We start from the raw sequence: 144,179 nt of genomic DNA, 5'->3' as shown, positions 1-144,179 counted from the left end.
CCTTCCATCACCATATATTTGACCCCCTTAACCTCATCTACCACCCCCTTACCCTCTGGTAACCACTAAACTATTGTCTGTGTCTATGAGTTTTGTTTATCATTTATTTGTCTTGTTCTTTTGATGTTTTTGGTTTATATACCACATATCAGTGAAATCATATGATTCTCTGCTTTTTCTGTCTGACTTATTTCAGTTAGCATTATAATCTCAAGATCCATCCAAGTAGTCACAAATGGTCCTATTTCATATTTTCTTACCACTTAATAGCATTCCGTTGTATATATATAGCACAACTTCTTTATCCATTCATCTATCGAAAAACATTTTGGTTATTTCCATGTCTTGGCCACCGTAAATAAAGTTGCAATGAACATTGGAGCACATGTGTCTTTATGGATAAATGTTTTCAGATTTTTAGGGTAGATACTCAGGACAGGCATTGCTGGGTCATATGGTAATTCTATTCGTAATTTTTTGAGGAAACTCCACACTGCCTTCCGTAATGGCTGCACCAGTCTGCATTCCCACCAACAGTGTATGAGGGTTCCTTTTTTTCCACAGCCTCTCCAACACTTGTTACTGTTTGTCTTGTTGATGATAGCCATTCTAACTGGGGTGAGGTGATATCTCATTGTGGTTTTTATCTGCATTTCTCAGATGATTAGTGATGTTGAGCATTTTTTCATATGTGTATTTGCCATTTGTATCATCTCCATGGAGAATTGTCTCTTCAGGACGTCTGCCCATTTTTCAATTGGGTTGTTTGTTTTTTTGTTGTTGAGTTGCATGAGTTCCTTGTATATTTTGGACATTAGCCTATATTGGAGGCACTGTTTGCAAAAATCTTCTCCCATACAGTTGGTTGCCTCTTTATTTTGTCGATGGTTTTTTTGCTGTGCAGAAGCTTTTAAGTTTGATATAGTCCCATTCATTTATTTCAGCTTTTACTTCCCTTGCCTTTGGAGTAAAATTCATAAAACACTCTTTGAACCCAAGGTCCATAAGTTAGGCCCTATGCTTTCTTCTATGCAGTTTATTGTTTCAGGTCTTATGCTTAAGTCTTTGATCCATTTTGAATTAATTTTGTTACATGGTAACAGATAGCAGTCCAGTTTCATTCTTTTCCACATGGCGTTCCAATTTTCCCAGCACCATTTATTGAAGAGGCTGTCTTTTCTCCACTGTATGTTTTTTGCTTCTTTGTCAAAAACTATCTGTCCATACATATGTGGTTTTATTTTTGAGTGCTCAGTTCTATTCCATTGGTCTACGTGACTGTTTATCTCCCAATACAATGCTGTTTTGATTATTGCAGGCCTGTAATAAAAGGTAAAGTCAGGGAGTATGATACGTCCAGCACTGTTCTTTTTTCTTAAGATTGCTTTGGCTATTCGATGTCTTTTGTGGTTCCAAACAAATCTGATGATTTTTTTTTTTTTGTATTTCTTTAAAAAATGCCATTGGATTTTGATGGGGATTGCGTTAAATCTGTATATTCCTTTGGGTAATATGGCCATTTTTACTATGTTGATTCTTCCAATCCATGAGCAGGGAATGTCTTTCCAATTCCTTGTGTCTTCTTCAATTTCTTTTAAAGATGTCTTGTGCTTTTCAGCATATAGGTCTTTCACATCCTTGGTAAAGTTCATTCCAAGGTATTTTACTCTTTTTGCTGCAATTACAAAAGGAATTGTCTTTTTTATTTCTTTTTCAGATTTTTCATTCTTAGTATATAGAGCAATGGACTTTTGTATGCTGATTTTGTAGTCACAACTTTATTGTGTTCGTTGATTGTTTCTAATAGCTTTTTTGGTGGAGTCTTTAGGGTTTTCTATATATAGCATCATGTCATCTGCAAAGAGTGACAATTTAGCTTCTTAAATCCCAATTTGGATGCCTTTTATTTCTTTCTCTTGCCTGATTGCTCTGGTGAGGACTTCCAACACTATGTTGAAAAGTACAGGTGATCAGTGACAGCCCTGTCGTGTTCCTGAACATAGAGCAAAGGGCTTCACTTTTTCACCATTAATTATGAGATTAGCAGAGGGCTTGTCATATGTGGCCGTTGTAGTTTTAAGGTATTTTGTTTCTATACCTATTTCATTATGTGTTTTAATCATAAATGGATGTTGTATCTTGTCAAAAGCTTTCTCTGCAACAATAGATATAATCATAACGAGGAAAATGGCGGCGTGAGGTGAAGCTAGGGGTAAAGCTCTCCTAGAATTTACAATGAATAGAAAACTCCACAAAGGACTCTCTGCACAGCAGACAGGCAAGACGAAGAGGCCCACTACCGAAATCACCTACAGGTGGGAGATTCGCGCTAGCGGGTTAAGGAGGAAAGGGAGAAGTGCGGAGACAGAGCCACGCGGGCACAGGACGCAGACCTACCTCAGTGCTCCAAGCTCGCTGCTTCCCGGAACTACCGCAGCTGCGGGACAGGGAAGAACTCGGACTGCTAGGGCTCTGCTTATGGCCCACAGGGCTAAGGGGGCAGCATATAACACGGCTGAACCCAATGCTCACGGCAAAGGCCTCGAAGAAAAGACTGAGGGAAGAAGGCTGAAAACAGTGGTTTAAGCCCTCATGCCGAGCAGAGAACGGAAGCCTTAGGCACTGAGACAACCGCCCTTTCCCTACCCTCCCAGAGCTCGCCCTGGCCCCACCTGCCCGGGGCTAGAAACAGAACAGTAGCAGTGTCAGATCAAAATAACAGAATAGTTGCTGTTCTGAGAACTGTGGACCGCAGACACAGATTCGCAGCCCGACTAGTTCCGGCAAAGGGGAGGGAGCTGTGGAAGCACGACCGGCTGTGATGGTGGTCGCTGCCATTGTTCTGGGCCACGTCTCACAACTCACCCCGCCCCTGACCCCACCTATCTGGGCGGATCCCTGCAGGAGTAAACAGAACTGCTGAAACATACGGGCTCTGAATCTGGTGCAGGAAGAGCTTTGGAACATCAAAAGCTGTCGCATACCAACTAGACTCTGCACCATGTGACCTAGACGAACTATTAACAGAGGAGAAGCCCGTCTCCAAGGGAATCCCCCCATTGTGTGAGAAGCTGGAATACTGCAGAGAAAACATAGCACTACTGTGTGGAGAAGAAAAATAAGCTGCAGTCGGAGAAAAAATAAAACATTCTACCAACAAGTACTGGAAAACAAAAGAAAGACCGCTTCCTATCAACCTGTTGCAGAAGCCACTCCTGTAGATGTCTAGGAAGAGAAATAGTAAACCAGTAATCGCCATGAATAACCAAGGCAACAAGATAGCTCAGAAAGAAAGTGAAAAATCTCCAGAAAAGGCACTTAAAGATACAGAAATATGTGACTTAAATGACAGAGAATTCAAGATTGCAGTTCTGAAAAAACTCAACGAGATGCAAGAAAACACAGATAGGCAGTTAAATGAACTCAGAAACTCAATCAAAGAACAGCATGAGCATTTTACAAAGAGATTGAAATTTTAAAAAGAACCAAATAGAGTTTCTGGAGATTAAGAACTCAATAGAAGAAATTAAGAATGAAATAACCAGCTTAGGTAGTAGAGTTGACCAGATGGAGGAAAGAATCACTGATATCGAAGATAGAAACCTGGAAATGACACAGATGGAAGAAGAAAGAGACTTGAGACTTAAAAGAAATGAAAGAACTCTACAAGAACTTTCTGACTCCATCAGAAAGAGCAATATAAGAATAATGGGCATACCAGAAGGAGAAGAAAGAGAGAAGGAACAGAGAATATATTCAAACAAATTGTCGATGAGAACTTCCCAAACTTGTGGACAGAACTGGACCCTCGAATCCAAGAAGCAAATAGAACACCTAGTTACCTCAATCCCAACAGGCCTTCTCCAAGGCACATTGTATTGAAGCTGTCTAAAATCAACGACAAAGAAAGAATCCTCAAGGCAGCCAGGGAAAAGAAGACGGTAACTTACAAAGGAAAGCCCATTAGATTATCATCAGATTTTTCAGCAGAAACTCTACAAGCCAGGAGGAAGTGGAACCAAATATTCAAACTATTGAAAGAGAGAAATCATGAGCCAAGAATAATATATCCAGCAAAGATATCCTTTAGATATGAAGGAGGAATAAAGACCTTTCCAGACATACAGAAGCTGAGGAATTTTCTAATACACGACCTGCACTACAAGAAATACTAAAGGAGGCTATTCGACCACCATCAACAGGGACAATTTGTGGCAACCACAACTCAAAAAGGGGAGAGTAAAGGCCTGAACCGAATATGGGAATGGAGAAAGTAAGTGTGCTGAAGAAAATGGAATACTCTAAATATCAAACTTTCTTTTACATAAACTTAAGGGTAACCACTCAAAAAAATCCAGAACTGAAATATATACTGAAATAAAAGAAGAAACAGAGGAAACATCATAGAATACCACCACACAGAAATAATAGACAACAACAAAAAGGCAAAGAAACAATGGAGACACAGCCTTACCAGAAAACTAAAGATAGAATGATAGGAAATCTTCACATATCAATAATCACCCTAAATGTAAATGGACTGAACTCACCAATAAAATGGCACAGAGTAGAAGATTGGATCAAAAGACTAAATTCAACCATATGCTGTCTCCAAGAGACACATCTCAGCTACAAGGACAAAGATAGACTCAAAATAAAAGGATGGAAATTGACACTCCAAGCAAATGGTACCCAGAGAAAATCAGGTGTAGCCATAATGATATCAGATGAAACAGACTTCAAGGTGAAAAAGATAACAAGAGACAAAGATGGACATTTCATAATGGTGAAGGGACTGTACAACAAGAAGACATAACAGTCATCAATATTTATGCCCCCAATCAGGGAGCACCAAAATATACCAAGCAACTACTAACAGAACTGAAGGGAGAAATTGACCAAAACACAATTATACTAGGGGACTTAAATACATCATTGACAGCTATGGATAGATCATCCAAACAGAAAATAAATAACGAAATAGTAGCCCTAAATGACACATTAGATGAAATGGACATAATTGACATTTATAGAGCACTTCATCCTAAAACATCAGACTATACATTCTTTTCTAGTGTACATGGAACATTCTCAAGGATAGACCATATATTGGGACATAAAATCAGTCTCGACAAATTTAAGAAGACTGAAATCATACCAAGTATATTCTCTGATCACAAGGCTTTGAAACTGGATATCAACTGCAAAAGAAAGCAGGAAAAAACACAAATACATGGAGATTAAACAACACGCTTTTAAAGAACGACTGGGTCAAAGAAAAAGTTAGAGGAGACATCAAAAGATACATAGAAACAAATGACAATGAAAATACATCCTACCAAAATTTTTGGGATGCAGCGAAAGCAGTTTTATGAAGGAAATTTATCTCATTACAGGCCTATCTCAAGAAACAAGAAAACTCCCAAATAAAAAACCTCATGTTACACCTTAAAGAACTAGAAAAAGAAGAACAAGTAAAACCCAAGGTCAGCAGAAGAAAGGAAATAACAAAAATTAGAGCAGAACTAAATGAAATAGAAAACAAAAAGACAATAGAAAAAATTAATGTGACAAAGAGCTGGTTCTTTGAAAAGATTAACAAAATTGACAAACCCTTGGCTAGACTCACTAAGATAAAAGAGAGAAGACACTAATTAACAAAATCAGAAATGAAAAAGTGGAAGTTATCACGGACACCACAGAAATACAAAGGATCATCCAAGAATACTATGAAGGACCATATGCCACCAAATTCAATAACCTAGAAGAAATGGACAAGTTTTTAGAAACATATAGCCTTCCAAGGCTGAACCGTGAAGAACTGGAAAATCTAAACAGACCAATCACCACTAACGAAATTGAATCAGTCATCCAAAACCTTCCCAAAAGCAAAAGTGCGGGACCAGATGGCTTCACTAGTGAATTCTACCAAACCTTCAAAGAGGATCTAGTACCAATCCTGCTCAAACTCTTCCAAAAAATTGAAGAAGAGACAGTACTCCCTAACTCATTGTATGAGGCCAACATTACCCTGATACCAAAACCTGGTAAGGACAGCACAAAGATAAAAGAAAATTACAGACCAATACCTCTGATGAATACCGATGCAAAACTCCTAAATAACATTCTAGCAAATCGAATACAACAATGCATTAAAAAGATTATTCATCACGACCAAGTGGGGTTCATCCCCGGGGCACAAGGATGGTTCAACATCCGCAAATCCATCAATGTGATACATCACATAAACAAAATAAAGGACAAAAATCATACGATTATATCAATTGATGCAGAAAAAGCATTTGACAAGATACAACATCCATTTGTGATTAAAACACTTAATAAAATAGGTATAGAAGGAAAATACCTGAACATAATAAAGGCCTTATATGACAAGCCCTCTGCTAATCTCATAATTAATGGTGGAAAACTGAAGCCCTTTGCTCTACGTTCAGGAACACGACAGGGCTGTCCCCTATCACCTCTGCTTTTCAACACAGTATTGGAAGTCCTTGCCAGAGCAATCAGGCAAGAGAAAGAAATAAAAGGCATCCAAATTGGGAATGAAGAAGTTAAATTATCACTCTTTGCAGATGACATGATGCTATATACAGAAAACCCTAAAGTCTCCACCAAAATGCTATTAGAAACAATCAACGAATACAGTAAAGTTGCCGGCTACAAAATCAACGCACAAAAGTCCATTGCCTTCCTATATACTAACAATGAAATCTCGGAAAAAGAAAAAAAAAGACAATTCCTTTTGCAATTGCAACAAAAAGAGTAAAATACCTAGGAATAAACTTAACCAAGAACGTGAAAGACCTATATGCTGAAAACTATAAGACATTTTTGAAAGAAATAGAAGAAGACACAAAGAAATGGAAATACATTCCGTGCTCATGGATTGGAAGAATCAACATAGTTAAAATGGCCATATTACCCAAAGCAATATACAGATTCAGTGCAATCCCCATCAAAATCCCAATGGCATATTTTAAAGAAATAGAACAAAAAGTCATCAGATTTGTTTGGAACCACAAAAGACCCCGAATAGCCAAAGCAATCTTAAGGAAAAAGAACAATAATGGAGGTATCTCACTTCCTGACTTTGGCTTGTACTACAGGGCTACAATATTCAAAACAGCATGGTATTGGCAGAAAAACAGACACATAGACCAATGGAATAGAATTGAGAACCCAGAAATAAAACCACATAAATATGGACCGATAATTTTTGACAAAGATGCTAAAAACATACAGTGGAGCAAAGACAGCCTCTTCAATAAATGGTGCTGGGAGAATTGGATAGCCACGTGCAAAAGAATGAAACTGGACTGCTGTTTGTCACCATGTACCAAAGTTAATTCAAAATGGATCAAAGACTTAAGCATAAGACCTGACACAATAAACTGCATAGAAGAAAACATAGGTACTAAACTTATGGACCTTGGGTTCAAAGAGCATTTTATGAACTTGACTCCAAAGGCAATGGAAGTAAAAGCTAAAATAAACGAATGGGACTATATGAAACTTAAAAGCTTCTGCACAGCAAAAGAAACCATTGACAAAATAAAGAGGCCACCAACTGAATGGGAGAAGATTTTTGCAAACAGTGCCTCCGATAAGGGACTAATATCCAGAATATACAAGGAACTCATGCAACTCAACAACAAAAAAACAAACAACCCAATTGAAAAATGGGCAGAGGACTTGAAGAGACATTTCTCCAAAGAGGACATACAAATGGCAAATAGACATATGAAAAAATGCTCAACATCACTAATCATCAGAGAAATGCAAATCAAAACCACAATGAGATATCACCTCACCCCAGTCAGAATGGCTATCATCAACAAGACAAATAGTAACAAGTGTTGGAGAGGCTGTGGAGAAAAAGGAACCCTCATACACTGTTGGTGGGAATGCAGACTGGTGCAGCCGTTATGGAAGGCAGTGTGGAGGTTCCTCAAAAAATTACGAATAGAATTGCCATATGACCCAGCAATCCCTCTTCTGGGTATCTACCCCAAAAATCTGAAAACATTTAGAGATAAAGACACGTGTGCTCCAATGTTCATTGTAGCTTTGTTTACGGTGGCCAAGACATGGAAACAACCAAAATGTCCTTCGATAGATGAATGGATAAAGAAGGTGTGGTATACATACACAATGGAATACTATTCGGCAGTAAGAAAAGATGATATAGGAACATTTGTGACAACATGGATGGATCTTGAGAGAGTAATGCTGAGCAAAACAAGTCAGACAGAAAAAGCAGAGAACCATGTGATTGCACTGATATGTGGTATATAAACCAAAAACAACAAAAGAACAAGACAAACAAATGAGAAACAGAAACTCAAAGACACAGACAATAGTTTAGTGGTTGCCAGAGGGTAACGGGGGCGGGGGGTGGGGGGTGGGAGATGAGGGTAAGGGGGATCGAATATATGGTGATGGAAGGAGAACTGACTCTGGGTGATGAACACACAATGGGATTTATAGATGATGTAATACAGAATTGTACACCTGAAATCTGTGTAATTTTACTAACAATTGTCACCTCAATAAATTTAATAAAATAAAATTAAAAAAAAAATTACGAATAGAATTACCGTATAACCCAGCAATCCCTCTCCTGGGTATCTACCCAAAAATTCTGAAAACATTTATACATAAAGACACGTGTGTTCCAATGTTCATTGCAGCTTTGTTTACGGTGGCCAAGACATGGAAACAACCAAAATGTCCTTCTATAGATGAATGGATAAAAAAGTGTGGTATATATACACAATGGAATACTATTCAGCGGTAAGAAAAGATGATATAGGAACATTTGTGATCTTGAGAGTGTAATGCTGAGTGAAATAAGTCAGACAGAAAAAGCAGAGAGCCATGTGATTTCACTGATATGTGGCATGTAAACCAAAAACAACAAAAGAACAAGACAAAAAAATGAGAAACAGAAACTTATAGATAGAGACAATAGTTTAGTGGTTACCAGAGGGTAAGGGAGGTGGGGGGTGGGAGATGAGGGTAAGGAGGATCAAATATATGGTGATGGAAGGAGAACTGTCTCTGGGTGGTGAACACACAATGGGATTTATAGATGATGTAATGCAGAATTGTACACCTGAAATCTATGTAATTTCACTAACAATTGTCACCCCAGTAAATTAAAAAAATAATAATAAGTATATGTTTTATGTAAATTACATGTTTATTTATATGCATTTTATATATTGACTTACCGGTAAAAGCAGTTGACTGCCAAAAAAAAAAAAAAAATATCTGAAAACACTTATACATAAATAGAGGTGTGCTCCAATGTTCAATGCAGCTTTGTTTAAGGTGGCCAAGACATGGAAACAACCAAAATGTCCTTCGATAGATGAATGAATAAAGAAGCTATGGTATATATACAACATGGAATACTATTCGGTGGTAAGAAAAGATGAAATAGGACTATTTCTGACAACATGGATCTATCTTGAGATTATACCGCTAAGCAAAATAAGTCAGAGAGAAAAAGCAGAGAACCACATGATTTCACTGATATGTGTTGTATGAACCAAAAACAACAAAAAAGCGACACAAACAAATAAGAAACAAAAACTCATAGACACAGGCAACAGTTTAGTGGTTACCAGAAGGTAAGGGGGAAGCAGGATGGTAGATGTGGGTAAAAGGGATCAAATATATGGTGACGGAAGGAGAACTATCTCTGGGTGGTGAACACACAATGTGATTTATAGATGATGTAATACAGAATTGTACACCTGAAATCTATGTAACCTTACTAACAATTGACACCCCAATAAACTTTAATTTAAAAAAAAAATACTGAATGTCAACAGTAGTTGAAAAAAATTTAAAATGAATTGTACATTTTTTAATTAAATTTTATTGGGGTGACAATTGTTAATAAAGTTACGTAGATTTCAGTTTTACCATTCCATAATACATCTTCTATATATCACATTGTACCTTATTAAAGGGTGAATTTTACAGTTATTTCCACAAAGCTAATTTTTAAAAAATATGATAAAGCATTTAGCAAAATGGCAGAATAGACCATTTCAAGCTGTCGTCCCTTCACAGAAACATCAAGAAACAAGCAGAGGCTGTCAGAAACCAACATTGTCAGAACTCTGAAGAACACTAAAATATTTACAGCAATCAAGTGAACTCTAAATGAAGGAAAAGAAAAGGCAACTGAAAAATGGTAGGGGAGCTTTGTGGTGCATTTGCCTACCCTTGCCCTACCCCTTCCTGAATACAATAGCTGTCTTAAAGTGATGGCAGCCCATGCTCCCAGTGTGGGACACTGTTCCTTGGTTCCAGAGGGCATAGAGAAAACCTCATTTGCAAAATACTGTGTATGTCTGTTTTAAGTTCTCTTGAGGTTGCCTGAAGAACTAATGCAAATAATTTTTCTGTGTTTTGTGTAACTCAGAACTCAGGCCACTTGAAACTTTCACCTCAGTGTCCGTGCAAGCCTGGCTAAGTGTTGGGCTGCCCCAGCACAGAGCCAATCTGCAAAGACTGGGAGAGTTATTTGGTTTTTTGTTTTCTTTTAAGGGAAGGTGTTTTTCTTTTGTTGTTGTTTGTTTTTGTTTTTACCTCCTGGCATTTAAGGAAATCTCTGTAAAAACATTAGCCAAACGTGCTAAAAGAATGGAGACTTCAGGGCAGCAGGTTGGCTCAGTGGTTGGAGCTCAGTACTCATAAACCCAAGGTTACTGGTTCGATTTCCACATGAGCCAGTGAGCTGCACCCTCCACAACTAGATTGAAAACATCGACTTGACTTGTAGCTTAGAGGTCCTGGAAAAACATGCTGTTCCCTAATATTCCCCAATAAAAATTGAAAAACGAGAAAAAAAGAATAGAGACTTCAGAGACCATACATGGCCAGAAATACAGTCTTTGAAATGGTATTTTGGAATGCTCACTCAACATACAGATCACTACAACTTTCAATATTCATCAAAACAGTAAACCCTGGGAAAGGAGAATCTGATTTCCACAGTCACTACATTATAATATTCAAATGTCCTGTTGTTAACAACAACACACAAATCACAAGATAAACAAAGAAATGGGAAACTATATCCCATTCAAAGGAATAAAATAAATGAACAGAAACCACGCCTCATGAAGTCCTGACATGAGAATTACTAGACAAAGACCTAAAAACAACTGTGTTAAATATGTTCAAAGTGCTAAAGGAAAATATGGAAAAATAACTAAAGAAAACGAGGAATAAGATGTGTGAAAAAAAATTTTTTTTAGAATATTTTATAGCAGCGTTCTTTTCTTTTTTTTTTTTTTACTTTCTTAGTTTTTTTTTTTTTAATTTAATTTTATTAAATTTATTGGGGTGACAATTGTTAGTAAAATTACATAGATTTCAGGTGTACAATTCTGTATTACATCATCAATAAATCCCATTGTGTGTTCATCACCCAGAGTCAGTTCTCCTTCCATCACCATATATTCGATCCCCCTTACCCTCATCTCCCACCCCCCACCCCCCACCCCCCTTACCCTCTGTCAACCACTAAACTATTATCTGTGTCTATAAATTTCTGTTTCTCATTTGTTTGTCTTGTTCTTTTGTTGTTTTTGGTTTATATACCACCTATCAGTGAAATCACATGGTTCTCTGCTTTTTCTGTCTGACTTGTTTCGCTCAGCATTACTCTCTCAAGATCCATCCATGTTGTCACAAATGTTCCTATATCATCTTTTCTTACTGCCGAATAGTATTCCATTGTGTATATATACCACAACTTCTTTATGCATTCATCTATCGAAGGACATTTTAATACGAATAAAGAGATAAAAATTATTAAAAAGAACCAAATGGAAATTCTAGAGCTAAAAAGCATAATAACTGAAAAGAAAAATTCAACACAGGGACTCAACAACATATTTAAACAAGGAGAAACAAGAACCAGTGAACTTGAAGATAGGCCAATTGAAATTATCAAGTGTGAGAAGCAGAAAGAAAAAAAGAACAACAAAAAGTGAATAGAACTTAAGGGACCTGTGATACATCATCTAGTGGACCAACATGCAGGTTATGAACATCTCCGAGGGAGAAAGAGATGAAGAGGAAGAAAGAATTTTTGAAGAAATAATGTCCCAAAACTTCCCAAATCTAATGAAAGTCATGAATGTATAATTTCAAGAGTTTCACCAAATTCCAACTAGAGTGAATTCAAAGAGATTGATACCAAGACACATGATCAAACTGTCCAAAGTCAAAGAGAGAATCTTGAAAGCAGTAAGAAAGAAGTGATTTATCATGTTCAAGGGATCCTGAATAAGATTAGCAGCCAATTTGTCATAAAAACCATTGATGCCAAAAGGCATGGAATATTATATTGAAAGTTCTGAAAAAAAGCAACAACTGTCAACCAAGAATTCTGTATCTGGAAAAATCTTCAAAAATAAGGGAGAATAAAGAATTCCAAGATAAAAAATAGCTGAGGGAAGTTGTTAGCACTAGACCTGCCCTACCTGAAATGATAAAGAAAATCTTTTAGGTTGAAATGAAGAGACACTAGATCGTAACTAGAAACCATGTGAAGAAATAAAGATCTCTGATAAACATCCACAGATGGGTAAACATAAAACCAAATAATATTGCATTTCTGTTTTTTAACTCCAATTTTTATTTCCTACATTACTTAAAAGACATGCATAAAAATGATTATAAACCTATGTCATTGGGCACACAACACAAAAAGTTCTAATTTGTGAAAACAATAATATAAAGGAACTGAGCTGTATCATAGCAGACTTTTTTGACAGCCTCTCCAACACTTGTTACTATTTGTCTTGTTGACGGTAGCCATTCTGACTGGGGTGAGGTGATATCTCATTGTGGTTTTGATTTCATTTCTCTGATGTTTGTGATGTTGAGCATTCTTTCATATGTCTATTTGCCATTTGTATGTCCTCTTTGAAAAATGTCTCTTCAGGTCCTCTGTCCATTTTTCAATTGGGTTGTTTGGTTTTTGTTGTTGAGTTTCATGAGTTCCTTGTATATTTTGGATATTAGCCCTTTATAGGAGGCACTGTTTGCAAAATCTTCTCCCATTCACTTCGTTGCCTCAATATTTTGTCGGTGGTTTCTTTTCCTGTGCAGAAGCTTTTAAGTTTCATATAGTCCGACTCGTTTATTTTAGCTTTTACTTCCCTTGCCTTTGAAGTCAAATTCATGAAATGCTCTTTGACCCCAAGGTCCATAAGTTTAGTACCTACGTTTTCTTCTACACAGTTTATTGTTTCAGGTTTTATGCTTAAGTCTGATCCATTTTGAATTAATTTTGGTGCATGGTGACAAATAGCAGTACAGTTTCATTCTTTTGCATGTGGATTTCCAATTCTGCCAGCACCATTTATTAAAGAGGCTGTCTTTTCTCCATTGTATGTTTTTTACTTCTTTGTCAAAAATTATCTGTCCATATTTATGTGGTTTTATTTCTGGGTTCTCAATTCTATTCCATTGGTCTATTTGTCTGTTTTTCTGCCAATACCATGCTGTTTTGCTTATTGTTGCCCTGTAGTACAAGCTAAAGTAAGGGAGTGTGATATCTCCAGTATTGTTCTTTTTTTTTTCAGATTGCTTTGGCTATTCGGGGTCTTTTGTGGTTCCAAACAAATCTGATGATTTTTTGTTCTACTTCTTTAAAATATACCATTGGGATTTTGATGGGGATTGCATTAAATCTGTATATTGCTTTGGGTAATATGGCCATTTTAACTATGTTGATTCTTCCAATCCATGAGCACGGAATGTCTTTCCATTTCTTTGTGTCTTCTTCAATTTGTTTTAAAAATATCTTATAGTTTTCAGTATATAGGTCTTTCACATCCTTGGTTAAGTTTATTCCTAGGTATTTTATTCTTTTTGCTGCAATTGCAAAAGGAATTGTTTTTGTATTTCTTTTTTGAGATTTCATTGTTAGTATATAGGAATGCAATGGACTTTTGTACGTTGATTTTGTAGCCAGCAACTTTACTGTATTCGTTGATTGTTTCTAATAGCTTTTTGGTGGAGTCTTTAGGGTTTTCTATATATAGCATCATGTCATCTGCAAAGAGTGATAATTTAACTTCTTCATTCCCAATTTGGATGCCTTTTATTTCTTTCTCTTGCCTGATTGCTCTGGCAAGGACTTCCAACACTATGTTGAAAAGCAGAGGTGATAGGGGACATCCCTGTCATGTTCCTGAACGTAGAGCAAAGGGCTTCAATTTTTCTCCATTAATTATGAGATTAGCAGAGGGCTTGTCATATATGGCCTTTATTATGTTAAGGTATTTTCCTTCTATACCTATTTTATTAAGTGTTTTAATCATAAATGGATGTTGTATCTTGTCAAATGCTTTTTCTGCATCAATTGATATAATCATATGATTTTTGTCCTTTATTTTGTTTATGTGATGTATCACATTGATGGATTTGCGGATGTTAAACCATCCTTGTGCCCCGGGGATGAACCCCACTTGGTCGTGATGAATAATCTTTTTAATGCATTGTTGTATTCGATTTGCTAGAATTTTATTTAGGATTTTTGCATCGGTATTCATCAGAGATATTGGTCTGTAGTTTTCTTTTTTTGTGCTGTCCTTACCAGGTTTTGGTATCAGGGTAATGTTGGCCTCATAAAATGAGTTAGGGAGTACTGTCTCTTCTTCAATTTTTGGAAGAGTTTGAGCAGGATTGGTATTAGATCCTCTTTGAAGGTTTGGTAGAATTCACTAGTGAAGCCATCTGGTCCCGGACTTTTGCTTTTGGGAAGGTTTTGGATGACTGATTCAATTTCGTTACTGGTGATCAGTCTGTTTAGATTTTCCAGTTCTTCATGGTTCAGCCTTGGAAGGCTATATGTTTCTAAGAACTTGTCCATTTCTTCTAGGTTATTGAATTTGGTGGCATATAGTCCTTCATAGTATTCTTGGATGATCCTTTGTATTTCTGTGGTGTCCATGATAAATTCCCCTTTTTCATTTCTGATTTTGTTAATTAGTGTTTTCTCTCTTTTTATCTTAGTGAGTCTAGCCAAGGGTTTGTCAACTTTGTTAATCTTTACAAAGAACCAGCTCTTTGTCACATTAATTTTTTCTATTGTCTTTTTGTTCTCTATTTCATTTAGTTCTGCTTTGATTTTTGTTATTTCCTTTCTTCTGCTGACCTTGGGTTTCATCTGTTCTTCTTTTCTAGTTCTTTAAGGTGTAACATGAGGTTATTTATTTGGGATTTTCTTGTTTCTTGAGATAGGCCTGTAATGATATAAATTTCCCTCTTAAAACTGCTTTCGCTGCATCCCAAAAATTTTGGTAGGATGTATTTTCATTGTCATTTGTTTCTATGTATCTTTTGATCTCTCCTCTAATTTCTTCTTTGACCCAGTCGTTCTTTAAAAGTATGTTGTTTAATCTCCATGTATTTGTGTTTTTCCTGCTTTCTTTTTGCAGTTGATATCCAATTTCAAAGCCTTGTAATCAGAGAATATGCTTGGTATGATGTCAATCTTCTTAAATTTGCTGAGGCTGATTTTATGTCCCAATATATGGTCTATCCCTGAGAATGTTCCATGTACACTAGAAAAAAATGTATAGTCTGATGTTTTAGGATGAAGTGCTCTATAAATGTCAATTATGTCCATTTCATCTAATGTGTCATTTAGGGCTGCTATTTCATTATTTATTTTCTGTTTGGATGATCTATCCATAGCTGTCAATGATGTATTTAGGTCCCTTAGTATAATTGTGTTTTGGTCAATTTCTTCCTTTAGTTCTGTTAGTAGTTGCTTGGTATATTCGGTGCTCCCTGATTGGCAGCATAAATATTGATGACTGTTATGTCTTCTTATTGTATAGTCCCCTTTACCATTATGAAATGTCCATCTTTGTCTCTTGTTATGTTTTTCACCCTGAAGTCTGTTTCATCTGATATCAGTATGGCTACACCTGATTTTCTCTGGATACCATTTGCTTGGAGTGTCAATTTCCACCCTTTCACTTTGAGTCTATGCTTGTCCTTGTAGCTGAGATGTGTCTCTTGGAGACAGCATATGGTTGGGTTTAGTTTTTGATCCAATCTGCTACTCTGTGCCTTTTTATTGGTGAGTTCAGTCCATTTACATTTAGGGTGATTATTGATATGTGAGGATTTCCTGTCATTCTATCTTTAGTTTTCTGGTAAGGCTGTGTCTCCATTGTTTCTTTGCCTTTTTGTTGTTGTCTATTATTTCTGTGTGGTGGTATTCTATGATGTTTCCCTCTGTTTCTTCTTTTATTACAGTATATATTTCAGTTCTGGATTTTTTTGAGTGGTTACCCTTAAGTTTATGTAAAAGAAAGTTTGATATTTAGAGTATTCCATTTTCTTCAGCACGCTTACTTTCTCCATTCCCATATTCTGGTTCAGGCCTTTACTCTCCCCGTTTTTATGTTTTCGTTGCCACAAATTGTCCCTGTTGATGGTGGTCGAACAGGCTCCTTAGCATTTCTTACAGTTCAGGTCATGCATTAGTTAGAAAATTCCCTCAGCTTCTATATGTCTGGAAAGGTCTTTATTCCTCCTTCATATCTAAAGGATATATTTGCTCGATAAATCATTCTTGGCTCATAATTTCTCTCTTGCAATAGTTTGTGCATTTGTTTCCACTATCTCCTCGTTTGTAGAGTTTCTGCTGAGAAATCTGATGATAATCTAATAGGCTTTCCTTTGTACGTTACTGTCTTCTTTTCCCTGGCTGCCTTGAGGTCGCTTTCTTTGTCATTGATTTTTGACAGCTTCAATACAACATGCCTTGGAGCATGCCTTTTGGGGTTGAAATAATTAGGTGTTCTTTTCGTTTCTTGGATTTGAGTATCAGTTCTTTGCAGAAGTTTGAGAAGTTGTCATCGACTATTTGTTTGAATATGCTCTCTGTTCCCTTCTACCTTTCTTCCCCTTCTGGTACTCCCATTATTCTTTTTTTTTTCTTTCTCTTTCTGATGGAGTCAGAAAGTTCTTGTGGAGTTCTTTCATTTATTTTATGCCTGAAGTCTCTTTCTTCTTCCATCCGTGTCATTTCCAGGTTTCTATCTTGATGTCACTGATTCTTTCCTCCATCTGGTCAACTCTACTATCTAAGCTGGCTATTTCATTCTTAATTTCTTCTATTGAGTTCTTAATCTCCAGAAATTCTATTTGGTTCTTCTTTGAAATTTCAATCTCTTCGGTAAAATGTTCATGTTGTTCTTTGATTGTGTTTCTGAGTTCATTAAACTGCCTTTCTGTGTTTTCTTGCATTTCGTTGAGTTTTTTCAGAACTGCAATCTTGAATTCTCTGTCATTTAAGTCACATATATCCATAGCTTTAAGTTCATTTTCTGGAGTCTTTTCATTTTCTTTCTTAGCTGTCTTGTTGCCTTGGTTATTCATGGCCATTAATGATTTCTTATTTCTCTTCCTAGACATCTACAGGAGTGGGTTCTGCAACAGGTTGATAGGAAGAGATCTTTCTTTTGTTTTCCAGTACGTGTTGGTAGAATGTTTTATTTTCTCTCGAAACGCAGTCTTTTACTCTCTCTCTCTCACACTGTAGTGTTATCTTTTCTCTGCACTATTCCAGCTTCTCACACAATCGTGGCATTCCCTGGAAGGCAGGATTCTCCTCTGTTAACAGTCTGCTGGATCATAGGGCACTACGTCTGTGTGGGGATGCAGAGAGCTTTTGAAATTCCAAAGCTCTTCTTGCACCAGATTCAGAGCCTGTGTGTTTCAGGAGTTCTGTTTACTCCTGCATGGATCCGCCCAGATAGGTGGGGACAGGGGCGGGATGAGTTGTGAGAATTGGCCCAGAGCAATGGCGGTGACCACCACCACAGCTGGTTCTACTTCCACAGCTCCCTCCCGTTTGCTGGAATTAGTCGGGCTGTGTATCAGTGTCTGCGGAGCACAATTCTCAGAGCTGCAAATATTCTGTTCTTTTGATCTGAGCCTGGCACTGTTCTGCTTCCAGCACTGGGCAGGTGGGGGTGGGGCGAGCTCTGCGAGGGTAGGGACAGGGCGTCTAGGCTCAGTGCCTAAGTCTTCCATTCTCTGCTCAGCAGTGAGGGCTTAAATCACTGTTTTCAGCCTTCTTACCTCAGTCTTTGCTCCAAGGTCTCTGCCGTGAGTGTTTGGTTCAGCCGTTTTATATACTGTCCCCTCAACCCTGTGGGCCATAGTTGGAGCCCTAGCAGTCCGAGTTCTTCCCTTTCCCGCAGCTGTGGTAGTTCCGGGATGCAGCAAGCTCGGAGTACTGAGGTAGGTCTGCGTCCTGCACCCACGTGGCTCCGTCTCCGCACTTCTCCCTTCCCTCCTCCCCTGCTAGCACAGTTTGCCCACCTTAAGTGAATTCAGTAGTGAGCCTCTTCGTCTTGCTCGTCTGTTTTGCAGGGAGTCCTTTGTGGAGTTTTAGTTGTTCGATTTGTTGTAAATTGCAGGGGAGATTTCCAGAGGCTCACCTCACGCTGCCATTTTGATGACGTCACCAACAATTACTTCAGTATTTTTATATTAGTTTCAGGTGTGAAGAATTGCGGGTACACATTTATATAATTTATGAAGTGATTCCCCCAGTAAATCTGTTTCCCATCTGACACTGTTCAAAGTTATTACAATAGTATTGACTATAATCCCTAAGCTGTATTTTATATCTCTGTTACTATTTTTTTAAATTGTAGTATACATTCAATGTTATTTTATATCAGTTTCAGGTGTAGAGCATAGTGTTTAGACATTTATATAATTTATGGAGTGATCCTCCCTATCAGTCTAGTACCTATCTGACACTATACATAGTTATTGCAGTATCATTGATTATATTCCCTATACTGCACTTTACATCCCCATCACTATTTTATAACTATGAGTATGTACTTCTTAATCCCTTTGCCTTTTTCACTTAGCCCCCCAACCCTCCTCCCATCAGGCAAACATCAGTTTGTTCTCTGTATCTATGAGTATGTTTCTGCTTTGTTTGTTCAATTATTTATTTCTTTAGATTCCACATGTATGGGAGCTTATGTGGTATTTGTGTTTCTCAGTCTGACTCATTTCACTTAGCATAATACCCTCTAGGACCATCCATGTTGTTGCGAATGGTAAAATGTCATTTTTTTAATGGCTGAGTAATATTCAATTGTATATATGTACCACTTCTTTTTTATCCAATCATCTACAGATGGGCAATTACATTGCTTCCATATCTTGGATATTGTTAATATGGCTGCAGTGAACATAAGGGTGCATATATCTTTTCGAACTAATGTTTTAGATTTCTTCAGATTAATACCCAGAAGTAGAATTGCTGGGTCATAAAGTAGTTCTATTTTTAATTTTTTTGAGGAACATCCATACCGTTTTTCTTAGTGGCTGCACCAGTTTGTAATCCCACCAACAGTGCATGACAGTTCCCTTTTCTCCACATCCACACCAGCACTTGTTGATTTACTTATAGCCTTTCTGCCAGGTGTGAGGTGACATCTTGTGGTTTTAATTTGCATTTCTCTGATGATTAGTGACATTGAACATCTCTTCATATGTCTATTGGCCATCTGCATGTTCTTTTTGGAGAAATGGTACTGGCATAAACACAGACACACAAATCAGTGGAACAGAATAGAAAGTCCAGAAATAAGCCATACATATAAGGTCATTTAATCTATGACAAAGGATGCAAGAATATACAATGGGGTAAATACAGTCTATTCAATAAATGGTGTTGGAAAAACTGGATAGGTACATGCAAAAAAAATGAAACTAGACTACGGTCTTACACTATATAGACGAATAAAATCAAAATGGGTTCAAGACTTAAAAGTAATACCAGAAACCATAAAACTCCTAGAAGAAAACATAGGCAGTAAACTTTCTGATATTCCTCTTAGCATTTTTTTTCTGCTATCTCTCCTCTGGTAGGGAAATAAAGAAAAAAAAAATAAATATGACTACATTTAACTAAAAACTTTTTGCATAGCTAAGGAAACCATCAACAAAACGAAAAGATAACCTACTGAATGAGAGAAGATATTTACCAATGATACATCCAATAAGGGGTTAATATCCAAAATTTATAGAAAACACATTCAACTCAACACCAAACATACAAACGAACAAACAAAAACAAAGAAAACCCAATAAAACAAACAATGCAGTTAAAAAACAGGCAGAAGGAATGACATAATAAAAATGGAGGCGTAGTGACATAATAAAAATGGCAGCGTGAGGTGAGCCTCTGGAAATCTCCCCTAGAATTTACAACAAATTGAACAACTACAACTCCACAAACAACTCCCTACGCAGCAGACAGGCAAGACGAAGAGGCTCACTACTGAAATCATCTAAAGGTGGGCAAATTGCATGAGCCGAGGAGGAGAGAAGGGAGAAATGCGGAGACGCGGTAGCGTGGGCGCAGGATGCAGACCTAACTCGGTGCTCCGAGCTGACTGCTTTCCAAAACTACCGCAGCTGTGGGAGAGGGAAGAACTCGGACTGCTAGGGATTCACTTATGGCCCACAGGGCTGAGGGGACAGCATATAACATAGCTGAACTCCACGTTCACGGCAGAGACCTCGGAGCAAAGACTGAGGGAAGAGGGCTGAAAATGGTGGTTTAAGCCCTCACTGCCAAGCAGAGAATGGAAGCCTTAGGCACTGAGACTACTGCCCCTCCTTATTCCCCATTGTTCACCCTGCCACCACCTGCACAGTGCTAGAAGTGGAAGAGTACCACTGTCAGATCAAAAGAACAGAATGTTTGCAGTTCTGAGAACTGTAGTCCACAGACTCGGACTCACAGCCCAACTAGTTCCAGCAAAAAGGAGGGAGCAGTGGAAGCAGGATTCACTGTGTCGGTGGTCAGTGCCATTGCTCAGGGCCACCTCTCACAACCCACCCTGCCCCTGTCTCCACATATCTGGGCGGATCCCTGCAGAAGTAAACAGAGTTGCTGAAACATACAGGCTCTGAGTCTGGTGCAAGAAAAGCTTTGGAGCTTCAAAAGCTCTCCTCATCCCAATACGGAGGCAGCGTCCTATAACCCAGGTGAACTGTTAACAGAGGAGAAGCCCGCCTTCAAGGGAATACCCCCATTGTGTGAGAAGCTGGAATAGTGCTGATAAAACATAACACTACAGTATGAGAGAGAGAGTAAAAAACTGCATTTGGAGAGAAAATAAAACATTCTACCAACAAGTACTGGAAAACAAAAGAAAGACCACTTCCTATCAACCTGTTGCAGAACCCACTCCTGTAGATGTCTAGGAAGAGAAATAAGAAATCATTAATGGCCATGAATAACCATGGCAAAAAGACAGCTCAGAAAGAAAACCAAAAGACTCCAGAAAATGAACTTAAAGATATGGAAATATGTGACTTAAATGTATTCAAGATTGCAGTTCTAAAAATACTCAGCGAGATGCAAGACAACACAGACAGGCAGTTTAATGAACTCAGAAACACAATCAAAGAACAACATGAACATTTTACCAAAGAGATTGAAATTTTAAAAAAGAACCAAATAGAATTTCTGGAGATTAAGAACTCAATAGAAGAAATGAAGAATAAAATAGCCAGGTTAGGTAGTAGAGTTGACCAGATGAAGGAAAGAATCAGTGACACCGAAGATAGAAATCTGGAAATGACATGGATGGAAGAAGAAAGAGACTTGAGACTTAAAAGAAATGAAAGAACACCACAAGAACATTCTGACTCCACCAGAAAGAGCAATATAAGAATAATGGGCATACCAGAAGGGGAAGAATGGGAGAAGGGAACAGAGAGCATATTCAAACAAATAGTCGATGAGAGCTTCCCAAACTTCTGCAAAGAACTGGATCCTCGAATCCAAGAAGTGAATAGAACACCTAATTACCTCAACAGGCCTTCTCCAAGGCACATTGTATTGAAGCTGTCAAAAATCAATGACAAAGAAAGAATCCTCAAGGCAGCCAGGGAAAAGAAGACGGTAACCTACAAAGGAAAGCCCATTAGATTATCATCAGATTTTTCAGCAGAAACTCTACAAGCCAGGAGGGAGTGGAACCAAATATTCAAACTATTGAAAGAGAGAAATTATGAGCCAAGAATAATATATCCAGCAAAGATATCCTTTAGATATGAAGGAGGAATAAAGACCTTTCCAGACATACAGAAGCTGAGGGAATTTTCTAACACACAACCTGCACTACAAGAAATACTAAAGGAGGCTATTCGACCACCATCAACAGGGACAACTTGTGGCAATAAAAACATGAAAAGGGGGAGTGTAATGGCCTGAGCCAGAATATGGATTGGAGAAAGTAAGCATGCTGAAGAAAATGGAATACTCTAAATATCAAACTTTCTTTTACATAAATTTAAGGGTAACCAATCAAAAAAATCCAGAACTGAAATATATACTGTAATAAAAGAAGAAACAGAGGGGAAAATCATAGAATAGCACCACACAGAAATAGTAGAAAACAACAAAAAGGCAAAGAAACAATGGAGACACAGTCTTACCAGAAAACTAAAGATAGAATGCCAGGAAATCCTCACATATCAACAATCACCCTAAATGTAAATAGACTGAACTCACCCATAAAAAGGCACAGAGTAGCAGATTGGATAAAAAAAACTAAACCCAAGCATATGCTGTCTCCAAGAGACACATCTCAGCTACTAGGACAAGCATAGACTCAAAGTGAAAGGGTGGAAATTGACACTCTAAGCGAAAGGTGTACAGATAAAATCAGGTGTAGCCATATGATATCAGATGAAACACACTTCAGCGTGAAAAAAGTAACAAGAGACAAAGATGGAGATTTCATAATGGTAAAGGGGACTATACAACAAGAAGAGATAACAGTCATCGATGTTTATCCCCGATCAGGGAGCACCAAAATATACCAAGCAACTACTAACAGAACTAAAGAGAGAAACTGACCAAGACACAATTATACTAGGGGACATGAATCCATCATTGACAGCTATGGATAGATCATCTAAACAGAAAATAAATAATGAAATAGCTGCCTTAAATGACACATTAGATGAAATGGACATAATTGACATTTATAGAGCACTTCATCCTAAAACATCAGACAATACATTTTTTTTTAGTTTACATGGAACATTCTCAGGGATAGACCATATTGGGACATAAAACTAGCCTCAGCAAATTTAAGAAGATTGAAATTATACCAAGCATATTCTCTGATCAGAAGGCTTTGAATTGGGATATCAACTGCAAAAAGAATTGAGGAAAAACCACAAATACGTGGAGATTAAACAACATACTTTTAAAGAATGACTGGGTCAAAGAAGAACTTAGAGGAGAGATCAAAAGATACATAGAGACAAATGAGAATGAAAATACATCCTACTAAATTTTTTGGGATGCAGTTAAAGCAGTTTTAATAGGGAAATTTATGTCATTACAGGCCTATCTGAAGAAACAAGAAAATTCCCAAATAAATTACCTCACATTAAACCTTAAAAAACTAGAAAAAGAACAAGTGAAACCCATGGTCAGCTAAAAAAAGGAAATAATAAAAATCAGAGCAGAACTAAATGAAATAGAGAACAAAAAGTCAATAGAAAAAATTAACGTGACAAAGAGTTTGTCCTTTGAGAAGATTAACAAAATTGCAAACCGTTGGCTGGACTCTCTAAGATAAAAAGAGAAAAGACACTAATAAACAAAATCACAAAAGAAAGAGGGGAAGTTACCACGGATACTACAGAAATACAAAGGATGATTGAATAATTCTATGTAGGACTATATGCCACCAAATTCAATAACCTAGATGAAATGTACAAGTTCTTAGAAACACACAGCCTTCCTGGGCTGAATCACGAAGAATTGGAAAATCTCAATAGACAGATCTCCAGTAAGGAAATTGAATCAGTCAACCGAAACCTTACCAAAAGCAAAAGTCTCGGACCAGATGGCTTCACTAGTAAATTCTACCAAACCTTCAAAGAGGATCTAATACCAATCCTACTCAAATTCTTCCAAAAAATTGAAGAAGAGAGAATAATCCCCAACTCATTTTATCAGGCCAACATTACCCTGATATCAAAACCTGGTAAGGATAGCATGAAAAAAGAAAACTACAGACCAATATCTCTGATGAATACAGATGCAAAAATCCTATACAAAATTCTAGCAAATCGAATGCAATAATGCATTAAAAAGATTATGCATCACGACCAAGTGGGGTTCATCCCAGGGCCACAAGGATGGTTCAATATCCGCAAATCCATCAATGTGATACATCACATAAACAAAATAAAGGACTAAAATCATATGATTATATCAATTGATGCAGAAAAAGCATTTGACAAGGTACAACCTCCATTTATTTTTTTATTTTTTATTTTTTTTATTTTATTAAATTTATTGGGGTGACAATTGTTAGTAAAATTACACAGATTTCAGGTGTACAATTCTGTATTACATCATCTATAAATCCCATTGTGTGTTCATCACCCAGACCAAAAACAACAAAAGAACAACCTCCATTTATGATTAAAACTCTTAATAAAATACGTATAGAAAATAATAAAGGCAATATATGACAAACTCTCAGCTAATATCATATTAACTGTGAAAACCTGAAGTCCTTTTTTCTACATTCAGGAACACGACAGGTCTGTCCCCTATCACCTCTGCTTTTCAACATAGTGTTGGCCATCCTCACCAGAGCAATCAGGCAAGAGAAACAAATAGAAGGCATCCAAATTGGGAATGAAGAAGTTAAACTGTCACCCTTTGCAGATGACTTGATGCTATATTTAGAAAACCCTAAAGACTCCACCAAAATGCTGCTAGAAACAATAAATTAATACAGTGAAGTTGTTGGCTACAAAATCAAAGTACAAAAGTTCATTGCATTCCTATACACTACCAATGAAATCTCAGGAAAGGAATAAAAAAGAAACAATTCCTTTTGTAATTGCAACAAAAAGAATGAAATCCCTAGGAATAAACTTAACTAAGGATGTGAAAGACCTATATGCTGAAAACTATAAGACATTTTTAAAAGAAATTGAAGAAGACACAAGGAAAATGAAAGACATTCCGTGCTCATGGATTAGAAGAATCAACATAGTTAAAATGGCCGTATTACACAAAGCAAGATACAGATTTAGTGTAATCCCCATCAAATTCCCAATGGCATTTTTTAAAGAAATGGAACCAAAAAATTATCAGATTTGTATGGAACCACAAAAGACTCCGAATAGCCAAAAATAATCCTAAGAAAAAAGAACAATGCTGGAGGTATCACACTGCCAGACTTTAGCTTGTACTACAAGGCAACAATAATCAAAACAGCATGGTATTAGACGACAAACAGACACTTAGACCAATGGAATAGAATTGAGAACCCATAAATAAACCCACATAAATATGGACTGATTGTTTTTGGCTTCTATGTCAAGACAGCCTCTTCAAGAAATGGTGCTGGGTGAATTGGAAAGCCACGTGCAAAAGAATGAAACTGGACTGCTATCTGTCACCATGTACCAAAATTAATTCAAAATGGATCAAAGACCTAAATATAAGACCTGACACAGTAAACTGTATAGAAGGAAACATAGATACTGAACTTATGGACCTTGGGTTCATAGAGCATTTTATGAATTTGACTCTAAAGGGAAGGGAAGTAAAAGCTAAAATAAACGAATGGGACTATATGAAACTTAAAATCTTCTGCACAGCAAAAGAAACAATCGACAAAATAAAGAGGCAACCAACTGAATGGGAGAAGAGTTTTGCAAAGAGCACCTCCAATAAGGGGCTAATATCCAGAATATACAAGGAACTCATGCAACTCAACAACAAAAAAACAAACAACCCAAGTGAAACATGGGCAGAGGACTTGAAGAGACATTTCTCCAAAGAGGACATACAAATGGCAAATAGACTTATGAAAAAATGCTCAACATCACTAATCATCAGAGAAATGCAAATCAAAACCACAATGAGATATCACCTCACCCCAGTCAGAATGGCTATCATCAACAAGACAAATAGTAACAAGTGTTGGAGAGGCTGTGGAGAAAAAGGAACCCTCATACACTGTTGGTGGGAATGCAGACTGGTGCAGCTGCTATGGAAGGCAGTGTGGAGGTTCCTCAAAAAATTACAAATAGAATTACCGTATGACCCAGCAATCCCTCTCCTGTGTATCTGCCCCCAAAATCTGAAAACATTTATCCATAAAGATATGTGTGCTCCAATGTTCATTGGATCTTTATTTATGGTGGCCAAAATATGGAAATAACCAAAATGTCCTTTGGTAGATGAATGGATAAAGAAGTTGTGGTTTATATACACAATGGAATAGTATTCTGCAGTAATAAAAGATAAAAATACTACCATTTGTGAAAACATGGATGGATCTTGAGGTTGTAATGCTACATGAAATAAATCACACAGAGAATTTAAAGAACCATATGATTTCACTGATATGTGGTATATATAATTGAAAACAACAAAAGAAGAAGACAAACAAGCAAATGAAGGTCAAAAATTCATAGACATAGACAATAGTTTAGGGGTTACCAGGGGTAAGTGGAGAGCGGTCTCTAGAATAGGGTAAACAGGGTCCAATATATGGTGATGTAAAGAGAACTGACTCTGTGTTGTGAACACACAATGTGAGGTATAGATAATATATTATAGAATTGTACACCTGAAATCTATGTAAATTTAGTAACAATTGTCACTAAAATAAACTTTAAAAAAAATTATTGGGCTGGTCCGGTGGCTCAGGTGGTTGGACCTCTGTCCTCCTAACGCCATGGTCACAGGTTTGATTCCCACATGGGCCCATGAGATACGCCCTCTACAGCTAAGATTGTGAACAACAGCTCTCCCTGTAGTTGGGCTGCTGTGAGCAGCTGGAGGTTGGTGAGTGCTGCAGTGGACTGCTGTGTGCTGCCATGGCTACCGTGTGCTACCATGAGTGGCCGGTGGCCAGCGTGAGCAGCCAGCACCCAGAGAGTGCTGCTGTGAGCTGCTGTGAGCGGCCGACCAATGACTGGCGACCTACTGCCTCAGCCGGGGGGAGTGCAAGTCTCATAATACCAGCCTGGGCCAGGGAACTGTGTCCTACACAACTAGACTGAGTAACAACAGCTTGAACTGGAGTGCGGGGGAGGTGGAAGAAAGGGAGAAATTTTTGTTGTCTTAAAATGAAAAAAAATATATAGACAGAGGACCTGAATAGACAATTCAATGTGTTTTAATATATTGCACAGAGTTGTGCAACCATCACCATCATGTGAATTTAGAACATTTTCATTACCATAAAAAGAAACCTTGTATAGTTTATCAGTTACTGCCCATCCCCACATGACTTCTCCTCCCCCAGCCCTAGGCAATCACTAGTCTACATTCTGTTTCTGTGGGTTTGTCTTTTCTGAATAGTTCATTTAAATGGGAATATACATTATGTGGTCTTTTGTTACTGTATAGTTTTGTATGGTTCATCCTTGTCATAATATGTATCAGGGCTTCATTTCTTTTTTTAAAAAAATTTTAACCGTAAGTTCACATGCAGTTGTAGGAAATAATATATGGAGATCCTGTGTAATTTTTCCCAATTATAACATCTTGCACAACTATGGTACAATATTGCAATTGGATATTGACATTGATACAGTGAAAATTCAGAACATTTCCATCACTACAAGGATCCCTCATATTGTCCCGTTATAGCCCCAATCACCTTTCTCCCATGCTCACCCTCTTCTTAACCCCTGGTAGCCTCTAATCTCTTTTCCATATACATAATTTTGTGATTTCAAGAATGTTATATGAATGTAATTTTACAATACATGACTTTTGAGATTGATTTTTTTCATTCAGCATAATCCTTTTGAGGTCCATTGAAATTGTTGTGTGTATTAATAGTTTGTTACCTTTTTATTACTGAGTTGTCCATGCTATGATTCCCCACAGTTTAACTTTTCACCCATTGTAGGACATTTGAGTAGTTTCCAGATTTTGGCTTTTACGAATTAAGCTGTTCTGAATATTCATATACGGGTTTTGTGGGGCAGAAATTTTCATTTGTCTGGGATAAATGTCCAAGAGTGCAATTGCTGGATCACTCATATGGTAGTTGTATTTTTAGTTTTACAAGAAACTGCCAAACTTTCTAAGATCTATGCTATTTCGCATTCCCACCAACAATGAATGAGTGATTCAGTTTCTTCATATCATTATCAGCATTTGGTGTTGTTGATGTTTTTTATTTCAGACATTCTGATGGGTTTATAGTGATAGCTCATTGTATGACCTGAGCTATTTTATAGTATCCACCTCCGTGGAGTTCATGTAAGAGTTCATGTGTGTAAAGTGTCTGGCACAGCTAGATAAACATTAGGTACAGGTATGATTATTATTACAAAGATGGAGGTGTTATGGTCTTCATCCTCAAATTAGTCATTATCTATGGAAGACAAAGACATGGAAACAAAGCATGTTACCCCAGATTGCTAAATGGTGGAGGCATGAAACAGAAATTATGGAATCCCAGGCTAGGGATAGAGGATGGCCAGGGAAGATTTCCCTGGAAAGATGATAAGGAATAAGTTACCTTAACTAAGCAAAGGGAAGGATGCATGGATACATTTCAAGCAGAGAGTACATGTAGGGTGTGGTGGCCAGAAGTTTAATATGGCTATAGGTCAGGGAGATAAGGATGGAGAAAAACCTGAGATGAGGCTGGGAATAAGGTAGTGAGAGATCAAGCCAGGCCTTACATATTACAATCATTTAGAATTATAATCTCAGGCACTGGGAAGCCATGGAATCCCCATGAGTGACATTTGGCCAGGTTGGAGACTTTCATGGTGCCTTTCATCTCCTAGGACTTCCTGCTCAGACTCCTGCTGGCAAGGAGGTGGCTACTTCCTGGGTCCCTGGTGGGCTGGCCCTGTTCCCTTTTCAAAGGTTTCTGTCATGAAAAACTTTTTATGTATTAGACATATTTACAATTACTCTCTAAGCCACCACCAAACAAAGCTCAAACATGGCCGTAAACAATTAATCACATCTCAGTTTTTATTAAGACAAAAAACTCAGATTTCCATTCTTTAACTCTCTGCTCCAGTTTCCCGTTTCCCTCCAAGGCTTCTCTCAGAATTTCTTGCTCTCTCCTGTTCCTGCCCTAGTAAAATTTAGAGAGACTTTGTTGCCTTATCTGTACCAGGAGGTAAGTGATCCTTAATGGTCTGATGTTCCCTAAAGTTATTTGTAATAATAGGAACTCTTCTCACACTTGTAGTTGCTAATAGCTCATTCTCTTGTTAATGTCATGAGAACTCCAGCTCGATGAGTACTGGTTCCATTTTATGAAGAAGGAGGATGAGTTTCAGAAGGGTGAAGTCACATACCCAAGGTCACAAAACATTGCAGGGGCAGTGTTGGGCCTTAAACCTATGTGGTCCAATGCCTTACCACCAGACCAGGCACCCCTTCTTCACCTTCTTGGCCAAACCTTTTGACTTTCTTTCCCACTGGTCCTTAAAAAACCCCCAAAGGAGAGGTTTTTGCTAAAAAGTTTCTACTTCTTGTCCAGAAACCCTGGGTAAGATGACTGAGATGGGGCAGTCAGAGAGCCATCCAAACAGGCCCAGAAGGGGAGCGTGTCCTTCTCATTACCCTACACTAACGCCCAGAACCATGGTGGTAGGTCAGGTAAAGACCTTTAAAGGCCTTAAACGATGAGTAGATTGTGGTTCCCCTGCCCATAGTGTATAATTCAAAACAAAATAATAATAAGTAAGCTGTTGAAATCAGTATAAAGAAGTTCATCAATATTCTGGTATGTCTTATAGTGACTATTTTGAAGTGTTTTTAAATATCAAATGAGAAAATGTTCCCATTTTTTTGTGCACTTGATTTAAGGGTGACTATTCATTGGCCTATCTGCAGTACATGGTGAATGTGATTCCTGATGACAGCACCATGCAAATATGAGGGCTGCTTGATCTCACTGCCAAGTTTATCTTGGTCTCTCTGTCTGTCATGGCCTCTGGGGGACCCTGTCAGCTACCACCTTGAAGAATTGGGTTCCATAAGGACTACCTCCAGGGCTCAGTTCAGGCCTCTAGCCACAGGCTGTTTATGGCAGGAAAAGGAAGTGAGGTTCCTTCTCTTTTCTCTGGCTCCCACTCTTCCTTTTTCTCTAGCTGTCTCTGAATCTACATATCTTTCTCACTTTCACTTTGCATTTTTCTTGTCCTCTCCATTCATTTCTGAGTTTCTCCTTTGCTCCAGTCTCTCAGAGTGTTTCTCCTTTAATCTCATGCTTTCTGTTTCTCTTCATCATTCGGTCTTTCCTTCTCTATTTTCCTCATATCCCAGTGTCCCTTACTTTGCTTCTTGACCTCTATGGCCGTGTGTCTTGGTCTTACTCTCTCCCTGTCTTTGTCTTATTTTCTTTCCCACTTCAGAACCCACAAAGACTTTTAGAGAGGATAAGCTACTATATCCAGGGCTGTTTCTCCAGAAGAGTTAGAGATGAAGACTTAGGGCTAAATTTAAACTTTTCAAGGTTGGGTGGGGCCCTCCAAGGAGACAGCTGAGGAAGGAGGGAAAACTGGCTTATTCAGTAAGAGGATGGAGCCTGGGGTGGGAACTTGGCAAAAACTGTGAGTTCCAACATTCAGTCAGTGTCCTGGCCCTGCGTTCTCTGACTGAGGCTTGAGGCTATTTTTGGAAGCTTTCAAAATATCCCAAAAGGCTCCTACCCCCTCCATTCAGCCTGGGATACCAGAGGAGTCATTGAAGATGGAAGAACTGAGAACTGCCCTCAATTCTTCCTCAGCTTTCACCAGCCCCAAGAAAACAATAGTAACACTTCCCCAGAGTGGGGCATCAAGGAGGGAGAGGGTAGTAGTACTGGCAGATGATGAGCCAGCCAGAGAGCAAGAAGGAGGTGAATAAAGCACCTCAAATTCCAAGACCCCAAAATGTCCCAGCTGGGAGGGATCCTAGAGGTTAGCTGGTTTTTCTTCCTCAATATGGATATGTGGGGAAGACTGGAGAGGGTACAATTAATATTTCTCAAAAAGGGAGGGAGAAAAATAATTTCTTACATCTATTCCCTTCACCTCTGCCTTAGTTTACTATCTCTGACATGGATTGCTGTAATAGCTTGGTTATTCTGCTTCCAGACCCTGGGCAATCTAGCCTCCATACTGGCTTATGATAGGTTCCAGAGAAACCTATCATATTTTGAGGTGGGGGTGGGAGTGGAGAGCCAGCTCTGACTGTGTCACTCCTGATTAAAGCTTTCACTAGCTCTCCAGTACTTATTGGATAAAATTCAAAACTGACACTAAGCCTAAGCCTGTTTGTGATTTATCCCCTGCTTACTTTTGCAAATTCTTCGTTTGCAGTGTTTCCCTTTTGGGATCTTCAAAACTTTTTGCTATTCTCCATATTCTCCTAATCTGACATTCTCTCTCTCTCTCTCTCTCTCTCTCTCTCTCTCTCTCTCTCTCTCTCTCTCTCTCTCTCGTTAATGCATGTCTATGGGTAGGAATTCAAACAGCCTAGAAAAATGAAAGGTAGAACCCCTCAAGCTTTCCATACCCTACTCCCATCCAAAGGTAACCAACTCCTACCTCTCTGACCTAATCCCCTGTTATTTTCCCTCTCTCACTCTGATCCAGCCATAACTGCTTTCTTGTTTTTCTTAGAACCTATGAGCTCCCATTTCAGGACCTTTGCTCTTGCTAATCCCTCTGCCTGGAATGCTCTTTCCCCAGATATCTTGCTTGTTTCCTCAGTTTCTTCATATTGCTACTGAATTGTTGCCTTCTCACTAGAGCCTTCCCTGACCTCCATTACCTAAATTTGCAGCTGCCCCTATATCTCCTATTTACTTCCCTGCTTTATCATTTAGTACTTAACACCATCTAATTTACTATATATTAGACATATTTACTTGTTTATTGTCTATGTCTCTCACTAGAATGTAAGTTCCTTAACGACAGTGATTTCTTTCACCACAGCTTACCCCTAGTACCAAGTAAAGCACCTGCCACATCATAAGTTTTTAATAAAATATTCATTGAATGTAATTTAACAGGTGAAATAACCATAAATTCAAATTATGTGTTTGAGACTGTGTCTAGACTCTATTCTGACCAACTGATTTGTTCGTGCTTTCTTTGGTACCAAACTGCTTTAATTACTAAAGTTTTTTGTTTGTTTTTGTTTTTTCTATTTGATGTAGAAAAATAGAAGTTCTCACACTTCTGGCTTCTGTACATGTTCTTCCCACTGCCTGAAATGAGTTCCCCGCTCCCTGGTCAATGTGGAGAACTCCTGTTCACTCTTCAAGTCTCAGCTTAAGCTCCATCTTTCTGTGAAATCTTTTCTGCTTCTGCAAGGCTGGATTAGATACCCCTCCTACATTCTCCAATAGTCTCTCTGCCATTGTATTCTATCACCCTGTGCCTTGATCATCTATTTAAACATCTGTCTCCCCTACCAAACTGTAAGTACCCTGAGGAACCAGGACTTATTGATGATCTGTAGTGTCTAACATTCAGTAAGAGTAGCTGTAATCAGACAGATCTAAATTTGAATCCAAATCTACCATTTCCTAGTTGTGTGATCTTGGGCAAGTTACTTTGCCCTTCTGTATCTTAGTTTCACATCATATAACACAGGCCTCATGATACTCACCACAAGGAGTTGCGGTAAGGATGAAATGAAATAACTGTGCATGCATAAAGTGCTATAACAAATATGTGGGACTTTCTTACTTGCTATTCATGAAGGAATTAGGGCAAGTATTATGAGCTCCAATTTTCAGAGATCCAGAGAAGCAAAAGTAAATTTTGCAAGGTTACAGAATAAATAAACAGCGGGTTCCAAGTCTCAATCTCCCAGACTAGATCACTCTTTCTCTGGGAAATAAGAAGGTTATGGACTCCAAGGCTCCTGGCTTCTAAGTTAGCATGTGGGTATAGGTGTACTGCCCTCAGAAAAGATTGGTACCTCTTTGGCAGCCTGCCCTGCCCCACTGAGGGAAATGGAGAGCAGGCCTCCTTTGCCCCCAGCTCCTCCTTAGCCCAGGGGCTCTTAGCTACCTCATATTCTTAATCAGGGAGCAGGAGGCAGTCCCCTACTCTCTGAGCTTGGAGGGAGTAGAAATGTAACAGCCTTCTTCCATAAGGGGCAGCTGAAGGCTGGACCTGCTCTGGGGTGGGAGGGGGGATTCTGAGAAAGAGGAGAACACAGGAACCACTTTATATAATGCCTACTATTTGCCAGCCACTTTCTCTGTCCATTCATTCAGGTAATAGACATTTACTGAACACCTACTGTTTGTCAGGTTCTGTGCTAAATGCTGGGAGTGCAGAGGTGAATGAAAGTAGAGGGGGAGGACATAGATGGCAAACAGGTAATAAGTATAAAGAACACATGGTGGTCTTCTCATTTTATGGATGAGGAAACTGGGTCTCAGAGAGGGGATATAAATTGATCACAACACACAACTACTGCTAGGATCCAAAATGCAGGTTTGTCTCACCTTAAACCTGGTACTCTTCCCATGATACCATTTATCTCCCTGAACCTGCTGCCTCCAAATCATTTCCTTCACCTATCTATCTTAGTGCTCAAAATGATACCATGAGAGGTATTCCTGTGGAGTAATGCTTGCTTCCAAGAATTCCCTATCAACTTGTTGACAGCATACCTGGGAGCCTGAGAACACACAGGCAAGTGTTAGCATATCTCAGTTTATGAGCTTTAATCTAGTAGTCACCTAGCAGGCAGCAGAGGAGAGTGGGTACCAGATGGTGAGTTCTCATGGAGGGCAGAGGAAAGAGGAGGAAAGGTACAGTAGCTGGAATGAGGGCCTAAATGTATAGAAGTAAATTTAGATTAATGTTTTTATAACCTTCGCAGGACAAGACAGAAAAATCAAAATGAATGTTGGTAAGGTTGATGAAAAATAAAAATAAAAATTATTTTGTGTTGTAAACATTAAAGTAAAAAAACAAAGGACCAACTGGGGACACATTTGCAAGATACTTGACATAAAATGGGTTGATATCCTTAAAATATAAAGACATTTTATAAATCAATAGTAAAGAGATAACACCTCAGGAAAATTGAACAAAGGATATGAATCAATAATTTTAAAAGAAGAAATATAAATGGCTAAATTAACATGAAAAGGTGCTCAACCTCACTAGTAATTAAATAAATGAAAATAAAGATGAAAGAGATTCTTTTTGGTCTAGCAAATTGGCAAAGATTAAAATGACTGATACCTAGTATCAGTGGGATAAAAGTACCAGCACGCACTACTCCTGGAAATAGAAGTTAGAACAGTATCTCTGAAGATTGTTTGGCAACATGTATCGAAATTTAAAAATTGCTTACCCTTTGACCCACTGAGGAATAAATGTGGACCAGTGTGTAGAGATATATACATAAGGTTATTCATTACTATGATGTTTGATGGTACAAAATTGAAACAACCCAAGTATGCTTCGATAGCAGAATGGTTAATTAAACTACGGTGCATCCATCCAATGAAACACTATACAGCCACTTAAAATGGTGAAATAGACGTATATTAGTTGACACACAAAAATGCCCATGAAATATTGTTGGGTGAAAAAAGCAGATTATAAATCAGCATGTAGAGAGTGTATATTACGGTTGGTGTGGGGTGTGTGTGTGTGTGTGTGTGTGTGTGTCAGAGAGAGAGAGAGAGAGAGAGAGAGAGAGAGAGAGAGAGAGAGAGAGAGAGAGAGAGAGAGAGATTGATTCTGGCCTATATTAATTTAAAAATCATTTCTAGAACAAGTTCATCTCTATATTGGGCAGAGTTCTTCAGGGTCCAGCTGCAGCACAGCATGTTTTTTTGTTTGTTTGTTTGTTTGTTTTTAAAAAATTTTATTGGGGAAAGGGAACAGGACTTTATTGGGGAACAGTGTGTATTTCCAGGAATTTTTATTGGGGAAGAGTAGTGTGCTCTTCCCAGAACGCATCAGCTCCATCCAAGTCAAGTTGTTGTTCTTTCAATCATAGTTGTGGAGGGTGCAGCTCAGCCCCAGGTCCAGTTGCCGTTGTTAGTTGCAGGGTGCCGCAGCCCATTTAGTTGCAGGGGGCACAGCCCACCATCCCTTGCGGGAGTCGAACCAGCAGCCTGTGGTTGACAGCCTTGCTGGCCCATGTGGGAATCGAACCAACAGCCCTGTTGCCCAGAGCTCGCACTCTAACCAACTGAGCCACCCGTCCACCCCAGCACAGCATGTTAACAGGCGCACAAGCAAATGACAAATTGGAGTCTATCCAGAGGGAAGTAAGTAGGCTATGAGGGAGTGGACCCAACTCAGGGAAATAGTTGAAGGAGCTGGAGCCAGAGAGGATAAAAATTACAGGGAAACTGATTTGGGTTTAAACAGAAGAAGCTCTTCAAATGCCCTAGCTCTTTTGTGATTGAGTAGGCTGTCTAGCTAGGCATGGGGAGTGAGCTTCTCACCACTGGAAATGTGTAAGGAAAGCGTCAGTTAAATGCCCTCCAAGTCAGTTCCCTTCTAGTTTTTGAGTGTCTCAGGCTGGACAAATGCTGTGGATCTGCAATGCCTGCCTGGGGCTAATGGGAAAGGCAAGGGCAGGGGCCTGCAGTGAATTAAAGACCACACTCAGTCTGGCTTTCCACCTCCAGGCCCTCAGAGATTTTCCCTTCCCTTGTTTGGCCTCCCCACCCCAATGGACCCTCCCTCCTCCCACAGCATCTGACCTGTGGGAACTGTAGAGCTTCCAGCAAGGAGATTGGAACTCCCACAACTCTTCCCTCCTTCTGGGTCAGGGAGTGTAATTTGGCTCTATTATTAGTCTGAATAGGTAGAGGGTTACCTGGGTGGTGTGATTACAAAGGCACTAGACCAACCCATCTCCCTGTGTTAAGAGACCACCCCACTGTCTGATTTTCACCATTAGTGCTTTGTCCTTTGAATCTTGAATGCTTTCCAAAATTCCTTTGCAAAAATGCCAATAATTCCGGGAAGGGGATCACCTTAAGCTGCCAGGAAAAGGGGACTGGTGGGGAAGGGCTTTTGCATTCTGCAGAGGGCCTCCCTCGGAGTGTCTTAAGGAAGTTTTATATGCTGGTAGGCTGAACAAGGCAGAAGAAGGGAGGAGGCTTTTGGAGAGGAATTTTTCTATTCAGGGGCCCAAACTACTCTGTGGTTAAAGCTTTGAACAGCTATACTCAGTAGTTCCTAAGACTGGATGCACATTAGTATCACCCAGAGAACTTTAAAAAGTACTGATGCCTAGACTTCACTCAAGCCAGAGAATTCTGATTTAATTGGTCTAGGGTGGGGTCCAGACATAGTTATTTTTTCAAATCTTCCCAAGTGATTCTAATGTGCAGCTAGGGCTCTGAACCACTAAGCCAAGAGAGACTCAGTCATATTTGAGTCCCATTTGTTTGGGAGAGGATTAGCTAGATTAGCCTACTGGTCTCCAATAGGGCAGGACCATGGGAACCGGGATGATACTACCCCACTTCTCCGCAGCTATAGCCCCTTGCCTCAGGGCAGGACGGTTAGATACTTGTGTAGATTGTCAAATTTTCTGGTGTGCCTGGAACTTTTCTGGTTTTAAAACTGAAAGTCCCACATCCCTAGCAAACTAGAAAGGTTGGTCCCCCTACACAGGGTGACTGCAAGTATTTTAACTATAAGTCATTTGAGCACTCATTGGGACAACCACTTCTTTCTCTCTCTGTTTTCTTCTATAAAACAGGGATACCTTTTAAATGCTTGTTCTGCTTCTCTCACTGGCTGGTGTAAAATGGAATAACGTTAGTGAAAGGGCTCAGTGATCTGTAAAGCACTGCACACACTACTGGATGGAATGTTATAAATGATAAGCAGTACCTGCCAGGCTGAAAAGGTCACAGGATGCTTGCTGGTTAAATCTATGTTTATTGTGGTGGTAGGCTGGGTTTCATTAATCCTTTTCTTCTCTCCCATGGGTACCTTTACCTCTTTCTCCAACATTTAAAAAATCCTCAGATATCAGAGATGGAAGGGACCATCAAACAGATGGGGAGATGGAGGCCTAGAGAGGTAAAATAATCAATCCAAGGTCATAGGGCTCATTAGTGGCAGAGCTGTGACTAAAACTCAGCACACTTTGATGTTCAGCTCCTTCATTCCAGAGTTACATAACATTGCACAACTACCTCCTTGACTCCCAATAAGCCCATATGTCCTTTTGGGGAGCACTGTATTAAAATTTCTTTCTTTTCTTTTTTTTTAAATTAAATTTATTGGGGTGACAATTGTTAGTAAAATTACATAGATTTCAGGTGTACAATTCTGTATTACATCATCTATAAATCCCATGGTGTTCAATTACAGTTGGCATACAATATTATATTAGCTTTGGGTATACAACATATGGATTAGACATTTATACAACCTACAAAGTGATCACCCCAATAAGTCTAGTACTTCTCTGATACCATATTTTATTATTACAATATTATTGATTATATTCCCTTCACATCTCCATGACTGTTTTTATAACTGGCAATGTGTACATCTTAATTTCTTCCCCTTTTTCACCCAGTGGAAGGCATTGTATTTAATTTCTCCCACAGAACACTGAGTACAAATTAAAAAGGAAGCTCAAGGGACTGAGAGCTCAGGGCAGGGGAACCAAATTCAGTCTGGAAAAATGGCGATGCTCAGGGAGGATGCCTCAGATAAAGTAAGCTGATATTAGAAGAAAAGTAGTAGTGCTTCAGGTAAACAGAGGAGGAAGCCAACAGGGGAAGTGCATTTTAAGCTGTGGGAATAGCATGCTCAATGGCTCAGAGGAGTCAGAAAACATGATTTTTCATTTCAGTCCAATGGTTGGTGTGGACAGCAGGTCACACATCGTGTGAATCCAGCTTCCAGTGAGACGATAGTGGTATGACTCCCCTACCTATGGCTCCGTGGGTGTTACTTTTTGGCCTCACCATATCCTGTGTTCTTGTGTGGGGAGCTGGAGCTGAGACCCCGCATGACACCCCGCGTGACAGTTGGTATGACTGGAAAGCAGGGTGATGAATAGCTGGACAGATGAGGCTGGTCATATATGCCCTGCTAAGAAGCTTGGAATTTAGCCTGTTGGTGTCAGAATACCAGTGATGAAGGGTTTTACAGTTGGGTCAGATATTTAATTTTATTTAACCACTTGTAACTCCAGGGCAAATAGAAAGCGATTAACAAAAACAATGCAAAAGTTAGAGTTATCCTCAATCTCAGAACAAAAACTAACACTCATTTTCCTGGCCCAAGCTGCCCAGTAACAGAGCTGATGCCTAGCCCTGACTCATTACTGGGATGCCCAACTCCTGTGTGGAGGTTCAGCCCCACCCTTCCCTGTCTGGGCTGAGTTTAGGCTGAGACAGGTAGATTCTGGGCCCAAGTTGGCAGTTCATCATGCTATCCTTTCCATAGTGTGCCTCCCAGGTTGCTCTGGGGCCAGAGGGCCAGGGGCCCCTCCAATCCTAGCAGGTACTCTTTCCTGGCATTACATCCCTCAAGGTCTCTTCTTTGGTTCTTGTTCCCATCTGCATAGGGGGAGTCTTCCCCAACTGTCTTCTGGGTTTCTGACCTCCTATTCTCAGGTCCCCATAGCACAGGGTTTGCTTTCTTTCTCTCCCATGGAGTTTTTCTGAAGCAGGTTCATTAGTTGACAGTCTAATGGGGAAGGCAGACAAAAGTAATTACAGGACAGTGGGAGAGTTGAGTGTCCAAATCACAGTGGAAGAACAAAGAAGGAAAGGAGTTTCTGTGGAAGGTGGGGTGGGGAAGTTTCCCAGAGAAAATGACATTTGGCTTGGGTTGTGAAGGGTGAATAGGAGTTGGTCAGGTGGAAAAGGATTACAAAACTGAAGGGACAGTAGGCTGAAAGGAACAGAGCTTTGGACCTATCTGGAGATGATTAGGTGTGGTTCCAACATAGAGGAAATGAATGGTGGGGTGATGGAGGGCAGGGAATGTGGGAGGGAATGTTGAGATGAAACTGCTCAACTGCCTCCTGGGCCTCTCCACCTGGATGGTTCATGGATAACTCAGACTCACCATGTCCAAAAACTTTATCATCTTCTTGTCCTATAAACTGGTCCTCTTCAAGGGCTTCTAATCACTGAGTCCTAACAATTATACCTCTTTAATCTCTGTCTAATTTATCTTCTTCTCTCCATTCTTAATACTACCATCCTAAGTCCAGAACTGAAGAACGAACATGCCTTTTCCTTTTCTGTAATGAAAACTATGTGACTGATCACGTCTCTCTTTTCACATGGACAACAGGATGATCAGAGCCAAATTCACAGCTTAACTGAGTGAGCCCTAGTGGCTTCCACATCTGTGCTCTATTCCTACTGATCTCTTTTCTTCTCTCATCATCAACAGGGTTCCTCAGTTTTGACTTCTTGATTTTGACAGCTGTCATCCTGACTTTAAAATTTTATTTATTTATTTTTATAATTTTATTGCATTTATGTGGTGAGTTACCTCAGATAATTTGTGGAATGAGTTGAGAGATGGGTGGATTGAGAGGTGGTTGGCCCACAAGAGATAAAATTGTTCAGATCTTCATTATTTTTGTCTGAACTATTACAATGCCCTCCAAACTGAGTTCTGTACCCCACACCCTATCTTATTCCTTCCAATCTATATTCCTCTGGCCTGCAGCATTATCCTTTTTAAAATCAAAACCAGATCAAGTCACTCCCCTGCTTTAAAATCATCAGCAGTTCCTCATTGTCCTGACGATAAGATTAAAGTCTAGTGTGAGGTGGAAAGCCATTTGTGAACTTACTACCTCTCACTTATTTATACTTGTTGACTACCAACTATACTATATACCAAACACTGTTCTAGGCACTGTTGTTCAATAGTGATCAGAAACAGACATTGTTCCTGCCCTCATAGAACTTGTGGTGTACTCGAGGAGATAGACATTAATCAATTCAAGACTCAAATACATGTATACTTATAAACAGTGGTAAGTTCTGTGGAGGAAGGGTGGCTAGTTCTCTGAGGACATATGTCAGGGGGCCTGGCTACATTTTAGAAAATTCCACAACAATTGACATTTTATCTAAAGGAAGGATTGAGTTGATGTTAACTAGGTAAGTTGTGGGGTTGGAGAAGCATGTGTCCCCTGCATAATAAATAATGTGCAGAATAAATAATATGTAAAGATATTTGTAGGGGATGGATTAGAGAAAGCATGATACATTTTAGCAACAGCAATAAGGTCAGTGTGGCTGGGAAGAAAAGAAACAGGGAGAGTTTCTTGAGAAGTGGGAGAGGTAGGCAGGAGCCAGACCATAAAGGGCTTTTAAAGGCCCTGACAAAGATTTTATTCTTCGTCATAAGAGCAAAGGGAAGAAGCCATTGAAGGCTTTTAAGCTGGGGAGTGACAAGATCAGATTTACATACTGAAAAGATTCCTCTGGCTGCTTTGTGGAGAATAGATTAGAAAGCCAGAAATGATGTGGGGAGATCAGTTAGAAACTTACTGCAGTTGTCCTTTTGACTTGGCTGGGACCAGGGTAGTGACAGTGGAGATGGAGAGAAGTGGGCAAATTTGAGAACTATTTAAGAGGCCCATTGATAGGACATGGCAATAGACTGAAATGAGGGGAGGGTGTTGAGAAAGAAGGAAAGGTGAGGACAAGTTTGAGAGAGATCAGAAACGGTTTTAAAAATGTTGAGTTGGAGGCATATGTGAAGTGGAGCATCTTTGCCACATGACGCAGTGCTCTAGCCTCATCACAGATCTCTAAATTTCTGTGATCTCTCTTGTTTCCGTGACTTTGTAGATCCCACTCCTTCTGTCTGATGTACCTCTTTTATTTCTCCCCCCACCATCTTCACTTTTCAGGAAGGAGTAGCAAGGGGAAAGTCTCTAAGATATGAATGTGCAGTGTGAGAGAGAGAGAGAGAGAGAGAGAGAGAGAGAGAGAGAGAGAGAGAGAGAGAGAAAGATAATCTAGAATAACTGAGTGAGTGTAGTAGTTAAAAGCGTGGGTCCTGCATCAGAGCATCTGGGTCATATCCTGTCATCTTCAGGTGCCAATGAACTGAAGCAAGTTACTTAATCTCTCTCAGCTTCCGCTTCCTCATCTATAATGTGGAGATAATAATACCTATGATTTGAGGTTGTTGTAAGGATTAGGTGAGTATTAATGTACATTAAGTACTTAGCAAGTTGCCTGACACATAATACACACTCAATAAATATTGACTGTAGTTAATGTTGACTGCTTGTGTGTGTGGTGGTGGTGGTGGTGCGTGCGTGCGTGCGTGTGTGTGTGCATGTGTGTGTGTGTGTGTGGTTAAACATGGGCATTGAAGACACCAGCGTGACAAGAGAAATCTAGCTGCATTTAAGGGGAGAGTTGAGGCTGGAGAGAAATGATAACACCTAGCTATGGATCGGGAGAGAGGGCCAAAGATCACACTGTCCATAAGTTGCCAAGTGAGCACTCAAACTTAGGCTGGCATGCCAAATTCTGTGACCTTTCTACTCAACACACCGCTTCTTTCACTAGGAGGAAAATGGAGAAAAAATGGTTGCTAAAAGGCAGGGTGTATCACTTTAGTAGGGAAAAGGTGGAATGCTCAGGATGTGGTGTATGGGAAGAGATAAGATAGATCCACTGTCACTATGCTGTAAATCAGAAACTAATATAATATTGTATGTCAATAGTAATTGAAAAAAAATGTCTGGTGTATAGGAGATTGTGCATAAGCAGTGGAAGTAGGTGGTAGTTAAGAAAAAAATAAGATTGTTACTGGGTTTGTTGTCTGGAGAGCTGGATTCCAATTCCAGCTCTTATAATCACTGGTTGTATAGCCTTGGGCAGGGCTCATACCTTCTCTGAGCCTTTTCATAGTAGGGTTAGGACTCTCTACCTTGCCAAAGCAAGGAGTAAATAAGAAGACATAACATGTGGGAAAACAGACCATCACAACCACCATCCATGAATAACGTAAGAGCAAGCTTGTAACATTGCACATGGCACATAGCAGCTGCTCCGGAATAGGTTCTTGGATAAACATAAGCATCTGTATATATGGAAGTATAAAAAGAATATCTGTACACTCCTGTGAGGATGACAGACAGGTGGCTGAGATAGAGTCTACAAGGCTCCTTTTCTGATAAATAAAAGATGTAGGTGTCCCTAAGCTTCCAGCTTCTCTCTACTATCAAGCACTGTCTGGGAAAGTACTGTCTCTTTTGGGCTCAGCCCCTGGGTAGAAGGCCACTCCAAAATGAGGGGCATTATGGAGGGATGATGTGTAAGGCAATGCCCACACTTCATTTATTTATCTAAATCAACCAGTATTTATTGAGATTCTATTCTGTGCCAGGCACTAAACTGCATGCTGGGGCTGAGATGGTGAGCAGAACATAATTCCTGCCCTCATCAAAATGATGACCTAATGGGGAGTGTTATAGTTTGCTATGGCTGCTGTAACAAATTACTACAAATTTAGTGGCTTAAAGCAACACTGATTTTTTTCTCTTACAGTTCTGGAGATCAGAAGTCTAAAATGGGTCAACCGGGCTGCATTTCTTCTGGAAGCTCTAGGGGAGAATCCATTTCCTTGCCTTTTCCAGTTTCTTGAGACTATCTGCATTCCTTGGCTTGTGGTCCTTTCCTCCATATTCAAAGCCAGCAATGGCAGGTTGAGTCCTCATCACATCACTCTGACCTCCTTTCATGCCTCCCTATTCCACTTATAAGGACCCCTGTGATGACATTGGCTCACCCGGATAATCTGGGATAACCTTCCCATTTCAAGGTCAGCTGATTAGCAAACTTAATTCCATTCTCAATCTTAGTTCCTCTTTGTGATGTAACATAGCATATTCATGGTTTCTGGGGATTATGAGGTAGACATCTTTGGGGGGGAATTATTCTGTTCTTCGGCCTACCACGTGGAGGTAGACATTAAACCAGTAAGTACATAGATAAAATATATTATTAAATACATTATTGCAAGCTATAGTAAGTGCTGTGTAGGAAACAAATCTCCATGATTGAGAATAAATACTTTTTTTTTTAAAGGAGAGGGAATTATATTTTAGAAAGAAGGGTCGAGGAAAGGAGATATATTTAAGCTGAGACCTAAAGGAAGGGAAGGAGCCAGCTATGCAAATAGCCAGATGAAGAGTGTTCTGGGAAGACTGTACCAGGTAGAAGGAAGAGCATCTGCAAAGACTCTAAAGTGAGAAAAGTATGGAATAAACAGGAAACATAAGTAGCTCAAGTCCAGCATTGCCTAGGGAGCGGAGGAGCTCAGGTAGGAGCAGAATACCTTGAAGAAGTAGATGAGATGATAAATGAGTAAATGGAATGAGGTGAAAGGTTTTCATTATCTCCACCTCCATTCACCATATAGTCTATGAAGTCATAGTGTTAGGGATGAGAAGCATCCCCTCCTCCCCTGTGCCCTGGAACAAGAGGCAACGCCATGACCCCTGAGGTGTACTGTGATGATCCAGCTCCCTAGAAGATGGGAACAACCAGAGTGTGGTGCACCAAAGCGCTGATGTACTTGTAATTCAGGGACATAGCCAGCCAGTGGGTAGATCCAGACAGAGGCCTTTGCCCAGAAAGCCAGGGTGATCTCATCTCTATGGCAAGCATCATCAATCAGGAGGCCTGGAACTAGGCAAGTTTCTGGGAGATGAGGAAAGAATGCAAGCCACAATCTTTAACTTCAGGAACTTTTGTTGGAGATTTGGAACTCATATGACAGGAGGAAAAAGACCTCCCCAGTTTCCAGATCAATCATAAGATAAGAGAAACCAGCATTTTTCCTGGGTCTCAGATCCGGCCCTGAGAAATGGTAAGTACTCTCTCCAGGTTTGCTCTCAGCAGAGAGACCCACGAGCCAGCCTCTGTACCTTTATCCCCCTTCCTAAGAACCACTCAGCTTCTATTTTCAGGAGACATCCCCAAAGCAACAGAATTATAAGATGATTCCTCTTTTTATTTTTTACTAACTTGCTTGATCCTTATTGCTCTTGAGTCTGGAAACCCAGCAGAAAGAACACTGACCTGGGAGTCAGGAGAGCTAGGATTTTCCTTGATCAAGTCCATTCACTTCTCTTGGCCTTTCTTTATATATAAAATGGGGACATGCAGACTGGATGATATTGAAAGTGTGATATCCTAGGATTCTGATTTCTGTTTTCATCCTTTCACAAGATATGGGAGAGGTGGGGTTAGGTAATGATGAAGGCCCAGGCTAGCTTTAAGATTCAGTGTTTCCATGAGTTAAACACAGGGCTCTCTCTCTTCTCCCAAACACTCTGACACTCAGAATAATTAGCTGGGTGTCTTTGGACCCAGTCATCTAGCAGCACATTTGAGGCTTTGTTGGTCTGAGGAAAGTAGAGCCATCCCTCTCGGTCCCCAATCCCAAAACCTTGGAGAAACAGAGGCTGAGGGGTTTGGGAATAATATGTATGTAAGGGGAGGTGGAGATTAGCTCATCTTCTTCCCCTGAGACATTACACCTGCCAGCAGCACCAGCAACACATCATCTTGGAGCTGCTAGGGAGGTCCAGGAACATATGATGTGACTGGTACTCAGGCCCCCACATTTTTCTCACTGAGACACATCTGCATATGGTCTGTCATCATAAGTTCACACATGGCTGGGTTGAACACAAGCAAAGCAACTTTGGGGGGCTGGAAGGAGGGGAGGGGGTCTCAAAATATAAGTAGGTATATTTGAGACCATTTCTTAGGTAAAAGGAATATGTGAATATCTTCTGGTCTGAGACTAGAGGTTAAGGAATGAGAAAAAGTGTTTCAGAAAGATTAATCTACATATCAGCAACTTAGAAGTATACATCAGGCCCATGAACACACACACATGCAAATAGTCACATAAACAGGCAAGCACGGGAGCATATAGAAAACACACATATGGCCAAAGAGAGGCCACATCTGGACCCAGGAAGACCCTGGGGACAGAAGGAGTAATGAGCTAGGAATAGGAGGCTCTGTTCCATTGGTTTTGTTTCCTAACAGGAGAACCTGAGGTAGTATAACGGGGAACTCGGGCCCTTAGAGAATCTGGACATAATACAAGTTGATAGGCCTGCAGGGCTGGACCTGAGAATGGCAGATCCCTCTCTTCCCCGGGCCTAGCTGAGCAATCTGTCCTGAGCTCCGAAGATATGCCTGGAAGTGTGCTGGGCTCCTTCTGCCTCGAACGAAAGTGGGATACCTTTCTGGGAACAACTACAGCCCAGCCTGGAATGGAGGAAAAGAAAAAAAAAAAAAAAGCAGCAGTCGACAAGACAAAGCAGGATGTGGGAGGGAGGCCAGATGAGCACTGCAGAGCCCGGACACTACGGGAGCTTGGGGGAGGCAGAGAGCATAGGACAACAGGAGAGACTGAGGGACGGCTTTATGCAGAGACAAGAGCTAGCACACTGTGCTGTGTGCATGTGGTGAGAGAAGCCTGGCTCCAGGGGAAGGGCTGTGCTGAGGAGCTGTGGGAGGAAGAGCAGGCTACAAAGGTGAAGTGTGTGTGTTGGGCGGAGGGGTCACCTGATGATTGAGCACAAGGGAAGGCTGCGTTTCTGGAGATCTCCATGGTGCCCATGTGGAGGAGGGCCTGGATATGGCAGGCTGGACGCAGGGAGACCAGGGAGAGTTGGTGAGGGCTGACCTAGGGCACTGGCAGTGGAGATGAGAGGGAGAAGCTGTGAAGGACAGACGGACAGACAGACGGACGGACGGAGAGCACAGCTTGATGACCAGATGGCAGGAGTCAGGCAGGAGAGTTAAAGATGGTGACATGGTGCACACATAGGACGGCGCTAACAGCAAACCCACCAACAGATACACAGCCGCTGGGGAGGAGAGCTTCTGGGGAGGAAGAGGGTGAGAACCCCTCGCAGAGCCTCACATAGAACCAGGTACCTAGAAGGCACCTGGCCACTGATGGAGGCATGGGTGGAGCGGACAGATGGGACGGTTTCTTCTAGGTGTATGGTGTAAGGTGAACTGTGGGCCGTTCATAGAGGGGCCACATATTCTCAGGGGGCTGTTTTCTCTCTGGGCCCCACAGGTAGACTGGCCACATATGCGTGGTCACTGGTTGCTGGGGGCTAGTGACTCAACTGGGAGACCCTCTCTGTAGGGCTAATTTCATATTCCAAGAGGACACTGGCTCAAACTGAATTGATATTGGCTGGCTGGGGGAAGCTCTTGAAAAGCTTCCAGCCTTACTAGAGGAAAAGCCAGAGAGAAACTCTCTTCTCTCTCATTGTGGCCCATTAATATGATTAATAATAAATATTCCCAGGCACTTGACATTGGCAAGATGCCATATCACCGCTGTTTATTATTATCTACCTACTAACTCGAGCTGTCTAGTCTGACCACTGAGGTGCAGGGGTGATACGAATCTTAAAATGCATCTCCTTGCTCAGGTTTGCTGGGTCACAGGTCAGGTTGGTGGAAAGGAGGTGGACTTTGGACTCGCAAGACCTGGGCCCAAATCCCTGCCCCCACCAGCAACAAACCACATGACTTTTGGATAAGTCACTTTGCTCCTCTGAGCCTCAATCTTGTCGTTTTTACTGCTAAAGTATTGAAATAGTCTCCCCACTGATCAGCACATGATAGGTGCCTCATTAATGTTATTTTCTGCCCTTTCACACAAACCCTAGCTTTTGTTTCCAAGTAGCGGGTGGGAGCTTGAGAATGGTTAAAAGCAAGATTTCCCTAATGTTGCAGTTTGTACGCTTAGCCATATTGTGCCAAGGCCTTCTACCCTGGGGGAGACAGCAGTATATTCTTCTGCCTATTCTCTTGTTTGTGTAAAGGGCACAGCTAGCCTAGTACTTGGGCTACTGACCCAGGGAAAGGAAGAGAGAGAAAACGTTGGAGTGTGTGGCCTCAAGCTAATGTTTGTTCTCATCTCTCTGCCATATTTCTAAGCATGGAGAAGAGTGTAACCTCCAGGGTTAGTTAATTCCTTTCCAGAGCATCAGACAAGAGCAATTGTACTGAGCAGAAGAGATCTAATTTAGATGTAAAGAAGGTCTTTCTAACAGTGATGAAAATGAAAAGCAGCCCTCAGAAAATTCTGAGTGATGAAGAACTTTCAGTTGCTACTATCCAATGGATTGGGGGCAGGTGTTTCCTTATCCAAAGTATTCCTATGATTCAGGACTGCTCCCTACCTTTCAGGTATTGCCTCTCCTGAACTGTTGTGTCCTCTAAAAGAGGAATGCCATTAGAATGCAGAAGCTTCTTTATTGCAGTGAGCTTAGATCTTGGGTGGGAGGTGATTACAAGTCCAATCTCATGTCTTCTTGAGCTTGGCATAAGATTTCACATAAATCAGCCTTATGTAGGTCATGCTTGCCATTCCCTTGACTTTGACACTCAAACTTGCTGCAGCTCCAGAACAGTCCCAGCCCCCTAGGAGTCCTGGGTCTTTTCACCCGGACCCCATACCTAGCCCTAAAGCCCAGGTCAATTTTTCTCCTTTTGCATTGCCTACCCCCTGATTCAGATGCCCCCAGCTTCCTTGGAAACCAGCTCCAGAAAGTCCCCGTACCACCCTCTTATCATACTGGCCCTCATCTAGTTTTACTGCTTGAAAAACGTTTGCTGTTGCTCCTTGAAATTTCTAAATTAAGCTCTTGTAAAAACCCAGGTGTCTCCATACCTCTTACTTCCCTTACCAAGGGTAGCCGACATATGTGGGGAGGTTTTGCCCTTATTCCCATGTCTTCTTTCTACAAACACTGGCATAAAACTCATCATATCTAATCCTAATTGTGGGAATTACTCTGGTCCTAGGAAGATTGTGCCAACTCTCAATTCACATAGGATCATGGTAAAGAGTGAAGCGGGGAGAGACCTGAAGTTCTGGCTTTATAGGCATGAAGTGTTTTACAAAGAGGTAGGAAACAAAGGTGTGTTTCCCTGGCCACCTTGAAGAACAAGAGAGCAAACACATCAGCTGCCTCTGCTCTGCTCTGCTCTGGAAACAGGGGGCTAACTGAGATGGGTCCTTTCTAGCCAGAGAATTTGAAGTCTAACCTTCAAGCAATATCCAGCTGCTTGACAATAATCACCATGACCAGCTTCTGTTTGGTGAAGTGGGAGGAGAGACATTACTTCCCTTGTTCTAGCCTTCAAAATTTCTTGCTTATATTAGTGCAACAGCTTAACTGAGCTCTTTATCTTCTCTATCACCCCCTAAATCCATTCTCTACACTGGTAGCCGAATCTTGGGTAAGTCCTTTCCTCTTTCTGATCCTCAGTTCCCTTGACCTTAATGGAAACTGGACTAAACAGTCTCTGATAGTCTATACTTTCCTTTCATTTCCCATCCTTCTCCTCCACAGGGAGCCAACCCCATCCTTCTCTCAGTCTTCTTTCCATCAACTTTCTTAGCTTCCCCATCCTCTGATCTCCCTTCCCCCATTTGGACTCCTGTGCCCCTTTTCCCTTTTAATAGTGTTCAGCTGCTTGCTCGACACTCACTAACCAGCATGTTCTCTCTCTCTCCCTCTCCCTTCTTCCCTCCCTCCCTCCCTCCCTCCCTCCCTCCCTCCCTCCCTCCCTTTCTCTTGTGTGTGTGCATGTCTGCTGGGGTGGGGTATTGGCATGGGACATGGGGAATGACACACAGGGGGTTTCCATTTTCCACAATGGATAATGAAAGTTGGAGTCTCCAATCATCTTCCCCTCCCCCTATAGGTATTTAGCCTAGTTCCAGGCCCCTGTGGGCTGTAGGAGAATATGAATGAGGGAATCAGTGAGTTCTTTGAACTTCTAAGAGAAAAGGGCCATGGCGATGTTAAGTAATGTGATTGGCTGCCATTGCTACCCCTGCTGCTGAGGCTTTCTGGGGAGTGCTGCTGTTCCTCAGGTCAACTGCTTAACTCAAGGAAATGGTTTGGCCAGGGAACCTTGTTTACCCTAGCAAACATTAATGGTTCTTGGCAGCCATGAGAGAAACTGAGGCGCATTGACTCACGGACACTGTTGAACTGGGAAGGCAGAGGAGCGGGAAATAGGACTACTGATTCCTGAATGTAAATGCAAGGCCACTCTTTATGCAACCCTGCTAGACTCATCTATTGTGCTAGGGAGTCTACTTCCTTTCTCATCCTTTTATAATGTCAGAGTGGGAAAGGACCTTGGAAACCCAGGAGTCTGACCCTTTCTTGTTACAGAAGGGGAAACTCAAGCCCAGAGAGGGGAAGGGACTTACCCAAGGCCACACAGTGGTCACAGAATGAGTTAATAGCAAAGCCAGGAGTAGAAGCCAGGTGCCCTGACTACTCCCCTCAAATATCCTTTTCACTACCCCAAGTTGGCTTATCATCCCTGATATATGTGGTGCTCTACCTCAGAAAGAATATTTAGAACAGTTGCCAGTCGACAGGAGTAAAAAGAACTATGGCCAGCCACTTTCAAACTAAAACTCAGACTTAAGCAGGTAACTGCTATGGTCTAGAACATTGCTGTCCTGGGATTTTGTGACCTTGACAAGAAGTAGAAAGGGTGCTGGCAGACACATCCAAAGGGAGTGGGCTGGGAGTACCTCTAATCTGGGGGAATTATAACCTTATCAGAAAGTGAATGCCATCAATCAGTGAATGTGTTGGGGGAGGGCTAAAGGATCAAGACATTGATTTGAAGAAGGTGGAGATTGGGATTTAAAGAAAGGAGAGTAGTAGAGGACAGATATGGGGAAAAGGAGCCCAATTCTGATGAAAATGAGGAGTAAGCAAGGATAGGGAGGAAATACAATGGGGAAAGGGATATAGAGGCCTACAGAAGAGAACTGATGAAGTGTTGGAGGAGTTGAGGCGGTTTAGCCAAGAGAAGAAAATTTTCAGGGGGACAGGAGATCTTCAAACCTCTGGGGAGTTATGAGGGGTAGCAGGGGATTTGAGTGGCCCCAGGGATCAGCTGTAAGATCCACAGGTGGAAGCCACAGAGAAAAGGAGTTCAGATACACACAGGAAGAACATTCTAAGAGTCAGAGGTGTCTTGAGAGGTAACAGGCAGTTTTGATAGGTAGCGAGCTCCTCATCAGTGGAAAGTTGCAGTCAGGGGCTGCCTAAGTCTCTGCCAGGGTGCAGCCCAGGGTGCGGCCTTGGGTCCGGCCCTGTTTGGGGGTGGGGCCGCAGGGCCCGGATGGCCCAGATGCAGAGGTCTAGGGGCTGTGAAGTGGGTGGGAGAGGAGCAGGGTGGGTATGGATTGGGGGGGAGCCCCACTTGGGGCGCCCAGGCCCAGTCCAGCACCCACGTGGTTTATGTGGCCGGCCTGGGCAGGGCTGGACTGGGCGGAGCGAGGCAGGCGGACAGCAAGGAGGCGGGCGCGAGGGCGGGGAGCGGCGCGGAAGCCCGGCCACATAAAGGAGCTGGCGGCGCGACGGGGGCGGCTCTTTCCTGGGTGGGGTTTGTGAAGTCGTGGCCCGTTAGCAGGAAGCCCAGCAGTCGCCCCGACTCTAGTGAGGGACCCAATCCGAGCCCCCAGCCCCCGGAATCCGAGCGGTGTGTACTTTGTGCTCAGCGCTGCCCCACAGCTCCGAGCCAAACTTCGCCAACTCCGCCGCTTTTGCCGCCACCATGCCTAAGACGGTGAGTGTCCGGGGTGGGCGCTGCCGGCCCCAGGGTCTCTAGCTGACCCTTGTAGCCCCTTGATGATGGCTGGGGACTTGGCCAGCTACCCGCCGGCTCGGGACGCCGCGCCCTACGCCAGGGCCTGTGGTCGGGAGGGGCAGGAGTGGAGTCCTGGTATGGCGCGCCCTCGGGGGGTGGGGGGCTTGAGGTGGTCCCGGGCAAGAAGTGTGGACTGGGAGGGGCTGTTATGGTTCTCACATTCCAGTTCCCTACATCTGGGATGCGACCGTTGAGAAGGCTTCCTTGGGGGCCCAAGTTCTCTTGTCCCTGACAGGCCATGGGAGTGGGGGAGAAGACTCTGGTCCGAAGGAGAACACGTCCCCCAGTCCTGAAATTGGCGCCGTTCTGAAGCAAGGCTGTCACTGTCCAGGAGGGGCCATGGGAACCAAGAAGCAAGGTGGAAGGAGGGAGATCCTAAGGGCGGATCCCGCACCCCCACTCACCTTCCCCACAGCCTCCCCAGGCGCCTCCAGCTGTTTCCCACTGGTGGGGGGGGAGGGGGTAGGAGAGAGTTGTGGAAGGACTCATTGAGGCTGCTTGCTTTTACCCAAGTGCACTAACACTTCACTAGGCACCAATCTGAAGGGAGGTCTGCCCTACCTCCTAGGGGAGAAGACTGGGTTCTTCGTCCTCTCCACTCGCCAAATCCCTGCCCTTCCCATTACTTAATGACTCGCTATCTCCTCCTATCCCCTCCGGACTGTTCTGTGAGGTGTGGATTCTTTCCTGTAGGGCCACACCTTTCTAGAGTGGTGGTAGCTTCTAGGATCTGGTCTCTAACCCACTGGCTGTTATGAGAAGAGCAGAAGCCTCCTGGGAGTGGGGCCTAGGGGGGCCGGATGCCCAGGAGGGTGGGGTGGGGGAGGAGTGTGCCTGAATAATGAGCCCTGCTTGCTTTTGTGCAAGTCATGCCAAATGGCTGCTGGGGCCCTTCCCTTGCCCAGGAAGGCCTGGTGACCACCTTGGTTTGAGTCCTTTAGGCCAAGCAGCTTGTTGGACTGGACTAGGCTGTGCAGTTCTCCCGGAACCCTCTCTAGGACTGCCTGAGCCTTGTAGAGCTGAGATAGTGACTAGCAGCCTTGAGAAGGGCTGGGGGGTCTCTGGATAAGAGGAGTCAGGATCCAGTTCTTTGGGTGTGTGCTGAGCTTTGGTTGCCAGGTTGCTGTATTCCAGCCTTATTGCCAAGTCATTCTTGCCTTTTCGAACCTTGTCCTTCAGAAGCACTAAGTTTTCAACAAGTATGTGCTTCTATCTCTCCTTTAAATTGTTGGTTTTACGCCATGGGGCTTTTCCACACTTACCCTCCCACCCCCAGGAGCCTCTCCTTGGGTTTATCCCTGTGGTTGACTCTTTCACTCCTCTTGAGGTACAGATGGGCCTAAATAGGTAGGTGGCTCTCTGGGAATAGACTGCCCATGACTTCTGTTCTCTAGTGGAATCTCTCATTTTCAATTCTGAGCTCTCTCACATTTAAACACAACTTGATGGGTCTGGAAATTGTCTCAAAGGGGCCTTAACCATTCCATCTAAGTCAAAATGGCAAAGAAGGTGGCATGGTGATCTTTATCATGGGTATGGAGAGAGACTGGAGTATGGGCTGTTTGATGCTAAGCCTAGGGTACTGAATGTACCTGGATACTGAAGGCATTTTTATGTAGATTGACTGAAACTTGAATCAAGTTGGAAGGAGAGGGCTGAATTTTGATACACTGGAAGATTTGGAGAATTTCCCATGCTGTTTGGCTCAAGGAATGATAAACTTCTAGGAGAAACAACTATATCATGCCTGAAAAGACCATACAATCTTAACTTGAAAGGGACCTCTGAGACTATTGATCTAATACCTCGCTCTCTTTCAACTAATGAAGGTAGTTAGGCCTATAGGGAGGACCTACCTAAGATCACATGGTGACAACCAAGATTGGGGTTTAGGCTTTTTGATGCTCATCATATTGACCCTGTATTCTGACTCAATGATTGGGTTCTTGAAGTGGAGTCCCCTTTTCTGCCCAACACAAGTTGTCTCCTGTTCTCAAGCCTTCCTGGTCCTCAGATAAAAGGGAGTGGATAATTTGGGCAAAGTAACCAATGTTGGCATTTGTGTGGTCTCTTGGTGAGAGTTGGGGGCATCACAAGGTGCCTCCTGTTTTCTCATTTCTCATCTCAATGCTGAGGTGTCCAGGGGCACACCCTAGTTCACTGCATATCAGCTAGTAGCTTTAATGAAGGGAGAAAATTCCTTGTTCTCCACTCCTTCACTAGTGTACTTCAGGCTATTTCTGAAGTATGACACATAGGGAAGGGTAGTGGAAAAATCAAATCCGCTCATTCACATGAACCATGTCTATAGTCTGTCCAGGATTGGTTTCACTTTTACAACCAATTGTCTCCCTCAGTCAATCTGAATCTGTTACGACATGCCCCTCTGCACGCCCTCCCTTCCAATTCTTTTTTTTTCAATTTATTGAGGTGACAATTGTTAGTAAAATTACATAGATTTCAGGTGTACAATTCTCTATTACATCATCTATAAATCCCATTGTGTGTTCATCACCCAGAGTCAGTTCTCCTTCCATCGCCATATATTTGATCCCCCTTACCCTCATCTCCCACCCCCCGCCCCCCTTACCCTCTGGTAACCACTAAACTATTGTCTGTGTCTATGAGTTTTTGTTTCTCATTTGTTTGTCTTGTTCTTTTGTTGTTTTTGGTTTATATACCACATATCAGTGAAATCATATGGTTCTCTGCTTTTTCTGTCTGACGCCAATTCTAATATTCTGCTTCTAGTTGCCAGTTTCCTGGGTCTGTTTTAGTAGCCAGAATGGAGAACTTATCAACTGCCATCTCCACTTTCTGGTGATGTTAAAAATTAAAAAAAAGGCCTTTCTTCCTTTCTACCCTCTATAACTGTTTTTAGATCACAAAGTCTTTGGGACACTCTTGGATTCCCTAAAAAGAGATTATTTTGAATTTTCAAGGTGTTCTTGAGATTTGGTTTGTTAGAGTTGAAAAGTTTCTTTGACTGTCAAGTCCAACCCTTCTCATGATATAGATGTGGGAACTGAGGCCCACCCAGGGAAGGACTGACCTAGAATGGTGCAGCATGCCAGTAGCAAAGCAGGACTTAAATCTGGGTCTTAGTTAGGGGGTCAGTCTTGGTAAAACCTTTTCAATTTCCTGGGTTTTTAGCCTGAGCTCCGCAGGTCAAGGGAAAGGTGGTTAAGTGGCCACTGATGGGACCATTCATGTCAGCAGACATAGAGCCCAGCTCCTTGAAGTACTTGAAAACTTCTAGGTCTGCATTCGGCTAAACTTTAACAGGGGCAGTGTGGACTGTTTATTCTCCTGCCATTCCTAGCATTGCTTGAGACACTTGAGTGGCACTAAAGTGGTACTTGGTGAATAGGAGGCAGAATCTCAGTCTTTTTTTAACCTTTGAACTAGCCCTGCCTACAGACTTCAGGGTGGGGCAATGGATCAGGAATGGAGGTTATGTGAGAGAAGGGTGACTCTTTGGATCTTGCATCTCTCCACTTCTTTGGTAATCCAGTTCACTCGTCCCTTTGTGAAAATGTAGATGATAGAGACAGAGCAGGAACCATCTTGGAGATTTCCTTTAGGCTTCTCCTTGAATAGCCCTCTGGGCAGAGAGGGGCTGCTGGTAGGGCAGGAGGGCATTCATGGGACCTTTGAAGGCACCAACTAATCTATACGCTCTCGTGTTAGGCTTGGAGATGGGAAGGTTGCTCTGTGAGTGGATGACAGAGATGGTATTGACCACTAGTCAGCTAACTCACAATTATTCTCTAGCTGCCTGTAACAATAGCTTGTTTTAAGGGTGTTCTTACTTTTCTCTTCCTCCTCTCAGGAGACTGCTTTACTTAATGGTGGAGCTAGAAGGGACATTTAGAGGTCATCTGGTCTATCTCCCTGACTCCAAATCCAGTTCTCTCTGGATGAGATGAGATAATAGCTACATATATTCCGAACCCTGTTCAAATAGTGTTGCTTGGCAACAGTGTGTCTAGGTCCCTTTTGTATCTTCCTGGGAGTCCCCCCCCACTGGAATTTCTAGCCTCAAGTTCCCCAGAGGGGACAAGATCAGGCTACCAACACTGCTAAGGTTGGGCCTTTCACGGCTAGAGTTACTGATTGGCATCATTACTGGCTGGGAACAGTCTGTTTCTGATCTTTCAAAGATAGAACTGAGTTTATCATGTACATCTTTCCCAACTCAAAATCTTTTTTCCCTGCTACCCCATCCCACTCTTCTGCCCCCATAGGAAAAAACAGAGTACAAAGGTGGTCTCCTTTGGGGCAGTCTGTTGGTCAAGTGAAGGAGGTGCTCTTGTCATGATTGGCTGGCTTTGCTGTTCATCCCTCCTCCCATTTCATGCTTGATAGAGCTGAAAAACTTTTCAATTCCAGGTTCTGATTTGTGGTACAGAAGCGATTACTTAGAGGGTTAGCTCAGGAATACATTGATTTGGAACATGGGTGTTTGGAAATGGCAAGTAACCCTGAACTGAGAATTTTTCTTCTCTTTCCATGTAAAAAGATTATCTTCCCTGTTCTCAGTAAACTGATCCAAATGAAATAGGCCTTTAAGGCAAATCTCTTCTTTAGGCCCTCAGTCTCTCTAGCTTGTCATGAGGGAACTGTACTGTAATAGTAATTGGTGTACTCTAGGGACCCTTCCAGTACTAATATTCTTGAAACATTCTTTCCTCAAAATTTGAGTGCTTTCCATGTACTAGGCAGTATACTAGGCTATGCTGGGAATACAAAGTTGAACAGCACTTGCTAAAGTGTATCTACTTGTCCCCTTACACCTCTGGAGTGCTGTTTCTTCCTGGGTACTTAGTTCAGGATGGAGAGTTTATTGCTTGGAAGTTGGTTTATTTCATTAGTAGCTCTGAGAAGAACACTGGCATGAGTGTTCTTGGCCATTTCTTCTTGAGTCTATGGAGGGGAAAGGATTATGTCTTTCCTTACTGAGGAACAAGAAAGAAACCAAATGAGAGCCTCAGATAAACACTGAAAACTTCATGAGTTCCCCTCCCTTTCTTCTCACTGACTGTTGATAGCATATACTGCTTGTAGCTCTTCTGAAAGGCCAGGAAGTTACTAGGTTATATTTCATATTTCCTTTTAAACTTGTGAGTGTGGTAGTTAGATATATTGGTAGACACTGAGGAGGTGGTGGGCATAAACCAACCTCCTAATGTGTCTACCACCAGTGAGCTGAGGGCTAGCTGTTGTGGGGTGCAGCATTTCAAATGCATCTCTACTTAGGATGACCCAGAACTTCCTCAGCCTTAAGCTTCCCTTTAGCCAATTGTTCTGAATGGTCTAGGTTTCTTACAGGAGTGATTTGAACCACAGAGCAACTGAACTGGCCTTAAACTTTTTAGTTCAACCTTTATGCTTTAGATGGGGACACCAAACCCCAGAAAAGGGAAGTGATTTGAGTGAACTGGTAATAGGGCTGGGACTAAAATCCAACTTGCCTGGCCCCTAGTATACCAGAGGAATTTTGTATGTCTGCCTTATAAATGGCAGTCTCTGCAGGGTGCTCAGTGTTTTCTCTCTCTGTGCTGAGGGCGACTTGACCATAGTGTTATTGTGGTCATGGGAAGAGCAAGTCCTTCTGAGTGTGTAGAGCTGACCTTAGAGGTTACTTTATATGGAGATAGTTCGGGCTCTGACTGTGCCTTTGGGATTCTTTGTAGCACTTCCCGGGAAGGTAAGTGCTCTGCTTTGACTCTGAAGGGTGGTAGAAGGTGGACGTATGCACTGAAAGGCTGTAAGGAGAGGAGACTAGCCACATTTTCCTGCTTGAGACTAGACTTCACTGTCCTAAGAATTTTTATGGAGTAGAGTTACTTCTTTTCTATATTCATAGCCAAAGGGGCCAGCCCACTTGTTTGGGATCATATAAAGTTGATAATAGTTTTGGTAGGAGAACTTGGCTTTCCTGATTCCATGTTAGTGGTCTCTCATTGGACTTGCCTGTCTTGGAAGGATGACTCTTTTCACCCAGGGGACACAGACTTCCAGAGAATCGGCCCTGTGGTGATTATGTTAACAAGATGGCTGCAATGGAGTTCCCCTAAATAGCTTCTGCTGTAGCAGGTTTCAGTCAGTGGGTGATTCATTTCTGAGGCCTCAGAATGACTTTTCTCTCTTCCTTCCTGCCCCTCACCTAAATTCCCCGCTTTCTCCTTGCCATTTAAAATTTTGAGCTCTGACTTTGTATTTTCACTCAGTGCTCCAGCTTGACGTGTGGTTCCTTGAGTTAGGAGAATATTATGGTACTTTCCTTTCCACTTTGATGACAATTTTGCTGCTGTGGCAACCATTGAATACAGACTTCAGTCCCCTGGACTCAACCTTCACTATGTATCTCTAGGTGTTGTAGGCTAAACCTGGGGCAGGTAGCTAGCTAGAAAGTTCTTTTCAAGCTTTCATACTGTGTTTCCCCGAAAATAAGACCTAGCTGGACAATCAGCTGTAATGCATCTTTTGGAGCAAAAATTAATATAAGACCCGGTATTATATTATATTATATTATATTATATTATATTATATTATATTATATTATATTACATTACACCTGGTCTTATAGTAAAATAAGACCGGGTCTTATATTAATTTTTGCTCCAAAAGACACATTAAAGCTGATTGTCTGGCTAGGTCTTATTTTTGGGGAAACATGGTCGAAAGGGAGCATAAAGTAATGGTAAAAATACACGCTCTAGAACCAGATTGCTTGGGCTCAAATCCCCGCTCTGTGACCAATTAGGTGTGTAGCCTTGGGCAAGTTACTTAACTTCTGTGCTTCATTTTCCTCAACTGTAAAGTGAAGATAATAATAGTGCCTATCTCGTAGGGGTGTTGTGAAAATTAAATGAGGCAATTCATGTAAAATGCTTAGAAGTGTGTCTAGCATCTAATAGGGGCTATGCATATGTTAGCTATTATGATTATTTACAGAACTACTATCTGCCCAACCCTTTGCTAGGTAGAATGGGTAAGAAAGAAGGCAGGCAGCTGCATTCTCACCATTCGAGGGGTTGCTAGGTACTATTTACTATATAATGGATACAAATAAATGAATAGAGGATACAACTGCTGCTTTTGCAGGTCTACTATTTAATTGGAGATTTAGGGCTAACTCAGTTAAAAAGTTTGAAAAAATACATACATGTCATTTTCTAGAGATTTTAAGAAGGTAGTTTACTGGGACATGAACAGGGATTTGAAGGATGTGTATACTTGGGGGCATTGGCCATTCTGGGTGGGAGAGTGATGTGGTTTTGATATGTGGGCCTGAAATGAAGGAAGGCTTGAGGTGCTGATTGTTTCAAGGGGAGCCACAGAGTACATGTGATCATAGACCTAGTTCCTCGTGCTGGGGTCTGTTGGAGCCAACAGTCCTATCTCAATTGGCAAAACTTCTGAAGGGGTTTGTTGGGAGACTGTACCTTGGGATTTCCAGAATTGGGTGAATTAACTAAAACAAATTTTGTTGTTTTTGTTGCCCAAGTAGGTATGTGAGAGGCTCTTCATGTTTCCATATTGGTTAAACCAAGGAATAGAGCTTAGTGATTACTCTGTAGGTCAGCAACCTAAAAACAACTTTCAGTTCTCCCAATGGCTTTACTGTTAGATAGGTATTTGGGATGGAATTGAAATGTGTGAGGACTTATTAGTGTGTGATTGTGAGAGGGTAAAAAGTGTGGCATTTTCTGGCCAGGGCACAGCTCTAGCATCTGGACCTTAAACCTGTAGAAATGGTCCTTTGGGTGATTTTCAAAGCACATTTTTTTGGCTGTGCCTGATGACAGAACCAGATTTGATGCTCCTTTCAATGGGCATCTTGTGGCATAAGGTAAGTGTTGACATAGCTCCTAGGCCACTGGTATGGTGACCTACCACTGTGCTTGTTTTGCAGTAATGTTTTGCCGGATAGCTCCTATGATTGGTGACTGAAAGTTTAAGTTTCTTTCCATCCGTAGTAACCCTTCTACTTTGGGGGAATTTGATAGATACTTTGTGTGGCCAGGGTATCAATCAGGGCCTAATGAGAGAAAAGTTGAGATGTGGGCATTTGGTCATACAAAACAAAGTATAATCCTGAGAAATCCTCTCCTTGGTATATATGTGGGAGGTCACAGGGGACAGCCTGGGAGGAGTAACAAGGCATGCCTATCAGGCTTGGTCAGCTTTTCCTTTCCTCTCTTTAGTCCCGGCCTCCCCCAAATACCTGGGAAGGATCAAGGCTTGTTTTTCTCCAGTGAAGTGTGTTTAGATAAGGTTCCTGACCTTACTGTCTTGGTCTAATCTGCCCGTCGCCTTTTTCAGAAAGCTCAGCCTGAAGGTTAGATTAAGTACAACCAGAGACTCTTACCTGTTGTAATCTTTAATTGGAGTTGACTAATCTGTGGAATGGAGTTGGAGGGTGGGGGTCAAGGTAACAGCCAATTTGGCTGTCAGTAGTTAAGTTGTACAAATCTTTGCTATCTTCAAGGGCTTTAAGTGAGCTAAATTCCTCTCCAAACCTCCTTGCAGATACTCCTGGGAGACTGACTAACCCATAGCAGTTTTCTTGCTGAGAACAAAGGTCACTTACCTCTTTGCCTTTGATTTTTTTCTTTTCTCTAACATGAAAATATCAGCAGGATCAGAAATCTGTATCCATAGTACAGCAAATCCCCCTTCCCCAGATTCCTTACTCCTCTGGGCACCTGGGCCATGGTGGATCTAACATGCTTGGTGAGAATGTCTGCCATTTTGCTTCAGGGTTACATCACACCTCTCTGCTGGTACTTGGAGAGCTGTTCCAGCAGGGCCTGAGGTGGGCCTGGGGAAAATCAAGCCTAGTTACCTTTCTCTCTGCCATAGCCTGGGCATTTTCCTAAGGTTGGGAGTTTGCCTCCTGGCCTTAGGCCAGTTGCCAGAGGAAACCAATGACTAAAGGCTTCCTCTCTGCGACATCACCTTCTGGAACCTTTCCTGATGATTCTCTACCAGTCAAGTATGCCTTATTTGGCTGTTTTCTCCCCCCTCAAATGCCCTTCGCCACCTCAACTAGTACTCTGTTCTCTGGTACAGGGAACGCCTTCTTCAAGTTTATATAGTTTCACTTGCAAACTTTTCCCTTTGTTTAGGGCCTGTTTAAAGCAGGAGTCGAGACTCTGATAGGAGGAATGGGAGAGGAGAGAGGAAGATAGGAGAGCTCTGGAATGACTGATTTCTCCACCCTGCTTTCTTATTTCTCCTTGCTCTCTCGACCCAGCCCGGTAGCCCCTTCTAGCTTCTTACCTAGAACTCTGATAGCCTAGGAGTAGTCTTGCTTGGCCTGAAAAGGCTCAGAGTATGGGGATGGGGTGGGGCAGGGTAGGGCAGGGGCTCTCAGCATCTGAAACTATTCCTCTGGAGTAGATAAAGCCTTCCAGTTGCTAAGTACTTTGTGTGCCTTTTGTATACCTATGGTTTTTACTTGGCTTTCCTGAGTGGGCTGGGTCCAATGTCCCTCTGCCTCTCATTCCCAGTTCTGAGCTGTCTAGCCCTAGGTCAGAAGAGCTGAGCTTTTGACACTTAGCTTGGGTAACTTCTCTCTCTCTTTCCAAATGCTTTTTAGTAGAAATGGTAGAAATGAATAGAAGAAATGAATAGAAATGAATAGAATAGTGTACCAAATCAGGATATCTGGTTTTTATTCTCTCTCAGTGTGACCTTGGGCAAGTCACTTTTATGGGCCTTAGTTTTCTTATCTGGAAAATGAAACATTGACTTTTTCTGACTTTCTGATTACCTGTGCCCAGTCTTTAAGAAGATACTAAGGAGTTCTTGGAAAGACCATAATAGAACAGAGAGCAGTGACTGGAGAAGTTGCACTCTTCTCTTTAGAATGACATTGGGAGTATTGTTCTCCTCCTCTCCCACCCCAACCAGCTATCAATGTGTAAAGTAGTCCTTTCTATTTCAGTGAGCTCTGCGTAGAGGTATTGGATCCACCAAACACAGAGCTCGCTGTGGGCATCCTGGCTCAGAGAGACACACTGTTGACTGAGTGTTTTGGGTGGGGCCTTGGAATCCAGCCTGCAAACCACAGTTGCTAGCTATTTTGGGTCATTGGTGACTCCAGGAAAAATAGAAGACCCTTGAATTGGTCATTGTTCTAGCAGAGAAGGGGAAGACCAAGAAACAAACCAAAACTGAATGCAAATGTGATTTGACTTCCTCTACCACCTCCCCCCACAACATCCCTCTCTTTAAGTCTATGACATTGCTTTTGGCTGAGTCTTAAATTTGCCAAACTCCCCTTCCCCTTCCCCTGTCTGAGTCACTGATGTCTATGTTGCCCTTGGATGGGGAGCGCTAGGTGATGTGGGTTTGGGTGGAGTGAAGCGGAGGGATTTCTAGTGAGGGAGATTGCCCCACGCCTGGCTTTCAGCCTTCAACTGATCCTGCATTTTGTGAATATGACTTCCTTTGGTGTTAGACCTGTAGATCAAAGGAGAGGGATTTCTGAATTTCCCATGAGGGACTGATGGGCTGATGGGGCATAAGCAAATTCCTGGAGATGGTGTACCCTTGGCTAGATCTGTTTTCATTCTTCTTCCTTAGTGACATTTTATATAGAGCTTGCAGGTGAATCAAGGATCCAGGCTGTATCTCAGCCACCTAGGAGTTGGCCATGAGCATGATCTTCACTTCCCCTGAGCCCCCTGGAGGGAGAATAAGATAGAAATCTTCTTGGCACCTGTCTTCCTTCCTTAGGGAAAAGTACCTAGGGCAGTTTTCAGAGAAAGCTTAGTGGGTAGAGCTGGGTAATGCTTTTGCATGGAAGATTCTTCCCCAGCATTGAGCTGGAATGGCTTCTGGGTCATGCAGGAGCTTGCTATTGGGAGCAGCCACCTTGCTGGCAGCCTTTCCTTCTTAGGGGCCTCACATGGGTTGTTAAGGAATCCAGTTGCAGGTGGTAGATTAGAATGGCTGTTGCTGAGGGAGAGTAGGCAAGCAGGTAGAGGGGGGAGAAGTAGAAGGAAAGAAGAGTCAAATGGGAAAAGAGTGATTCTTTATTTTTATATTTCCCATGTTTATAAAACCCGACATGGCATATGACAAAGTTTAGCAAATAGAGGCAAACTGTTCTATAAGCCCACCATTTTAACATAGCAATTTTTATTTATGTGTATTTCTTGTCACATCTCATATATGTACCTTAATTTTCCATGATGCAGTCATGGTGTACATAAAACATCCTACTTCTTTATCCTTACTTACCACTAAAAACTTAGGTAAATGCTATTTAGTTTTTAAAAATGACTGTTGCAATGGCTTTACAAAATTCCATCCAATGGCTATGTCGTAATTTACTTAATCATTCCCCTGTAAGGGGAGGGGGGCATTTGTATTGCCCCCAGCATTTGCCAGTTTTTATAACACTGCAGTGAATGTGAACAAGACAAAATATAAACCCCTTAGTATGGTATACAGGGAGAACATTTTGATCCCTGGCTCAAGCCTAGCGCCTCTCCAGACTCGGCTCCCACTTCTCCCCACATGTACGCTATGCTGTAGCTTTATGGGGTCAAGTTTCCCCAAGTAAGTCACACCTCTTATATCTTTTAGGTTTAGCACGTGCTTTTTCTTTCAGCTTAAAGTGTCAAGTGTCTCTTCTTCACTTCCCCCCACTCCATGTCACCTCCACTAGAAGCTTTCTTTAATACTCCCAGGTAGTATTAGTTACACCATCTTCTGTGTGCCCACTGTGCTTTGTAGGAATTTCTGTTATTATACTTAACATGTGGTATTGCAGCCATCTGGGCTCCCAGGATTTCTTCTTCAGTAAACTTTTGGATTTGAAAATTTCTAACTCCTCTACCTCAAGAAGGGGTTGTTGTCCAGGTGGAGGTGGTTAGGGATGGTCAGGCCTTTGAAGAGTATATAATCAGTTACAGACATTGAGAGGGAGAAGCAGCAGTAATATATGCAAGGGATCCAACAGTGTTGGGTGAACCCCTGGTAGAACATACTAGGCACTAGTCTCAGAGAAAACATACCTATCTGTTTGGATGATCTATCCATATAAAATACTGCCATTTGCAACAACATTGGTGGATCTTGAGATTATTATGCTAAGCGAAATAAGTCAGACAGAAAAAGTCGAGAACCATGTGATTTCACTCATATGTGAAATATAAAACTGAAAGCAACAAAGGAACAAGACAAACAAATAAACAAAAACTCATAGACACAGACAACAATTTAGTGGTTACCAGAGGGTAAGGGGTGGGGGAAGAGGGTGGTAGAAGAGGGTAAAGGAGTTCAAATATAAGGTGATGGAAAGAGAACTGACTCTGGGTGGTGAGCACACAATGAGATATATAGATGATATATTACAGAATTATACACTTGAAACCTATGTAATTTTACTAACCATTGTCACCCCAATAAACTTAATTTAAAAAAAGAAAAGAAAATATACCTTGGAGAAGGGAAGGGTGCATTAGCACCTGGGGGTGGGGCGGGGGGAGAGGCCTGAAAGAGTCTTGCTGGCCTTGACCTACCAGTGCAAATTTTTCAAACCATTTTGGATATCAGTTTTCCATCTGTGAAAAAAGAAAGAGCATCCTACTTCTTAGGGTTTTGGTCAAGATTTAGGCGCTAATGCATCTGAAAGTGCTCTGTGAGGTGTGGGGAACAGGGGCGGGAGGGTGGCCCAGGATACCCTAGAATTTTTCTTCCAGTTGGCCTCTTAAAATTCTGTTTTATGTGTGTTTCTTATTAAGGCTCTGAGCCCAGAATGCCAGATGCTATGGTTCCCTCGAGCAAACATTCCTGCAGGTGCCCCACAGCCTGGTGGTTTTAGTGGGAGGTATGCAGGGGAGTCCCATCTCCCCACTCACCTGCGCAGAATGGCTCCAAGTGGCCCCATCACAGCCCTACTCAAGAATGGCCACAAGTGGCTGGGGAGGGAGGTGCCACCTTCTCCTCAGCTCTTTAGCATCAAATGAGTGGTACTAGAGTAGAGGGTTTCCCAACATCCCTTCAGCTGGAGGTGGAAGTATTTATAGAAACTGCAGTGAAACTGGGCACCTTTTCAGACCTTCTGTCCCCAAGCCTGCCATGCACTGTTAGAAGGACATGTCTCTGTGTCTGTCACTTACTGTAAGGTGTGATCAAAAAATATGGTGAATGTTTAAATTTAAAAAACTGTATTACAGTAAAAGACACATTGCCATTAATCCCCCTCAAAATATTCCCTCTCATGTCAAACACACTTATCCCATTGTTCTTGCCACTTTCTGAAGCAGTTCTGGAAGTCCTCTTTTGTGAGTGTCTTTAGTTGCAATGTCGAAGCTGCCTCGATGTCCTGGATCATTTTGACTTTGGGGAAGAGCCAGAAGTTGCACAGTGCCAGATCCAGTGAATAAGGTGGATGAGGACACAGTGTAATGTTTTTATTTTACAGAAATTGCTATATTCCAGAAGCGATGTGTGACACAGAGCATTGTTATCATGGAGGATGATTTACGACATACTTTAAAACACCTTCTTTCAACCATAGCTCACATCTGACTGACTTCACCAAACAAGTTTAAACTTGTCACACACTGTTAATAAGGTTCAACACGCCGCTTTCCATATTGAAGATCTCTGCCTTTCCATTGGATGGCACTTGGTAGCAGCATTCACCATATTTCATGATCACAACAGAAAGGCTATATGTCACCCATCGCTTCTGGTACGGCAATTTCTGTCAAATAAAAACATTATGGTGTGTCCTCTTCCACCTTACTCTCCGGATCTGGCACCGTGCAACTTCTGGCTCTTCCCCAAAGTCAAAATGACCATGAATGGTAAATGTTTTGAATCGATTCAGGACATCAAGGCAGGCACGAGAGTGCAACTAAAGACACTCAACGAAAGAGGACTTCCAGAACTGCTTCAGAAAGTGGCAAGAATGAAGGGATGAGTCTGTTGGAAGTGAGGGGGAGTATTTTGAGGGGGATTGATGGCAATGTGTCTTTTACTGTAATAATTTTTTAAATTAAAGTTTATTGGGGTGACAATTGTTAGCAAAGTTACATAGATTTCAGGTGTACAATTCTGTATTACATCATCTATAAATGCCATTGTGTGTTCACCACCCAGAGTCAGTTCTCCTTCCATCACCATATATCTGATCCCCCTTACCCTCATTTCCCACCCCCCAGCCCCCTTACCCTCTGGTAACCACTAAACTGTTGTCTGTGTCTATGAGTTTTTGTTTCTCATTTGTTTGTCTCGTTCTTTTGTTGTTTTTGGTTCATATACCACATATAAATGAAATCATATGGTTCTCTGCTTTTTTTGTCTGACTTATTTCGCTTAGCATTCTAATCTCAAGATCCATCCATGTTGTCACAAATGGTCCTATTCCATCTTTTCTTACTGCTTAAATTTAAACATTCACCGTATTTGTTGATCACTCCTCGTATACGCGTATGCTCGTCAAAGACCTGCCCATCCCACCAGTCTTGGGCAAACAACTCATGGGGAACCGTCCAAGCCAGATTTAAAGTCTTTGGATGGAAATTCTCCTCCATCTAAGGTGCTTTTAGTTTTCTCCACATTCTACCCATGGCTTCTTGCTGCTGTCCTGGCAATTTGAAAACCCACAATCCACCCCAGGATTTTATGTTTTATAAAGGAAGCAAATTACCTGAATCTATGGAAGATCTGTTAGTCAACTACAATATACAACAAGGGGGAGGGTCTTGCTCAAGGTCACTTAGTGAGTCAGGGGCAGAAGCAAGTCTTGAAGCCAAGACTGTCAGGTGTGTATTCTTTCCATTCTAGCAGGCTAACTCACTAATAATATAAGCTTCTTGAGAAGGGGGATGGTTTCCCACTACCCGTTGTATCCCCAGTATCTAGCCTGGCATAGAAGAGGTACTCAACAAATATTTGTTGAATAGATAATTAATAGCTACTATTGTCAAGTTGGAATAGTCTTTCACAGACTCCTTTGGCTAGGTCTACTGGAAAGCCAAACAAAAATCCTAGTGGTCCACTAGAAATTATGTAATGAGGGTTGAGCTGAGCCCTGGCAGAATGGAGCTGAGTAGTGCCAAGGAATGGGGAGGAGTTGTCCTTCTTGTGCACCTTGGAGAGCCTGTTTACCTGTGAGTGGCCAGCTTGTTCACAGCCAATTTCCACTCCCTTTTCCCATGTCTTCACACAATACAGTAGTATTCATGCCAAGGGGGAATATTCAAATGAAACATTTTAGTGGATTCTAACAGGCAGCCGTGCAAGCATTTCTGTCTGCCTTTGTGAAGCAACCTAGAATTTGGCCCTAGAGTACATATTTGAAGCATTACCCAGTTTTAAAATTGTTTGTATGTGTGCTGCTCATTGTGACATGGCCAGCAGGCAGGGCAGCACTATGATACATAATCCTGAGAGGTTTGTGCTCCTGATGTTTAGGGACAGAGTTAGCCACTGTATTCAGGGATGGGCAGAGCCAGGCACAGATTGGGGGAGGACAGCAGGGAAGTCCTGTAGATCACCAGGTTGATGCACTCAGCAGCTGTGTTCTGCTGTTGCTGCTGTTGCTACCACTATCACCTTAGGGCACAGCTGTGTATCTGCAGATTTGGGCGTGTTTTAGTCAAGGTAGGCTAATTTGGAGAGCAATAGGAGGTACTCTTCCCCCCACCCATTTCTAAGAGAAGGAGGTGGCCAGCATTTGGGAGGTATAGGTTTAGGCCTACTAGATAGGGTTGGGTGCCCTAAAATAACAAGAACCTCTGAAGGTCATCTTATCTTGTTTTTTTTAATTTATTTTTTAAATTTAAAAAAATTTCAATTATAGTTGACATTCAATATTACATTATTTCAGGTGTACAGCATAGTGATTAGACATTTACATACCTTACAAAGTGATCCCCTGATTAGTTTAGTGCCCACCTGGCATCATACATAATTATTATATATTCAATATATTCCCTATACTGTACTTTATATCCCTGTGATGGTCATCTTGTCATTAAAGGAATTTTTTTTTGGTTCTTACAGTGCTGAGCTAGACACCGTACAATGAATGTTAATAGTCTGTGGTATTTTGTAGGGCAGACTTAAATACACACAGACTGTTTATTTTGTAATTTTTGATTTGTGATTTTTTTTCATTATGGAACTAATACATATTTACTGTAAGAAATGAAACAGCACTGAAAAATATAAAATCCTCTGTCTTTTGCCCTGACTCTATTATTCTCCAGAGAGAACCACCATTATTAACCAGATTGTTTTGTGAACTGAGACTCCTTTGAAATTCATTTATACATATATAACTTTAAACACACATATAACACAAAACCACACTCTTCTGCAACTTTTTTTTCTTACTGTGTGGTGGCCATCTTTTCATGTCAAATCAGATTTTAATGTTTGTATGGGCTCATCAATAAACAAATTATCCAATGGGTGAAACACTTAAAATCCATACAAGTGAAAAAGGGCCTATAATCTTAGTGGAGTGGAAAGGGAAGAGGACATTGTAGGGGCTTGCCTACCTAAGACAGAAGGCTTTCTGGACATGGTGGGAGTTGTGGCCCTTCTGTTGGGATGAAGGCTAGGATGATGAAAGCTGCTTCTAAGCTCAGTAGACCGCACATATAGAGATTGTCCTGATTTCACCTGTGCCTAAATGATCTTAGTAGAGTGATTGGCAGTAGGGTATACCATTTTTCTGTGCTTTTGCCAGTTTGGGGTAGTTTGATTCCAAACAGTACCTGAGAACCCTGTTTCCCAGAATATCTCTGGCTGTTATAGCTGTCTGAGGTTAGAGAAATAAGCTGTGTGTGTGTGTGTGTGTGTGTGTGTGTGTGTTTGTGTGTGTGTGTGTGTGTTGGAGATGGGCACATGCCTTTTCAGTCTTCCCCAAAGAAGAGCAGTGAAGCTGGATTAAGTTCCACCCTCACCCCCATACTTACCAAGGATCTTGTCCAGGTGGCAAGAAAGTAGAATATTGTAAATACTCAACTGTAGCTAAGCCATCCAGTTGAAGAGTAGGAGAGTAGAGACTTGTGAAATACAAATACACATACAGTATCTTTTGAAGAAAAATTAGCCCGGTGTCTGCTCCTGGTCTTAGAAGCTTGCTGGCTTAAGGGTATTGATCATGTTGAAGAAGCCAGGCCAGGCATGGAGAAGCAGAATTACCAGAAATGCAGGCTCTCTTCTGCTCACTGGCATGCCCCGCCTTTCTCTTCTTAGTCCCCAGACTTTCACAGTGGGTGGAGCAGAGCTTCTGCTTGCCCAGCCTGTAATCCTGGAGCCTCTGACACCAGAGGTTGACCTTGACTGGGCCAGGCCTATGGGCTACTGCAGGCATTATTGCCTTACCCTTAGACAAACAGGAAGCTTTATACAAACAAATTCCGAGTTATTGGAGCTTTCTGAATCCTTGTGGGGCAGGGAGAGCAAGGCTCTGAGATCAGACTCCAAAAAAGAAAAGGGAATTACATTTTAAATTATTTTTTGGGCTACCTCAGAAGGCTTGGATCCAAAGTACCTCTAAGGCATTTATTATAGGCCAGGCTTGTAGGAAGATCTGTGTTTCAGTGCTGATAGGCGGTGTGACCTTGGGCAAATCCCTTAACCTCCCTGAGCCTCCCATTCTTCTTTGGTAAAGTGGGGATAATACTAGCCTCAGAGTTGATGGGAAACTTATATAAGAGAACATTGGAAAGCCCGCAAATGTTAGTTCAATAGAAAATCAAGCATACAAGATTCAGATGCTCAGAGAAGCTTAAATCATGTTTTAACAGCCTCTGTTGACAAAGGCAGTAGATTGTATCAGTGGATGAAAGACTTATACCTCACCATTAAGAATGGTTATGATTCTTAAAAGGGTAAGACTTAGTTATCAGGAAAAGTTCACTTCTGCGGAACAGCTCATTTATAGACTGTCTGGGATCAATGATGTATTGCAATAATCAGCTTTCAACTATCTATAGCAAAGAAATTTAGGGGGTGACTTCCTGCTTTCCAAGTAGTTCGCTGTTTAAAACATCCCTGCCAGATGTGAATTGAAGGAATCCATTTACAGGTTGGCTGGCATTGCCTTGCAATTTTTTTCCAGTGTTCTTAGCTTTTCTCATCCTATGTCTGGACCAAAAAAAAAAAAAAAAAAAAAAATCCCAACACAAATACAGATATACAGATACGGGTAATTCTCTACAATTTGTGATATGCATCATAGTTATCAACCCTTTTTACCACTATTATTATGTCATTTGATATTCATTAACTCTAGTTGGCAGGTTAGGAATTATTATCCCCACTTTTTCATATGGGGAAACTGAGGTTCAAAGAGGTTAAGTGACTGCAAAAATTACTCAGCTAGTGAATAAGGGAGATAGGACATGAGTGAGAAACAGATGACTTTGGTTTTAGACTCTGCATAGGGTAGAGTGTGGAAAGGGGAGACAAGTGTTGTTTCATAAAGGCCTGGACTTAAGCTCTAGTCATGGTTAGGCCAGGGTTCTGAGGCTAGAAAGGAAGTTTGAGCTTTAAATATTAGGCCATTCAACTGTTCAATAGTTGCCCAACCTCCCTTTAGTTTCTTCTTCTAAAATATAATGAGTTAAGAATAAAGTTTAGAGGGAATTCTAGTAAAGTCTGTGTGGGGATGCCCGCCTGTCATGTTGTTTATGTTCTGTCTGTTTGGGGCCTGGCCTAATTCTTGATTTGAAGCTGGCTTCTTGTGTCACCCCTTTTGCTAGAGTCAGACCACTGCCTTCAAGGCTAGTGGAGCTTTCCACCTGGTTGAGCCAATAACTTTCTTGGCTTTGCCTTGTTCCTGGATACGTAAATGTTGCGCATTAGAAAGTGAGAATTGTTTGGGGACTAATTAGGCCTAGCTAATGTAGGGTCTTGTTTGTACCTTGGTGGGAGCATGAGCATTCGTCTAACTTGTTGAATGGAGGAGGTACTGGGGAATTGTGGAAAGAGCTCTATTCTTCAGTTGAAGAGCTGGTTTTTAGTCTGAACTTTGCTGTTCATTTCCCAGGACAATCTTGGCCAAGCCCTTTCCCCTTTTATGGCCATGGTCTATTCTACAAGGAATTGGTTTGGCTAATCTCTGAGAGCCATTCCTTCTCTGAACGTTTGTGGTTTATTCAGAAATGTCACATTCCCCAACAGTGGAGGCTGGTCTGCCCTACCTTGGGTAGGGGATGGTGGTACACATCTCACAAATGTTTTCATTCTCTGGGGAACTGGGCCAAATGGCAACTCTACGAGCGCTGAGAGGTTGGGAGTTGTCAGCTATGTCTGGCTTTTGGAGAAGAGACCTTCATAGAAGGGCCTTGGGAATGTTCAGGAACATAACTGAGTAGAGGGGTAGGCAGGAGGGTGGCAGGGGTTAGTCCAGGCCTGATGTAGGTAAGGAGGGAAGAGGTGCTCTGGAAAGGTAGTTCTTAGGGAACCCACCAGAAACAGGCGATAGAATGACATCATGAGATAGACAGTTTAGTGTAGTCCCTGGCCAGATAGTCCCTGGTCATAAGTAGTTGGTAAGCCCTCAGGAATGTGAGACAGTCACATGGGTATGTGTCACTGGAGCAGCCAAAGGCTGTGAAATCAGGAAGAACAGTTTTCCCTTGTCACCATCCTCTCTGTGTAGGATATGAGGTCCTTAAATTTGGGCCATAGAAACTAGATGTGGCAAATGAATAAACATAGGGCATAATGGCAGATAAGCCCGGTCCTTTAGAAGAAGGAAAATCATAGTGCTTGCTTGATGTCAAAGCATGTGTAGTGCAATTTACTAGTGCTGATACACTTTATTATTATTTTTTCTTGTTGATTTGAAGCAAGGTTGGAAAAAGGGGGAAATTTGAACTTATGACTCTAGTGGCCCTAGGGGCCAGAATGAAGGTCGAGTTTAACTGTTAGAGTAGGGGGATGAGTTTTGCATGGGGCCAGCTAGGCTCCTTGCCTTCTCATCCACTGGGGAAGTCCAGCTTGCCTATGCACTTGGTCTTGGCCAGCTTGTGGAAGCATATGTAGACTCTGATTAATCATTATGGCTTTAGGGCTTTGGGCATCAGTAGTTTTTAAGAGCTCCCCTAGGATAGTCTAATGTTGGGCCAAGGTTGATAAGTACATTGGTAATTGAAGCTGCTCCATGTTACATCTGAGAAAACTGAGTCTGAGAAAGGGAAGGCCTATGCCCATGGCAACATAGAATGGTTACAGCTGAGCTGAGCTGAGTCTTCGTATTCTACTCTCATAGCTGGAGGTAAAGGTGGCCCTGACAGCTCTACTGAGCAGCCTTTAAACTTGGCCTTTGGCCCTGGATGAGATATGTGTGCCCCCCATCCCCCAAAGGTGCTACAGGAAGTGGTGGGGTTCACAGTAACTAACTGGACCTAAGGGAGGTAAACAGCTCTCTTTAGAGTATAAATTCACTGTCTGGGCATGTGTAGACTGGTGGTGGTGGTGTGGGGGATAGGACAGGATGGGAAGTGAGTAATGTTCTGGGCATCAAGGCATTCAGTTAGTGAGAACATTACAGGGAGTTGGTGAGTAAGAGCCCATGGACCTGGTGACTTCATTCCTCAGCTCCATATGAAGTGCTGGGCTGGGACCCTGCCTTCTGTCCAAGACAAGGTGCTTGGAAACTGAAGACTGCTTGTTCTCTGCTGCCTACTTCAGCTTGAATGGCGTATACACCAGACTGGGCCCCAGGCCCTGCTCTTCCTATACTTTCAGCGTGCACTAAACTCTCCCATAAGCCCTGGCACCATATCACAGTGTTGTCTTTAATTATGTTTCCACTGTTCTACACGTGGCACCCAAATTAGAGAATAAACTCCTATGGTAGGAAAGGGGACTTTGTTCCAAGTACTCCCAGAGGCACAAGAAAGTGCTTAATGTGGAGAACCAGGCAGCACCAGGAAGACATCTTGGTTTCTTTTCTCTCATCAGCCTCCAAAGGAACTTTTTATGGGGAGAAAGGTGACTGGGAATTTTAGGGTGGATATATAGCACACACTGTATTCTGTGGGATCCAATGATTACATATTTTTACTACTAGATGAGGAACTCCTTGAAGTAAGCACTTGTCATATCTCTGTATTCTCAGAGACCAGTATCCTGCCCCACAGTTTGCAAGTAGTCAGTTGGCTGAATTAGTTTGAAAGCATTTCTTCTGTTCCCTCTCTTGGGTCAGACTAGATTCCCTAGAATCCCTCTATCTTCTGGGATAAGAATCTGGAAGCTAATGGGGAGGATAGAGCTGCATCTGAGCTGCATTGGCCATCTGTGGCACCCCTGTATCCAGCCCACTGTTCTTAGTAGTTGACTTTTAGGGTACACATGCTTTCACATGTACATGTTTTTCTTTTCTTCCTTCATTCCTTTTCTCCCCTCCGCTCCCCTTTTCTCTCTCTCCAAGAGGGGCGAGTGTGAGGAGCAGGAGCAGGGGCATGGTGTGGGATGTTAGAAGGTGGGCACTTCTGAGTGTTTTTCTCCTTACCACTTCCTGTGAGAGAAGTGCTAACTGGACACTAGGATCATAGACCTAGTCCAGAGAAGAGAATACTGCACTTGTGTGCAGTATTGGCTATTGATGGAGAGCTTTAACCTGGGATCTTTGTGATTGGCATTAGTTTCATTCTTAGCTCTCCCTCCCACTGAGTTTGGCATTTCCAAATTGATTTCCTTTTATTCTCCAAACCTTTTCTAAAGGGATAGGGAAGTAAACAAGCCACATATATCCCTTTATTTTTTTGAACCCTTAATAGACCAGCTGGGATGGTCCCCTTTTTACTTTTTTCTTCTTCATGCATGCCTCTTGTTTTTCAAGGCCAGAGGTTGGAGCCAGAGGGCTCAGGGCCCTGCACTCCATGGCTCAGCCCCTGGCCTGGGGCCTGCTATTGAGGGGAATCAGCTTGGACCAGGGCCTTTCTGGCATGTGAAGGAGCCTTTGTTGGCTAGTGGTCTAAGCTTATTACCTATTCCTCCCCAATGCCTTTACTTAGGAAGAGAGTAGGCTACTGTGTATGATTGTCTGGGCCAGTTATCTTTGGCTAACTTTCAGATAGGACCCTTGCTGTCCATCCTCTATGGAAAGTAGAGTATGAAGAGAGCGATTAGTCCAGGTTTCAGGACTTGCAGGTAGTGTATGGAGTTATTTGCTTGACAGTATTTGATCTAGCCTAGCAATTGGCAAACTTGCCTGCTGGGCCTGCTTTTGTACCTATTGTAAGAATAGGTTTCACTTTTTTTAAACGGGCTTACTTCACTTTATTTTTCTTGTATAAAATTATGTGGTGGCCACAGCTGGAGCTTGGGTCCTCTGCACAGAAACTCTGGTGTGGGTCTTTACAAGATGGTTAGTGAGTTCCTGATAGGAAGACTTGGCAAATATGGTCTCTTTCCAGAGGTCAGGTGTGAGATAGGTATACCGTGTTTCCCCAGAAATAAGACCTAGCCAGACCATCAGCTCTAATGCATCTTTTGGAGCAAAAATTTATATAAGACCGGTCTTATTTTACTGTAAGACCGGGTATAACATACCATACTATACTATACTATACTATACTATACTATACTATACTATACTATACTATACTATACTATACTAATACCGGGTCTTATATTAATTTTTGCTCCAAAAGACACATTAGAGCTGATGGTCCGGCTAGGTCTTATTTTCGGGGAAACGGGGTAGGTCCTAGAGATTGCGTCAAAGTTGGCCTTGGCGAAGTTGCCCAGGGTGGCAGTGCAGCTCCTGGCTGAGGTGTAGCAGTCATTGTACTGGCCATCATCATCAGTTTCTTGGGAACAGGAGCTGAGACAATGTCAGTGCCCCTGGGGGCAGGGATAAGATGCACCAGCATAGAGCCACAGCAGCTGGTCACCTTGCAAGGGATGGTGTGGGGCTTGCTGATCTTGTTCCCCCAGTAGCCTTGGCACACAGGGACGATGGAGAACTTGGCCAGGATGATGGCCCTGCGGATGGCAGTGGCTACCTCCTTAGAGGACTCAACACCCAAACCCACATGTCCATTGTAGTCCCCAATGGCAAAAAATGCCTTGAACTGGATCCTCTGGCCAGCATAGGTCTGTTTTTACACTGGCATAATCTTCAAAACCTCGTGCTTAAGGGACACCCCCAGGGAATAAAACAAAAACAAAAACAGTGATCTCAGATTCCTAGATGGGCAGGAAGAAGAGCTAGATCTCTTCCAGGGACTTGATTCTCTTGCCCTTGACCAGACGGCACAGCTTGGTGACAGGGAGCCACTCCTTGTCCTTGGCCTTGCCTCTGCGAGCTCCGTGGCCTTGGCCAGGCCCCAACCTGGGCCATGAACTCGGCCTGGGACGCTGCTGCTGAATCCTCATGGAAGCCGTTGGGGCCTCCCATCCCAGGGCACCCAGGGCCTCCAGGCCCTCCTGCAGCACCAGTGTCATCCTTCATTTGGTGATTTCTCAGAGAAGCCATATTTTAAAAAGCATTGCTCTATTTTTTTTTTTTTAAAGAAGAATATGCAGCAAGGGTCATATGTAGCCCACAGAAACCGTTCAACCCATGGTAGTCTATGCTTTACATTCCCAATTTATTTTATCCCAATTTCTTATAAACTTATAACTCCTATATAGTCACCTCTGTCCTAAGCCAGGCACATGTTAAGCCTTTGAACATCCTGATTTATGAGTAGGCTGCTTGTAGCTAGCCCCTTCCATGTTGGTTACTAACTCACCAAACCACTCTGTCTCTTCCACGTATGCTTGGAGTCATAGTCACTGGGGTCAGAATTAAAACTATCCTTCTTGGAGTGGAAAGAACTTGATAGATGATGCTTTCCTCCAGCTCATTCTTCCTATGTAAGATTTAGCTTTTCATCCCAGATGGCCCAAAATCTGATAAGCACACAGCTGCTGTTGATAGTAATTAGGGAGATTTGAAAACAAACACAATAGTCCAAAGCTGTACTCAACAGGGGATTCCGGAGATCAGGCTAGCTCTTCCTGTTCCTCCCGCAACACTTCATTCCTGGCTTTGCTGAGCCTCCAAAACTAAAACTTGACTTTTTGAGAAGGAGCCTCCTTTGTGTTTTTGTGAGACCATGCCTGAGTAGAAGGAATTCTGGGTGCTTTTGAAGCAAGACACTGAGATTGTTTGGAGTTGAGGGGGTGATACTACAGCCTAGCTCTAGTGATAGACTTACCCAGACCACGAGGCATTCTCAGCTACATCTGTAACCCTTATAGCCAGTATTCTGGCGAGGGTAGGGCGATTGTACTATTTTAGCTGTTGTGTGTTTATGTGGGTATGTGCCTTTTTGAGCACCCATACACATTCATGCCAAGTCATTGGGAATTCTGGAATGGAGAGAGTGTGGTGCCAAGGCTGAGTCATTCTCCTGGAAAGGTCAGGGTTCTAAGAGGACTTGCACTAGATCTACTCTAGAATGCCTTCTCTTCTCCCTTCTGCTACACCTACCATTCCCGAAACAAACCTAGGATTGTAGATGGCCACCCAACTCCAGGCTACTGGGCCTGAGAGACTCAAGCACTGAGCTTCCTGACAGGGGTACCAAGGCACAAGGGGGTGAACAGTACATTCTAGGGCTCTTCTCCTCTCTCCTAGTGTCCTCAAAGCCCTGTACCTGTACCTACAACAATGTAGAAGACTTGTGGAATATGCACAAATATTTCTGACCCTTAAGGACCGAAGCATATTTGTGGATAGTCAGTGAGTGAAGTTAGCTTAATGGTTTTAAGATGACAATTAATGGTGAGCATTCCAAATAGAGTTGCCTTAGGTTTTCCTGTGACATTTTTGGGTGGGGGTCTGGTCAGCATTGTTCAAGATGACTTGACAGAAAGGAGGGTAGTAGCCATAAGATAAATGAAGTAGGGCAGTTATGTAGAGTCATTGTTGACCAGTATTTATAGCTGCATGATGTTGGATAAGGTATTTAACCTTTCTGAATCTTAGTTTTCCATCTTTAAAATGGGATAACAATGATACTTCCTTGGGATTTATGAGAGAAAAGAGCTCATGATTGTGAAAGTGTACCAAGAAGGGTGCTTGTCATATTGAAGGTGCTTGATAAATGTCCCATTTCTCTTAATTTCGTTCATCATATTTTTCCCTCTTTAAGTATTTGAGATCAAAGAACTTTAGAACCCTAGTTAGGCTTTGCTTCTAATTTGTAAGTGTACTCCCTGTACTGCATTGATTTCTGTATGATTTTTTTAATAGATGAGGAAACTGATATTTGAAACAATGGTGCCAATGACTGGCCTAGTTTGTGGCTAACCCACTGTGCCTTCTGCTGTAGTCTGGGAGAAACAGTCTGAGAATCTGTGTGGGTGTGTCTGTTGCTTTGTGGGGAGAAACCCCAGCCCTGGGAAGCTTGAAAGTCCCAGGATGAGGGTATGGGGAAAAGGAGAAAAGGTATATTTGTATGAGATCCAGGTTACACAGGATGGTTCTGGGGTGCGAAGAATAGAGGATGTGCAGAGGAGAACATAATTAGAGGAACCTTTACTCAACAGAGCAAAACAGTTTGTGAAATCATTGGGTCCCTGCCCCTTTGCAGAAGCCAGGCAGCCTTGGCTGAGACCCACCCCAAGCCCTTGCTGTGCTGGTAGCTTTCACTTCCTCTTTGTGTGTGGTGGTGGTGTGTGGGTGTGGGGGGGGAGGGCTCTTAAGTTTGGTTGCCCTTTTAGGTCTATCTGTAGGTAGACAGCTTTTCCGTATGGACTGAAAGTAGGTTGTGGTATACTTCCTTGAGGTCTAGAGAGTGGTTCCCCCAAGGTTTGTGGGAGCTAGGGTAGGGAGTGCTCATTAAACTAAGCTGGTGGCTTGATGGGGCTCTGTGAAACAGAGCCAACTTCCTACCTATATCTCGCATATTAGGCCACCTTGTCTGGCCTTGCCTTCAGGGATTTCTGTCTCTGTCTATGACACACCTCTCCCCCAAATCTGATGAGCTAGTGCCTAACACTGTGGTGACAGAAAGGTATCTAATTTATTCTCTTCTGATTGATTCTGGGAAGAGGGACAGGGAGGTGGGAAAGGAGGCCTTGATTCTTAACTCTGGGCCTTTGGGAGGGTTTTTCACATAGTGTGTATTTCCCTGTGGCATTTGGAAGGCATACATTGTGTTTCTTGTCTCTGTGTCTTTGCATATGCTGTTTTTCTCCCCCAAACAACACGAGCCTCCCTTTCCCTTTAACACCTTTTTCTGGTGACAGTCTTAACCGTGTTTCCCTGAAAATAAGACCTAGCCAGACAATCAGCTCTAATGCGTCTTTTGAAGCAAAAACTAATATAAGACCCGGTATCGTATCATATATTATATCATACAATATCATATCATATATCATATATCATATCATATGCCATATTGTAAGACCGAGTCTTACAGTAAAATAAGGCAGGGTTTCATATTAATTTTTGCTCCAAAAGACTCATTAGAGCTGATTGTCCGGCTAGGTCTTATTTTCGGGGAAACACGGTATTTATCCTTTAGGACAGGTCAGCTCTTCCTCTAGAAACCTTCTGCATTCCACCTTCTCTATTATGGCCTGGGTACCCCTTGATGTTTCCACAGTTCCCTCTGATTACCTCTATCACGGCTCTTGCTGTACAGAATGGTAATTACCCATTCACTTGTTTGCTTGTCACCCCTCCCAACAAAAAGTTCTCTCACACGCATGCTCACTTGTTTTTACACATGCAGATATGTAATAATTAGAATCATCTCAAGGCCTGCTCCATACTGGGTGTCTGATAACTTAGTAGTATATGAACCAGCATGTGTGTATATTTATATGTAACTGTGTCAGGTATGCAGGTCCTTTCTAAAACACCTGAGATGGGGAGAGGTGGCCTTATTTGTTTTTCTAGGTCTTACTAGAATTGTCGGTAAAATTTTAGGGCTTGCTTTGCATTATGGAACAATGTCTATTGCCTGGGCCATTAGGGAGGCTGCTACATAATTTCTGTACAGATTCTGGTGGGCCTCTTTTCTTCTGATATCTGAAGAAACTAGACCCAGTTAGGGCAGAGTGTGTGGAGATGCTTCTCAACTCAGAGAACTCTGATATGTATGTGTATGTGTGTGTGAGAGTTAGTGGTTTCGTGCATGCTCACTTCAGTATTAGGGGGTGCGAAGATTATATGTCTGTGGTGGTAGGGGTGCTAAAATCCCTAGTATTATTGGCTGGATGGGTGAAACAACTTTTACCGGTCTCAGTAAATTGGAAGCTGAGCTTGTGGCTTGTAGGGCAAGATGTGGCTTTATCAACTCAAAAAAATACAAAGCCATCTTTTAAAGAAGTTATAGCAATCTATGTAAGGATTAAAACTAATAACCTGGGTGTCATGTCCTTCTTTTATTGCCCCATCCCAGGACTTTTCCAAAACAATCATAGATCTGCAGAGTTCAAGAGCATTATTTGGGCTCTCTATACCTCTGTTTCCAGGAAAGTGACCATGATAAATATGAAGACTGTGAGCTAGTGGCTACAAACAGAGATACCTAGGTATAAGGCCACTCTTCAGCCTTCAGCACATCCATCCACTGGAGGCAGGTGCTAAGAGTCAGTATTATTTTAAGGCTTATGTGATAAACCTTGTTCCTTGATGGGGGCAAGAGTTAGATTGGGCTGCAAGATTAGGTGTAGGAGAGCAGCAGGCTGAGTGGGACTGGGGACATCCTGTTTCAGGATGGTCAGGCAAGGTCCTCCATGTAAGCTTAGCCAAGGATGTTGCCACACTGAAGGTCTGCTCTTAGCGAGGCAGCGCTGTGGAATGACATCTGCCTTCTGACTTCTTTCCCTGGATGACTGAGGAGGCCTTCCTTGAATATTCAGATGGTATGTTCAGCCACATTCTTTGCTGCTTATAGTTTGGGAAGGGAAGACAAGGGGAGCCATGGAGTCAGCTGGTCAGAGAGGAGTGAAGGGAAATTGAATAATGAGTGGGCTCAGGCTGTGGTACCATCCCTTCCTCTGAGTTTGTTGGGGGAGCTGTTCCTGTGGGTCTGAAGTCATTCTCTTTTTCTGAATGGCCAAAGCCACTCTAGGCCCATTAAGACTCTGCAAATCATGCTGCTTTAGCAGAAATGCTGATACTGGCATCTAAAACCCATGTGTAGTGTGACTTGAGTGATGTTTGGGAGCCTTTTAAAAAAAAATAAGTGTATTGTATTTTTGCATCTCCTGGTTCATTAATCAAGGAAGAGCATTGGCATGTGGTTTTCCACTTTCCAAATGTAGGAGAAGTTGCCAATTTGTGTTTTTCCAGAAAATTCATTTTTCTGAAAGTACTTTGGACCATCACCATCTGTCTCTAGGCATGGATCCTCCACCTATGGAAAGTACTCCCAGAGTTAAATGGTTACCTTTCCTGTCCCTGTCTGTGAAACTGGGAGATTTACTGCAGACTATTTAGCCTGACCAGGCAGAGAACACCAGCTCCCTCCTCAGTCAACCAAAGCCTCCTCCAGGAAGGGCAAGTGTGGTAAATGACAATATCTTTCCCCAGGCAGTCACGTGTTCTCTGAGAACAGGATGTGGGGAGGGCTGGGCCCCAGTCACAGGGTATGGGGGCGGGTGCGGGAAAGTGGGTTGGCGGTATGGCCAATCCAGTTGGTGCCTGCCTCCTTGGCTTTGAGAGGCATGAAGAGCCCCTGTATTTTTTAGTGTTCACTCATGTGTACAGCTACCCACAGAATGTCTGTGTTCTTACCCTAAGAAAGAATGGTAAAGACCTGTGCATGAGGCCCAGCTCTTCAGGCTGGAGAAACTCCGTGCAAGGAGTGTGTGGGCCCATGTTGCCTTCTGTACCAACCTATGCCTTGTGACTCCTGCAGCTATAGGCCATTTTGACTAGGTGTTGTCAAGAGAGCTGGGCCCCAGTAGAGAATAGGGCTACTTTGTTGCTCTTTCCCAGGGCCGCCCCAGAGATGGCTTCCTAGCACACTGAAGTGATTTGCATGTTTAGTTTCCTTTTAGGCCCATCTTCTTCTCCCTGCCCCCACTACTTCTGCTGGGGAACTTTGGAGATGTGCTGCCTGGGGTGGGGAAAAGAGGATGTAGCTAGCTTCCTGTGCAAAGGAGGGTGGGGCGCCCGCCTTCCTGCCTGTCTACCCACCCTCCTAGACGCCATTTACCCAGTGCTTGAGGAAGTGCCTGAAGAGTTGAGTTCGGTCACCAGAGGTTGAGGGGCTCTCTGGCGCGTAGCGATGGGGCTTTGCTTCTGTTGGTCTCTCTTCACATTTCTCCACCATGGGGATTGCCAGGAGGTCTTTTCCTGGAATCCCAATGCTGAAAAGGCCTTTAGAAGCTGACTGGTTCAACCACCTCAGATTACAGATGGGGAAACTGAAGCCCAGAGAGTCCTTTAAGTCCTAAAAGGAATCAGTGGCAGAGTTAAGATGAGTAGAATTCTGGAAAGTTAGACCTGGAGCTTTCTCCCTTCCCGTAAGCTGCTAGTCCAGAGGTTTGCAAACTGTATTTGGCCGAGCTACCCGGGGAGCTGCAGCCCCCTCTTCAACCAGAACAATTCTACTCTTATGTACTTCATATTTTGAAGTTTCATGTGATTTTCTGTTTGGGAGAGTGAAGAGGCAGGTAGCTACTGAAAATGTAATAAAATTTAAAACCACTGAGCAAGATTTAGCATAGTTGGGGACACTCAGTCCTAGGTTACCAGAACAAATTTCAGACCAGTCCCAGAACAAATTTCTGGCCCACTGTTTCTTGGCTGGTTGCTCCCAGCTATTGGTGTAACTCCCTCTACCACAAGAAAGACTATTCACACCCTGTGCTGCCATCCCATTGATCTCCCATCCCAAGGAGAGCCTCTCTTGTAGCACCCTGAGACAGAGCTAGAGGCCAGAGGCCACTAGGTTTCTTGGATGAAATAAATAATAGGCCTTTGGCAGGACCCTCTTGTAAATTTAGTAAGAGAAACTTGGAAGGGCAAAGAACAGTATACTGGTAGTTGGGGAGACCTGGGTTCTAGTCCTGTCTCCTTCACACTTGAGCAATTAGCTGTTTACCTCACTGAGCCTCCATTTCTCCCTTCTATATAACAATGCTTGTCCCTGCCTTGCCTTTCATACAGAGTTGAATTGAGTGAGAGCATGCATGAGGACAAGTGTCTTTTAAACTGTAAAGAATAGTGCACATGAGGCTAGGATTATTATTGTGTAAGGGTGAGCCAGAGGCCCTGAAAGCATCTGGGTTGGATAATGAGGTTGCAGGAGAAAGGAATGAAAATTTATCAAACATCTAACACATGCTAGGTGCTAAGCCAGGTCCTTTCCTATAAGTAAAGGAGCTAATGTTGTTTTCACAACAATCCTGTGAGGTAGGCATTACTACTTCCATTTTACTTTTAGGGAAACTGAGAGTTCAAGAGATCTAAGACATGGAGTGCCCCAGGGCCTCCCTCCAGAGCCTGCACGCTCTGTCAGATATTTGTGAAGAGACCTTAAGAATATGCTGTGGTTTCTACTGGGACTTTCCAAACTGTCCCCTGCCCCACTCCAGCCTCTTTCCGTGGTAGGGATGTTGCCTTCATGTCTTTACCTTCATGTCTCAGTTCAGGGCTTTTTGCCCTTAGATTTCCTTGGTGGTACACCAGGTGCATGTAAGTGCCCTTGTTTGGCCTTTAGCTGATGGAGGAGCCCTTTGGGTCAGCCACCCTTTCCTTGACAAGAGGGGCTTCCTATTCCCCTGGAGAGCTGGTAGGGAGAGCCAGGGATTTGTTTCTAGTCAGACAGACCTGGCTCTTGGCCAAAGTCATGTAGCTAGAAGATGGCAATTGCTTCCCTTTATTGAGACTCAGTTTTCTCATTTATAAAATAGGTCTAAGAATGCTTACCCTACATGTGTCTTCATATGCTGGTAAATGTTTAACAACAGACTGTCTTGTGAAGCCTCAGTTTGAACTGTTTATCATTGCCCATGGTGTAAATACTCTCACCATGGCCGATTTCAAGCTACCAACATATCCGTGAAGGAGTTGTGAAGAGATGTGCGTGATCAGCTCTAGCGTGAGCTGGTTCCACTGCACCATTATTAATCATACCTATCTTAGATTCCCACACTCACCCCACCCCCAACCTGATCACATCTGTATGCAAATGCAGGACCCTTTCACCATGTCTGTTCTCTTTCCCAAATTCCCAGAGCATCCAGGAAAGGTAGTGTCATTTAAAGTCTGCTCCTTGCCTGAAAATTCTACCGGGAAATAGTGAATGTGGAATGTTTAAGGGGCAGAGAACTCAAGAAGCCTTTGATTGGAGCCCTAATTAGAACATTTTGATCAGTATGTTTTGGCTGCTGAGGTATTTATATCTGCAATGACTGTTTCCTCCCACTGTCTGATTCTTAACTAGATGGCAGGATGGTGGAAAGCTTTGGACAATGGCTGGAGGGTTTGATCATTCCTGAAAGAACTTAGCTTTCTGATTGGAATTCCAAAGTCTTCTCCCTCTCCTGCTGGCAGAGCCAGCACTGCTGGGTCCTAATCTCAAAGTCCCTGTAATGAGGAAGCATTTTGGTCCTACCTCTCATCTCATATCAAGAGCATCTGTGCCAGGTGATGTTTCTTTAAACTTCCCGGAAGATAATAATTGCCTGAGGAAAAACTATTAGTTCCTGAGTCCTCTGGAGAGCCTGTTTCAGTAAATTTGGAGTTGTGTTCAGGAACCTGGGCTTTTAAACTAGTGCCCCAAATGATTCTTATGATCAGTTAAGTTTGGGAAATACTGCATTAGCACTGCACAGTACTCTGCCAGTTTGGCATCATTATGCCCATTTTACAGGCAGGAAAATCATGAACTCATGGCTTATTGTTGGTGAAGCTGGATCTTGCCTTCGGGTTTTCAGTATGCAAAGCTATGTTTCTCCTACAATGGAGACATTGCTTTAGTGCACAGAGCTGCCTGTGGTGGTGGGCGTGGTGATGATACGAGGTGGGGAGGGACAAGGATAACCCCTGCCCTACTGTACAAATGGGGAGACCAGGTTGCAGAGGGGTTTGGGGGAAGTAGCTGAACTGATTGCATCTCTGATCTTTTGTGGAGGTAGACTGTGTTCAACTCTGGATAGCCATTTTCCAGGCCCAGTGGCCCAGATGTCTCTGCAGTTGCTCTTTCTGTGTTTCCCTTCCATCAAGCATCCCTTTAGCCATATGAACACTAGCCCATGAGAGGCTGGTTGGTGCAGGGAGCTGTATTTCTTGCCAGTGGTTCCCGAGTCTGGCTGCGTGTTAGAATTATGTGAAGCTCTTAACTTCTGAGGCTTGAACCCTGCTTCTTATATAATAAATGAGAATCTCTGTGGGTGAGTCTAGGGAAGCTGTACCTTAAAAATCTCCCCAGGTGATTCTGATGAGCCAATTTGTAGACCCAGTTTGTGATTTTTCTGGATACTAGATGAAAGAGTTTGGAGGTCCTGGTGGGTTGTGTTGAGCGGGTGGGGTCATGTGTATATTGTTGAGACATGATTGGAGAAAGTGGCAAGGCAGAGCCCAGAATAAGGAAAGATCAGGCAGCCCTTTAAAAGGACAAGGTAGCATAGGTGCTCTGTTGTGTTCCGCCTCCCCTCAGGGCTCTGCTTCTTGGGGGAAATCCCCATCCCGCCCAAGAGAGAAAACATTTAAAATAATGCAAGGATATGTGTGTGTCTACCTGATGTGCATGGCTTCACATTGCCTAACGAACTAGAATTCTAATCACATTTTAGAGTTTGCCCTCCAAGTGAGAGTTCTTTATGCTAGAAGGGCTCTGGAGGTTTTCTTGGGCAGCCCTTAGCCCTCTGCAGCTGAATAGATTTTGTTTTAAATCATTCCCGAGAGGTAGGATATTTGTAATAATATAGCAAAAAAAGGAGGGGTTAGTCATCATAATCTTCTACTTGTGATGTGCCAGGTACTTTCGTGTCTATTATTTTAATTTAAATCTCTCAATTACCCTGTTGTGAGGTTGATATTATTAGACCCATTTTATAGATTAGGAAACTGAGTTTCAGAAAAAGGAAGGTCAAAGAGGCTCCAAAGCCTCTTTCAACTATATCACACTTTGCTCCTCAAAGAGATGAGACCATTATTTCTAGGACGAGGGCTCCAATTTTGTGGATTCCTCAGATACCAGCTTTGGCTGTTGGCTTACCAGCAAGGTTGACAAGAAGCTGACCTTACCCTAGTTCTGGGGTTGAAAACAGAGCTTTTTGACTTGGTCTGGAAGCCTCCCCCTGCCCCTGCATAGTTGACTGATCATGACTTCAAGAGATTTTAACACCCAGAAGCACAGTACAGGGCAGAAATCCCATGAGCAGTGGGTGGAACCGAAGCTGAGGCTTGAATCAGCTCCAGTGTTCTTCAGAGCTGTGATGCTGGAGGTTGCTGGGGTGTGTTTCTGAGCAGAGAGAGTAGAGCCCTCTTCTGGTGCTCTGGGCAGAACTGGCATCTTCAGGCATCTATAAATGGTCTGTTTCCAGTCTACAAATACTTCCTGTGTAACTTGCAGGCAGGAAGCTAGGTCAAGCAGGAAATATGCGCGAGACTGAAGCCCAACTGGGTGTGGCCCCTCGAGAGGTTTTGCTCATTTGGGAGACTTACATTATTAGTGATGGGTCCTCTTCCCTTTTATTTCAGCTGCTTCAAATTTTTATAGGAATTGAAGAATCTGTATTTGACTACCTGGATGTAAATCTGTCCTCAAATTCCCTGCCTTTCCCTGATGCAGCCCTCTGCCTGCCCTTCCCCAACCTCCGGCTTGGGTCTGAGCTGTCCCTGCTCCCGGAGACCTTCCCAATCAGATGCTATCCAAGTTTTGGCAAAAGAAGCTGTCCTAGAAACAAGGGAGGTTCCTTCCATGTTGTTACAAAAGGTTTAGTTTCTAGAGAATGGGTGGTGGTGAATGTCTCAGAGACTGAAAGTTAGGCCTGCTCTTTGTAGAAAGCTAGACTTCCAAGCAGTGTCTGCCTTGGAGTTTTTCATGGAAGGAAGCAAGCTGATCCAGCCTCCTCCACATAGTCTTTAAGATTAATAGTAGTTAGCCTGAAGTGTCTACTGTTTTCTAAGTGCCAAGATGATTCTATGACTTATTAATAGGCTAGTCTATCAAGAGCCAGGCTTTTTTTTCAATATTTTTTATTAGTTTCAGATGTATAAAGCATAGTGATTAGACATTTATATACCTCACAAAGTGATAACCCTAAATAAGTCTATTACCCATCTGACACTTTACATAGTTATTACAATATTATTGACTATATTCCCTATGCTGTACTTTATATCCATGTGACTATTTTTAAAAATTATAGTTGACATTCAATATTATTTTATATTAGTTTCAGGTATACATTGTTATGGTTAGACATTTATGTAATTTATGAAATGATCCCCCCAATAAGTCTAATACCCATCTGACACTACACATACATAGTTTTTACATTATTAACTATATTCCCTATACTGTACTTTACATCCCCATGACTCTTTTGAAACTACTGATTTGTACTTCCTAATTAATCCCTTCACCTTTCTCAGTCAGCCCCCCAACCCTTCTCCCATCTATTATTACTGTGCCATAAAAAAGAATGAAATCTTACCATTTGAGACAGACAATATGGATAGACTCAGAGGGTATTCTAAGTGAAATAAGTCAGAGTGAGAAAGATAAATACCATATCTCACTTACATATACAATCTAAAGAACAAAATAAATGAACAAACAAAACCAAAGCAGACTCATAGATACAGAGCACAAAGAGCCAGGTTTTTAATCCCTGCTGTCACATTGCCTAGCAACTGTGTGACCTTGGACTAGTGCCTCCCCTTCTCTGGAGCTCAGTTGCCCCAGCCGTATATTGCAGAGTTTGAATCAAATAATCTATGAGGTCCCTTTCAGGTCTGACGGTTTGGGTTTCTAGACTGTTTATTCTCTTGGACAATAAGGATGAGAAGTTCAGAAAGGTGTTATTCTAGAGGAGCCAGATGAGATTCTAGAATAAGTGGGTTAAAATCTTGAGGAAGTGTGAAGAGGAGGAATGGCCATGCCAAGGAGGTGGTGGGGCAGCCCCTGTGCCTGGGAAGCAAAGATGAACTGGAATTGAGGGATAGGAGTGGATGTTGTTTGCTCTTGGGGTACGGTTTGGCTGAGCTGATTTTGAAAGTAAGTTCTAGAGTTAGATACAAATGGTGAAGAGCTAGTTTCCTTCCTGAACTTCATGTGTTGAGAGGAACTTCATGTGTTGAGAGGAACTTCATGGCCTGAGATTGAGCAGAAGGCTGTGTAATTAAGGCTGGATTAATGGGGAAGCTGCAGCTTGCTAAGGTAACCTCACTGTTTCTGACCTATTTAGCTTTGGCCTCTGCTCTTAGCTCTCCTCCCACAGTGACAAGGTAGTTATGTTCTCATTGCTAAGGGGTTAGTTATGTTTGGGGTTACTCCCCCAAATATATGGCGACTGGAGAAGTAACACTCAGTCTCTAATACACCCTTGTCTCCCAGTTGAAATGCTTCTCAGAGAGCTTTTAGAGGGCAGAACTGGGCTAAAGCAAATGAAAGGGGACCCTTGTCTCCCATGGCCTTTGCAGCAGTTGGAGTGGTTGAAGAATTACTGCTGACCCATTAAGGTATGGGTGTATATTGCGTTGGGTGTGGTTCTCTTTTCTAGAAACTACTAGAAAGAGGCACAGGTATAGGAAAGGTTAACCCTAGGCAGGTCTTGCTAGCAATAAGGGCCTGTAAGTGGGTAGGAAGAGATCAGAACAGATAACCGGTGTACCAGGTACCACTACCAAGTCAAAAAGGAAGAGGCTGAGTTGCTGCAAAGTGAGTGAGTCAGTGGAGGAGGGGGAGGGGGAGAATAACTCCTAGGCTAGAGATTCAAAGCAACCCTTGTTTTTCCCCTTATGGAAAACAGCTGCTTGAGGCAGTGCTGTCATCCCAAGAGGCAAGACAGACCAGGCCTTGCCCTGCCCTGTCCTCGCCCCAGTACTGGTAGCAGGAAATGGTGGATGCTGGAGCCTAAATAATTGGGATAGGCAGTTTGGGTGAAACAGTGGTGACTGCTGTCTGTCCAGGGAAGAGACCGAAGGTTTCGGGTTTCCCTGGTAGGGCTCATCCTGCCTCTGCTCCCCACCCCCCCACCCCCATTACCTTTGCCTTCTCCATACTAGCAGCTCCATTGAAAGCCCAGAGTGGGTGGGCCCTCAGGGAGAAGGGGGAGGTGGCAGAGGGGGGTGAGGTCATTGAGCTCAGACTCAACTGGCCTGACTCATAGGCTCTGCCCTGGCAATGGGGCCTTCCCAAGCAGTGCTTTTAAGATGTGCCCAGGCTTCCTATGTCAGAGTGTTTGGACCTTGGTCAAAATAGCTGCTAAGGTGGTGTCTGAAGACAGCAGTGAAATCAGCATGACCAGAGAGGTGGGTGGAATCATGAAGGGAGCTCCAGGAATGTCCAGAAGACCTGTCTGTCTTCGTCATTTGCTGGTTGAGTAAATGTGGCTTCAGTGATGATCAGTGAAACTGTGGGTGATGGGGCTTGGCACATAGGTGATATTCAGTTAAGTGTTTGTGTCTATCCTTTTGTCACCTGCTTCTATGTACTTCACTTTCCTCATCCGTGAAGTGGCACCTGTAATGTCAATTTCCTCTGGCTTACCGGTTTGTGCTTCAGGCAAATTACTTGTGATTATTTGACTCTCTGCTTTCTCCTCTGTCTCCCTCAAACTTCTCTCCAGGAAAGAGTCTTCTTATAGTTCAGTGACATGGGGCAAGTGAGGGGAAACATTGCCCTGATCTCCTCACTCTGACATGGCTACTAACCTGGGTGCTCCTAGCTCTAGGGAAAGAGAGGGTCCATTATTTGAATCTGTATAGGCCCAGCGACCAAAGTACCCCAGCTGCTGCAGCCAAGGCAGTGCTAGGATCTGCCCAGGCTGTTTATTGTTTCTCAGGCCAGCCAACTGGGGATGTAGGAGAGATCCCAGTTTGTTGAGGACTTTGGTTGTCAGCTCACTGAGATGGACCTGTTAGTGTCCAATGACAGGCTTGGTGTGGGAAATGTCTGTGTTTAATTGTTCAATAAATAACAGTGGATTTATTGTTCTTGGGCTGGGGGTGGGAGGGCTAGTGTGTTTGAGAGGGTGACAGCATCCACTACTACACCCAGACATTTATTTTTCCTTAAACTCTTAATGTTCTCCAGAGACAGTCTTTAACCTCAGTCTGTGCCTAGATCCTCAGGGATAGGCTTAGGCTGGGATTTAGAGCTCTGCTGGGGACCACATCTTAAAATGCTACACCACCTAGGCTAGCTTCCCCACTCTTTCCAAACTGAGGGGCTGCCTGGGAACTTGCTTCTGGCTTCGGAAGCTTGACTTTTGGGTTTTTGCCTCCCAAACTGGACCATCCTCTTTTTCTCATTGAGATTGCAGAGTCCAGACCCAAAAAGAGAGGGCAGTCGGTGCCCACTAGGGTGAGCATCCAGTGGGCCCTGTGTGGCAGTGGGTCTGGTCCTGCAGCTCATCTTACACACTTGGGTCCCAGATTAGTCTAAGGGAGAACAAGGGATCTTCTTTGATCAAGACTTCTGCCCTACCTATCACTTTCAGGCCCCAGTTATATTACTACCCTCACTACCCTCCTACCTCCAACACACAGAAAACCAGAGAGCACAGACACATGACCCTGTCCTCATGACTCACATTTTCTTCTGAGTTAACTGGTAGCAGGAATAGAAGTCCCTTTGTGTTTGCTTCCCCCCCCCCCATTTTTTAAAATCTAAGATTATTTGTCTCTACAGTGAAATTCAGGAAACCTCAGGCTGCTCTCCCTGGAGAAGCAGCCACTGTGAAATGGCAGAAACCCTGAGCAGGGATTCTGGAGAAATAGGTTCCAGTTTGGTTTCAGCTGGACATCTTCAGATTTATTTCTCTGCTGAGAACTTTAGGAGAGTCCTTGTTCTGGTGTGATGCTCTGTCTAAGAGGGAGAGCGCTGGACAACACTGGCCTCTCTGGCATGCTTATTCCTAACCTAGGCTGGGTCCTTTTCTACCAATTGATTTATTTAAGAAGCATTTTTTTAAATTAAAAAAATTTTTCAATTATAGTTGACACTCAATATTATATCAGTGTCAGGTGTACAGCATAGTGGTTAGACATTTATATAACTTACGAAGTGATCCCACCTATGTCTTGCACCCACCTGACACCATATGCAGTTACTACAATATTGACTATATTCCGTAAACTGTATTTTACATCCCCACGTCTATTTTGTAATTGCCAGTTTGTACTTCTTAATCCTTTCTCATTAACAAGTATTTGAGTTAAATATTTGGGCTTATGAGCCAGGCCCTGAAGATGCTAGATTCGCATAACCTGTGATTGACATGATAAGCGAGAGACACTGGCTTATTTCCTTTGAAAATTCTTCCTAATAGTGTGAATTAAAGAGAACTCTGAGGCTGTGGAATGTTGCCCTGGAGTCCCACCCCTTTTCTCAGTTTCCTTCCTGGGCACTTTCTTCCCAAAATCCCTGTTCAGATTTTGCCCCACCCTGCTTAGGACTTCCAGGCTGGCTGGCACTGCTGACAGAATTAAGGCCCAGCTTTTGAGCACAGCATTCAAGTCTCTCTACCTACCTACCTTCCCAGCTTCTCTGTCTACTCTTTACTCTGCAGGCCTCATTCACCCTGGAGTAAGCCTACATGCTTGCTTCTAAGCAGGCCATCTGCATCTCTGTGTCCTGGATCATCATACATTTCTCTACCTGGGACATGTGGGTGCTCTTACCCCACTCCCATAGTCTCCCTTTTTAAAAAAATCCAGCTTATCCTTAGAGACCAGTACAAACCACTGAACTGTGGTTCCTTATTTCCACAAAAGGTTTTTTGTTCTGCTATGGCACTTCTCAGGGTGTCTCTCTTGTATATTAGTTTTCTATTATTCAGTAAGTACTTTGAGGTCAGAGACTGGTCCTACACCTCTAACCATAGTTCCTTAAACATAATGTTCCATTTATATTGGGTGAACTGAAACAAATTTATAGGAAGCTCCTTAACCTGGAGTCCTCGCCTCCATGGGGTCCATTGGTATAATTTGAAATGTGAAGGATCCGTCTGGCTGGAGGAAAATTACGTATTTGTTTTCACTAACCTCTCACTGAAATTTAGCCCCTCTTTCAATTATGAATGTAGGCAGAAAAAGGAAGTTGTAATGGCAGTATCTGTGACTTTGTCACCAATGGAAATTTAAGATGCTTTTATATCACGATTTAGTTATTGTATTGTAGAGTTCTCAAAATATTATTTATGCTCAGCACAAAGTTGAAATTACAGTAGTGATAACTAATAAGACCCTGTGTTAGGTAATTACTTAATATGATAATAAAGAAGCACAGATTAACTTTTGATAACTATTTCAATATAATTGGTTCCTTTTCATCTACTCTGTCATACATTTACAAATATTCTGAGAAGGGGCCCATAGATTTTAAACAGACTGCGCAGAAGGGTCCATGGCACAAAAAAGTTCAAGATGTAAAATGTTCCCACCTCTGAATCTGCATACTATGTTATATATGTCTGTCTCTTAAATTCCCTTGCTTAGTACTGTTCATTTAGTCACCATCTTGTATATATCCACTGAGTCTTGGATATTGGAGACGTAACTCTCAGTAAGACAGAAACCTTGAGATGGGAATGAAGTCCCATGTACTAAAAGACCCACTATCTCTTTTCCGCTCTTTCCTATCCCTCAGTCATTGGTGTTTTGAGGTCTCCACTGACCCAGTTCGAGTGTTTGAGGCTAGATGTTGCGGCCAAATTGCAGCCCATTGGGCCTCATTCTCTCTACCTTATGAGGGCTGATTCTACGAAGGTCACTGGATTGGCAGGAAGCCTAGGGTAACACCAAGTCAAGATGGCTAACCTTGCCCATTGCCTCCCACTTGGGTACTTGCCTTACTTGTTCCTGCCTTCAGGGCCTTTCCTGTCCCATTGTCAATCCTGAAATAGATTTCCTCCCTGACTCCCTGGTGAGATTTATTTACAAAGTTGTTCCCCAGGCCTGGTCCTCATCAGAATTGTTTAGCTAGCAAAATGGCTGTCTGGCCTCCTCTTCCCCGCTAAGTGACCCCTGTGCTCAGGAAAGGCCCAGAGGTGTCAAAGACTGATAAGGCTTAATGTTTTACCCATTCCATGGGGATTTGCATCTTGACAATTCTATTTTTAGTCTCCCCCCTCAATAGTGTAAGTAGTACATGAACATCTTAGAAAATGTAGAACACACTCATAAGATTACCACCCCAAAACCAAGCCTAATACTTGGACATGATTCCAATCATCTTTCTATACATAGTTTTGACAAAATTGAGCTTATACAATCTTTTTGCTTATTCTTCGTCACTTCATATTACTGAGGAGTTTTTCCTGCATATAAAATAGTCTTTATAAATATTTTATATGACCATATAACAAGCCATCTTTTGGCTGTACCATATAGAATACTTAAGCAAAATGTCCAACAATTAAAAAAAAATCCTTGATTTCTTTTTTTTAAGTAAAATTTATTGGGGTGACAATTGTTAGTAAAGTTACATATATTTCTTTTAATGGGAGACATTTTCCACTTTGATATAAGTGATATTTAGTGTATTGGTTTAAATTGTGAGGTTTGGATTTAGATCTGAATTCAGACCCTGTCTTCCCTACTTACTAGTGGTGTGACTTTAGACAAATATCTTCTTCTTCATCCTCAACATGGAGATGATACTCTGTACTTCACAGGGTGATTGTTGATATGAAACAGGGTATCATGAAGTGCCTAGTGAGTAGTAAGTCTCCATACATGAAAGCTTTGTTGCTATTACTACCATCACCACCACTAAGTTCTTAGCCAAAGGAACAAATCTCTACTGATGAAATTTCAGCTATCATTGACTTGAGCTAGGGGATCTGTTTGTAAAGGTGGAAAGTACTTTTGCTAGTGCCTATGAAATCCTGTTTGTGGCTACGTGTTTTTTGTTTTGTTTTGTTTTCTCTTTTAAATCTGGGCCTCTCCCTATTCCATTTTCCCTCTGCTGACTTGGCTTTGGTAGCAACTCTGTGCCACCCACACCTACCTCTGCTGAGGCCCCTTTCCTCTCTTGTGCCTAAGGAGACCAATAACACATAAGTACAGGAAGCATTAACAATGCAAGTTGGTATATAGAACCATAAACATCAGTTCCAAAATGGACCTTGGATATCACCGAGTGGAGTTGACCGACACCACCCCCCAGCCCCCATTCCTGCCCTTGCACAGATGAAGGGAACTAAGGCTCATGAGGAGAATAAGACATCAGGATTGTAAATTGCGCTAGTTACAGTGCTAGGCTTAGAACTTAGTGTTCTTTATCCTGCATTTAACTTGCCTCTGCAAAGACCAGTGCTGTAGATAATCCAGGCTGTAGATCAGAGGTGGGGAGAGAATGCTGTGGGCTTGGGGCTGGGCGGTGTAGGTAGAGAAGGCAGAGAAGGCTTTCTGGAAGAACTACAGTCAAGATTTGCTTCCTCTTGATAGTAAGGTGATTTGCATTCACTTGTTTGCCCCTTGGTAAGCACTGCTCTATTGCTGGGTTTTTTGTTTGTTTGTTTTTATCTTCAGTAGTGAGCTGTTTGGGAACAGGGGCTGGGTTATTGTTTGTTTATTCCAATATTCTCCCTTCTTTGCCACCAATTTCTAAGTTACTCAGGTTCTTAGCATCCTAGTTCCCTATTCTGAGGTTGAACAGAGATACTTGTCCTAGGCTCTACTGAGCACAGAGCCAGACAACTAACTTGCTTCCTTTGATCTCATCCTAGATCAATGTGCGTGTGACCACCATGGATGCAGAGCTGGAGTTTGCCATCCAGCCCAACACCACTGGCAAGCAGCTCTTTGACCAGGTAAGGGAGGAACTTGTTGCTCCTTAGCTCTTTCGCTTCTCCCAGTAGCTCCCACCACGATGTCTGCTTCTTGGCAATCTCTTTTCCTATTTGCTCCTCCAAAAATAGGTCAAAATAAAGGCCTTAATAACAAAGGAGGCAAAGTTTAACTTTGAAAGCCTGCATCTTGGATGGCTCTGGTTAATCTTATCGTTGGTCCTGAACATGACAGAAAAGAGAAGTGAATGGGGTATGATTCTGTGCTAGAAGGCTCTGTGTGCTAACATTTTTAAAGCATCTAGCACAGAATCATACCCCATTGTACACCTGAAACTAATATAAAATAATATTGAATGTCAACTGTAGTTAAATATGTGTGTGTGTGTGTGTGTGTGTGTATGTGTGTGTGTGTGGTTGTGGTTACGGGATGTAAAGTACAGCATAGGGAATGTAGTCAATGGTATTGTATTAGGTTGGTGCAAAAGTAATTGCAGTTTAAAGGTTAAAAATTGCAAAAACAGCAATTACTTTTGCACCAACCTAATAATAGCTATGTATGGTGTCAGATGGGTAGTAGACTTGTTAGGGTTATCACTTTGTGAGGGGTGTAAATGTCTAATCACTATGTTATTTTGTATGCCTGAAACTAATAATAAAAAAAGTAAACAAGACTCCAAGAAAAAAATAATTGCATCTGGCTGAACCCCACATTCTTGTTACTGCATCACATGGCTTCTGTCACATTTTTGTTGTTCTTTTCTAGTAGATAAAAACCGACTTACTCTCCCTAAGGTAGTGTGTTCTATGTACATTTCCCTCCAAAGAATATTGGGACTTAGGACAGCCCTGGGGCTGATGAATGCAATAGGAGGGTACTTCATCTTCTGAAGCCATGCCAGGGAGGTGATACTGAAATGTTTATTCCTGTCTCCAACCTAAGGGGTGTCCCTTCGCTACAAATCACCATTATTAGAAGGGATGTGCTGTATAACAGCCAGGTGGGGGCCACAGAAATCCTTCAGCATTCAAAAACTCTCCAGTGGCCAAGGGAATGTGCCATCTGCAACCAGACTTTCAGGAGTGAAAATATGTTTCCCTTTTCCAGTGGCTGGGATCCCTCCGGATGGGCCATTACCTCATTTACCCACCAGCCTCTGGTGAGATGGGGGTCTGACATTGTCCAGGATGTTAGGACCACATGTCACCTTGATAGATTTTTCTGGGCCCTCTTACTTCCCTTTCTCATTTGCCCTCTGAGTCCCTCTACTGTCTGAGAACTTCCCCAGAGTTGAGAATGGGAAGGAAGAAAGAAGAAAGAGGTTGTATTCAAATGAGATAATTCTATTCCTGTGAATACACCTGACTGGTGAGGGGAAAAATAAGGAGAGAATGGAGATGGGGTGGTAAGAGGCTGTTTTCCATTCAGATCTCCATGTAAAAGGAAGGGATGGCTAGAAATCTGAGGAAAGCTTGGTTGGGCATGCCCCTCTTGAGTCCCTGATGTCACATGGTAGAGTGAGAAAATTGTTGTTTATGGCTAATACCAATGAGAATTAATATTTGTCCAGGGCTTACTGTACGCCAGGTACCGTGACAGGCATTTTGTGTACCATATCACTTGACTATCACAAAGCCCTTTGAGTTCAGGAATTACAACTGGCCCCATTTTGTAGTTGAGGAAACAGAATCTTCATTTTCCTAGTTAAGCCTTGTGAAAATTATTGAACGTCTCTGGGTTGCTGTTTTTATCCTCCTTCCCCCCAAAAGTGGGTCTAATACTTACCTCACAGGCTTTTTGTGAGGTTATGAAAGAGTGTATTATTTATATATTGCTTATAACCCCCAAAAATTGTTACAGTGGTTTATAAGGATACATAAAATTCAAAAGGATAAATTAGAAATAGGTGAGAAAGACAACATGAAAATAGAAATAGGGAATTGAGTGTTACGTGATGTATCCAGCATGTAGTAGAGATGCAATGAATGATAGCTCCCAAATGCCATGATACTTCTTGTCTTGTTAATCAGCTAGAGTTGTGAGATGAGCTTGAAGATCCTCAGAATATCTAACTTCTAATTTAGCTGGAACTTGCTTCTTCTCTGGAGTTCCTTTTGTTTTGAATAATGAAGGGTAACCATTGATATTTAATTTGTGAAAGCACAAACTAGTCATAGGAACTTTTTTTTTTTTTTTTTTTTTTTTTTTTTTTTTGAGGAGAGCAAGGAAATAAGTTTATTTAAGAAGAAAGATGCCGACATAGAAGTTGTCATAGGAACATTTAAACAGACATTTACTACATTTAAAGTAATGTGCCGACATTCACATAACTCAAAAGTGATTACAATGTTAGTCTGGAATGACTGAATGCATTTGATTATATTAAGGTTTTGCATTCTCCCTTTGCATGCAAGTTTTATATTGGAGATTGGAGAGCTTTTAAAGGAACAGCCTGGTGAAGTTGAAAGGACACTGGATGGAAAGTTAGAAATCTTGGGCCCTAGGGCTGGCTCTATTGCTAACTCTCCCGATACCTTACACAAACCTTTCCCCTCTACGGGCCCCAGTTTCCCCATCTATACGATGATGATCTGATCTCTCCAATCTGTTTATCTTTCAAAAATTTAGCTCCAGCATTTGTTTCTGCATTCCATTATCTCTTTCCTATTTCTAACCCCACTAAATTTGAGATGACCCTTTCATATAAAAAGGAGGGAAATGCCTCACTTGAATATGATTAGCAGTTGGTATATGTGGGGGGAAGCTACCTGGCTTGGGGGACATCTCCTCCTGGACAGGCTTCTTAATGTCTCTGGGACAAAAAGGAGAAGGTGTCCATATGATACAAAGGCTGATTGGCCCTCTGATTCAGAAAGCAATATCATTCTGGGTAGCAGCTATAGAGGGGAGAGTATCAGCCAGTGTGGATTTCATGGTACAGTTAGGAACCAGAAGCTCCTTCTGGACTCTACTCAGACTCCTTCCTAGAGCCGTGGTTTTATACCCCACCTCTCTCAAGCCATCCCCTGCCCTCAACACTGGGGGCTTTATTCATTTGCGTTGGAGGGGGATAGCTGTGGAGGATGAGGAGGGCATAATTTAGAGCCCAGGGCAGAAAAATCCTGGAACAAAGAAGTTTATTAACTGAAAAGCCACAAGGCCTGGTAATTGTTTGTTAGTGTTTGTTTGGTTTATGTACTATGAGTATGGTTATGAGGGAAGCCCAGTTGGTAGGGAGCCCTGGCCAGATTGATGTGCTAGTTCTGAAAGCTACTGCTTCCCAAACAAAGCCCCTGAGGGACTTGAATCTTTCATACTGGTTGAGAGGAGGAAAGGGAGAAAACCAGGAGGTTTATAAATTCCTATCTGGAAGATCATTGTTTTGAGAAATATCATATATTGAGTACCTACTGTGGACTAACTCTGGCTAAGTGCTTTAATCCTCGTAATGATCCTGCCTATGAAAGGTGAAAGGACACACTCTAGGTTATTTAGTTAGTAAGTTGTTATATGGAATTCCAAATACATCTTTGACTGCAAAACAATGCTTTCCCAAACTGCACTACTTAATCAGCTTAGGGTGAATGAGGCTGTTTAGCTTGGAGAAGATTCAAGAGGAGATGTGTTCTTTTTCTTGAGATCTCTGAGGAGCGGTTGTAGGAAGGAAGGGGCAGTCATGTTCTATGAGGGGGCAGAGCTGGGACCTCATAGGTGAAAACTACAGGGAAAAAGATTTGAACTCAGACATGGAATTGAGCATCTGACACTCTTGGGGGAAGGGCAGGTCTGAATAAGAATCTACAGAGGTATGTGTTCACAGGCCATAGAGGGATATGATCTCTTTTCACTGACTTGATGAGGCATAAGGGAAGAAGTTTATTCTGCCTGGCCTTTCAGACCCATCATTCAAGGAGGCCCTCCTGCTGGAACTGGGGCCTAGGACGAAGGAGCTGGACTCCTTGAGAGGAATTGACAAAAGCTCTGGGGCAATCCAGGGACCCAGCAGTTGTCTGGCTGGTGACCAGAAAGGAAGCCACCTGGAGAGGAAGCACCTTCCTTGGTACCAGCGGTAAATATCAGGCAACAATGGGAAGCTATAGCCTGAGGAGGCCACAAATCCTAAGGATTTGAGGAGAAAACACATTGCAACATTGTCTTACTTTCCTCCTCTTCTGAAGCCTAAGGTCCTTCAGAGGGCTCTTGATTACCTCGGTGACACTAGGGGTCAGTGCCACTACCATGACGTCCACGTTGAGAACCCTCTGCTTGGCTCTTCCCCAGCCAGGGTCTCTAGCTCTATCTCTAGTCTAACTCTACCTGCCCTCTCTTCTCAAGATTTTGAGCTCTGGAAGAGGTAAAATCTCAGAGCATTCATTCATTCATCTATTCACTGACTGATTCAACATTGACTGAAGGTCTCCTGTTTCTTAGGGAGAATCTCCAGACCCATCAAACACCATCTCTGCCCTTAAGGAAGCTGGAGTTCCTTACCTATGGAAGCATAGAAAAGTACATGCAACTCTCCTCCCATATAGAATGAAAGAAACACCTTTGGGGTTCAGGTTGTGTATAGATCGCGGGATTTGGTGTTGGCTTTGGGTTCAAATTATATTCCGCTATTTAACTGTGTGACCTTGGATGGTTCATTTAACCTCTTAGGACTTGACTTTCCTCAGTAAAATGGTAATCACACTAATCTCAGAGGTTTTGTGGTCTTATTTAATCTTCAAATGAGTAAAGTACCTGGTACATAGCAGGCATTCTAATGTTGGTTGTTGTTCTCTTAAGGGCTAAATAAACAGGTGGAAGTTGCCCTGGAAGTTCAGATAAGGGAGCCATGAAATCAGGAAGCTTTTCTGGTTCAATAAAGTCCTTAGGATTTGTGGACTCCATATCGAAGGCAGCAACCCTTTCTTCTTTTCCTTCCAGTTTTTATTTTATGAAATAACTAACATCTGTTATTATAATAGAAGTGTCTCCATCTTGTAGATGAGGAACTGAGACTGAGAGAGGGGAAAGAACCTGCTTAAGATCAGATAGCTAGGAAGTAGTATAGTGTCCTGAAGCAAGCCATGTAGCATTTCACAGTTTTCCCAGTGCATTTTGTCAGCTCTGTCCTCTGTGGGCTCCCCGTTCTTTGTCTTTTCCCAGTCTGAGTGGAGGAAAGTTTGGTCCCTAAACTTAGAACTCTAGCCGAGTGTGTTCTGTGCTATAGAGCAGGTGGCCAGTTGAGCTTAGCCAGTGTGGAATAGCAGAAGCAGTGATGGTGGCAGCCCCTCCTGGAACTTTGCAAATGTGCATTGATTTGCTTTTAGGTGGGTGGCTGATGGGATCTCAGTGGGCCTCAGATGTTTGGGCACTGACGCAGTTTTGCACATAACTTCTCACACAGTCTTCCTCTTGAGGCTCCAGCCTTGCTTCCTGATCCTGGTCTGGGCTTCTGAAGTGGGTGATTATGTCACTAGTTTGTTTACTCAGATGCATGGGGTATGTGGGGAGAGGGTGCTCTGGGCTTCAGGATTTATCTTGTTTCCCCTCCCCTCCACAGACTTAAGACATAAACAGCCTTCACATGCAAAGAGAGGCAAAAGGGGGTTCTTTCGTACATCCAGATGCTCTTGGTAATTAGGGAGGATTTTCTCAGAGGCAGATCTCTTCCCCTCACTGGACTCCAGTTTTCCAGTTTATGCTACTTGGATTCTATAGTGCTCCACAGTCTGTTTCAGGGGTTTGTCTTGTGTGGCTGAATAGAATCCACAGCCAGTGTCTTACAAACCAAAGTCTTACTCCCTCTAGGTATATGTGGCAGGTTCTAGGAGGTATACAGAGCTGTGGGATGAATTATTTAGTATCTTGGAGCATCAATTTTACTTGTAGATGTTATCTATTTCATTATTAAACATAGAGATTTAAAGAGTAGAATGTAAAATTTGCACAAGTGATTAAGACTAAACCTGAGGCTTCAAAGAAATTCTGGCTTGCAGCCCTCTGCTTGTATCTGCCCCCCTATCCTTGTTCCCTCCTTGTGCTCTCTGGGTATATGGCTTCATTATTTTCTGCTTCTTATGGATTTCTTTCATGGCAGCTTTGAAAACTACTAGCTCAGTTCAGCCGGGTGAGCTGGCTGTCTGGGGTCAAAGGAAGCCAAGAAAGTTTTTCGTTTCTTCCCTCAGGGATGGAACCATTTCTCAGAGTAGAAGGATAGGATCCTAGTCACTGGAGCCACAAATGTTGTTCCTGGAACCAGGATCTAGATACTCTCTCCCACTAGAAAATGAGGTTTCTTTTTCCTCTGGAGTGGTCTCACCTGGAAGCAAAGCAGGAAGCAAGCAAAGCGTGGCTTCATTTCCAAGTCTTGAGATTTCCTTATAGCTTAGGGTCCAGGGGTCATCTGTTTTATCCTTTGTTCTTTTTCAGTCTCAATTCTGACTTCAGACCATATTTCCTTCCCCCCCCACACCCTTACTTCCCTCACTTTGGGGCTTAAGTGGAGGCTGAGAGACGTTGCTCATCTCCAAGCGCTGGAGCCTAAGGAAGTGGAAAATTTATATGTATTTGATTTCTCTGTGTTCATAAGGGAAAGAGCAGTGCTCAGAGAGATTAAAATCCCCTACTGATCCTGATATTTTTTTTGATAGCGCATTAGCTATTACTTTGTCCAACTTGTTCTCAGAGATACTCCTGATCCTGGAACTATCTCTCATCACATCTCTACCCATCCCACTAGTGAACCAGACAACTTGGTGCAAAAAGAGGCTAAGGAGCTCACTCCTGGGACCTCTGGGACTGGTTACGTAGTCTGTGCCTGCCTCACTCCCTTTTAGTTCTGGTGTCTTTGAGCCTCTACAGTTGGGCTATTGGTACAGACAAAAGCCAGTTGCTGCTCTACCAGTTCTGTTCCCAGTCTAGCCCCCTCCACCTAGCATTCTGGCCCTAATTGTTCATCTCCAGTATCTTTAGTGTGTCTCTTTCTCTCCTGGGCTGAATTGTTTCTTGGAACTTCTTCCCTTCTTCCCACTGATTGCATCTAGACACACTATTCTTCTGCAACCCTGTAGAAAATCATTAGAGCTGTTAATTGGGCCCCATTTTATATCTAGGATGAGATAAGAGGTGCTTTAAACAATCTTTCCTGTCCACACCCTCCACTCTCCTCTGCAAAAAAAAAGCCCATATCACATTTCAGCACGAGCATTTTGTATTCTCCATCTAAAACCTGCTGGCAATTCTTATTGCCTATTGACTGAGACTGAGGGACTCACCTTGCCATTGAATCCTGGAAGTCTTTTGATCTTTCCTCATCCCCTCACCCATTTATCTTTTCTAAACCTGTTCCTAGTTACCCAAGTCAGCAAGAGGTAGGTGGGAAATGGGATTGTATTTCTTAGTCATTTAAAAATAACCTAATTAATGGAATAATAGAACTTGAGAGAAGAAAGAGGCCACTTAAGCCACACCATTTGTAATAGATGGGGAAGCTGAGGTCCAGAGAAGGAAATGTGCTTCCTTGAAGTCACACAGCAAGTTGGAGAGAAAACTGAGACTTTCAGGTTTCCTGATACCTGACTTAAGATATGAAAGGGAAGGATGACCACCAAGCGTGCCCCAGTGAGCAGTGAAAGTTTTGGTGACTTGGGAATATGGCTTCTTTCCAAAGTGGTTGTTGACTGCACCTAGTGGAAAGCCAGAGACCATATCTAGATGCAGAAGTGGTCAAGGTTCATTATGTGGCTGGGATATCCAGGATAAAAGAGACAAAAGCAGTTAGTCACTTGAGAACCCTAGAGCTCCTAAGCTCTTATGAGCCCTTGGCATTAGGAGATAGCATGCTAGAGAAGAAAGGATACAGGTTTTGGAGTCATACACCTCAGGATTCTAGTCTAGGCTCTCCAGTTTTAGAAAGATTGCCTCTGTAAGCCTCAATTCCCTCATTTATAAAACGGAGATAATAGCTACGTATCTCAGGGTTGTTCAGTACCTGGCACATAATAGATACTTAGTACAAATAAACTCCTTTTTCCTTGGGGTCTCTGAAGCTCTAGATTGTAAACTCTGAGAGTGGCTGTGGGACTTGGCTTGGGATGCATAGTAGAAACTTTGTTGATACAATGGAGGGGTGTGTGTGTGTGTGTGTGTGTGTGTGTGTGTGTGTGTGTGCGCGTGCGCACACGCACTGAGGGGAGATAGTGATTTATTTACAGGGAAGGACATCAACAACACTGTGTTCTTGTTCCCTGTTTCTATCTCCAGGTAAATGTCTTCACCTCACCCTCCCCAATTCCACTGCCTGCCCCCCCCCCAGAAAAAAGATAAAGAAGACTGCCTGATGCCAGCATGACCTCATTAAGATGTGGCTCAGCTACATTGCCTTCATCCCCAGTGGCAGGCATGCTGGGGTTGAGCTGCAAGCCAGAACTATTAACATGCTAATGTCAGGGAATGGAAAACAGATCCCATTTGTCTTCTCCTGGCTGGCCTCCCTTTCCTTCCCACTGCTCAGCCAAAAGGCGCAGAGCATCAGGGGGCCCCTCAGTTAATACACGGAGGTACTCACCCTGTTTCCACCCTCATTCCCACTCTTAACTTGTGTGAGTGGTGATAGAAATCATGACTGGGCTCTAATCAGGGCTGGAAAGAAGCATCTCATCCCTCAGGCAGAACACAGCTTTTGGGTGTCACCGTCCCTGCTCTGTGTCCTCAAACATTCTTTCTTGGGGTACTGTAAATGGGACTCATTCTGAAGGGTGTGGGCATGATTCCTAGTTGGTAAAGATAGAAGAGCAACCCAGGAGAACAAGATGCAGGAGTTAAGCCAACTATCTCTACCTTCAACCTTTAATCTGTCCTTGGAGTGGGACACTGCATGGAGTAATAGAAGGAGGGAAGTGGCAGAAAGCACTGGATTTTAATAGGTTTGAAGTCAAACAGACTTGACTCCACCACTCACTAACTGAACCTTCAGTTTTCTGAACCTTATTTTTACTATCTGTAAAACAGGCCTAATTGTATTTACATCATAGGGCTATTGTGAAAATTAAAGGAGATAATGGTTAAAGTTATTGGTGTGTGGTAGTGCTCATAAGTAATAGATCCATTGCCTACCTCAGCAGAAGTACTTTGTACAGAGATGCTAATGTCACTTGTAGACTGCTGCCCGAATGTGTTTTTTTGCCAGACCCTGGGCACCTTATGTCCGTTAAAGTCAGCGACCAAGTTGGCTCCACTCATGTGTCCTCTGTGCCTGGCACAGGGTAGGCCTTCAATCAGTGGTTGTTTTGTGTTTTCTCTTCCAGGTGGTGAAAACTATTGGCCTGAGGGAAGTTTGGTTCTTTGGTCTGCAATACCAGGACACTAAGGGTTTCTCCACTTGGCTGAAACTCAATAAGAAGGTAACTGCTTACCTCACTCTGAGGTTTGGAATTTATTCCTCTGCCAGCTCTTGCTCAGAGGGGTAACGTACTAGCTGGCAAATTCAGGGCACCCAGGGCTGTGTTTTTCACTGGGCAATCTGTTGCTCACTGGATCAGAATAAGAGCAGAGGACTCAGCTAAGGCAAAGCTCTTAGTTTGTCTCCACTTTGACTTCTCACAGAATGAATGGCCCAGGACCAAGGAGGAAGAGACCTTTCCTTTCCCATTGGGAGCTTTGTCTTAAACTTTGACTTGTTTTAGACCACAGCCATTAGTGGTTCTTCAGGAGGAGATTGCTATCCCCCACCCCACCTTTCTTTTTCAAACTCAAGGGCCTTAGGAAATTTGTTAAAAACACAGTTACAGACTCTTGAACTGGAATCTCAAAGGTCTCATGATCTCTTTCCCAACTTGTCAACTGGTGCCTGAATCCCATACAGATGTGCTTTCTTGATTTTTCTATCTCAATTGATCTCCAAATGTGATGATCTGGGTATAGGTTCATTCAAGTAGCTTCTCTGCAGGTACATGGCAGTCCTTCATCTCAATATTCTCAAACTGGCTGAATTTGTCCTTGCAGGTCTCCATACTGTCCTGTGGCTTGTTTCCCTGATTGTGTCCAGGGAATGGGTGCCTCACCTGCTGGCAGAGTCTTGTTTTCTCAAAGAGTGGAGACTTTTGCTGGACAAATGTGGAACCATTAGGAGCCAATTTCAAGCTTTAAAAGACAATCTAGTTTGTTCTCTTACCTAACCAATTCCCAGGCACCAGTCACACATCCTGGTCTTTACTTTGCTAATTTATGAAGTTGGGGGAGCCTTAAAAGAAGAGATTTCTTAAGCCTCCCATTAGAATTTGCGGGCAGTTGTATATATTGTCAGATAATGGTGGCATGGGGGCTTATGACAATCTTTATTTCAGGTAGAAATCCCCAACAGAAAGCAATTTGGATTGGGTCCCCAATGAAAGTAATGTGTCTCTTTTCTAAATTACCAGGAGAGTTGCCACCCAGCTTTTTGGGGTTATCCAAATTGATGACCTTTCAGTGTCTTCTCCCCACCCTACAGCCACTCCCCCACCCCAGAGTCTTGTTTTGAGAGCTCATAACCCCTTGCTGCTCCCAGGTGACTGCCCAGGATGTGCGGAAGGAAAGCCCCCTGCTCTTCAAGTTTCGGGCCAAGTTCTACCCTGAGGATGTATCCGAGGAATTGATCCAGGACATCACACAACGCCTGTTCTTCCTGCAAGTGAAGGAGGGCATTCTCAATGATGATATTTACTGCCCACCTGAGACTGCCGTGCTGCTGGCCTCCTATGCTGTCCAGTCCAAGTATGGCGACTTCAATAAGGAAGTCCACAAGTCTGGCTACTTGGCGGGGGACAAGTTGCTTCCACAGAGGTGAGGTGGTGCCTGGCTGTCTGCCCTGGCCAGAGGGGGCTGTGGCCCAAGGCTGTCCAATTCCTGTTACAAAGGGGCTGCCAGATCTGTTCCTCCCCACTGGGGTCTAGCTAAAGACCATGATGTTATGCTAGTCAGAGAGACACATTTGCATATGGCACCCTGTTGTTTCCCGGGCTATCAAAATAAAAAAGCTCCCCCCCCCTCTTTGCCTGATTGTAGAACTTCGTTACCCTAGACAGAGGTTCTTATATAGAAAACCACAGATGGATTGATTTTTTCCCCCTCCTCCCTGGTTCCAATTTTCTCAATCCTTTTCACTGATTTAGACTTTTTACTTCAGAGATTCACAGAGGAGAGAGAGAAATATGTAAGCCAGGGACATGGGGAGCTCAAACAGTCTTTTAATATTGATCACCAGTATACAGAACTTCTGCTTTTGTAAACTTTGAACACTCTCAAACACTCATTTTTTTTTGTTTTAGCACCTCAACAACACACAAAATGAATAAGGCAGGCATTATCCTTTTCTCCTGGCTAAGGAAATAGAGGTGCAGGGGTGCTCTCTCTGACTTGGCCCGATATCCCACAGTTCATTTGAGGCATAGCCAAACCTGGAACTCTTGTCTCTTGATTTTTTAATCCAGGGTTTTTTCTCACTGCATCCAATGGCCATTTTCATAGGCTTCCTTCATCCTGGGAGTCTCAGTCCCATTGGAGCTGTGGCATATACACAACTCATCCCTAAAGGTATTAGGGATAGTGGTTATGCCCTGGGACTCCACCTGAGTTGCTGCCATGATGTCTGTGATGGTATATGTGAAACAAGTCTTATTTATGATCTAACAGATCTGAGAAGTTGAGCCTATTAGTTTCTACCAAAGCCATTTGGGCTCAGTTCTCTGTTTTATAGCCACAGGCTGTAATCTCATCCCTGAGCAATATTCTCACAAACACAAACTGTTGGTCTCACAAGGGTCTAGGGGAGAGTGTGCATGCCTCTGTGAGGCCCATCTTTACTTTTAGTACCACAAGACAGCACAGACTCTTGATATGTTACTGTTTTGCTTGGGGACCACAGCACATTACTAAATTTTCTGGTTAAAGGTACAAAGGAAGGTGTCTCCATTGTTTTTCTTGGTCACTCATTCTTGTATCTCTCCTAACTCTCAGGCAGTTCCCTATGTCTAAGTAATACCTCTAGCTGTAATTTCAGTCTGCTTTCAGTGTGACCTCAGTGGGCTGATTCCACAATGTCTTTAAATCAACCCCTTAGAGAGCTAAGTGGGCATTCCTTAACCCCTGCAATTTGGGCTTTGTGCTTTAAGCTACTTACTACCCACTGTCTTTTCAGGGTCTTGGAGCAGCACAAACTCAACAAGGACCAGTGGGAGGAGCGGATCCAGGTGTGGCATGAGGAGCACCGGGGCATGCTCAGGTAAGCCTGTCCTAGGAACTGTGGACCTCCACTGCCCTTGCAGGGCAGTTGGTTCTAGGGAGATAAAAGACAGAGGACTAGGAACACTGGAGGATGTAGGAGAGAGAGAGAGACAGGAATGCAATGTAGAGGAGAATTTCGAGATAGAGGCTAATCAGAACCATTATAAAAGCTATATTTTTGTGAACAATGACAACTGATAGCCCAAGCAGTTTTGACCATAAAGAAATGGAGGGGCCCTCAGGATCCCTAGGGAGCTTCTGGGCTACCAGGGACTCCTCCCCAAGAAAGAAACAGGGAATGAGCTCTCTAAACATGGCATACCATTTGGGGGCTGTCTAGTTGAGGAACAAGTCTTGTTGTTTTGCCATCACCACCCTGTCTGGGCTCTGCTAAGAACATGTCTGTATAAGGCTTCTATGGTAGCTAACATGCTAGAGGCCAACAGGGGTCAGACCACCCTTATTACCCTTGGGAACTTCAGACCTCAGACTCCATGTTGTACTATGTTCACCATCATCCATTTACCTTCCATCCCCTTTCCCACCCCTAATGGCAAGATACTTTTCAGAAGTGCAGAGCAGATAGGCTTTTTAATCTCCCTAGGTCTGATTCACAGGCTCTCCTGTATAACCGACCACAACTCCCACTCTGTTGTTTAGGGAAGATGCTGTCCTGGAGTATCTGAAGATTGCTCAGGACCTGGAGATGTATGGTGTGAATTACTTCAGCATCAAGAACAAGAAAGGCTCAGAGCTGTGGCTGGGGGTGGATGCCCTGGGCCTCAACATCTATGAGCAGAATGACAGGTATAGCTCAGAGCTCTCTTAGTTTATTTGGACCACTCTTACGCTTATGGCTCACCACAGAGTAGGACTGTACCTCCTCGGTCCCACCTGGGTAGTTCTTTTGCTACCTAGTTTAAACCAGCCCAGGTAATTGTACTACCTCCCTCAGGCCTCTAAATCTTGCATTGACTAGACTTACACCTATTCACTATGGTAGCACTGGCTACAGGTGGCTATTGAGCACTCGAAATGTGGCTACTCTGAATTGAGATGTGCTGTAAGTATGAACTATACATCAGACTTTGAAGACTTAGTGTGAAAAACAATGTAAAATATCTTGTTAATATTTTTTTGAAATATTGATTTACATGTGTAAATGCTAGTATTTGGATATACTGGGTTAAATGAACTGTTATAACAATTAATTCCACCTATTTCCTTTTATTTACTTTCATGTGGCTACTAGAAAATTTTAAATTACATGTGTGGCTCTCATTATATTTCTGTTGGACAGCATTGGCCTAGAACCTACTTTTTCAGGATTTGTAATTAATCCCTCTCCTATATGATGATTAAGTGCCATTTGGCCTACAATCCCTCTTGCTACCTTATCTCACTTGCTTATTTTCACCCACCTTGGTCTGCTCTTGGTGAGGCTGGAGATCATTAAATTATTGTCCCATGTAACTTCTGAATCTTGGGCTTATCATTTACCTTCTCCTCCACTTTTACAATCTTAGTAGGTGGAAGAGCCCAGTTAAATACGGCTGGGGATTCTGTGACAGATTATTATAAGGACCATGCCACAACAAAAAAATATAATAAAACGAACCTCAGAGGTTGGGGCAAGGAGTAATGTGTTGGTTGTGGTATCAGGAGGTCCGTTGTGCACCCTCAATGCTGGCCACTAACCTGGTGGCACGTGATGACACTGGCTGAGTGGCACTGAATCTACCTCCTTAAAGGAGAAGTTGGTGGTGGGTAGGGCAAGGCACCAACCGTCTATGTCCTTCTTGTTTTTCTTTTTTACCCTTGTCCTGATGTTCTTGGTCTCCATTTCTACAGACTGACTCCCAAGATAGGTTTCCCTTGGAGTGAAATCAGGAACATCTCTTTCAATGACAAGAAATTTGTCATCAAGCCCATTGACAAAAAAGCCCCGGTAAGTGATTCCTGCCCCTGGCTAAGACAGGTACTTGCCCAGCCTGGAAAATGCTAGGGGCAAACAGGTCATTGTATTTTCCTCTCCCTTTTCTGGCTTTTGTGTGTGTGTGTGTGTGTGGAGGGGAGCAGGAGGCACAAAAGGAGATTGGTGATGGAAGGGGATGTCGATACCAAGAAATGGCTAGGAGGCATCCCATGCCTGGTGCCACCCTGCTACTTACGTCTCAGGAGAAGCATGGATGAGAGAGAGCCACAGGCAGTCTAAGTGCTGCCCCTTAGCCACTATCTTCTGCTCCCCTGAGGCTCTGGGGTAGAAACAGAGAGTGCACCTATCTTGTCTTTTTTAAGTTCCCAGAAAGTGGAAACTGTTCATATGCTTGAGTTATCTTTAACTGTGGAGAAAGGACAGAGCCAGAAGTCCAGATCCAAAGAAGATCCTCCAATCTTGCTTTTTGGTATAACTTTGCTGCTGTCCTCTCAAGACTTCTCTCCAGAGCAACCCAAGAACAAGAATGTGCTTTAGATCCAGTCATTCCTCTCACATGCCTGCCACACTTCTCACCTAGTCAGTTGCCTGTGGCTGACAGGACTGGAAAGCTGGTGACTGGGAGTAGGATAGAAAACTGAGATAAGGGTCTCCTCTTCTGATGTACATCATCTTTAACAAGGGCCAGTGGCCATGCTGAGCCAGACCCTTCTCATGAGGCCTCAACCATCCTTCTCCAGGCCTGAACTTTCCCCACTAGGTACTTTATATACGTTGTCTCCTTAAACCCTCAGCAACATTGTCAAGTAGGTAGTAGCATACCTGTTTTATGACTGATGAAATTGTGGTTCACAGAGATGGAGTGATTTGCCTAAGATCACACAGCTAAAAGTGGTAGAGCTGCAATTTATACCTAGGTAATTGGACCTCTAGAGCTTGTGCTCCTTCCGTTGTACCCCAAACTATATCAGATGGTAGCAGTCTGGGTTCAGTAGCAGAGGACTTGGTGGTTAGCCCATCAGCTGGTGACCTTGGTCCAGTGGTATCTGTAGTAACAAACTCAAATTCACTGGATTTTTGTGTGTGCATGTGCGCGTGCATGCACACATGTGTGTTTACTGCTGTTGTGTTCAACTTTTAATCAGAAAAAGATAAGTAACAAAGCCAGCTGAGATCAAGGGCTTATTTAAAAAGCAAAAACAGCCAGGACAATTGATGTTCAGGAGATTTATATATTCTTGTATGTATTTACAACTTGATTTATTCCAAAAAGGATTTGAGAGCATGGGTCTAAGATATGCTTTTAGAAGATTATAGAAACAGTCCAGCCACTGATACTGCACTCACCAGCATATTATTCAGGAATTATTGGGCCTTGAAGAGACCCAGAAAGGTCCCTAATTAGCAGATAAAATAAGTTTCTGTCTTTCAACTGGATTTAGGGTATTTTAGGACGCAAAGGTTGAAAGAAATTGTGGTTTGGTATAAAGAACACTGGTTTCAGTCAAGAAACCTGGGCTCTAGTCCTGGGTCTGCCACTAGCCTGCTGTTTGACCCTGGGCAAGTCACTTCACCACTCTGAAAATTAGCCTTCCTATCTGTGGTAGAAAATTAGGTTAAATAATATTTCCAGTGCTTTTGGATTTAGCTTTTCAGAAGGCAAAAGCTCGCCTTCATCTGTCCTTCCAAACTTTTTCTGATTACTGATTTCCCACCAGGACTTTGTCTTCTATGCTCCACGGCTGCGGATTAACAAGCGGATCTTGGCCCTGTGCATGGGGAACCATGAGCTATACATGCGCCGTCGCAAGCCCGACACCATCGAGGTGCAGCAGATGAAGGCACAGGCCCGGGAGGAGAAGCACCAGAAGCAGATGGAGCGGTAGGTGCTGTGGAGCTGGAGTGAGGACCAAGGCCAGGGCAAGGAAGCTTCTCAAATGTGCCCAGCCTGCTAAAAGCAGGTCATGAAGCCATCCCAGGACTGGCTGGGGGTGGGGAGGATAGAGAGAAAGAGAGAGAATGAGAATGAATGAGATGTACAGCAATTACACCCCCTCTAGGAAGCAGGCATCAGAAACCTAGGATTTCAGAGGCTCATAGGAGGGAGGGGCATTTCATAGTTCCCCATTGTCCATGACCCTTATGCCATTGCTCTTCTAGGTAGACTCTGGGTTGCTCCAGGCTATCAGCCCAGTATGGTGGCAGTAGCAGAAGGTTCCATGCACATTTAATCTGGACTAGAGGGTTTTTTTTGAGCAGAACCACCAGAATTTTCCCTACAAAGCCCTTATGCATTGGAGGCCCTTGCAAGACTCAGCAGCATCAGCATCAACTTGGGAACTTGTTAGAAAGGCAGGGTCGAAGACCCTATCCCAGACCTATTGATTCATAATTTGTATCTTAAAATCCTAGGCAATCAGTTTTCCAAAGAAGATATGCAAATGGCCAGCAGGCACATGAAAACATCTTTAGTCATTAGAGAAATACAAATCAAAACTACAGTGAGATATTACTTCATACTTACTAATATGTACATTATAAATAAAAACAAAATAACAGCTGTTGGCAGGATGTGGAGAAATTGGAACTCATACATTGCTGGTGGGAATGTAAAATTGTTCAGCTGCTGTGAAAAGGAGATTGGTGGTTCCTCAATAAGTTAAACATAGAATTACCATATGATCCTACAATTTCACTCCTTGGTATATACTCAAAAGAATTGAAAACAGGTGTTCAAACAAGTACATGTACTCGTGTTCATAGCAGTGTTATTTACAATCGCCAAAAGGTGGAAACAGCCCAAATGTCCATCAATGGATGAATGGATAAATTATGTATCCATATAATGGAATATTATTCAACCATATAAAGACATGAAGTACTGATACATATTACAGTGTGGATGAACCTCTAAAACATTATGATAAGTGAAAGAAACCAGATACAAGAGGTCACATATTGTATGATTCCATTTATATGAAATATCCAGAATAGTTAAATCTATAGAGACAGAATGCAGTTTGGTGGTTGTCAGGTGCTGGGGGAGAGGAGATGGGAAGAAACTGCTTAATGGGTATGGGGTTTTACTTTGAAGTGATGAAAATATTTTAGAACTAGACAGAGGTGGTAGTTACACAGCATTGTGAATGTGCTAAATTCCACTGAATTGTTTACTTTAAAATGGTTAATTTCATATTATGTGAATTTCCCCTCAATAAGTTATTTAGAAAATAAGATCCCAGGTGATTCTCATGCATGTCATAAAGAGTTTGAAACTTCAGGAGGCTTCTAATCTAGTAGGGTGGAAAATGACACCATGTTTGAGAGGTTAGACACCAAGATTCACGTTTATTCAAAAAAAAATAAAATATACTGAGATTGGCGTCAGTTTCTAGAGCTGGATCTGGTAGGAATCTGCCCTCAAGGACCTCACAGTTTAATAGGAGAAAGAGGAAAAGCCCTATATATCTAATTGTTCAAGGTAAAAATGTGGTGTCATTCATTCACTCAATAAATGCTTATTGAGCAGTGAAAAATCAGACAAAAATCTCTACTCTCATGAAGCTGTCGTTTAGTGGGAAGAGACAGACAGAACAAATAAGAAAAGCATACAGTTGACCTTAAATAGACAGCCAGATATTTCTCCAGCAAAAGGTTTATTTGGGAACAAGAAAAAATCGCAATTTGGGAAATATAGTCTAGTGGCGAAGCACACTCAAGTCCCCAGAAACAAAGACGAGTGATGCTCTTTTATGGACTTGGGAGGGCCTGTTGTAAACAAAGAGTCCATTGGAGGAAACTGAAAGTTTGAAGTATAATGAGTTTTCATTGGCTGAGTTATGGTGGTCTCCAATTGGCTGAGCTGTTACCGAGCAAGGAGGAATCTTTTCTTCTTTCCCCTGAGGTAGTAAAGTAGTATCACTTCCTGTTGGAGATGCAAGGTATGTCTCTTCCTGTTGGGGTCAGTAGTGTGCGTTGAATGACACATGAGTGAGAGTTCTCTTCTAGCCTCCCGACTCAGTTTTTTTAATTAAATTTATTGGGGTTACGTTGGTTAATAAAATTACAGGTTTCAAGTGTACAATTCTATAATATATTATCTGTATATTGCTGTGTGTGTTCACCACCCAATGTCAGTTCTTCCATTACCACATATTTGACCTCCTTTACCCTTTTCTACCTCCTCCCTCCCCCCTTTCCCTCTAGTAACCACTAAAACTGTTGTCTGTGTCTATGAGTTTTTGTTTGTTATAAATAAGATTTCTGTTTATTAATTTTCACAGTAAGAAGTGCTATGGAGAAAAATAACAGGGAGGAAGGATGGGGAAAAGGATAGATCAAGAATTCTGAGGGCTCAGAGAGAGAAAAGACATCTAATCGAGGGAGAAAAGGTCTCCTGGAAGAGGTGCTGGGGCAAGAAAAAAATACTTATTCTAGATTAACAACAAACTCTGGGGAAAAGGAGCCTAGAGTTGGGCTTCAGAGGGCTAGCAGAGTTAGACCTGAGGACCCATTCCCTAGCTATAGAGATCACCAGATTTGAAGCACAGTATCCCAGCACAGAGCCAAAACTTGTCTCCTTATAACTCCACGAGGTTACCAAAGCAGGACTTATTGGCCATTTTACAGAAGAAGTACTGAGAACAAGCACAAAGAAGTGACATAGCTAAGGTCATCCACTGGTTACCCACTGGTTAGTCGTAGAACTGGAAGTCCACGTTGGATCTCCTGACTGGGACAAACTGGCAGGGCGTTGAGCACACTAGCCCATGTGGGGCTATGGTTTGAGGACAACGGTGTTGAGATAAGGTAGAATAGTCCCAATTCACAAGCCCTGGGTGTGTTATATGGGTGGGGGCTGAGGGTCTAGGGCCAGGGAGCCTTCCATGTGGCCTTGCTATCCTGCTTCATCTGTCTTTCTCCCCCTCCTTTTCTAGTGCTCTGCTGGAAAATGAGAAGAAGAAGCGTGAGATGGCAGAAAAGGAGAAGGAGAAGATTGAACGGGAGAAGGAGGAACTAATGGAGAAGCTGAAGCAGATTGAGGAACAGACTAAGAAGGCTCAGCAAGGTGAGGCTTGGAGTCAACTTGGAGTCTAGGTTTTTCCATAGCCTGACTCTGAGCTGGAGACCCTTCTGCCTGAGCTTCAGACTCAGGCTGCATAATCCAGATGTGGCTACAGAATAGATGAAGGATGGGGCAAGAAGAAGAGTCTAGAGCTTTCTGCCTGCTGTGTCCTGTGGTGAAACACTTCCAGGAAGGAAGCTAGGTGTCTCTTCTTCATCTCTGTGCTCTTCATCTCCTTTTCCTTACCTCCTTTTCCCAGAACTGGAAGAACAGACCCGTAGGGCTCTGGAACTTGAACAGGAGCGGAAGCGTGCCCAAAGTGAGGCTGAAAAACTGGCCAAAGAGCGTAAAGAAGCTGAAGAGGCCAAGGAAGCTCTGCTGCAGGCCTCTCAGGACCAGAAAAAGACCCAGGAACAGCTGGTAAAGCTACAAAATGGACTGGGGTTGTGGAACCTGAGTTTTCTCCCCTTTCTGCTTATCTATTCATAGTTACCTCTGCCTGCAGGGCTTGCTTTTTCCAGCAGGGTACCACTCTACAGGCCTCCAGCAGATAGTTCATTCAGAAACAAGCAGAGAAGTCACTGCTTTGGCCCAGAAACCTTTGCATACAGTCTTCCCTAACCCTTACTTTTATTTTATTTTCTTAGCTTTTAAGGATATGAGCTGATGACTTACAAAGGAAAGGGAGGGAAGAAAGAAGTGAAGGGATTCACACTTGATTGGCTGCCTACTGTGTGTTACAAACTATGTTAGCAACTTTTCCCTTTTCCTTACTTTCTTATTTCCTCTCCCAAATAACCCAGTGGGATTAATTTATATGGTGTTATATACCCAGATAAGGAAATTAGCACTCAGAGAGGTTTAAAGACTTGCCAAAAGTCACACAGTTGTGGCTGAGTAAGGATGAGAACCCATTGTGCCTCTTTTTGAAGGGTTTGCTCCCTAAAATCGTACATAAAACTACATGCCTATCCTTTTTCAGGGGAGGAGGTTGAGCATCCATACTTTTCCTCATAATTTCCAAGGGTTCTGTGACTCAGAAGTGAAGAATCTGTGGCCCAAAATTCTTGACATAATGCTCTCCCCACACTGCTTGCAGTGGGAGTGCAGAGAACTAAGACCTAATTCTCAGGGAAAAGCTTCCTCTGGGAGATTTGCCCCAGGTGTGAGGGTGTGCACAAGTTTTTTCTCCTTGTTCAGATCACCCTGTGACACTTGAGTGTCTTTCCTATACTTGTCCTGGGAAGAGTCTTAGTGGAGCCATGAGCATTCTAGCATAACAGGGAAGTGTCTGCTACTTCAGGCAGTGACACAGTGATCTCTAAAGCCCTAACTGTACACTGTTCAGTGGGTAATACTGAGGGGGTGGGTAAGGAAGGGAAATAAAGGGAGGGTGGTGGGAGAGGTGAGGAAGAGACAGAGGACATGGCTATTTGTCTTCCGGATGTCTGTGGTCTAGGTGGCAAGCTCTGACTTATAAGGAAATGGTTTGGAGTTAATAGGGTATGATAGTAGATCTGAGAATGGGAGTGGTCCTCCAGGCTTCCTGGAGGAGGTGTGGTAAAAACACCCTCCAGGGCAGCAAGCAAGTGGAGCAGCGGTTCCCTCTTGGTTCCCCAGGGGAACTGAGGTTGAAGACACCTGGGTCCGGAAGACCAGAAGGCCCAGCTCTCACAAGCTTCCAATTTATCCATAGGCCTTCGAAATGGCAGAGTTGACAGCTCGGATCTCCCAGCTAGAGATGGCCCGACAGAAGAAAGAGAGTGAGGCTGTAGAATGGCAGCAGAAGGTAAGACACAGTGCCCAGAGGAGAGCATTGAGGGAAAGGGTACCACATGCATAGGTTCCAGTTCCTTATATTTCTTAAGCTTGGGTTCCTTCCCCTTTCCATCCTCCCTTGACAGAAAGCATCATGGGAGAAGGAGCTCAAGGCTTTGTCAGATAACTTTGAAGAATTCTCCAGTACTCCGGGGAAATTGGTAGAATTGTTCCTATTGTATAGCTAAGGAAACTTAGGATCAGGCAGACAAAATGATTTGGCCTACCTGGTGCCTGCATCCTGCTGGGCTGTTCTAGGCACACACATGATGCTGCGAGTTAGTTTGTTCTGACTGCTGGTCCTTGTCTCCTTCTGTTACTGGATAGGCTCAGATGGTACAAGAAGACTTGGAGAAGACTCGTGCCGAGCTGAAGACTGCCATGAGTACTCCTCATGTGGCAGAGCCTGCTGAAAATGAGCAGGATGAGCAGGACGAGAATGGAGCAGAGGCCAGCGCTGACCTGAGAGCTGACGCCATGGCCAAGGACCGCAGTGAGGAGGACCGTACCACTGAAGCGGAGAAGAATGAGCGTGTGCAGAAGCACCTGAAGGTATTGAGGCAGGGCCAAAGGGTCAGGGAGACCATGTGCATTGACTTAGTAGCCCAGGGTCTTTCCTCGATCATCATGGGAAGATAGGTTGGAGGAACCTGTCTCAGTATGGGAGCCTTTCAAATGAGAACTTTAACAATGGACACCCTTTACTTACTAATCAGATCCTGAGCCACCTCTTCCTTTTTTTTGCCCCGTCCTCCACCATAACTCCATTTACCTCTTATATTCAGAAGTATGTAGCTGACACAATCCCTACCTGAATCTTTGGTACATTGTTCTACTGTCAGAGAGTATTTGTTATCAGTTGGTCCCCTAAGTTTGTGTTTTGTTTTATTCTTGCCCCACTGCAGTCCTAATAGGGCTGCAAAAGGCTCTCAAAATGTGTGTGTGTGTGTGTGTGTGTGTGTGTGTGTGTGTGTGTGTACAAAGAGGGAGAGAGAGAGAGAAAGGAGTGAGAAGTAGAGAAGGGAAAAACTGTTTAAATAGGGGGAGGTAAAATGAGAGGAAGCCATTAACCCCTCATCCCCTTGCACCCCCACAGGCCCTTACTTCAGAGCTAGCCAATGCCCGCGATGAGTCCAAGAAGACTGCCAATGACATGATCCATGCTGAGAACATGCGACTGGGCCGAGACAAATACAAGACCCTGCGCCAGATCCGGCAGGGCAACACCAAGCAGCGCATCGATGAGTTTGAGTCCATGTAATGGGCACCCAGCTTCTAGGGACTCCTCCTCCCTTCTTCCTTGCCCCCATACTCCTATACTCTTGCCTAACTCACACTGTGCTGAAGCCACTAACTAGAGCAGCCCTGGAGTCATGCCAAGTGTTCAGTGTAACCGTGGGACCAAACCTAGCCCCTCAGCCCTCACTCAATTCCCTGGGCAAAAAATGGCTCACTTTGGTGCCAATGGGACTCTCTTCCCTCTCTGTCCCATTCAATCTAGTTTGCTAGAAAAGACCACTTCCCAGCTCAGAGGCACTTCTCACTTGATTTGGGAAACATCCCCACATTTACGGTTGTTCTGCAGGAGTCAAGTGTGAAGTAGGTTGAAAACCAGCCCCCACCACTGCCTTCCTCTTCAAGGTCTTGTGATTTGAAGAATTGGAGCATCACAGGGTTTAGGGAAAGAGGCAGGGTCCTGGCTACGTGCTCTAGGATGTCAACTGACCTAGGATTAGGCCTCCCAATGCCCATTCCTTCTAGAGTTATTTAGGCTTTGTAATGATTAGAGGCTAAAAAGATATTCAGTCATTCTCTCTACCTCCCAGATTGGGCCTGTTAACAACTCAGTCCCAATAAGCCTTGTTCCCGACTTCGGGGACTCAGTTTCTCCCCAGGAGATGGGGAGACAGTGCCTTCAAGAGGCTTCACCAACATCTTAGAAGGCCATTCTCCCTTCTATTCAGGCAAGGATGTGTATAGTAGATCCTTCCTCAATGCCTTATGGGAACTTAGGGCTATTTCAAGTGAACTCTATGGGCAGAAGTATCCCTGATTATTCTGGGTTCCTCCTCACTTCTTGGAATTTGCCCCTCCCCATTTCAATCCTGGAATACCCTCCTGCTACAACAGTAGGTATGGTTACCCAAAACTCCACCCGGCCTCATCCAGGACTCTTGCCAGAGGGAGGAAATGTTCACACCTGGTTTCAGTATTTTCCTTGTCAGGGGTCACAGGTCATTTCTCCCATCACAGATACTTGGGCCACAGCTCCTGCTTCAGGGCCTTCCAGGCCTTGGTATGATGAACCCTGGAGATGGATGCCAGTTGGCCAATTGGTGAATGAATACAAGAAGCTGAGTATAGTGAGAAAAGCCCATGGCCTGAATCCCACAGTTTACTTGACTCCCTAATAGCCCCTTCCCATTGTTCCCCTGCAAGGTGGTGACTGGGCCTTGCCTCTGTTTGACAAGCCTCTAACCCAGGTCTTGCCACTAGCTGTGCGGTCCCTTGGAGCTATAAACCAGAGAACTGTTGGGGGCTCTGGCCTGGTCCCTTCCACAGCCCCACCCCTTGCTCTCAACCTAGGAGCAACCTCTTCCTTTCTGTTGCATGTGTGCTCTTTTTTTTCCTACCAGTATTATATATTCTAGTGGCATCTAACTCAATATTGATTTCTGCAGTTCTTGCTAATGCACCCTTAGAAAATATTAGTCTTGGGGCAGAATCATTTCGGCCTAATTGCCTTACTACTCCTATACCCGGGAAGCATATACTATATTATAAAAGAGTATTTTGCCAGAAACATTAATGTAAGAAGCTTTCAGTATTAGTGATGTCACTTGTCACTATAGGTCATACAATCCATTTTTAAAGTACTTGGCATTTCGTTTTATTATTCCTTTTTCGCCTTCTCCCCAGAGTTCAGTCCCGAAGGGGCTATACTGACCCTGCATGCAGTGCCCCTAGCCCAGAGCCCATGGCTTCGATCCCTCCATCCTCTCCCCCACCCCACCTGACCTTGGGGAGTTTTATGTGCATTGCTGTGAATTATATTGACACTCCCTTGGCGATATGCCCTATATTGGCTAAATTCAAACCTGGAATTTTGGGACAATCTAGCTGCCTTAAAAGCAGTAACCCATCCCCAGGGAGGCTGGGGAGAAATGTTAGATTTTGTATTCAGGTTTTTTCTGTGTGTATTTTTTTGGAGTTTAAAAATTGTTTTTTTGGAGGGAGTCATGCTCTATGTTCTATTTCAGTGCCAATAAAATTTAGGAAAACTTCACTGTGACTCAATGTTTCTTTGTGGCATCAGTGGGTAGCTGTAAGATACTTCACTGTAATTTTCACTCTATAGACAACCTTCCTATCCCTAGTTTCATTTCATTCTCACTTCAGTCCTTTGGGGAGTGGATATGATTATCCTCATTTTATAGAGGAGGGAATGGACTCGCAAAAGTAGAATAACTGTCCAACGGCATGGGACTGTCTGACTTAATAGTCTATCCCCTTTCCATGGCTCCAGACCAACTTTTCTACTGTAGGTGGGCCCTGCATTGACCATGTGATGCTCCTGGGGTCGAATGACATCGGGGCTTTGGAGCTCATTGCGAGGGGTGATTTGTATCTCTGGACTTCTCCTGAGGTGGTCAGGCCCTGTGCTGCCTCCTTGTCAGGAAGTCCTCCAGGCTTGCCCACCTCCTTAACTACAGTCATTTACTGTAGTGCCAGTGAAGGTCAGCTAAATTATCTTAATCCCGTTGAAAAAGGCAGTGGAAAGTGGACTGTAAAGTGAGACTGGAGATTGTATGTATGTACAAAAGCTTTTGGGCAGAATTTATGGGTTATAAAACATGTCAATTTTGTAGGCTAGATATAGTTATCCCAATTTTACAAATGAGGAAACAGATAAGCTTTCCAGGCTATTTTGATCCTGGCACACCCTCTCACTACCTCCCTTCTTGGTGAGCCAGTATTTGCAAAGTAAAGTAAGTTACTGCGTTTCCCCGAAAATAAGACCTAGCCAGACAATCAGTTCTAATGCATCTTTTGGACCAAAAATTAATATAAAACTTGGTCTTATTTTGCTATAATATAAGACCAGGTCTTTAATATGATATAACAATATAATATAATATAATATAATATAATATAATATAATATAATATAATATAATATAATATAATATAACTAACATAATGTAATATAATATACCAGGTCTTATATTAATTTTTGCTCCAAAAGATTCATTAGAGCTGATGGTCCAGCTAGGTCTTATTTTTGGGGAAACACAATATGTATTCCGTGAGCATTAAATTCTTACAACAACCATTTGAGGCTCCCAAACATGTCTTCACATTAGAATTTTAAGATTTCAAAGTCCAGATCACATCTTAAGATCAAATTAACAATATTTAGTATTGGGACACAGGCATCAGGATAGTATTTTTTTTTTAATTTTATTAGTTTCAAGTGCACAAGACAAAGCAATACTTAGACGTTTATCATTTATATCCCTCACACTGTGTGAACCCCCCTCTCCCCATCCACTATCCCTCTGACATCGCACAGAGCCATTACATTTCAACTGTCTCTATTCCTAATGCTGCACTCCGCTTCCTGTAAACATATACGTATATATACATATATATACGTATATATACGTATATATACGTATATATACGTGTATATATATATCATTTTAGTTGGCATTCATTATTGTTCAGCTTCAGGTGTACAGTGCAGAGATCAGGCATCTACATCATCCCTGAGGTGGTCTCCCAAATGGGACACGTGTCCATCAGATACCCTACAAAATCTTTATTGATTACGTTCCCCAAATTAATTTTCAAAACCCTATGGCCATTTTGTGGTTACCGACTATTTTCTAAACCCCTCACCTTCCCCCTTATCCCCACCCCCCCACCCATCTAGCAACCCTCAGTTTTTCCTCTATGTCTCCAAAACAGTTTCTGATTAGTTCATTCACTTATTCTTTTCTTTAGATTCCGCATATAAGTGAGATCATATGGTATTTGTCTTTCTCTGTCTGACTTATTTCACTTAACATAATGTTCTCTAGGTCCATCCATGTTGTTGCAAATGGTAAGATTTCTTTCTTCTTTATGGCTGCATAATACTCCATTGTATAAATGTGCCACAGTTTCTTAATCCAGTCATCTACCGATGGGCATTTTGGTTGTTTCCATGTCTTGGCTATTGTGTATAGTTCTGCAATAAACATAGGAGTGCATAAAGATTTTTGAATTGGAGTTTTGGATTTCTCTGGATAGATACCTAGGAGTGGGATTGCTGGATCATAAGGTAGCTCCATTTTCAGATTTTTGAGATACCTCCAAACTGCTTTCCAAAGTGGCTGCACCAATCTGCATTCCCACCAACAGTGCACAAGCATTCCCTTTTCTCCACATCTGCGCCAGCACTTGTTGATTTATTGATGATAGCCATTTTGACTGGGGTGAGGTGGTATCTCATTGTGGTTTTTTATTTGCATTTCTCTGATGGTTAGTGAGGTTGAGCATTTCTACATATGACTGTTTGCCATCTCTATGTCCTTTTTAGAAAAATGTCTCTTCATGTCCTCTGCCCATTTTTTTATTGGGTTGTTTGTTTTTTTGGAGTTGAGCTGAGTGAGTTTTTTATAAATTTGTGATATTAACCCCTTATCAGATATATCATTGGCAAATATCTTTTCCCATTCTGTAGGATCCATTTTTGTTTTATTGATGGTTTCCTTTGCTGTGAAAAAACTTTTTAGTTTGATGTAATCCCACATGTTTATTTTTTCTCTTACTTCCCTCGCGTGAGGGGATATATCAGTAAAAATCTTACTCCGGGTAATGTCTGTGAAGTTTCTTCCTATATTTTCTTCTAGGAATTTTATGGTTTCAGATCTTACATTTAAGTCTTTAAGCCATTTTGAATTTATTTTTGTATATGGTGTAAGGAGGTGGTCCAGCTTCATTTTTTTGCATGTGTCTGTCCAGGTTTCCCAGCACCATTTATTGAATAGACTGTCTTTACCCCACCATACATTCTTGCTTCCATTGTCATAGATTAAATGGCCATATAGGCATGGATTTATTTCTGGACTCTCTATTCTGTTCCATTGATCTATGTGTCTGTTTTTATGCCAGTACCATGCTGTTTTGATTACTGTAGCCTTGTAGTATAATTTGATGTCAGGTATTGTTATACCTCCCACTTTGTTCTTATTTCTCAAGATTGCTGAGGCTATCCGGGGTCTTTTATGGTCCCATATAAATTTTAGGATTATATGTTCTATTTCTGTGAAAAATGTCGTTGGTAGTTTGATAGGAATTGCGTTGAATATGTATATTGCCTTAGGCAGTATGGACATTTTAACTATATTAATTCTTCCTATCCATGAACATGGTATGTGTTTCCATCTATTTGTATCTTCTTTCATTTCTTTCTTCAGTGTCTTATAATTTTCTGAGTACAGATCTTTTACTTCTTTGGTTAAATTTATTCCCAGGTATTTTATAGTCTTTGGAGCAATTGTAAATGGGATTGCTTTTTAATTTCTCCTTCTGATGTTTTATTATTGGTATATACAAATGCAACTGATTTCTGAATATTAATTTTGTATCCTGCTACTTTACTAAATTCATCTATCAGCTCTAATAGTTTCTTGGTGGAGTCTTTAGGGTTCTCTCTATATAGTATCATATCATCTGCATATAATGACAATTTTACTTCCTCCTTACCGATTTGGATGCCTTTTATTTCTTTTTCTTGTCTGATTGCTGTGGCTAGAACTTCCAGCACTATGTTGAATAGAAGTGGAGAAAGTGGGCAACCTTGCCTTGTTCCTGATCTTAAAGGGAATGGTTTTAGCTTTTCCCCATTGAGTATGATGTTAGCTGTGGGTTTATCATATATGGCCTTTATTATGTTGAGATATGATCCCTCTATTCCCACTTTCTTAAGGGTTTTTATCATAAATGGCTGCTGGATTTTATCAAATGCTTTTTCTGCATCTATTGATATGATCATGTGATTTTTATTTTTCATTTTATTAATGTGGTGTATCACATTAATTGATTTGCGCATGTTGAACCACCCTTGCATATGAGGGATGAATCCCACTTGATCACGTATGATCTTTTTAATGTATTGCCGAATTCTGTTCGCTAATATTTTGTTGAGGATTTTTGCATCTATGTTTATTAAAGAAATGGGCCTGTAGTTCTCTTTTTTTTTTTCTGTGGTGTCTTTGTCTGATTTTGGGATCAGGGTGATAGTGGCTTCGTAAAAAGTGTTTGGGAGTCTTCCCTCCTTCTGGATTTTTTGGAACAGCTTGAGGAGAATAGGTGCTAATTCTTTTTTGAACGTTTTGTAAAATTCACTGGTAAAGCCATCTGGTCCAGGGCTTTTGTTTGTTGGGAGATTGTTGATTACTGATTCAATTTCCCTGGTGGTATTCAGTCTATTCAGGTTTTGTGTTTCTTCTTGAGTTAGCTTTGGAGGGTTGTATGCCTCTAGAAAATTGTCCATTTCTTCCAGATTGTCAAATTTGTTGTCATATAGCTGCTCATAGTAATTTCTTAAATTTTTTTATATTTCTGCAGTATCTGTTGTCACTTCTCTTTCTGATTTTATTAATTTGAGTCCTCTCTTTTTTTAAATGAGTCTGGCTAAAGGTTTGTCAATTTTGTTTATCTTCTCTAAGAACCAACTCTTGGATTCATTGATCTTTTGTATTGTTTTTCTGGTTTCTGTTTCATTTATTTCTGCTCTGATCTTTATTATCTCCTTCATTGTACTGCCTTTGGGCTTGTTTTGTTGTGCTTTTTCCAGATCCCTTAAGTGTGAAGATAAACTGTTGATTAGTGATGTTTCTTGTTTCCTTAGGTAGGCCTGCAATGCTATGAATTTCTGTCTTAGGACTGCTTTCACGGCATCCCATAGATTTTGGGTCGTCGTGTTTTCATTTTTGTTTGTCTCGAGATATCTTTTGATTTCTGCCTTGATCTCCTGCTTGACCAATTCATTATTTAGTAACATGTTATTCAGCCTCCATGAATTTGTGTTTCTTCCAGTTTTTTCCTGTAGTTCATTTCTAATTTCATAGCACTGTGGTCAGAGAAGACAATTGGTATGATTTCAATTTTCTTAAATTTATCAAGACTTGTTTTGTGGCCTAACATATGGTCTATCTTGGAAAATGTTCCATGTGCGCTTGAGAAGAACGTGTATTCTGCAGCATTGGGGTGAAATGCTCTGAAAATATCGATTAAATCCAAGTGGTCCAATGTATCATTTAAGGCTGTTGTTTCCATATTGATTTTCTGTCTGGAAGACCTGTCCCTTGTTGTCAGAGGTGTGTTGAAGTCCCCTACTATGATAGTGTTACTGTTGATCTCTGTCTTTATGTCAGTCAATATCTGTTTTATATATTTAGGTGCTCCTATGTTGGGTGCATAGATGTTTACTAGGGTTATGTCCTCTTGTCGGATTGAACCCTTTATTATTATATACTACCCATCTTTGTATTTTAATATTTTCTTCATTTTAAAATCTGTTTTGTCAGAAATAAGTATTGCAACTCCAGCTTTTTTCTCATTTCCATTTGCATGAAATATCTAACTGCAACCCTGCACTTTCAGCCTGTGTGTCTTTTGATCTGAGGTGAGTCTCTTCTATACAGCATGTACAAGGGTCTTGCTTTCTTATCCACTCAGCCACCCTATGTCTCTTGATTGGAGCATTTAATCTGTTTACATATAAAGTGATTATTGATAGGTACATAGTTATTGCCATTTTAAAATTTGTAGTTAGACTGTTTTCATCTTTCTTCTATTTACAGAAGTCCTTTTAGTATTTCTTGCAATGCTGGCTTGGTGGTAATAAATTCCTTTAGCTTATTCTTTTCTGGGAAGCTCTTTATCTCTCCATCAACTTTAAATGATAGCCTTGCTGGATAAAGCAATCTAGGTTGTAGGCCTTTGTTTTCCATCACTTTGAGTATCTCCTGCCACTCCCTCCTGGCCTTTAATGTTTCTGCAGAAAAGTCATTTGATAGTCTTATGGGAGTTCCCTTGTATGTAACCTGCTGTCTTTCTCTTGCTGCTTTTAGGATTCTCTCTTTTTCTTTAAGCCTTTGCCATTTTAACTATAATGTGTCTTGGTGTGGACCTGTTTGGGTTTATCCTGGTTGACCTCTCTGCACTTCTGGTCTTGTATGTTGGTTTCCTTCATCAGGTTAGGGAAGTTTTCGGACAGTATTACTTCAAATATGTTCTCAATCCCTTGCTTCCTCTCTTCACCTTCTGGTATTCCTATGATGCGCATGTTGTTGGCGCTTGATGTTATCCCATAGGTTCTTAAACCATCTTCATTGTTTTTTATTCTTTTTTCTTTCTGTTATTCTGTTTGGGTGATCTCTGCTAACTTGTCTTCTAAGTCACTGATTCGATCCTCTGCTTCATCTAACCTGCTGTTAATTCCTTCAGGTGAGTTCTTTATTTCGGTAATTGTGTTCTTTAGTTCTAACTGGTTGTTCGTTATGATTTCTACATCCTTCTTTATATCGTCTCTAAGCTCCTTAGACATTCTTATCATCAGTGTTCTGAACTCTGTCTCTGATAGGTTGGTTACCTCTGTTTCATTTGGTTCCATTTCTGGAGGTTTCTTCTGTTCTTTTATTTGGGACATGTTTCTTTGTTTCCCCATTCAGGCTGACTCTCTGTGTTTGCTTCGATGTATTACGTAGATCCCCTAGAGTTCTTAGTTCTTGCTGGGTTATCTTATGTAGTATGTGTCCTTTATATTTGACTTGCACTATTTGGTTCTTCTCCTCTGCGTGTGCTCCAAAGTGACTCTTGTGTTGTGTATATTGTCCTGTTAAATAAGATCTGTAATTGCTTTTCACTTGTGAGTAGGTGGGGTTAACTCCTAGGCTGACTAGTTGTGAGACTTGGCTCTGCCAACCACATGGTGTTCTGCTGCGTGAGGATTGACCACTATAATGTGATTTGGCCTCTATGGGCTCTTGTGCCTGTAAAGAATTCCCTCTGGGTGTGTCACTTGTAGGTCAAACCCGGTAGTACTCTGGTTTGGTCTGGATTTGGCCTCTGGGTGTGTTGAATCTTGTGCCTCTTAAGCTGGGCCCTGTTAGGGAAATTTCAGAACAAAGCAAATCACCAAGCACAACAACAACAACAACAACAACAACAACAAAGAAAAAATCAAATACATTCCCATGTAAAAACAACTGACAACCCCCCCTCAACACAGGCAAAGATATCAAAGATATAAAGACAAAACAAAACAAAACAAAAAGCAGCGCCAGTCTTGGCTTAAGCCCACCAAGAAATCTCCAGGTTGTCTTCTGCTGTACCAAAGAGTCCCCTGCGTATTGTGCAGGCAGAGCCATTTACCTGGTCCCCAGAGTGACATTGGGACTGCAGATTTAGATGCATGGGGTTGAGGGGTCTGGATGGTAGTTTTTACAAAGCCAATGCAGTTTCTGCCCTTGCCTGCACATAGGCACACTGAGAGTAGCACCACCAGTTCTGTGTCCAGTTCTCCTGAGTCTTAGGGCACTTTTTCCATGTATGTGTGTGGTGTGTGTGTGTGTGTGTGTGTGTGTGTGTGTGTGTGTGTGTGGCGGGCAGGAGATTTCTGAGCTGCTGAAAGCTGGGAGCTGCATCTGCCCTTTACTGCTGATCCCTGGGTGTGCCTCCGCAGATGTAATTGCCCCCCCCAGACAGGCCAGAAAGGGTGGTGGCTGGGGATGTAGGGGTCTTCTCTTTCCCTGCCCAGCTGGTCACACTCTTTCCGCAGGCTAGAAAAGGTGGTGGCTGAGGGCAGAGGAGTCCCCTCTCTCCTAGCCCAGCAAAAACCACACTCCTCCCAGCCTCCTCCCTGGGCCCGAGCCGCCCACCAGTCTTCCCAGAATACGAGCACCAAGGCTCCTCTGCAATCTGACACCACTCCTCAGTTCAGGGGCCAGTTCAGGTCTCTGGAAGGGCGGGGGTAGGATTGGAAGAGTGCGGGGAGGGGCCCAGGTATGGAGTTTGTGTCCTTTGTCCGGCCTAGGGCTTAAATGGAGGTATCAGCTGAGGTTATAGCCTCAAATGCTAGATATCCTGCCCCCTCGTTGGGAGAGATAAGCTGTGGGATGCAGGGAAAGAGCCCACCTCCTGGCTTTTGTGTTCTCTGTTCCGTCTTGGGATACCCTATGTCTCCGCAGCTGTGGATGTCAGCCGGATGTCCACCACCACAGATGTGGGCCGTGTCTCCACAGCCGAAGGTGCGGGCCACGTCCCCACAGCCACAGATGCGGACCACGTTTCCACCATGGCAGATGCAGGCCACGTCTCCACTCTGCTTCCTTCCCTCTTCCTCTGCTCGCCCAATTTTCCCCACCTGCAAGTAATCCTTGCACGAGTCTCTTAGCTGTTCTGCGTGATAAGCAGAGAGTCCTTTGATGGGTTATAAATGTCCCGTTTCTGATAAGATCCAGAGGAGAACTCAAAAAGTGCTCCCCGTTGCTGCCATTCCTATGACGTTTGTCCAGGATAGTATTTGATGATTACAATGTACAGTCAAACTTGGAAACCACTGCTATGAGGACATACTATTTTGTCCCATTTGATAGATGGAGAAACTGAGGCCCAATAAGATGAATTAATTTGTTAAAGATCACAGAGATTAGAAGTACAGTGGTACCTCGGTTTTCAAACATAATCCATTCCGGGAGACCGTTTGAGTTTTGAAACGTTCAAAAACGGAGGCTCGGTTTCCCCATAGAAAGTAATGCAAAATGGATTAATCGGTTCCAGACCTTTAAAATCAACCCCTGAAACTGCAAATTTAGCAGTTTACTAAATTTTGATACCATAGATCCATAAAATTTATGGCATTTGTAAACCAAAATGTTCATCAAAGGAGATGTTCGAAAACCGACGTACCACTGTAATAGAGCCAGGATATGAACACAACCAATCATGAGCCTATGCTCTTAACCAATATACTATCTATACCTTCTCCCTACCATTCCTCCCAGGGGATGGGGCAGGCAGGCATGCACTAGGAAGAGGATATACTTGTCCAGCTTCAATTCTAAGGTAGCAAATAGAATTTTAGGTCCCTAGAACATCAGTGTAGGAAGGGGGCTTAGAAGCTTTTGCTAATGATAGTCCCAACTGTTGTTGCTTCAGGGAATGAAGGAGATCTAGGTCCCTTCCAACGTCAGCCAAAGGATGTCTTCTTTTGTATGCTTTGTATGTTAGGCTGTATACATGTAATGAATTATTATTTTTTTTTTTTAAGGGGAAAACAGGTGGACTTTCTGCTTCCAGGAAGATGGGTGTGGTATGCAGGATAATGGCTCCCCAAAGATGTTCATGTTCTAATTCATGGAACCTTATGTGGCAAAAGGGACTTGGGGATGTGATTAAGGATTTTAAGATAAGGAGAGGATGCTGGATTATCCAGCTGGGCCCAATGTATTCACGAGGGTCCTTAAAAGATGGAAAAGGATCAGAGTCAGAGTTGAAGATGCTATGCTGCTGGCTTTGAAGATGGAAGAAGAGGCCACAAGCCAAAGAATGCAGGTGGCCTTTACAAAATGGGAAAGGCAAGGAAACAGATTCTCCCCTAGAACCTCCAGAAGGAACACAGTGCTGCCAGTGCTTTTGTTAAGCCCAAAAGAAACCCATTTTGAACTTCTGTCTGATCTCTAGAACTGCAAGGTAATAAATTTGTGTTGTTTTAAGCCATATAACATTGTTACCTGCTTCTTAAAATTCTCAGTTTTTGAAATAACAATGTTACAGAAATAGAGAACAGAGCAGGTTGCCAGCAGTTAAGGAAGGGGTGTGGTGTGAGAAGAAAGTGTGGTTAAAAGGTAGTAGCATGAGGGAACCTTGCTATGATACTCTTTATCTTGACTGTATTAATGACAGTATCTTCGTTGTGATATTGTACTATAGTTTGCAAGATGTTACCATTGGGGGAAGCTAAGTAAAGGGTACATGAGATCTCTATTATTTCTTGTAACTACTTGTGAATCTACACTGATCTCAAAATTTAAAAAAAATTTAATTAAAAAGGGGAGGATATTCTTGGGTGTCTATCAAAGAGCAATGAGTGCCTCTGTCCACCAAAAGGCATAGCAGTATTATTTGCAATAGCTCCAATCTGGAAACCACCAAAATATCCATCAACTAGAGAATGGACAAACCCACAGTATATTCATGCAATGGTATATTGCTCAGCAATAGAAATAAACTGATGCATACAACAACTATACAGATGAATCTCAAAGGGATTATGTTGTATAAAAAAGGACACACAGAAGAATATACTGTATGATTCCAGTGATATAAAGTTGTAGAGCAGACATGGTTGTCTGGAGCTGAAATGGGTGGAATTGCCTGGAAATGGACACAAGTAAACCTGGGGTCATGGAAATATTCTTGTTTTGGGTAGTGGTTACAAGGTATAAACAGGTAAAAAAACTTATCAAGTTGTATGTAAATTACAACTGGATAAAAAAGAAAAGAAGGGTGGCTCTCTCACTGCAAAAGTTTGAAAATATCTGGAACAATAATAGTTCTTAATTTTTAGTGTATATCAAAGTCACTTTGTCATCTTCTTAAAACAAATTACTGGGCTCCACCTCCATAGTATCTGATTCTCTAGGCCTGAAGTGGAGCCTGAGAATTTGCATTTCTAATGAGTTCCCAGGGGGTGCTGCTGCTGGTCTTCCAGGGACCACACTTGGAAAACTGATGCTCTAGGGTCTAGAGTAGACCAACACTTTCCTGGTATAGATGGAGTCTCAGGGAAGGGACTTGTCTAAGGTCACAGAAACAGTCAAGCAGATACGGGCCTAGAACTTGCTTTCCGACTCTATGTGGGCCTTCAAGCTCTGGGTTAGGCCTTCTCTGCAATCCAGGAGTAGTGCTCCATTGCCTGCTTTCCTATATCCTTTAATTATAAAGCCTGAGCAGGAAGGAACCAGAGAGATTCCTGGATCCAATCCTTTCTCCCCATTTTGTAGAGTAAAAAACTGAGGCCCAAGTATCTAAGGTATTTGTCCACAGTCACAGTGTCAGGACTGGGCCTTGAACTATTTCCTGCCTCTGTCCCAGACCTACACACAGTCTACCATGGGATACCCTTAGTGTCTCAGCTGCTTCGCTGCCAATTCTCTTCCTAAGGAAAATTCCATCCCCACCATTTACATATCTGTTCACAGGTGATGTTTTTTTTTGAAGGTTGTAGTTAAGATCTGAAGGAAACAGGCCACACTACTGCTAGATCTTTTTCTAGATCCAAAATAGAGGGCTCCAAGCCTGTTGAGACATTCAACTTCCTTCTTTAGCCTAAAGAGCATTCATGTACATGATTTGACTTGTTTTATCTTCCACTATTCTTCATCATCTGTCTTCCCCCAGCACTTTATATTCCAGGCATCATAGACGCCTGCCAGCCCCTCAACATCTCAGACTTGCTCATGCCTACATGCCTTGGTAATAGTCATTATAATGAATGTTTCCTAAGCACTTACTCTATGCCAGACACTATTCCGTGTGCTTTATAGTTATTACATCATGTTATCATCACATCTCTGAGGCAAGGGCAATTATTACAGATGAAGAAACTGCGGCACACAGATGATAGGTAACTTGCCCAAGGTTTGGAGTGACAGAGGCAAGATTTGAATGTTTCTTGGTGCTTCAAACTCAGAAAGTCTAATAATCAAAAATACTCTCTCTATTCTCATTCCACTCTGCTCATTCTCTTACATCCCCCTCTCACACTGTGGCACTCATTTTCCCAAAATAAGAACCCAGGTATTTTTCCTTGGCAACTCCCTCTCTCCTCACCTTGTCTGTTCCCAACCCTCCTGCCTTCCATTCTACTCCCTAAATAGCTTTTTAATGCCACATATGTTTACTCCTTCTCCACTGCCTGGACCATTTTCGTGACCTCTTCACTAGATCGCCAGTCTTTCTACCCTCTGCTGCCAGTCACCTGCCAGTCACCCCACCCGCTTCTCATCTTTGTTCAGCTTTTCCTACCAGGTCAGTACTGGTCCTTATTCCTGTTCCATTAATAGCCCCAGCTCATTCTATTACCAGGACCCTTAATTGTCCCACTGTGTAGAATAGTCTTCCCAGAGGACTCCTGATGCTGGCTCCTTATCATTCAGGTCCCAACTCATAGAGTCCACCCCGTATCACCCTATCTAAAGTAGTCCCTAACTCGCAGTACACATATACACTTATAATAGCTAACACGTATGGCTTTTTATGTGCCAGATACTGTTCTTAGCCCTTTATATATTAAATCATCCTCAATATGCTTCTATGAAGTAAATACTGTTATTACCCCATATTATAGATGAGGAAGGAAACTAAGGCAGAGAGAAGTTAAGCAACTTTTCTAAAGTTGCACAGCTAATAAGTGGCTGAGTCATTATCTGAATCCATTCTCTATCTCATTTATCCTGTTTTAATTCTTTTGTAACATTTCTTACTAACTGAAATGATCTAATCTATTTCTTAATGATTAGTTTATTATGTATATTGTCCAACTAGAATATGTACTTCACAAAGGCAGAGACTCTCGTTCCCAGCTGTATCCTCTAATATTGCCTGGCACATAATAGGTACTCAATGTTTGTTGAAAGATTATATGGCTGCTCCCTGGGAATGTGTGGCTTTCTCCACTTGGGGTTATCTCCCCGTTTCTTTATGAATTGTGGAAGGTAGGAAAATATTTTACCTGACCCTGCTAGGTTCCTGGATGATTCTAAAAATTAAACTGACCAATCAACAGGAGGAAAACATAACAATTTATTAAATTTTTACATGTCCATGGGAGCCTTCAGGAGAGAACGAAGACCCAAAAAAGTGATCAGAGCAGAAAACTTTTACATCATTTAGATATAAAAGAAACAATAATTTGTGAAGAATTGACAAGATGAAGGGCCTTGGCTAATGGTAGTAAATGGTGAAGAAGTAACTATAAGGATGAGGGTTAGGGGACGTCATAAAAATGGCAGTGTGAGGTAAGCCTCTAGAAATCTCCCCTGGTATTTACAACAAATTGAAGAACTATAACTCCACAAAGTACTCCCTATGCAGCAGACAGGCAAGACTAAAAGGCACACTACAGAAACAACCTAAAGGTGGGCAAATTGCACGAGCCGGGGAGGAGGGAAGGGAGAAGTGCGGAGATGGGGCCACGTGGGCACAGGATGCAACTTAGCTCAGGGCTCCGAGCTCGCTGTATCTTGGAACTACCACAGCTGCGGGAGAGAGAAGAACTCGGACTGCTAGGGCTCCACCTATGGCCCAAAGGGCTGAGGGGACAGCATATAACATGGCAGAACCCAACGTTCATGGCAGAGACCTCAGAGCAAAGACTGAAGGAAAAAGGCTGAAAACGGTGGTTTAAGCCCTCACTGCCGAGCAGAGAATGGAAGATTTAGGCACTGAGACTAGCCGACCCCTCTGTACCCTCGCAGAGCTCGACCCACCGCACCAGCCCACTGCTAGAAGCGGAAAAGTAGCAGTGTCATATCAAAAGAACAGAACATCTGCAGTTCTGAGAACTGTGCTCAACTGACAAAGAATCGCAGCCCAACTAGTTCCGGCAAAGCGGAGGGAGCTGTGGAAGCAGGACCGGCTGTGGTAGTGGTTGCTGTCATTGCTCTGGGACACCTCTCACAACCCACCCCGCACCTGTCCACACATATCTGGGTGGATCCCTGCAGGACTAAACAACTGATGAAACACAAGGGCTCTGAATCTGGTGCAGGAAGAGCATTGGCACTTCAAAGCTCTCCACATCTCTACACAGATGTGGCGCCTATAACCCAGGTGAACTGTTAACAGAGAAGAAGCCCGCCTTCCAGGGAATCACTCCATTCTGTGAGAAGCTGGAATAGTGCAGAGAAAATATAACAATACAATGTGAGAGAGAAAAAAAGGCTGCAGTCGGAGAGAAAATAAAGCATTCGACCAACACGTACTGGAAAACAAACAAAAGACCACTTCCTATCAACCTGTTGCAGAACGCACTCCTTTAAATGTCTAGGAAGATAAATAATAAATCAGTAATTGTCATGAATAACGAACGCAACAAGACAGCTCAGAAAGTAAGTGAAAAGTCTCCAGAAAATGAACTTAAAGATATGGAAATATGTGACTTAAATGACAGAGAATTCAAGATTGCAGTTCTGAAAAAACTAAATGAGATGCAAGAAAACACAGACAGATAGTTTAATGAACTCAGAAACACGATCAAAGAACAACATGAGCATTTTACGAAAGAGATTGAAATTTTAAAAAAGACCCAAACAGAATTTCTGGAGATTAAGAACTCAACAGAAGAAATGAAGAATGAAATAGCCAGCTTAGGTAATCGAGTTGACCAGATGGAAGAAAGTATCAGTGCCATCGAAAATAGAAACCTGGAAATAATATGGATGGAAGAAGAAAGAGACTTGAGACTTAAAAGAAATGAAAGAACGCTACAAGAACTTTCTGACTCCATAAGAAAGAGCAATATAAGAATAATGGGCATACCAGAAGGAGAAGAAAGAGAGAAGGGAACAGAGAATATATTCAAACAAATCGTTGACGAGAAGTTCCGAAACTTGTGGACAGAACTGGATCCCCGAATCCAAGAAGCAAATAGAACACCTAATTACCTCAATCCCAACAGGCCTTCTCCAAAGCACATTGTATTGAAGCTGTCAAAAATCAATGACAAAGAAAGAATCCTCAAGGCAGCCAGGGAAAAGAAAACAGTGACCTACAAAGGAAAGCCCATTAGATTATCATCAGATTTCTCAGCAGAAACTCTACAAGCCAGGAGGGAGTGGAACCAAATATTCAAACTATTGAAAGAGAGAAATTATGAGCCAAGAATAATATACCAGCAAAGATATCCTTTAGATATGAAGGAGGAATAAAGACCTTTCTAGACATACAGAAGCTGAGGGAATTTTCTAATATATGACCTGCACTACAAGAAATACTAAAGGAGGCTATTCGACCACCATCAACAGGGACAATTTGTGGCAACCAAACCTCAAAAAGGGGGAGAGTAAGGCCTGAACCGGAATATGGGAATGGAGAAAGTAAGCATGCTGAAGATAATGGAAGACTCTAAATATCAAACTTTATTTACATAAATTTATGGTAACCACTCAAAAAAATCCATACCAAAATATATACTGTAATAAAAGAAGAAACAGAGGGAAACATCATAGAATACCACCACACAGAAATAATAGACAACAGCAAAAAGGCAAAGAAACCATGGAGAAATGATCTTACCACAAAACTAAAGATAGAATGATAGGAAATCCTCACATACCAATAATCACCCTAAATGTAAATGGATTGAAGTCACCAATAAAAAGACACAGAGTAGCAGACTGGATCAAAAAACTAAACCCAACCATATGCTGTCTCCAAGAGACACATCTCAGCTACAAGGACAAGCATAGACTCAAAGTGAAAGGGTGGAAATTGACATTGCAAGCAAATGGTACCCAGAGGAAATCAGGTGTAGCCATAATGATATCAGATGAAACAGACTTCAAGGTGAAAAAGATAACAAGAGACAAAGATGGACATTTCGTAATGGTAAAGGGGACTATACAACAAGAAGACATAACAGTCATCAATATTTATGCTCCCAATCAGGGAGCACCGAAATATACCAAGCAACTACTAACAGAACTAAAGGGAGAAATTGACCAATACACAATTATACTAGGGGACCTAAATACATCATGGACAGCTATGGATAGATCATCCATACAGAAAATAAATAACGAAATAGCAGCCCTACATAGCACATTAGATGAAATGGACATAATTGAAATTTATGCAGCATTTCTTCCTAAAACATCAGACAATACATTTTTTTTCTAGTGTACATGGAACATTCTCAAGGATACAACATATAGGGGGACATAAAACTAACCTCAGGAAATTTAAGAAGATTGAAATCATACCAAGCATATTTACTGATCACAAGGCTTTGAAATTGGATATCAACTGCAAAAAGAAAGCATGAAAAAAACACAAATACATGGAGATTAAATAACATACTTTTAAAGAACGACCGGGTCATCAAAGAAATTAGAGGAGAGATACATAGATACAAATGACAATGAAAATACACCCTACCAAAATTTTTGGGATGCAGTGAAAGCAGTTTTAGGAGGGAAATTTATATCATTACAGGCCTATCTCAAGAAACAAGAAAAATCCCAAATAAACAACCTCACATTACACCTTGAAGAACCAGAAAAGAAGAACAAATGAAACGTAAGGTCAGTAGAAGAAAGGAAATAATAAAAATCAGAGCAGAACTAAATGAAATAGAGAACAAAAAGACAATAGAAAACATTAATGTGAAAAAGAGCTGGTTCTTTGAAAAGATTAACAAGATTGACATACCCTTGGTTAGGCTCACTAAGATAAAAAGAGAGAAGACACTAATAAACAAAATTAGAAATGAAAAAGGTGAAGTTATCACAGATGCCGCAGATATACAAAGGATCATCCAAGAATACTATGAAGGACAAAATTCAATAACCTAGAAGAATTGGACAAGTTCTTAGTAACATATAGCCTTCCTAGGCTGAACCATGAAGAACTGCATAATCTAAACAGACCAATCACCAGTAAGGAAATTTAATCAGTCATCCAAAACCTTCCCAAAAGCAGAAGTCTGGGACCAGATGGCTTCACTAGTGAATTCTACCAAACCTTCAAAGAGGATCTAATACCAATTTCGCTCAAACTCTACCCCCAAAATTGAAGAAGAGACAGTACTTCGTAACTCATTTTATGAGGCCAACATTACTCTGATACCAAAACCTGGTAAGGATAACACAAAAAAAGAGAACTACAGACCAATATCTCTGATTAATTCAGACGCAAAAATCCTACACAAAATTCCAGCAAATCGAATGCAACAATGAATTAAAAATATTATTCATCACGACCAGTGGGTTTCATCCCAGGGGGCACAAGGATGGTTCAACATATGCAAATCCATAAATGTGATACATCACATAAACAAAATAAAGGACAAAATTATATGATTATATCAATTGATGCAGAAAAAGCATTTGACAAGATACAACATCCATTTATGATTAAAACACTTAATAAAATGGGTATAGAAGGAAAATGCCTTAACATAATAAAGGCCATATATAACAAACCCTCAGGTAATCTCATTATTAATGGTGAAAAACTGAAGCCCTTTGCTCTAAGTTCAGGCACACGACAGGGCTGTCCCCTTTCACCTCTGCTTTTCTACATAGTGTTGAAAGTCCTTGCCAGAGCAATCAGGCAAGAGAAAGAAATAAAAGGCATCAAAATTGGGAATGAAGAAGTTAAATTATCACTCTTTGCAGGTGACATGATGCTATATATAGAAAACCCTGAAGACTCCACCAAAAAGCTATTAGAAACAATCAACAAATAGTCAAGTTGCCGGCTACAAAATCAATGTGCAAAAGTCCATTGCATTCCTATATACCAACAATGAAATCTCAGAAAAAGAAGAAAAAAAAACAATTTCTTTTGCAATTGCAACAAAAAGAATAAAATACCGAGGAATAAACTTAACCAAGGATGTGAAAGACCTATGTGATGAACACTATAAGAAATTTCTTTTAAATTAAAGTATATTGGGGTGACAATTTTAAAAGAAATTGAAGAAGACACAAAGAAATGGAAAGATGTTCTGTGCTTGGGGATTGGAAGAATCAACATAGTTAAAATGGCCATATTATCCAAAGAAATATACAGATTTAATGCAATCCCCATCAAAATCCCAATGGCATATTTTAAAGAAATAGAACAAAAAGTCATCAGATTTGTTTGGAACCACAAAAGACCCCGAATAGCCAAAGCAATCTTAAGAAAAAACAACAATAATGGAGGTATCATACTCCCTGACTTTAGCTTGTATTACAGGGCAACAACAATCAAAACAGCATGATATTGGCAGAAAAACAGACACCTAGACCAATGGAATAGAATTGAGAACTCAGAAATAAAACCACATAAATATGGACAGATACTTTTTGACAAAGAAGCAAAAAACATAGAATGGAGAAAAGAGAGCCTCTTCAATAAATGGTGCTGGCAGAATTGTAAAGCCACATGCGAAAAATGAAACTGGACTTCTATCTCTCACCATGTACCAAAATTAATTCAAAATAGATCAAAGACTTAAGCATAAGGTCTGAAACAATACACTGCATAGAAGAAGACATAGGTACTAAACTTAAGGATCTTGGGTTCAAAGAGCATTTTAGGAATTTGACTCCACAGGCAAGGGAAGTAAAAACCAAAGTAAATGAATGGGACTATATCAAACTTAAAAGCTGCACAGCAAAAGAAACCATCTACAAAATAAAGAGGCAACCAACTGAATAGGAGAAGATTTTTGCAAACAGTGCCTCCTCCAATAAGGGGCTAATATCCAAAATATACAAGGAACTCATGAAACTCAACAATAAAGAAACAAACAACCCAATTGTAAAATGGGCCGAGGACCTGAAGAGACATTTCTCCAAAGAGGACATACAAATCGGAAACAGACATATGAAAAAATGCTCAACATCTCTAATCATCAGAGAAAAGCAAATCAAAACCACAATGAGATATCACCTCACCCCAGTCAGAATGGCTATCATCAACGAGACAAATAGTAACAAGTGTTGGAGAGGCTGTGGAGAAAAAGGAACCCTCATACACTGTTGGTGGGAATGCAGACTGGTGCAGCCATTATGGAAGGCAGTGTGGAGGTTCCTCAGAAAATTACAAATAGAATTACCATATGACCCAGCAATCCCTCTCCTGATAATCTTCCAAAAAAATCTGAAAACATTTAGAGATAAAGACACATGTGCTCCAATGTTCATTGCAGCTTTATTTACGGTGGCCAAGACATGGAAACAGCCAAAATGCCCTTCGATAGATGAATGGATAAAGAAGTAGTGGTATATATACACAATGGAATACTATTCGGCAGTAAGAAAAGATGAAGTAGGACCATTTATGACAACATGGATGGATCTTGAGATTATAATGCTAAGTGAAATAAGTCAGGCTGACAAAGCAGAGAACCATATGATTTCACTGATATGTGGTGTATAAACCAAAAACAGCAAAAGAACAAGACAAACAAATGAGAAACAAAAACTCATAGACACAGACAATAGTTTAGCGGTTATCAGATGGTAAGGGGGAGAGGGATGGTAGATGAGGGTAAAGGGGATCATATATATGGTGATGGAAGGAGAACTGACCCTGGGTGGTGAGCTCATAATGTGTTTTATAGATGATGTAATACAGAATTCTACACCTGAAATCTATGTAACTTTACTGACAGTTGTCACCACCATAAACTTTAATTTTTTTAGGAAAGGATGAGGGTTAGTTTAACATGGTTTGTTTATATAAATTTCTGGACCTCTAAGTTTCCATCTCTGGTGATAAGAATGTCTTTTTTCCTCCTGGTACAGGGAGGGTCCTTTTCACTTGGGAATTTTATGACTTGTTTCAGGGAAGAAGAGATGTGGAGGTCAGGGTGACCTTTCTGCATCTGTCATTTAAATAAATTCCTTCAGTTCAAGGTATTTATTTATGGTGGCCAAGGCATGGAAACAACCAAATTGTCCTTTGATAGACAATTGAATAAAGAAGATGTGGCATATATACACAATGGAATACTACTCTGCCATAAGAACAGATGAAATAGTGCCATTTGTGACAACATGGATGGATCTTGAGACTATCATGCTAATGAAATGTCAGGCAGAAAAAGTTGAGAACTATGTGACTACACTGATATGTGGGATATACAACTCAAAACAACAAAGGAACAAGACAAACATAGAAACAAAAACCCATAGAGACAGACAATACTTTAGTGGTTACCAGAAGTTAAGGAGGGAGAGGGGTGATAGAAGAGGGTAAAGGGGATCAAATATATGGTGATGGAAGGAGAACTGACTCTGGTGAACACACAATGTGATATATAGATGATGTAATACAAAATTGTACACCTGACATCTATGTAACTTTACTAACCATTGTCACCTCAATAAATTTTAATTAAAAAAGACATTTAGTATGCCAAGGTGCCATATTTTGGGGTAGCATGTCCTGAACCCCATTAATTCCAACATCTAATCTTCAAGGACCAGTTTCAGTCTCTCTTTTCCTCACAAGCCTCCTGCTTGCCCTCCCCTCCTCACTTCTGTGCCGTATTGTGTGTTCCTCCCATGACTCCAGCTCATGACTGATGTTACACTTAGTGGCCCTTGTTCATGTGTGCATCTGTGTTGTATCTACCCAATCTGATTGTACAATTCCTCCAGTTAGGGGTCATGCCTTTCTCATCTTGGAATCTTCCATTGCCCGACCAAGCTTACTACATAGGTTCTGCATAAATACTTGCTGTATGAATTAGCAACTCAATTTTACTAAACGCATTACCTGGCTCATCAGAGCATTTATAACCATGCAAAATTACAGACCCATGCTCTGTAAATATAAATGCTCTCGTAGCATTTCCTGTCGAAAAACATTATCCAAGTATAACTACATATCCTAGGATTAGGAGATTTGCAGCCATGAATGGGTGAACTGGCTGGGAGACAGAAAACAAAAAATCAGAATAACTACATATATCCATCCTTAAAATATTATACAGAGTATTTTCACTGCCCTACAAATCTTCTATGCTCTGCCTATTCATCTCTGCTGCTGCCGCACTCCTGGTAACAACTGGTCGTTTTGTTGTCTCCATAGTTTTGCCTTTTCCAGAATGTCATATAGTAGGAATCATACAGTATGTAGCATGTTCAGATTGGCTTCTTTCACTTAGCAATATACATTTAAGTTTCCTCCATTTCTTTTCATTGCCTGGTAGCTCATTTCTTTTTAGTGCCAAATATTCCATTATTTACCACAGTTTATTTATTCATTCACTTACTGAAAGACGTCTTGATTGCAATCATAAGTAAGACTACTATAAACATCTGTGTACAGGTTTTTGTGTGGACATAACTTTTCAACTCCTTTGGGATATGCCAAGGAGTGTTACTGCTAGATAAAATGTTAAGTTTACGTTTAATTTTATAAGACAATGCCAAACTGTCTTCCAAAGTGGCTGGACTATTTTGCATTTCCACCTGCAATGTATGATAGTTCCTATTGCTCCACATCCTTGCCAGCATTTGGTATTCTTACCTTAATTTTTGAAAGACAGTTTTACTAGATATGAGATTCTTGGTTGACAGTTTTCAGTTTCTTTTAAATTTCTTGCAGCATTTTGAATACGTCATTCTACTACCTTCTAGCATCTATTGTTTCTGTTGAGAGGTCAGCTGTTAACTGTATTGAGGTTCCCTTGTATGTGACAAGTAGATTTCCCCTGCTGCTTTCAAGATTTTCTCTTTGCCTACGTCTTTCAGCATTTTTACAATGGTGTGGATGTGTGTGTGTATCTGTATATATTTGCATTTATCCTACCTAGTTTGTTGAGATTGTTGGATGTATAGATTACTGATTTATCATCCAATTAGGCAATTTTTCAGTCATTATTTCTTCAAGTATTTTTTCTGCTTTTTTCTATCTCTCCTCTCTTTTTGATACTCTCATTATGTGTAGGTTGGTGGCTAATTGTGTCCCACATTTTCTTGAGACTGTTCATTTTTCTTCTTTGTGTATTTATTTCTCACAGTTCTTTGGAATTGAATAATATATACCAGTCTATTTTCAAGTTTACTTACTCTTTCATTGTCAGTTCGCATCCAGTGTTATGCACCTTCAGTGAATTTTTCATTTCAGTTATTGGGTTTTTTAAATTAAATTTATTGGTATGACATTGGTTAATAACATTATATATAATTCAAAGATATAATTCTATAATACATCATCTACACACTGCTTTGTGTAATCACCACCCAAATCTAGTCTCCCTCTGTCACCACATATTTGACACCCTTTACCCTCTTCATCCTCCCTCTCCTACTTTGCTCTCTGATAACCACTCTTCTGCTGTCTGTGTCTATGAATTTGTTAGTTTTATTTGTTCATTTGTTGCTTTCTCTTTTATATTCCACATGAATGAAATCATATCGTTCTTGTCCTTTTCTATCTGACTTATTTCTCTTAGCACAATACTCTCAACATCCATCCATGTTGTCACAAATGGCAGCATTTCATCCTTTCTTATAGTTGAGTAGTATTCCATTGTATATATATAATATAGCTTCTTTATGCAATCATCTGTTGAAAGACACTTCAGTTGTTTCCATGTCTAGGCCACTGTGTGTAATATTGCAATGAACATAGGCGTATATATATCTTTATGAATAAATGTTTTCAATTTTTTTGGGTAGATACCCAGAAGAAGGATTGCTAGCTCGTATAGTAGCTATATTCTTTTTTTTATAATTTGGTTTTTAAATTTATTGGGGTGACAATTGTTAGTAAAATTACATAGATTTCAGGTGTACAATTCTGTATTACATCATCTATAAATCCCATTGTGTGTTCACCACCCAGAGTCAGTTCTCCTTCCATCACCATATATTTGATCCCCCTTACCCTCATCTCCTACCCCCCGCCCCCATTACCCTCTGGCAACCACTAAACTATTGTCTGTGTCTATGAGTTTCTGTTTCTCATTTGTTTGTCTTGTTCTTTTGTTGTTTTTGGTTTATATACCACATATCAGTGAAATCACAGGGTTCTCTGCTTTTTCTGTCTGACTTATTTCGCTCAGCATTACACTCTCAAGATCCATCCATGTTGTCACAAATGTGCCTATATCATCTTTTCTTACCACCGCATAGTATTCCATTGTGTATATATACCACTACTTCTTTATCCATTCATCTATCGAAGGACATTTTGGTTGTTTCCATGTCTTGGCCACCGTAAACAAAGCTGCAATGAACATTGGAGCACACGTGTCTTTATGTATAAATGTTTTCAGATTTTTTGGGTAGATACCCAGGAGAGGGATTGCTGGGTCATATGGCAATTCTATTCGTAATTTTTTGAGGAACCTCCACACTGCCTTCCATAATGGCTGAACCAGTCTGCATTCCCACCAACAGTGGATGAGGGTTCCTTTTTCAACACAACCTCTCCAAAACTTGTTACTATTTGTCTTGTTGATGATAGCCATTCTAACTGGGGAGAGGTGATATCTCATTGTGGTTTTTATTTGCATTTCTCTGATGATTCGTGATGTTGAGCATTCTTTCATATGTCTATTTGCCATTTGTATCTCCTCTGGAAAAATGTCTCTTCAGGTCCTCTGCCCATTTTTCAATTGGGTTGTTTGTTTTTTTTCGTTGTTGAGTTGCATGAGTTCCTTGTATATTTTCGAAATTAGCCCCTTATCGGAGGCGCTGTTTGCAAAAATTTCTCCCATTCAGTTGGTGGCCTCTTTATTTTGTCAATGGTTTCTTTTGCTGTGCAGAAGCTTTTAAGTTTCATATAGTCCCATTCGTTTATTTTAGCTTTTACTTCCATTGCCTTTGGAGTCAAATTCATAAAATGCTCTTTGAACCCAAGGTCCATAAGTTTAGTACCTATGTTTTCTTCTATGCAGTTTATTGTATCAGGTCTTATGCATAAGTTTTTGATCCATTTTGAATTAATTTTGGTACATGGTGACAGATAACAGTCCAGTTTCATTCTTTTGCACGTGGCTATCCAATTCTCCCAGCACCATTTATTGAAGAGGCTGTCTTTCCTCCATTGCATGTTTTTAGCTTCTTTGTCAAAATTTATCTGTCCATATTTATGTGGTTGTATTTCTGGGTTCTAAATACTATTCCATTGGTCTATGTGTCTGTTTTTCTGCCAATACCATGCTGTTTTGAATATTGTAGCCCTGTAGTACAAGCTATAGTCATGGAGTGTGATACCTCCTGCATTGTTCTTTTTTCTTAAGATTGCTTTGGCTATTCAGGGTCTTTTGTGGTTCCAAACAAGTCTGATGATTTTTTGTTCTATTTCTTTAAAAAATGCCATTGGGATTTTGATGGGGATTGCATTGAATCTGTATATTGCTATGGGTAATATGGCCATTTTAACTATGTTGATTCTTCCAATCCATGAGGACACGGAATGTCTTTCCATTTCTTTGTGTCTTCTTCAATTTCTTTCAAAAATGTCTTATAATTTTCAGCATATAGGTCTTTCACATCCTTGGTTAAGTTTATTTCTCGGTATTTTATTCCTTTTGCTGCAATTGCCAAAGGAATTGTTTTTTGTATTTCTTTTTCTGAGATTTCATTGTTTGTATATAGGAATGCAGTGGTCTTTTGTATGTTGATTTTGTAACCGGCAACTTTACTGTATTCGTTGATTGTTTCTAATAGCTTTTTGGTGGAGTCTTTAGGGTTTTCTATATATAGCATCATGTCATCTGCAAAGAGTGATAATTTAAATTCTTCATTCCCAATTTGGATGCCTTTTATTTCTTTCTCTTGCCTGATTGCTCTGGCAAGGACTTCCAACACTATGTTGAAAAGCAGAGGTGATAGGGGACAGCCCTGTCGTGTTCCTGAACGTAGAGCAAAGGGCTTCAGTTTTTCACCATTAATTATGAGATTAGCTGAGGCTTTGTCATATATGGCCTTTATTATGTTAAGGTATTTTCCTTCTATACCTATTTTATTAAGTGTTTTAATCATAAATGGATGTTGTATCTTGTCAAATGCTTTTTCTGCATCAATTGATATAATCATATGATTTTTGTCCTTTATTTTGTTTATGTGATGTATCACATTGATGGATTTTGCGGATGTTGAACCATCCTTGTGCCCCGGGGATGAACCCCACTTGGTCGTGATGAATAATCTTTTTAATGCATTGTTGTATTCGATTTGCTAGAATTTTATTTAGGATTTTTGCATCGGTATTCATTAGAGATATTGGTCTGTAGTTTTCTTTTTTTGTGCTGTCCTTACCAGGTTTTGGTATCAGGGTAATGTTGGCCTCATAAAATGAGTTAGGGTGTACTGTCTCTTCTTCAATTTTTTGGAAGAGTTTGAGCAGAATTGGTATTAGATCCTCTTTGAAGGTTTGGTAGAATTCACTAGTGAAGCCATCTGGTCCTGGACTTTTGCTTTTGGGAAGGTTTTGGATGACTGATTCAATTTCGTAACTGGTGATCGGTCTGTTTAGATTTTCCAGTTCTTCATGGTTCAGCCTTGCAAGGCTATATGTTTCTAAGAACTTGTCCATTTCTTCTAGGTTGTTGAATTTGGTGGCATATAGTCCTTCATAGTATTCTTGGATGATCCTTTGTATTTCTGTGGTGTCCGTGATAACTTCCCCTTTTTCATTTCTGATTTTGTTAATTAGTGTCTTCTCTCTTTTTATCTTAGTGAGTCTAGCCAAGTGTTTGTCAATTTTGTTAATCTTTTCAAAGAACCAGCTGTTTGTCACATTAATTTTTTCTATTGTCTTTTTGTTCTCTATTTCATTTAGTTCTGCTCTAATTTTTTTTTTTTCCTTTTTTCTGCTGACCTTGGGTTTACTTGTTCTTCTTTTTCTAGTTCTTTAAGGTGTAACATGAGGTTATTTATTTGGGAGTTTTCTTGTTTCTTGATATAGACCTGTAATGAGATAAATTTCCTCTTAAAACTGCTTTTGCTGCATTCCAAAAATTTTAGTAGGATGTATTTTCATTGTCATTTGTTTCTATGTATCTTTTGATCTCTCCTCTAACTTCTTTGACCCAGTCGTTCTTTAAAAGTATGTTGTTTAATGTCCATGTATTTGTGTTTTTTCCCCCTTTCCTTTTGCAGTTGATATCCAATTTCAAAGCCTTATGATCAGAGAATATGCTTGGTATGATTTCAATCTTCTTAAATTTGTTGAGACTGATTTTATGTCCCAATATATGGTCTATCCTTGAGAATGTTCCATGTACACTAGAAAAGAATGTATAGTCTGATGTTTTAGGATGAAGTGCTCTATAAATGTCAATTATGTCCATTTCATCTAATGTGTCATTTAGGGCTACTATTTCGTTATTTATTTTCTGTTTGGATGATCTATCCATAGCTGTCAATGATGTATTTAAGTCCCCTAGTATAATTGTGTTTTGGTCAATTTCTCCCTTTAGTTCTGTTAGTAGTTGCTTGGTATATTTCGGTGCTCCCTGATTGGGGGCATAAATATTGATGACTGTTATGTCTTCTTGTTGTACAGTCCCCTTCACCATTATGAAATGTCCATCTTTGTCTCTTGTTATCTTTTTCACCTTGAAGTCTGTTTCATCTGATATCATTATGGCTACACCTGATTTTCTCTGGGTACCATTTGCTTGGAGTGTCAATTTCCACCCTTTCACTTTGAGTCTATGCTTGTCCTTGTAGCTGAGATGTGTCTCTTGGAGACAGCATATGGTTGGGTTTAGTTTTTGATCCAATCTGCTACTCTGTGCCTTTTTATTGGTGAGTTCAGTCCATTTACATTTAGGGTGATTATTGATATGTGAGGATTTCCTGTCATTCTATCTTTAGTTTTCTGGTAAGGCTGTGTCTCCATTGTTTCTTTGCCTTTTGTTGTTGTCTATTATTTCTGTGTGGTGGTATTCTATGATGTTTCCCTCTGTTTCTTCTTTTATTACAGTATATATTTCAGTTCTGGACTTTTTGTGAGTGGTTACCCTTAAGTTTATGTAAAAGAAAGTTTGATATTTAGAGTATTCCATTTTCTTCAGCACGCTTACTTTCTCCATTCCCATATTCCGGTTCAGGCCTTTACTCTCCCCTTTTTGAGTTGTGGTTGCCACAAATTGTCCCTGTTGATGGTGGTCGAATAGCCTCCTTTAGTATTTCTTGTAGTGCAGGTCATGTATTAGAAAATTCCCTCAGCTTCTGTATGTCTGGAAAGGTCTTTATTCCTCCTTCATATCTAAAGGATATCTTTGCTGGATATATTATTCTTGGCTCATGATTTCTCTCTTTCAATAGTTTGAATATTTGGTTCCACTCCTCCTGGCTTGTAGAGTTTCTGCTGAAAAATCTGATGATAATCTAATGGGCTTTCCTTTGTAAGTTACCGTCTTCTTTTCCCTGGCTGCCTTGAGGATTCTTTCTTTGTCGTTGATTTTAGACAGCTTCAATACAATGTGCCTTGGAGAAGGCCTGTTGGGATTGAGGTAACTAGGTGTTCTATTTGCTTCTTGGATTCGAGGGTCCAGTTCTGTCCACAAGTTTGGGAAGTTCTCATCGACAATTTG

The 144,179-nt window shown here is 41.9% G+C and overlaps 1 protein-coding gene and 1 pseudogene across 1 annotated transcript; one reads left to right on the top strand and one right to left on the bottom strand.

Moving 5' to 3' along the window:
- Positions 1 to 50,561: 50,561 nt before the first annotated feature.
- Positions 50,562 to 117,129, top strand: MSN (moesin). The gene is made up of 13 exons (XM_019717510.2): positions 50,562 to 50,762; positions 92,715 to 92,798; positions 102,069 to 102,164; positions 103,310 to 103,584; positions 104,939 to 105,022; positions 105,685 to 105,831; positions 106,876 to 106,972; positions 108,679 to 108,842; positions 111,898 to 112,028; positions 112,285 to 112,445; positions 113,722 to 113,814; positions 114,171 to 114,395; positions 114,940 to 117,129. The coding sequence occupies exons 1-13, from the start codon at positions 50,751 to 50,753 to the stop codon at positions 115,102 to 115,104; spliced, it is 1,734 nt and encodes a 577-aa protein (XP_019573069.1). The 5' UTR covers positions 50,562 to 50,750; the 3' UTR covers positions 115,105 to 117,129.
- LOC109437971 (small ribosomal subunit protein uS5) lies at positions 73,147 to 74,304 on the bottom strand (annotated as a pseudogene).
- Positions 117,130 to 144,179: the final 27,050 nt, after the last annotated feature.

This window comes from Rhinolophus sinicus, chromosome X (genome assembly GCF_036562045.2).
Source record: "Rhinolophus sinicus isolate RSC01 chromosome X, ASM3656204v1, whole genome shotgun sequence".
In the NCBI taxonomy this organism is placed as follows: domain Eukaryota; kingdom Metazoa; phylum Chordata; class Mammalia; order Chiroptera; family Rhinolophidae; genus Rhinolophus; species Rhinolophus sinicus.
This window is presented reverse-complemented; position numbering and strand designations above follow the sequence as displayed.

Excerpts from the sequence above, each read along its gene's own strand:
- MSN (XM_019717510.2), top strand. Across the intron at positions 103,585-104,938 it reads GACAAGTTGCTTCCACAGAG|GGTCTTGGAGCAGCACAAAC; the intron begins GTGAGGTGGTGC and ends CTGTCTTTTCAG. Across the intron at positions 113,815-114,170 it reads CTGTAGAATGGCAGCAGAAG|GCTCAGATGGTACAAGAAGA; the intron begins GTAAGACACAGT and ends GTTACTGGATAG.